This window comes from Meriones unguiculatus, chromosome 15 (assembly GCF_030254825.1).
Source record: "Meriones unguiculatus strain TT.TT164.6M chromosome 15, Bangor_MerUng_6.1, whole genome shotgun sequence".
NCBI lineage: Eukaryota > Metazoa > Chordata > Mammalia > Rodentia > Muridae > Meriones > Meriones unguiculatus.
Genome location: NC_083362.1, coordinates 709,094 through 831,334, shown reverse-complemented (window position 1 = coordinate 831,334; position 122,241 = coordinate 709,094). Strand labels below are relative to the sequence as shown.

At 62.7% G+C, this 122,241-nt stretch overlaps 9 protein-coding genes and 1 long non-coding RNA gene across 17 annotated transcripts; 4 read left to right on the top strand and 6 right to left on the bottom strand.

Moving 5' to 3' along the window:
- Window positions 1-2,964: 2,964 nt before the first annotated feature.
- Window positions 2,965-13,999, top strand: Serpine1 (serpin family E member 1). The gene is made up of 9 exons (XM_060367922.1): window positions 2,965-3,098; window positions 3,889-4,160; window positions 5,676-5,909; window positions 7,465-7,659; window positions 9,675-9,873; window positions 11,237-11,337; window positions 11,424-11,510; window positions 12,448-12,531; window positions 12,782-13,999. Exons 2-9 carry the CDS (start codon window positions 3,890-3,892, stop codon window positions 12,817-12,819), a joined length of 1,209 nt encoding a protein of 402 aa, XP_060223905.1. The 5' UTR covers window positions 2,965-3,098; window position 3,889; the 3' UTR covers window positions 12,820-13,999.
- LOC132648008 (uncharacterized) lies at window positions 3,093-5,677 on the bottom strand. The gene is made up of 3 exons (XR_009586345.1): window positions 5,266-5,677; window positions 3,884-4,120; window positions 3,093-3,486 (listed from the first exon to the last, which is right to left on the bottom strand). It is a non-coding gene; the product is annotated as an uncharacterized LOC132648008 (long non-coding RNA).
- Window positions 14,000-23,925: 9,926 nt separating the features above from the next.
- Window positions 23,926-34,122, top strand: Ap1s1 (adaptor related protein complex 1 subunit sigma 1). 3 transcript variants are annotated; one of them, XM_021664082.2, is made up of 5 exons: window positions 23,926-24,034; window positions 26,222-26,400; window positions 27,272-27,380; window positions 31,869-32,006; window positions 33,346-34,122. In XM_021664082.2, the coding sequence occupies exons 1-5, from the start codon at window positions 24,032-24,034 to the stop codon at window positions 33,391-33,393; spliced, it is 477 nt and encodes a 158-aa protein (XP_021519757.1). In that variant the 5' UTR covers window positions 23,926-24,031; the 3' UTR covers window positions 33,394-34,122. The 3 variants fall into 3 exon arrangements, with proteins under 3 accessions (XP_021519757.1, XP_021519758.1, XP_060223886.1); XM_021664083.2 differs by lacking the exon at window positions 23,926-24,034 and adding an exon at window positions 24,348-24,586; XM_060367903.1 differs by lacking the exon at window positions 23,926-24,034 and adding an exon at window positions 24,612-24,634.
- Window positions 34,123-35,622: 1,500 nt separating this feature from the next.
- Window positions 35,623-40,620, bottom strand: Vgf (VGF nerve growth factor inducible). The gene is made up of 6 exons (XM_021664081.2): window positions 40,401-40,620; window positions 40,097-40,328; window positions 39,367-39,773; window positions 38,405-38,458; window positions 37,716-38,327; window positions 35,623-37,547 (listed from the first exon to the last, which is right to left on the bottom strand). The coding sequence occupies exons 1-6, from the start codon at window positions 40,410-40,412 to the stop codon at window positions 36,069-36,071; spliced, it is 2,796 nt and encodes a 931-aa protein (XP_021519756.2). The 5' UTR covers window positions 40,413-40,620; the 3' UTR covers window positions 35,623-36,068.
- A 15,722-nt stretch (window positions 40,621-56,342) lies between these two features.
- LOC132648082 (2-acylglycerol O-acyltransferase 2-like) lies at window positions 56,343-59,117 on the bottom strand. Its single transcript, XM_060368576.1, is given in 6 exon segments — window positions 56,343-56,692; window positions 57,632-57,757; window positions 57,760-57,809; window positions 58,193-58,364; window positions 58,479-58,724; window positions 58,778-59,117. Coding segments are annotated over 6 exon segments (1,086 nt in total). The 3' UTR covers window positions 56,343-56,540.
- Window positions 59,118-63,402: 4,285 nt separating this feature from the next.
- Window positions 63,403-72,374, bottom strand: Plod3 (procollagen-lysine,2-oxoglutarate 5-dioxygenase 3). Of its 2 annotated transcripts, none has more exons than XM_021664084.2 (19): window positions 72,090-72,372; window positions 71,790-71,881; window positions 71,572-71,708; window positions 71,335-71,498; window positions 71,110-71,222; window positions 70,966-71,029; window positions 69,420-69,517; window positions 69,157-69,258; window positions 68,921-69,046; window positions 68,697-68,818; window positions 68,405-68,509; window positions 68,136-68,261; window positions 67,849-67,990; window positions 67,659-67,772; window positions 67,511-67,579; window positions 66,503-66,607; window positions 65,731-65,877; window positions 64,867-64,992; window positions 63,403-63,794 (listed from the first exon to the last, which is right to left on the bottom strand). In XM_021664084.2, the coding sequence occupies exons 1-19, from the start codon at window positions 72,217-72,219 to the stop codon at window positions 63,639-63,641; spliced, it is 2,238 nt and encodes a 745-aa protein (XP_021519759.1). In that variant the 5' UTR covers window positions 72,220-72,372; the 3' UTR covers window positions 63,403-63,638. The 2 variants fall into 2 exon arrangements, with proteins under 2 accessions (XP_021519759.1, XP_021519760.1); XM_021664085.2 differs by having other exon boundaries at window positions 63,794-64,337; window positions 72,090-72,374.
- A 254-nt stretch (window positions 72,375-72,628) lies between these two features.
- Window positions 72,629-76,686, top strand: Znhit1 (zinc finger HIT-type containing 1). The gene is made up of 5 exons (XM_021664077.2): window positions 72,629-72,787; window positions 74,239-74,409; window positions 75,983-76,062; window positions 76,143-76,312; window positions 76,522-76,686. Exons 1-5 carry the CDS (start codon window positions 72,766-72,768, stop codon window positions 76,541-76,543), a joined length of 465 nt encoding a protein of 154 aa, XP_021519752.1. The 5' UTR covers window positions 72,629-72,765; the 3' UTR covers window positions 76,544-76,686.
- Window positions 76,687-78,499: 1,813 nt separating this feature from the next.
- Cldn15 (claudin 15) lies at window positions 78,500-85,239 on the bottom strand. The gene is made up of 5 exons (XM_021664088.2): window positions 84,773-85,239; window positions 80,891-81,055; window positions 79,655-79,736; window positions 79,343-79,456; window positions 78,500-79,248 (listed from the first exon to the last, which is right to left on the bottom strand). Exons 1-5 carry the CDS (start codon window positions 84,987-84,989, stop codon window positions 79,146-79,148), a joined length of 681 nt encoding a protein of 226 aa, XP_021519763.1. The 5' UTR covers window positions 84,990-85,239; the 3' UTR covers window positions 78,500-79,145.
- Window positions 85,240-86,585: 1,346 nt separating this feature from the next.
- Fis1 (fission, mitochondrial 1) lies at window positions 86,586-89,865 on the bottom strand. The gene is made up of 5 exons (XM_021664089.2): window positions 89,733-89,865; window positions 88,949-89,081; window positions 87,462-87,538; window positions 87,008-87,113; window positions 86,586-86,903 (listed from the first exon to the last, which is right to left on the bottom strand). Exons 1-5 carry the CDS (start codon window positions 89,775-89,777, stop codon window positions 86,806-86,808), a joined length of 459 nt encoding a protein of 152 aa, XP_021519764.1. The 5' UTR covers window positions 89,778-89,865; the 3' UTR covers window positions 86,586-86,805.
- LOC132648007 (uncharacterized) lies at window positions 89,748-96,480 on the top strand. 5 transcript variants are annotated; one of them, XM_060367918.1, is made up of 4 exons: window positions 89,825-89,874; window positions 91,792-91,876; window positions 92,097-92,173; window positions 94,565-96,480. In XM_060367918.1, the coding sequence occupies exons 3-4, from the start codon at window positions 92,116-92,118 to the stop codon at window positions 95,788-95,790; spliced, it is 1,284 nt and encodes a 427-aa protein (XP_060223901.1). In that variant the 5' UTR covers window positions 89,825-89,874; window positions 91,792-91,876; window positions 92,097-92,115; the 3' UTR covers window positions 95,791-96,480. The 5 variants fall into 5 exon arrangements, with proteins under 5 accessions (XP_060223898.1, XP_060223901.1, XP_060223902.1 ...); XM_060367919.1 differs by having other exon boundaries at window positions 89,829-89,874; window positions 92,094-92,173; XM_060367916.1 differs by having other exon boundaries at window positions 89,871-90,001.
- The last annotated feature ends 25,761 nt before the right edge of the window (window positions 96,481-122,241 follow it).

Genomic DNA, 122,241 nt, shown 5'->3' with positions numbered 1-122,241 from the left:
CCTTCCCGGAAACGCACAGTCCACGTAGCCCACGCTCTTATCTCGGTCCTGGGGAAATCAGGGCTGAGTGATTTCGACAGCGGGGACTTTCGGGCTCTGCCCATTTGATCTGGCCCTCCCCGCTGACCAAAGGGTCAAAGGTTAGAAGAGAAAAAACAAGGCCAATGTGGTTTTGGGGTTCTAGAGGGGAAAAGAGAAAGTGACACAAGCTTGTGACTCAGGTCAGCTTCTGAGAAGGGTGTCCCCAAGAAGGCCGGGAGAGCAAGGCCGGCCTCCTCCAGGAAGCCCTCAGGAGCTGCCTCCCGGTGTGGATGTACACACGTCTCCCCTTGTCCAAGGGCAGACCACGGGGGCATGACAGGAGGGGAAGGGGTCCCAGTCAGGTCTGCGTTTTTACCGTCTAGGCAGCCCGAAGTCATCAAACACCAGACGGACGGAAGCCCGTTCTGCTGCTGCGTCTCGGCTCGCACGCGTTGGCTTAGCTATCATAAGCACACACTCCATGTGCTGACAGGCGCGACAGCGCGCAGCTGGAGGACAGCGTGGAGTTTGTTCTCTCCATCACGTGGGCCCTAGGGACTGAACTCAGGTCGACATGCTTGGCGCTTCTGCCCTCTGGAACGCCTCTCGGCCGGCAGCCTGGGTTCAAGAAGCTACCACGGGATTCCAGCATCTGTCTCCAGAGTTCTGGCCACGGGGACACAGCCGTCCTCCCAGCACTCGGGATGCTGAGACAGGAGGACAGGGAGTTCAAAGCCAGCCTGGGCTACACTCCTGTCTCAGAAGGAAAAGGCTGGTCATGCCGACTGTTCTAGCACTAGGGCAGAGGCAGGAGGCCCGCTGTGAGTTTGAGGCCAGCCTGGCACATACATCGAGTTCCAAAGAAGTCAGGCCTACGTCAAAGGAGTCTGTTCACACCAACCCAAAAGGAAGAAGGAAGAGAGACCCAAACTCTCCACTCCCCAGGAATGTCCCCGCCCACCTCCACCCCAAAGCACAGAGCCACCGTCCAGCTCTCCTAGGCCAGAACAGAACTTCAGACCCAAGTCAGGATGAGGCAAAGGCCAGCTGCAGAAATGGTGGTGGTGGTGGTGGGGGAACATGGCGGCCGGAGGCCGAGGGTAACTCAGCTTCCCAGGTAGAATGCCTGGGACCCCCGGGCCCTAGGTCCCCCTGGCCACTGGGGGGGCAGGCAGGGGCCAGGTCCGGGCTGGGCCTCCTTCCCAGAGATGGCCTCTCCCTCCCAGCAAAGGGCTCCCTCGGCTGCCTAGGCCACAGATGAGAAAAGGGGAAACGCCGACCAGAGGCTGAGTTTCCATCGAGTCTCCCCCTTCTCCTCGCCCCTCCCGCTCACCTGGAGCGGGAGCCTGTCGTCGTGAGAAAGCCCCGAGCTGGTTGCCCTGGTACCCGTTGACTGAAAATCCAAACAAACATCCTCCCGCCGCCCACCTAAGCTTCCAGGCCCGCCCGGCCGTCTCCATGGATACTGCCAGAGAGCCGGCACCTACACAAAGACAGGACCCCGAGGCCAAGCTCCCCCCTCGCCCCTCGCGGCCACCTGGGCCTTTCCAGCCGCGTGACTTCCAGGGTGGGCAAGGGCGAGATTTGTCCTCCCTCGCGGGGCCCCAGCCGGGTCCTCTCGTGTGCTGTGCTAGTGTCCACTCTCTAAAGACGTGGCCGGGCTGGGGTGTGGCTCCCTGGGAGTCTGCCTAGTGTCAGAGTCCCCGGTTCAAGCCCCTGCACTGCACAAACTGTGAGGTGGAGACAAGCGGATCAGAATCTCCAGGCTATCCTTAGCTATATAAGTCCAAGGCTAGCCTGGGCTGCATGAGCATGAGGCTGCCCCCAAACTATAAAAGACTCTTCAGTCATTCTTCTTCCCCGGAACCACGATGGAGTAAGAATGGAACCCAGAGGGGGTGTCCCTGTCTCTCTCTGTCCCTGTCCTGCCAGCTCGTGTCTCCACCCGGGAGAAGGACTCCTCCGAGCACGTCCTCGGCCTCAGGAGCACACGCTGTCCCGCAGAGGACACAAGCTCCCACCCCCACAATGGACAGCACACAGCTGCCTGTAGCTCCCGCTCCGGGGACTCTGATTTCCCAGCTTTCCCGGGCACACACCCACAAATGGACACACACATGGCTATGAGGAAGAATAGGGCCAGGCACGGCGGCCTCAGGAGGCAGGAGCTGAGCTCTGTGAACTGGAGCCAGCTGGATCCCAGGCCAGCCAGGGATACAAGAGCAGACCCTGGCCAGTAAACAAACAAACGACAGGAACACAGCTGCAGAAAACAGCAGCTTTCTCTCTGCGTTCCCGGCTGCTCCAGGCTGCAGACCTCCCTCTGTGCTCCCCGCCAGGGCTCAGTGACAAGCTCTGCTCCCACCCATGGAAAAGCCTGGTCCCACCCGGGAACCAGGGCACCCCCACGCGGCATGAGAGCTGGGGCACCCCGAGACCCGGACTCAGCCGGGCAGGCACGTGGAGGAGAGGAGACTGGACTTCTCCGCCGGGCTGGAGGCCAGGCGGAGCTAGATCGCAGACGGCCACAGGGCACATTCCATGCCCTGCGGCCCCCGGGCAGAGGCCCAGAAGGCCAGGCCGGCTTCCCTGGAGGCAGCCCAGGGCGTCCGAGCAGGCGCCTGAGGGAAAGGGTTAAACGGGGGTCAAGGAGGCTGAGCGAGCATCGGGGTCCCAGGCACTCACAGGGGTCACACAGACCAGCCCTCTCAGGGACATTCCAACCCAGGCAACCGGGTTTGCTCAATTACCCCTGGGCCCTGTCTCACATGTATGTGCACACCCGTCCCAGCAAGTCTGGGGGGGAGCGGAGGGGGGCCGGGCCCACGGTCCAGAGTTAAGAGTGGGTGGAGCGGGGCATGAGTTCATCTGTTTCCTGCCGGCGTCCGGTATAAAGCCGGGCTGCGGCCGAGCGGAGCACAGCTGGAGCAGCTGCAGCCAGGCGGAGCACGGAGCAGAGCCCACAGCTGGAGCAGCTGCCCGACGCCCACAGGACGCAGCCGAGCGCAGCCGACACAGGCGAGGAGCTCACCACAGCTGAGGAGCCCACCACAGCTGAGGCACCCAGAAAGCTCCAGGTGAGGGCCGGGGAGCACATTCCTCCCCGGAAGTCCCGGCCACCGCCCTCCTCCCCTCCCCTCCTCTCTCTTCCACCGGCCATCCAGGACCGGGCGGTGGGAAGGATGGTCACACCTCACTTGGGGCCCTGTGTCAGGAGCAAACGCACCGTCTCCCAGGCCCTCTCCAGACAACCGCCCCTTCACCAATTTAGCAAAGGAGCTTTGCTTTAAAAAAGAAAAAGCAAACTTGAGAACTGCATTCCTACCTGTGCGCGGGCGCCTTCGCGCCTCAGAGGTCAGGGTGAAACGAGAGGTCAACTTTCAGGGGCCGGCGCCCTCCACCGCGGGTCCCAGAATAGAACTGTCAAAGCCTTCAGCCTCTGCCCTCCCAGGGCCCCGCCGTCTGCTGAGTGGAGGAGTAGATGGCTCGGTGAGCCGGCGCTGCCACGCCCACAGGCGGCTCAGCGGGAAGCGGGTTCAGGGTGGGTTTGTAGGATTTGCACAGACGAGGGCGGCCTAGACCAGGCCGGGTCTGTGGGCAGTGAGGCCTGCTGGCAACCCTGGCGCTTGGGAGGACAGAACCAGCACCTGAGGTCAAGGCCAGCCTGGGTTCCACAGCGAGGCCCTCTGGGAAAAAGCAAAAGGAACATCTGGAGGGCGAGGGGGTGAGCTCGGCACCCAAGAGCATCATGGGAGCTCGTTGACCGTGAGCTTGCGGATGAGCTCTCGCAGGCCAGAGGCACACACAGAGGGACAGGCTGGCCCCTCCGGCAGGGTCCAGCCCCTCAGACTCTTCCGCTCACCGTAGGATGCAGCCGGCTCCAGCCCTCGCTTGCCTCGCCCTGGGCCTGGCCCTGGCCTGCGGGGAAGGCTCGGCTCTCCGCCGCCGAGAGCTCCGCACGGCGCGCCAGGCCACCGACTTCGGAGTGAAGGTGTTCCGGCGCGTGCTCCAGGCCTCCGGGGACCGCAACGTGGTCTTCTCGCCGTATGGCGTGTCCTCGGTGATGGCCATGCTGCAGCTGACCACGGCCGGGAGAACCCTGCAGCAGATCCAGGATGCCATGGGCTTCAGCATCAGCGGTGAGAGACAGGCAGCGGGCGGTGGGCAGCGGGCGGTGGGCAGCGGGAGGTGGGCAGAGGGCAGAGGGAGGTGGGCAGAGGGAAGTGGGCAGAGGGCAGAGGGAAGTGGGCAGAGGGCAGAGGGAGGTGGGCAGAGGGCAGAGGGAGGTGGGCAAAGGGGAGGTGGGCAGAGGGAGGTGGGCAGAGGGGAGGTGGGCAGCGGGGAGGAGACCCCAGAGAGGCGGCGAAGGCAGGGCCCCCGCAGCGCTGTCCAGCTGCAGCCAGGGACCACTGTTCTCCCCACTTCCCCACCTGACTGGTCTAAACCAGCCAGCGGATGGTGATGGTGGCGCACGGGGACTGTGTGATCCTGGCCCCAGGACTCGGCTTGCCTGGGCTGGTGAAGCCCTGGACCATCCCTGGCACCAACCGCGATGGTGGCGCACACACGTAGCCATGTCACCAGGGGAGTGGAGACAGGAGGACCGGGGAGGGACAGCCAGGGGAACGAGAGAGCTCTAAAGTGAGCTGGACTCTCTTTTTACTATCTGGGAGGCGGCTGCCGTCCACACAGGCCAAGAGCCTGTAACTGGGTCATGGGCGCGAGTTCCCAGACGACACCCTCATGGCGCTGCACGAGGGGGGCCTGAGGGGGGCTGAGGGGAGCCTGGGCCGAGACCAAGCTCCACTCTAGGCCAGGATAGAGCCAGGCTCTGTCCCAAAACTAAATAAAAGAGCAGGCAGGCCGGGGCTTGCGCAGGAATCCCAGCACGGGCGAGGCTGAGGGGGGCTGTTGTGAGGGTTAGGGGGATGGAGCAAGCCGAGGCTTGTAATTCAAGAAGCCCGCACGCCTGTGAACATCGGAGGGCAGAGACAGGCGGAGCTCTGAGCTCGAGGCCAGCCTGGTCTACAGAGTGAGTCCAGGACAGCCAGGGCCATACAGAGAAACCCTGTCTGGGGAAAAACTAAGAAAGGACTGAGAAGACTATCATTGCGCGTCCAGCGTCCTCTGCCTGCGTCCCCCCTCCGCCAGGAGAGGGCAGCAGGTCTCTTCTAGCCGGCGTGAGCCACCCTGTGGTGGCTGTGCCCTGACCTCAGGACCTCTGCCTGCGAGCCGGTACCTGACCTTGGAGAAGGCTCTCCAGATGAGGAGCTCCGGCACTGGGAAAACGATGCACAAGGGTTACGATTTAGAGCTGAGGATGGTCCAGGAGGCGAAGGCAGGAGAGCGAGTGGGAAACCAGCCTGGGCTACAGTGTGAGACCCTGGGGGGGGGGGGGTAGAGACAAGAATGAGAAAGGGAGCCGGCCATGGTGTCCGCACTCAGGAGGCAGATCTCTGTGAGTTCAAGGCCAGCCTGGACTACAGAGAGTCAGGCCACCCATGGGTGCGTGGTGAGCTCATGGTGGGGAGAAGGAAGAGGGGAAAGAGCAGAGAGAGAGGACACATTAGACAGAGGCCTCGGCGCACTGAGCCCTGGGGGAATGGAAGCGCCTCAGCCGGGAGCCTGACGCTGTGCCTCCGCATTCTCCCCAGAGAAAGGCACAGCCCCCGCCCTCCGCCGGCTGTCCCGGGAGCTCGTGGGGCCGTGGAACAAGGACGAGATCAGCACCGCAGACGCCATCTTCGTCCAGCGGGATCTGGAGCTGGTCCAGGGCTTCATGCCCAACTTCTTCAAGCTCTTCCGGACCACGGTGAAGCAGGTGGACTTCTCAGAGGCGGAGCGGGCCACCTTTATCATCAATGACTGGGTGGAGAGGCACACCAAAGGTGAGCGAGCGGCGGGAAGCAGACAGTCCCCGCGGTGAGGGATCGGGGATCCTCGGCTCCCCTTTAGCCTCATGGGTAAAAGGCAAATGCTTCAGGAACCAAAGTAGAAGAGCTCATATTTGTCCCTTCCCCTGTGGTGCTGAGGATGAGAGCCAGGGCCCCATGTCTGCCGGGCAGTCACTATGCCACTGAGCCACACCCCAGCCCCTCACTGGGGGACTCTAGGCAGGTGACCACTGAGCTACACCCCAGCCCCTCACTGGGGGATTCTAGGCAGGGGCTCTACCACTAAGCTGTAAGTGAAAACTGTGTTTGTCTTAGGCATTTTTTTTTTTTAATAAAACCACACAGAGCTGGGTGTGGTGGTGGCTCAGGCCTATAGAAAGATGATGAGTTTCCTGAGTTTGGGATTAGTGTGAAGCACATAGCAAGACCCTGTGTCGTCATACCCACCCCTCCCCCTGCAAACAAAAACAGTTCAAGCCAGATGCACTGTAGCCTACCTCTAGTCCTGCTACCTCACAAAACAAACACCAACCGGATCTCACTGGGACCAGCAAGACGGCCCCACGGGTAGGGGCTCTGGAATGGAGCCTGGTGACCTGAATTGATTCCTGGAAGCCACGAAACTGTGGAAGGAGAGAACCAGCTTCACGTCGGTCACCCTCTGACCTCCGCTTGCACATGTGTCCACACACACACACACACGCACGCACGCACGCACACACACACACACACACACACACGCATTCACACACACACGCATGCACACACACACACACACGCACGCACACACACATGCACACACACACGCACACACACACATGCACACACACACGCATGCACACACGCACACACACACACGCACGCACGCACACACGCATGCACACACGCACACACACACGCATTCACACACACACACGCACACACACGCATGCACGCACGCACACACACACACACACACACACGCACACACACACACACGCATGCACACACACACACGCACACACGCACACACGCACACACACACACACGCACACACACGCATGCACGCACACACACACACACACCAATGCTTTTTTGAAAAGCAAGGCCAACCTGACAGCCACCACCGACCGTGGGAGCAGCAGGGCTAGCGCAGCGTGTGCGGCCTCCGAGGTCGCTCGCAGTTCCGGGTGCAAAGGAGGAGAGGGATGAGGGAGAACAGGGGGAGAGGGATGAGGGAGAACAGGGGGAGAGGGACGAGGGAGAACAGGGGTTTCTGGTTCCCAAGCCAAACTGGAGCCCAGAAAAGTCGAGGCACCAGGGGTGTGGCTGGTGCCCATCATCCCGGCTCTTGGGAAGCGAGGCAGGAGGATTACCGTGAAGTCAAGGCCATGCTAGGCTGCAGAGTGAGCTCCGAACCACACTGGACTATGGGAGGGGAGGAAGACGGGGATGGGGGGAGGGGGCAGGGCGGAACAGTGAGCTGGCACAGCCCCCCGAGGACCGGCTGCCGCCCGCTCCTGGGCGGGCCCTGACACTCGTCCCCGGCCCCTGACTGCCCCTCCCGCAGGCATGATCGGGGACCTCCTTCCCGGGGGCGCGGTGGACGGGCTCACTCGCCTGCTGCTGGTGAACGCACTCCACTTCCACGGCCGGTGGCGGACGCCCTTCCCCGAGGCCGGCACGCACCGCCGCCTCTTCCACAAGTCCGACGGCAGCACCGTCCCGGTGCCCATGATGGCCCAGACCAGCAAGTTCAACTACAGTGAGTCCAGGCTCCGGTCCCCACGGCCCAGGCCCGGCGTGGCCCGCAGCCCCCGGGGGGGGGAGGGGAGGTGGGCACGTGGACCCACGCAAGCTGTCATGAAGACACACGCAAGCTGTCAGGAACACACGCAAGCTGTCACGAAGACACACGCAAGCTGTCACGAAGACACACGCAAGCTGTCACGAAGACACACGCAAGCTGTCACGAAGACACACGCAAGCTGTCAGGAACACACACAAGCTGTCAGGAACACACGAAAGCTGTCAGGAACACACGCAAGCTGTCAGGAACACACACAAGCTGTCAGGAACACACGAAAGCTGTCACGAAGACACACGCAAGCTGTCAGGAACACACGCAAGCTGTCACGAAGACACACGCAAGCTGTCACGAAGACACACGCAAGCTGTCAGGAACACACGCAAGCTGTCAGGAACACACGAAAGCTGTCAGGAACACACGAAAGCTGTCAGGAACACACGAAAGCTGTCAGGAACACACGCAAGCTGTCAGGAACACACACAAGCTGTCAGGAACACACGAAAGCTGTCACGAAGACACACGCAAGCTGTCAGGAACACACGCAAGCTGTCACGAAGACACACGCAAGCTGTCACGGAGACCCACGCAAGCTGTCAGGAACACACGCAAGCTGTCAGGAACACACGCAAGCTGTCAGGAACACACGCAAGCTGTCAGGAACACACACAAGCTGTCAGGAACACACGAAAGCTGTCAGGAACACACGCAAGCTGTCAGGAACACACACAAGCTGTCAGGAACACACGAAAGCTGTCACGAAGACACACGCAAGCTGTCAGGAACACACGCAAGCTGTCACGAAGACACACGCAAGCTGTCACGAAGACACACGCAAGCTGTCAGGAACACACGCAAGCTGTCAGGAACACACGAAAGCTGTCAGGAACACACGAAAGCTGTCACGGAGACCCACGCAAGCTGTCAGGAACACACGAAAGCTGTCACGAAGACACACGCAAGCTGTCAGGAACACACGAAAGCTGTCACGAAGACCCACGCAAGCTGTCAGGAACACACGCAAGCTGTCAGGAACACACGCAAGCTGTCACGGAGACCCACGCAAGCTGTCAGGAACACACGCAAGCTGTCAGGAACACACGCAAGCTGTCACGGAGACCCACGCAAGCTGTCAGGAACACACGCAAGCTGTCAGGAACACGCAAGCTGTCAGGAACACACGCAAGCTGTCACAGAGACCCACGCAAGCTGTCACGGAGACCCACGCAAGCTGTCAGGAACACACGCAAGCTGTCAGGAACACACGCAAGCTGTCAGGAATTCTCCCCAGCAGAGCAGACAGCGCTCCGGGCGGAGGGCGCTGGCTCCTGGGGGCGGCGGAGCTGACTTCAGGCCGCATCTGGCCCAGGCTCCGCTAGACGCTCTGGCGCGGTGACCCGAGGCCCGAGGGGGAAGCTGAGTGGAGGGAGAGCACGCGATGGCCGCTGGCGGCAAACAGGACAGACAGGACGGCCGAGGGTCGGCGAAGCCCGCTGTGCCGAGCCAAGGGCAAGGCCATCCTCGGCTACGAGCTAGAGCAAGGGAGGAAAGGGAAGAAAGGAGCAAGGATCTGAGTGAGAGCCGGCCTCCAGAGGGAGGACCAGAGAGGCAGGAGGGAGGACCAGAGAGAGAGGCAGGAGGGAGGATCAGAGAGAGAGGCAGGAGGGAGGATCAGAGAGAGAGGCAGGAGGGAGGATCAGAGAGAGAGGCAGGAGGGAGGATCAGAGAGAGAGGCAGGAGGGAGGATCAGAGAGAGAGGCAGGAGGGAGGACCAGAGAGAGAGGCAGGAGGGAGGACCAGAGAGACAGAAGGGAGGACCAGAGAGGCAGGAGGGAGGACCAGAGAGACAGAAGGGAGGACCAGAGGCAGGAGGGAGGACCAGAGGCAGGAGGGAGGATCAGAGAGGCAGGAAGGCGCTGGGAAGGGCCCACTGAGCTGGGGCCATCTCGAGGCGCCATCTTGGCATCTCGCAGCCGAGTTCACGACTCCGGACGGCCACTTCTACGACGTGCTTGAACTGCCCTACCACGGCGAGACCCTCAGCATGTTCATCGCCGCGCCGTGCGACAAAGCCGTGCCCCTCGCCGCCCTCACTGACACCCTGGACGCCGAGCTCGTCAGACACTGGAGAGGCAACATGACCAGGCTGCCCCGCCTCGTCATCCTGCCGAGGTGGGCGTCCGCCACCGCCCGGCACCCCCACGAGGCCACGGTCCCCATGCGGGCTTTCCCGGACGCTCTCGGGACCAGCCTGTGCGGGAGGCTGACATTTCTACCCGGGTTGGTCATGGCCTCTGGTTTCATCATCTTTCTGTCTTTTCCACTGCTGGAGAGGAGAGAGGGAAACTCGTACCCCACGCACAGAACACCAGTGAGGGCAGTGGCTGGATCGTAATGGCACAGCCTGTGCCTGGGAGGCTGAGGCAGGAGAGTGAGATCAAGACCGGCCTTGGCTGCGAAGGCTGAGGGCGCAGTGTGCTCACACATGCCTGAGGGGTGGGAACCCAGGACCACAGGGACCAGTCAGGGTGGTTCAGACTTGCGATCCTAACACTTGAAAGGCTGGTACAAGAGGGTAAGGAGTTCAAGGCCAACCTGGGCCGTCTACAAGACCACCTGATGGGGGAAGAGGCGGGGGGGGGGGGGCGGTTGGCAGGGCTCTCTCCTCTCATCCACCCAAACACACAAGCCAGGAAGGCCGGCTGAGAGGAGCTCGCGAGACAGTGCTCGGGGCACTGGAATGTCCCCGCACCCCTCTGCACCCCTCACCCAGAAATGAGCCAGGCCGAGGCGCAGCCACAGCGTCTGGGCCAGACTCCCAAAGGAAACCCATGTCTTTCCCTCATCCTTCCGCAGAACTGGAGGGGATCGTGGCTGGGGGAGCCCAGAATTACAGGGCGGCCCCCAGCCGGCTCCCCAGAACCCCGGATGGGGAAAGAGCAGACCCGAGCTGCTTCTCCTCTGTCTCTCTCATCACGGTGGAGCTAATGAGTCATGCCCCCGTGGGAAGGGGGGCCGAGCACCCCAAAGCAGCCTGCACCACAGCGAGCTCCCGCAGGGCGAGGGCGCACCTGCCCCCTCCTGCAGGCGAACGGAACGCAGTTCTGTCAAAGCTGCGTGGGGGGCCATGAGTCACAGGTCTGAGGGGCAGAAAGAGTGAACAATCATCATTAATATTAGAAGCTCTGGCAGGAGGGAAAGGCCCGCCCTCCTGGCCAGAGAGGGGGTTTGAGGCAGGAGGACCAGGAGCCAGGTCAGGCTTGGGGTAGCCGAGTTGGTGGAATGCCTGTCCAACTGGCTACATGTCCAACCGGGCACGGGGTTCACGCCTGTAAATCCTGGCACTGAGGAGGACCGAGTTCAAGATCATCTTGAACAAACGAGTTAGGGGCCAGCCTGGGCTACATGAGGCCTGCACCCAGAACAAACAAAGAGCCAGCCTTCTGTTCGTGCTCCTGTTGGTCTGCCCTAAGGGGACCTGGTGGGTCCGGGGAGCGCCTGGAGGCCACACTGACCTGCCCCCTCCTGCCCGCAGGTTCTCTCTGGAGACGGAAGTGGACCTCAGGGGCCCCCTGGAGGACCTGGGTGTGACTGACATGTTCCACCCAAGCAAGGCCGACTTCACTCGCCTTTCCGGTGCGCAGCGTCCCGTGACTTCCTTGGTCCCATGGCTCAGGGTTTCCACTCAGAGGGTGGCTGACGGCCCGCGCTCTCTGTTTCAGGCCGAGAGCCACTCTCCGCAGCCCAGGCACGGCAGAAGGTCAAGATGGAGGTGAACGAGAGCGGCACGGTGGCGTCCTCCTCCACCGGTGAGTGCGCCAGCCTCCGCACCGCAGGGGACCTGGGGCCACTGATAGAAGCTGGGCTCAAAGGAGCCCTGCAGCCTTAGGGGCAACAGTGAGAGAAGAAACTGCCTGAAGCCAGGCATAGTGGCTGAGGCAGGAGGGTGCAAGTTCACATTCATGAGACGCTGTGCTGAGAAACCAAGGACGAGGGAACTTAGCTTGATGGTAGAGCACCTGCCTAGAGTCCCCCAGTGAGGGGCTGGGGTGTGGCTCAGTGGTCACCTGCCTAGAGTCCCCCAGTGAGGGGCTGGGGTGTGGCTCAGTGGTAGAATACCTGCCTAGAGTCCCCCAGTGAGGGGCTGGGGTGTGGCTCAGTGGTAGAGCACCTGCCTAGAATCCCCTAGTGAGGGGCTGGGGTGTGGCTCAGTGGTCACCTGCCTAGAATCCCCCAGTGAGGGGCTGGGGTGTGGCTCAGTGGTCACCTGCCTAGAGTCCCCCAGTGAGGGGCTGGGGTTGTAGCTTAGTGGAGAGCCCCTGCCTAGAATCCCCCAGTGAAGGGCTGGGATGTGGCTCAGTGGTCACCTGCCTAGAGTCCCCCAGTGAGGGGCTGGGGTGTGGCTCAGTGGTAGAGCCCCTGCCTAGAATCCCCCAGTGAGGGGCTGGGGTGTGGCTCAGTGGTCACCTGCCTAGAATCCCCCAGTGAGGGGCTGGGGTTGTAGCTTAGTGGAGAGCCCCTGCCTAGAATCCCCCAGTGAGGGGCTGGGTGTGGCTCAGTGGTAGAGCCCCTGCCTAGAGTCCCCCAGTGAGGGGCTGGGTGTGGCTCAGTGGTAGAGCCCCTGCCTAGAGTCCCCAGTGAGGGGCTGGGTGTGGCTCAGCCATGGCACACAGAACACTCTGGTTCCAGACTCGCCATCAGATGGACTGGCCCAGTGACGACCTATTTCACTACCCCCCCTTTCAGCCATTCTAGTCTCTGCGCGCATGGCCCCTCTGGAGGTGGTCATGGACCGATCCTTCCTGTTTGTGGTTCGGCACAATCCGACAGGTGAGCAGGGCCCTGTCACCCTCCTGTCCTTCTTCCCCCCTTGTCGATGTCCCCTTGAGCCCGCAGGGGCTCAGCAGACTCTCTTCAGGTCCGGCCTTCCTCAGCGCTCCAGCCTGACGGTGCTCCTGTGGCAGCCGTGACCCCCAGGGCAGCCGTGACCCCTTCCCCCCTCCCCCGTGGCAGTTGTGACCCCCGAGGCCCTCTTACCTCCTCTGCTCATGCTCAGCTCCCATGATTCTCCTGCCCCCAGAGACCATCCTCCTCCTGGGCCAGCTGATGGAGCCCTGACCGCCGGAGGAGAAGCCTCCATCTGGGACAGAACTGGACACATTGTGAGCAAAGGCTCAGGAGAAGGAACTGCTTCCCGGACTCTCCCGCAGAAAGAGGAGGCGTTTCCTTTCCACTCACACTGGTAAACCTGCCCGCGGCCTCCCAGCCTCGGACTCTGCGGGGAGAAGCTCTGAGGCCCCGGCAGGGCACCCGTCCCCGGCTCTGTGAATCCCGACCCTGGGCGTGCCCAGCTCCCGCCCCGGGCCTCGGAGCCGGGCACTCGCGCGTGCCACCGTCCTGGCGCCGCCGAGAGGCCTTGCCAGCCCGGGGCGGCGCGCGGCAGCTGCCTGGCCCCGCGTGCACTATTTCAGAGTGTAGGTGACTTGTTTACACAGCTTTTTTTCTTTGGGAAGAGGGAGAAAAGGTGGGTGTGTGCCCGGCTCTGCACCCCGACCCGGCGGGGCCCAGGGGGGCTCGGCCACTCCTGCCCCTGCGCCGGCCAGGGCGAAGGCACCTAAGGAAACGCGCCTTAGTTAAGCCATGGCGGCGGCCCGGGTGGGTCTCAGGCCTGTGTCTGCCGCGCCATGGCCTGAGGCTCACACCGTCACCAGTGCCGCCCCCCCCCCCCGTGCCAAGGTGCCGCCTGGCTGCCCACGCTAAAGGAAGGGGAAGAAAGGATTAGGAGGGAGAGACATCCGCGGAGGGCAGAGCGGCTCCAATCTTCCCAGCACACCAGAAGGGGCTGCGTGACCCAACAGGACAGAACCTTCTTCAGTCACCCAGTGACTCACCGCTGACTCACCTCAATGTGTCATTTCCGGCTGCTGAGTGTGAGCGGGGGACACGTGGGGGGGCAGCCGGCTCCCGGCCACCTCGTTAGATAATCTTTACTGAGAGCCTCCGGGTGGGGGTCGATCAGAAACCAATTGACTGAAAAACTGCACAACGGGGCGACCAAAGTGCGCCTCATGGCGGCCCCTCCTCCACCAGCGTCTCCGCCGGAACAGCACGGCTCCTGCTCTGCCTCTCTCTCCTCTCGTTCATGCACTGGACAGCCACACCCCGTGTCCCCACAGGCCCCAAGTGGAGGGCCAATTGCTCTTGAATTTCGTGGGTTACATACGCCTTTTTTTCACTTTTGATATATAATCAGGTAAATGTGTTTTTAAAATAATAAAAACAAAGATTAGCAAACAAAGGTGCTCGCTTTTTGCCTTCTGTGTTTTACACGAAGAATTAAAGCAGCGCTGAGGGCTGGCGAAATGGCTCTGAGGGGACCCAAGTTCAAGCCCTGGATCCCCCTCAATGGAAGGAGAGAACTGACCAAAGCTGTCCTCTGAGCTCTGTGCACCCACACCCCCACACAGGATCACTCACACACACACACACACACACCCACATGCTCACACACACCCACACACTCACACACACTCACACCCTCACACACACTCATACCCACCCACACACACTCACTCACACACACACACACTCACACCCACCCACCCACACACACTCACACACACACACACTCACACGCACACACACACACACTCACACACACACACACACTCACACACACACACTCACACGGAGCCGGGCCCCCAGCACTGGGAGGCAGAGGCAGGAGAGTGTCCAGCTCTGGGTCCGGAGCCTGTGACCACCATGCCGGTCACCGCAAAAGCCCAGTCTGCCCCTCGGACAAGTTCTGCGCAGCCATCGTGTGGGGGGGGGGGGGCAGCTGAGGGCGTGGCCCGGCGCGAAGGGCGCTCTAGCTTTGGTCTGTGGCACTTCGGCAACCCTGAGTGGTGACACACGCGTGTGACACAGGCTGCTGTGTAGGTAGGTCCAGGAGGGGAGGCAAAGGCGTAAGAAGCTGGAGGCCCCTGGAGAGCCCGTGTGGCCAGCCAGAAGGGACAGGCTGGCGCGAGGTGGGCGGCTGGGTGTGGTGCCTCCATCCCAGCATGTGAGAAGCAGAGGCAGGGGCATGCCCGCAAGTTCAAAGCCAGCCTGGTCTATACGGCAAGTTCCCGGTTGGCCAGGGCTGCCCAGGGACAGACCCTGGCAGGAGAGGAAGAGACAGAGCCGCGGCTGAAGGAAGGCCCCGCCGTGCTGAAGGCCGGCGCTTCACAGTGAGACTTCAAATGCTGGGCAGCCGGCTTGGGCATCTACCCACGAGCAAGGGGGAGGTGGAGGCAGGAAGAGCAAGACCCAGATGTAATCCCCTTCATGTAGTGAGTTCAGGGTGAGCCCGGGACATGTGGAAACATGAGGAGGAGAAGAGGAGGAGGAAGAGAAGGAGGAAGAAGAGGAGGAAGAGGAGGAGAAGAGGAGGAAGAAGAGGAGGAAGAGGAGGAGAAGAGGAGGAGGAGGAGAGGAGGAGGAGGAGGAGAAGGAAGAAAAGGAAGAGGAGGAGGAGACAGAGGTACAGATGCAGCCATCACCCACACTCAAGGGCCCAATCAAATCGGCCTCTGGATTTGTAATCTGTTCCTCCATCCTTTGCTTCCATCAGGCCCCCTCACCCGGCCTTGCACCCCTGTTCTCCTTCCTCAGCTCAGGTTGCACCTCCTTCCCCCCACTCCGCCGCCGGGAAGCCAGCCAGCGTGACTCCAGTAAGCTTGTGCTCCCCAGGCCTGTGGAGCAGGCGCTCATGCCCAGCCCCCTCCATCAGGCTCCCGGCTCTTCCGCTCCGCATTGGCTCTCTGCAGCCGCCTTTAAGGACCTTCCTGGAAAGTGTTTCTTTAGCCCTCCGGTTTGGGGCCTGGGAGCCCGGTTTGGGGCTGGAATGGGGGGGGGTGCCGCTGCCACATTTGAGGACGGATCTGAGATGTCCTGGGAGAGAAGTCTAACTCCTGCAAATGACCCTCTGACCTCCATATGTGAGGCCTGGCATGTGCTATGTGCACTCGTAAACACGCGTGCACACGCGCACACACACAGAGTAAATAAATGTAAGAAAGAAAACAGCTCTGGTCTGACACGTCTCCAGCCTCCTGCCTCACCCTCTTGCACAAGGACCTCCCCGACACCCCCCTCCCGCTGACTGGGGGGGGAAGAGAAGAATTCAAGGATCCTCGAACCCAGACACAATCAGACCTCAGACCCCGAACACGCGAGCAGTTCTGGGTCTCGGGCTGAATCGTGACCCATTTTATAATAAGAAATTTTTCTTTAAAAACTTAGAAGGAACTCTCCAGACAAAGCGCACAAAGGCAGGCTCGTGAGGCCGGCTCCGGGCTCAGAGCGGCGCCCCCGCTGCGAGGGCGCAGGGCGGGAGGCGGGGGAGCTGGCCCACTTCGGGCGACCTCCCCTCGCCCTCCACCCTTTTCTTCTTCTGTGTCTTTAGAGATGAAACCCGCCAGATCTGTGCCAGCCCCTCCCGCAGCTTTGACATTTTTCCGTGACTCTCCCGCAGGGGGCCGCTGATGTTTCAGGCAAGGGCCGGGATGCGGGGCCTCTGCTGGGGGGGCCGGGATGCGGGGCCTCTGCTGGGGGGGCCTCTGCTGGGGGGGCTGGGATGCGGGGCCTCTGCTGGGGGGGCCTCTGCTGGGGGGCCTCTGCTGGGGGGGCCGGGATGCGGGGCCTCTGCTGGGGGGGCCGGGATGCGGGGCCTCTGCTGGGGGGGCCTCCTCTGCTGGGGGGCTTCCTTGGCAAGTGTCCCAGAAAGAGCACGTCCCCAGGAGCCCCTGGCCGCCTCCAAGCTTCCATCTCCTGAGCAAGACGTCCCTGGAGAGCCCGGCCGCCCTGCGCCTCACGCTGCCGGCTGGGGCTGGGTCGCCAGGCCTGACTGACGGCTGGGCTTGTGTTTCTTAGGCAGGGGCCCGCTGTGTAGACCGGGCTGCCTTTGGACTCAGCCAGCCAGCTGCCTCTGCCGTGAAAGTGCTCACTCAGCTCAGGAGGTTTTGTTCGGTTTGCTTGGAGAGGCAGGGCCTTGCTTTGTAGCCCAGGCTAGCCCTGAACTCACCCTGGTGCCGGGGTGGCCGGTCTGCCATGTCTCGGCGGGGTCAGACAAATCTCTCAGTTGCTGCTTTAGACCTGTCCATGGCACCTTTGCCAGCACAGGTGCCCGCAGGCTCGGCCTGAAGGCTGGGAGGGGTTGTGCGCCCTGGCCCTGGGGTTAGTAGCTCCAGAGCCCTGGGGTTAGCAGCTCCAGGGCTGGTCGCACAGGGCTGGCGTGACCTGAGCCGGGGGAGCAGCAAGGGCTCTGCTGAGCTGCCTGCCGCCTCTGAACATCCTTGAAAGCTTCATCGTGGTGACAGACGTGACCGCGTTGGCAGCGATGGGAAAGCAGGTCCTTGAGGCTCAACTGAGGGCTTGTCCAGAGGCACCGAGCCCTGAGGGCCCTGCCTCTGCCGCTGCCCTCTGTCCTCCACACGCAGCACACCCACACACGGGACACTCATACCCACACATGGGACACCCATACCCACACACGGGACTCCCACACACGCAGGACACCCACACACAGGACACCCACACACTCGAGACACCCACACGGTGCTCAAATAAATGGCAAAATTAAAAATTTAAAGGACTTTGTATTAACTTAAAAATTTAAAAAACACAGAGGCTGAGAAACTGGAAGACTGTCTGAATAGTGTTTGGGACAGTACTTTGTGGGCGATGGTGGTGAAGCCTTTAATCCCAGCACTGGGGTCCAGGACAGGAGGAGCCCTGAGACCTACAGAGCGAGTCCAGGACAGCCATGGCTACACAGAGACCCTGCCTCAAAAAACCAGGGAGGAGAGAGAGGAGGGCGGGAGGGAGGAGGGAGGAGGGAGGAGGAGGGAGAAGGAGGGAGGATGGGGGGGGAGTCTTGTCCCATTGCACAGCTGGTCTCAAGCTCTGGGCGGAGGTGAGCCCGGCTCAGCAGCTGGGACAGGCAGCGAGCGATCCCCGACCCTCACGGCACCGCAGAGCTGCCCCGTCGAGTGGGCGTGACGCTGTGGCACGCGTGGCAGGCGAGAGCCCGAGCCGCTCAGGTGGAGAAGGCGGTGGGCTCCTGGCATCCCGGGCTTACACCGCTGTCCAGCTTACACTCATGGGTTGGCAGAGCCTGCTGTGCACGCCCTGAGCTCCCCCCAGGGGACAGCCCAGGCTCAGTCCCGGGAACACTGCGAAGAACCAACTCTGGCCAGTGTCCTCTGACCTCTACCTGGGTCCCAATGGCATGTTTGCGTGCGCGCGCACACACACACACACACACACACACACACACACACACACACACCCCTTCTTTTACTGTTCTGTTTTTTGGGGGGTCGTTTTGTTTCTGGAGACTACGTCTCCACCACGTGGCCCTGCCCTTGCGATTCCCCAGCCTGGGCCAGCAAACGAGGAGCTGACAAGTGTGTGGCCGGCTAGAGGGAGGAACTCACAGAGCATGACGCCGGCGGCCGAGGCTGGCGACCCCCAGCACAGCCAAGGGCCTGTGCTGCTTCCGCCGGCGTGAGGGGGAGGGCAGAAGGGGGCAGGGGAGGGCAAGTGTGGGGTGGGGAGGGCAGAGGGACGTGTGCGAAGAGAAAGCAGGAGGGGGGTTTGGCCTGTACCGCCCCTGGCGGTCATGATGAGGGAGGAGTCATTGTCGCTCTCCTGGCGGCTGCTGGGATGAGGGGCCGACAAGCGCGGGGTCTCCTTGGCTCACGGTCTGAGGGGACAGTCCATCATGGTGGGAGGGGAGGACACGGAGCGTGAGGCGGCCACTCGCTCAAGTCAGGCAGAGAGAGGCGGTCTCGGCTCTGGCTATCCTGTTCCTGAGCCTGGAGTCCCGGTGCTGGGTGTGCTGGCCACACGCAGGCCACATGCAGGCCACACACCAGGCCACACGCAGGCGGCCGGCCACACACAGGCCACTCACAGGCCCACACCAGGCCACATGCAGGCCACACCAGGCCACACCAGGCCACACACAGGCCACACACAGGCCACACCAGGCCACACACAAGCCACACACAGGCCACACACAGGCCACACGCAGGCCACACCAGGCCACACGCAGGCCACACCAGGCCACACCAGGCCACACCAGGCCACACCAGGCCATACCAGGCTACACACAGGCCACACCAGGCGTGTCTTTCCGCCCCGACTGATCTCAGGAACCTGATCTCAGGAACCGCTGCACAGACTGCTTAGAGAAGAACAGGTGTGTTTCCGCCCACAGTTCAAGGCCAGGCGGCAGGAGCAGCTGGCCGCCGCCACGCCAGGGGCGGGTGAGTGGGGGGGGTGGAGGTGGGGTGGGAGGGGGCTGGGTCCCGCCCACCCGTCATGAAGGTCGGGCCTCTCCTGGGGCTCTAGCTGTGTCAGGCAGTGAGGGAACACTCCCCCGCCACGTCCTCCGTCCTCCGGTCAGCGCCACAGCGTGTAAACCTCAGCCCTGTGGAGGCAGGTCAGCTGCGCAGGGTGGACGCGGGAGCCCCGACACCTGGCTCTGCAAGGGGCGCTGCTGCCGAGGCGCTGCGAAACGGAGGTGGCCCGAGTCCGGGCCACGGGCCACAGCTGGAGTCCACGCGCCGTCCTGGGCAGGCGTGACCACCCAACAAGCCTGTGTAAGGCTGGGGGTGGCGGGTGGAGAGGCGGCGCCTGTGCAGATGCTGAGCTGGAGACTCAGCGTCACAGCTAGAGCAGGTTCTGCACACAAGCCTCAGGACCCGAGTTCAAGCCGCACATGGTGGAAGGAGAGGCGTCCGGAGAGCTGGCCTCTGAGCTCCACATGGAAAGCATGCGCACGCGCACACACACACATGCACACGCACAAATAAAATAAACCCTAATCAACAAGGACACAGCGGATCCATCTTTGGCCTCACAGTCATGTGCACACGTGTACGAACAGACCCATGAACACCTATGCCAACTGCACACGTGTGCGTGATCACACACATAGAAATACACACACGGCAGGGCGCACACACCCCCGTCCCGGCGGTGGGAGGATGGGAACGCGTGCGCCCCTCCTATGGGAGCCGGAGCGCGGCTGAGGAGGTGACTCACGTGTAGCAGGCGAGGACGCGGCTTCCCGGGCAGCAGAGGGACAGAGCAGGCGGAGGACGACGGCCCCTGGCGGACGCACCCTCCGCTGGCCCTCGCTCGTCACCGGAGACCCCCTCCCCTCCCTCCCGCGCCCTCGCCCACCTGGGGCGGCCCCCGTGACCCGCCTGGCAGGCCCAGCATGCTGAGAGACGCAGAAGGCCAGGCGGGGCCACCGCCTGGACACACTCAGCCACTTTTGGTGAAGCCAACCTGAGCTCGTGAGCCCCGCCTCATCCGGGACCCTGCCCGGTGCCCGGACAGCGGCGCCACAGCCCCTCTGCTGCCGCCTCTCCTGCGGTCACCCGGCGGGTGGTCACTGTCACCTCCGGCTCTCCACGTCACCCCTGTGCCCACACTCGCGTGTGACCGACACTCCCAGCCAGCGTCCCCCAGCTTCTCGGCACGGGCGGCTCACTGGCTGCGGGCATCAACCTCACACACCCCAGGCTCGGCGCCTGGGAAGAGGCTCTGCAGCCTCTGCCTTGTGACCCACAAGCAGCGAGGAAATGGATCGGGCGAGGGGCCAGCAGCTCTGGGCTCACCAGGGCCGGGCGGGCTCACTGTGGAGCTGCCAAGCTTAGCAGGCCGTGGGCTAGCCTTCTGCCATCCTCCCCTGCCCCTCCCCAGTGTGTACTTGTGTCTGTGAGAGAGACAGTGTGTGTGGGAGTTCACACTTGCCAGGATCTGAGCAGAGTCGGAGGGAATTGTGTCCATGCAGGGAGAAAGAATGAGTGCACACACCAGGCGACGCCTGCGACCCCAGCGACCCCAGCACAGAGGCTGCAGGATCTGTGAGTTCCAGGCCAGCCTGGGCTACAGAGGGAATCCAGGCCAGCCAGGACTACACCGTGAGATCTGTAAGCCCAGCTCCCAGCATCCCATGGTCTTCTTGCCTCCGAGGGTTAAACTCAGGTGGGGCTTGGTGCCGGGTCTGACCCTGAGCCATCTCTCCGCTCTTTTGTTTTTAGTAGACAGGGTCTCGTGTGCCCCAGGCCGGCCTCGCCCTAGCTTTGTGGAGCTGCCTGATTTTCACCCCCTGATCCTCCTGCCTCTGCTGCCTTCGTGCTGGGACAGCAGGTCCCCCCCCCAGCTGGGATGGCACATCCCCCCCCAGTGGGATGACGGGGTGTCCCCAGCCCCAGCCGGGACAGCACATCCCCCCCCAGCTGGGATGACAGCGTGTCCCCCCAGCTGGGAATGACAGGGTGTCCCCAGCCCCAGCTGGGACAGCACATCCCCCCCCAGCTGGGATGATACATCCCCCCCGGCTGGGACGGCAGGGCCCCCCTCCCGCCAGGAGCAGAGCCAGGGTCTCACGGGGCAGGCAGGCCCTCCGCCAACCCAGCCACTCCCAGCCCCCGCTCAGGAGCTGTAGGCCAAATCGGTTCTCGGGAAGGAATGCCTGTCACAGCGTCCTCGTCCGGTACTCTTGGAACTGCTCAGGAGCCGCCCGTCTCCAGGCTCAGTTCCACCTGTCCTGCCCAACAGCTCCACTACCTACATTGTTAAAAACTGTTGTTTCCAATCATTTGGGTTTTACATTTTTATTCTTTTTATCTCCATTCACAGGCATGTGGTGACGCGGTGCCCCTGAAGGCCAGGATGGGGCGCTGGCTCCCTGGAGCTGAAATTACCGGCACTTGTGCGGCACCCAGTGGGTGCTGGGACTGAACTGGGGTCCCTCCCAAGTGCTGACCGAGCTCTGGAGCTGAGCCATCTCCCCAGCTCCCTTTATTATCTGCCGCGTAGCTTCATTTCGTGCAGGACTCATAAATTAAACCCCATTACAACAAACCTCAGTCTCCCCCATCTGAGGCTTCCGAGGCCTAAGAGCCTCATGACTTGGAGGGTCTTAGGACTCGGTTTCCCAGCAGAAGGGGGTGACAAAGTGTCAGTGTTCACTACAGAGACAAGGAGGGAAGGAAAGCGGAGGGAGGACGCGCTCAAAGCTCCCGCTACAACTGACAGCCTTCACAGTCACTCTGTGCTGCTGTGTGTACTTACTTACTGAGCCAGCGTCTCCTTTACATGCCCAGGCTGGCTTTGAACTCTCCTGGCACCCTCCTGTCCCTGCCTCCCCACAGATCGGGTTACAGGCGTGCACAATCACGCAGGCCAGCCTGGTTTCTCTGTTTGTTTACCTGTCGTTTTATTTGACTTTTCCCACATAGCGTCTCAGCCCGGACCGTAAGCTTGCCGTAGCCACGGATGGCTTTGAACTCTTGATCCTGATGTTTCTTCCTTCCAGATCCCAGCATTACAGCGGTACACACGTCCTTTACGTGTGTGCGCGCCCACGCATTCCTGCTCTGTGGCCCCAAAGCTGTTCTTAACCTCTTGACCCTCTGCCTCGGCCTCCCCAAGGCTGGGGCTACAGCAGCCATCACCACAGCCGCTCTCTATCTCCACCATCTGCTTTGGTTTTGGCTTCTTGTTTGCTTGACAGAATCTCACTATTTGTAGAGGAACGTTCGTTCAGAACATGGCTGCTCTGGCAGGAGATCACATCCGAAGACCTTCTAGGTCTGTGTGATCAGCTGGAATACAAACATGTCTTTAATCCAGGAGACTGAGGCAAGAGATCTGAGTTCAAGGCCAGCCTGGTACAGAGCAAGTTTCTGGTAGAGAAGAGCTTAGGTCCAGGCAAAGTGGCGTACACCTTTAACCCCAGGCAGTGAAGGCAAAGACAGTTTGTAGAAGGAAGCAGCCATGTTTGAAAGTGATGTCTGATGAGTGACAGAAACAGTGATGAATCAGAGAAAGATCTGACAGAATAAGATACACCAACTTTCATGAGAAGACAGAGGAAAGGGAAGCTACTAAAGGGGCAATGAGAGAGGAGGAGGCAGGTTTACCAGGATAGTAACAGAGAGAGAGGCTGAGTGAGAGAGAACTCAGGTGAAATCCTAATGAACTGGAGAATGAGAGGGAGCCAGGAGCTTAGAGCCCATTGCTGGCGTTGGTTTGAGGCCGAGCAGAGCAACTCAGAGGCCGAGAGAGAAGCCAGACTGAATCAGTCAGCCGGGAGAGGTGTGCGAGCCAGAACTGCTGAGTTGAGCCAGCCAGCCCCGAGCTCAGAAAGAACAAGAAAGGGTGAGCTCAGTCGGCAGTGAGTCTCAGAGGCTGAACACGGTCTAGGCCTGGGTTAGACGGTCCGGAGGCCGGAAGCTTAGGCCTAGGTCAGCAGACAGAGGCAGAGAGCCTCCGAGACAACGACGGAAACCGGTGAATGAACCCTCTCCCAACTGTGTGGTCTAGCTGGCTGTGGCCTTCTGGGTTAGGGTGACAGGCAGCACAGCCTTCAGCACGCTAAGATTCTCCTCATTTCTCCCTTCCCCCTAGTCTACAATGTCCCCTTCTTCATGTTCCAGCTAAAGTGTCCCCAGGTTCTACAGATTTTGCTTTTGCTTTAAAACAGAGTTGTGTCTACCAAGTTCTCAGTGCTTAAGCACTGTACTGTTTTAGGCCTTTTTTAAAGGTTACGTTTCATATAATGCATTTTGTGTTGGGTGGGACTGTGTGTGCAGTCCAGCCTGTGTGGGGTGACAGGAGGGTGCTGCCTGTGTGGGGTGACAGGAGGGTGCTGGCCCGGGTGGGGTCAGGGGTGACGGCAGAAGGCGGTTCTGTCCTTCACCTGGCGGGTCTGGGGAACCCGGCGCCCACACCGCTCTGTCTCGCTTTCCTGCTGGAGACTGGCTTTCCTGTCGCCTCTCTCGCCCGAGCCACGTGGCTGAGGCCGAGCCTGACCTTCGGCCTCTGAACCACAGGCGCGCCGCCCGCTGCCCTGCCCGGTCTGGCCTCGCCCCGCGCGGCCCGGGCGAGCCCACGTCTCCCTCCGCGCGCGGCCCCCGCACCTCCCCCAGGCCGCGGTCCGCCCCGCGCTCCAGGCCCGCATTGTCCTCTGCCCTCCCGCCCCATCCTCCGTCAACCCACCGGGGCGGCCTCGTCACCATGGCGACCGGATTCTAAGGCGCTGGGAGCGAGGACCTGGTTGCCATGGTTTCTGCTCCTCCGCGGGCGGGATGCGGGGGTCGCGGCGGCGGCGGCGCCTGCGCGGGGCGGCCGCGCGGGGCGGGGGGCGGGGCTCCGGACGGAGGGGGCGGGGCGCCGGGCGGAGGGGGCGGGGCGCCGGCGCCGACGGGCGCGGGCTGGCGTCTACGGCGGCCGCAGAGGGACGCGCCGGGCCGGAGGCTGCAGGATGGTAGGCTGCGCACGGAGGGGGGGACGGGGCCCGCGGGGCGTGGGCGGGCTGGGCCCGCGGGGGTCCGCAGGGGGCCGCGCGCGGAGGGAGGCCCCTGCCTTCCCCGCGGTCCGCCGGGGACCCGCCCGCCGGGGCGCAGACCTCGGAAGCTGGACCCGGCTTTGGGGACCGGGCGGGGAGGAGCTCCGTGGCCGGGAGCGGGCCCGAGGGTGGCGGCCCCGTCCCGAGCCCCGCGCCGCGGCCCCTCCCCGGGCGCCCGCGCGGGAGGGGCGGCTTCCGGGTCTTCGGCGCGGTCCTCCGGCCTCGGGGCCGGCGCCCGCTGCCCGCCCTCCCGGGCCGGCTCTTCCTGCCGCCGCCGCCCGTCCTCCTCGGCGCCCTCGGTTCTCCCCGCCCCCGCCGGGAGGCCCCGGGGCCCGCGTCCCTGCACGTCCCCCGCGAACTGGAGGCGCGGCCCACGCCCGGCTCCCAACCCGGCCGAGCTCGCGGAGCTGACCGCCGGGAGCCGGGTTCGGGTGCGGGGACCTGCGGCTGGAGACGCCGGAGCACAGAGCAGTGCGGACCCTGCCTTTCCACAGGCCCTGCTCGGGGGAGGAGCCGGGGGTGGGGACCCGGGGAGAGACTCAGGAGAGCACCCCGGGGTGGGGGGTGGGGACCCGGGAAGAGACTCAGGAGAGCACCCCGGGGTGGGGGGTGGGGACCCCGGGGAGAGACTCAGGGGAGCACCCCGGGGGTGGGGGGTGGGGACCCCGGGAGCGACTGGCTGTCAGCCACCTGGGAAGGAGGGTCAGGCCGACCCGAGTACACCTGCGGCTGAATAAGGGCAGTCTTGGCCACATGGGCAGCTGAGGTCAGCCTAAGCCCCGTGGAACCGTCTCAGGAGGCCGGAGGGATGGCTCAGCCTGCTCCGGCACCTGCCAACCTGAGCTCAGTGCCCGGGATCCAGGGGCGGAAGGAGAGCACAGACTCCTCGGACATGTGGGCAGTGGCACTCCAGTGCCCAACACCCCCCGAAATAGTGTAAAATGACCCCTGCAGAGCCAGAAAGACCAACCATGGACGGATGGTGGGGGAAATGGGGGGGGGCAGGGCTAACCGTCCGGCCCCGCGGCTGTGTAGCCGGTGTTCAGGGAAGGCCTGGGGCTGGCGGCGGGAGGCCACGTCCAGTCGGGCAGCATGGGGCGGGACGTCTGTGGGACGTGGGGCCTGAGGCCGGGCATTTGTTAGGAAACAGGAGGTCGGGGAACCGCAGCTGTGTGCCACGACCAGCTCCTGTAAGAGGCCCTACGGGTAGGGGGCGCCTGCTGCTCGGCCAGAGGCCCGGCTAGGCTTTCTGTAACCCGGGTGCAGCAGCTCCAAAGCCCCTGGCTCCATGGACATCTGCATTAGTGTGTGTGTGCACACACACACGCACACGCACACACACACACAATTAAGAATAAGCCCAGGGGCCAGAGAGCTGGCTCAGAGGTCAGGAGCGGGTCTCTGGCAGAGGGCCTGGGGCTGGTTCCCACCACCCTCACGGCGGCTCACAGCCGTCTGTAACTCTCGCTCTGGGAGATCAATAGTCATGTGCATGGTGCGCGCACACGTGTGTGCATGTGAGCATCACACATGTAAAGTGAAATAAAGCTTAAATAATAAAGCAAACGTTAGAGAAAAGATGCCTGTCAGGAAGGTGCCATCATTTCTGTCTGTGGCTAAAGAAGCGGAGCTCCAAAGACGGCGCAGTATTTCACAGAGCCGGCGGGGCTCAGCGGCGTTTGCTGGCATCCCTGGAGCTCCGTTGTCCTCTGACCTAGACACACGCACACACACAGACACGTAGGGAAGTGTAATGACACGCTTTTACATTTGTTTCAGCCTGTGTGTGTGTGTCACATCCAAGCAGGGTTAGGACCCCGTGGCGTGGGTCTCGGAACTGAGTTTGGTCCTCCGGCCTGTGCTGCTGGCTGGTGTAAGTTAGTTCGCCTGAGACTGTCCTCAGCTGGTAGAGCCAGGATTTGAACTCAGATCACAAGTGTAAAAGCTTTGACGTTCCCCCAGGGAAAATGCTCGTTCTTGTGGGGTGCCCAGTGTCGACGGCCAGAACCGTTCTGAAGACGGGGTCCTCGGTGCAGTGCTGCGTGGCCATGTGCGGGAGGCCCTGGCCCCGCCCTGCTCGGCCCTCACCCCGCCCCCCTCCCGCAGATGCGCTTCATGCTGCTGTTCAGCCGGCAGGGGAAGCTGCGGCTGCAGAAATGGTACCTGGCCACCTCGGACAAGGAGAGGAAGAAGATGGTCCGGGAGCTCATGCAGGTCGTGCTGGCCCGAAAGCCCAAGATGTGCAGCTTCCTGGAGTGGAGGGACCTGAAAGTCGTCTACAAGAGGTGACGCCTCCTGTGTTCTCAGACGTGTCCACACCGCACAGACATAAAACAGCTCGGGGCGGGGGTGAGGGGCTGCGGGGGCCGACGCCTTCACCCCCTCCTTCACCCTGAAAGTGCTCCTCGGCCTCGCAGTGCTTGCACGCAGGCCCTGGGTCCCATCCCCGGCTGGGCATGAGGCAGGCGTGCGGGCATGCGCCCGTGAGGCCAGCACTGGGGGGAAGAGGCAGGAGGCTCAGAAAGTCCAGCTCGGCCTCCGCTGCACAGTGAGTGTGGGGCCAGCCTGGGCTGAGTGTGGGGCCAGCCTGGGCTGAGTGTGAGGCTATGGGCTGAGTGTGGGGCCTCTGCTGCACAGTGAGTGTGGGGCCAGCCTGGGCTGAGTGTGGGGCCAGCCTGGGCTGAGTGTGAGGCTATGGGCTGAGTGTGGGGCCTCTGCTGCACAGTGAGTGTGGGGCCAGCCTGGGCTGAGCGTGGGGGCCAGCCTGGGCTGAGTGGCTCCGAAAAGACGGGTAGACAGGAAGGAAGGAGGGAGGAAGGGAGGACTCCGGGGAGGAAGGAGAAAGAAGTGAAAAGCGGCCTCCAGGGGGCCAGCTCCAGGCCGCGCAGGGAGAAGAAATGACTTTGCTCCTTGGTGTGTGGCTCGGCCCTTGCACAGACCTGCACACTCGCCCGCACCCCCCCTCCAGTCCCCCGGCTTGGTCTGTACTAGCCCTGCCCCCCCACCCCCGTTTCCCAGCACACACGCGCACACCCGTGTGCGAACGGCCCACGGAGGGCGGGCGGAGGGGCGCACCCGCGCGCGTCTGGACGTGCCCACAGAGAGGCCGGGTCGGGCTCGGGAGGGCCCGCAGCCCCCTCACACCGGGCCCCACAGGTACGCCAGCCTGTACTTCTGCTGCGCCATCGAGGGCCAGGACAACGAGCTGATCACGCTGGAGCTCATCCACCGCTACGTGGAGCTGCTGGACAAGTACTTCGGCAGCGTGAGTCCGGGCGGGGCGGGGGGCGTCTCGGCTGGGCCCGTGATCAGTGTGCGCAGAAGGACACACGTGTGGATGCGGGCGGGGCGGGAGGGGGCCTGGGCGGAGGGCGTCTCCGCTGGGCCCGTGATCAGTGTGCGGTGTGTGTGGGTGGGTGTACAGGACACACGTGTGTAGGTGTAGGTCCGAGCATGGGAGCGCAGGTGTCTGCGAGGCCAGAGGGGAAGCAGGCGGCGGGCCGCCGGGCCACGGCCTCCTCCTCCTCCCCGCACGGCATGGCGTCAGTCCCTCCGGCTCCGGCTCCGGCTCCGGCTCTGGCTCCGGCTCCTGCCTCCTCTGGTGTCCGATGTCTGGCTGTGAGGTGTTTGTCCTAGTGTGTGCTGTTCACTGGCTGGGGCTGGCTGGGGCTGGCCTGAGCGCCTTGATTCGGCCAGGTGTGTCTCCGCCTCCCTGCGCTGGGCCCACGTCATCATAAGTAGCTTTTCGGGGTCCCAGGGTCCCAGCTCGTCAGGCGTGAGCGAGCCTGTGCTACACACACAAGCAGAACGCCCACACGTAGTAACAGGGAGTGTAGAAGCTCGTTATCAGGTGTGCGTGCCCTCCGGGGAACACAGCTGACTCGCCTGGTGGGGGCCTGCGCTCACAGGGCCCAGGCATAGCCTAGGAGCCTCCTTGGGAGGCCGCTGGGGACACAGCCCGGGCGGCTGCTCACTACTGACCCCAGGGCTGTCCTCGCTCTCCTGGACTCCCCGTCATCCTCTTCTGTTGTTTTTCTGGTTTTGGTTTGTTTTTCAACACAAGGTTTCTTGGGACTGGAGAGATGGCTCGGCAGTTAAGAGCTCTGCCTGCTCCTCCAGAGGACCCGGGTTCAATTCCCAGCACCCACATGGCAGCTCACAACTGTCTGTAATGCCAGTTCCAAGGGATCTGACACCCTCACACTGATGCACATAAAATAAAAATTAAAAAAGACAGGGCTTCTCTGTGTGGCCCTGGCTGTCCTGGACTCACTCAGGCCAGGCTGGCCTCGAACTCGAGACCCTCCTGCCCCTGCCTCCCGAGTGCTGGGATTACAGGCATGTGCCTCCGTGCCCAGCGTTTGCTTTCTTCTCAGATCTTTCCCGTGAGGGTGGTCAGGCACACTCGGGAATGCGGAAGCCGGAGGACAGCTTTGAGCGTCTGTCCCCTCTGACTAGCGTTGGGGTCTGGCTGCGGCCTCCAGCCAGGCGGCAGGCGCCCTTACCAAGCGTCACCTCGCTTCGCTTGTGTTAATTTGTTTTCAGTCATTATTGCCAGGGGCCCTGCTGGCGTGGCATGTGTGGGAAGCGAGGGGATCGCTTGGCCGAGTGCATTCTTGCTCCGTCCAGTTTTGCATCGTCTGTCAGTCCTGGGCCTGGAACCCAAGTTGTCAGACTTACAGGCCCAGTGCCTTTGCCTGCTGGGTCAGCCGGCCAACACTTCTCTCTCGCTCGCATTTTTCCTTTCTTCCTTTTTGTTTGTTTTTCAAGACAGAGTTTCTCTGTGCAGCCTTGGCTGTCCTCAAACTCAGAGATCCCCCCGCCTCAGCCTCCCGCGTGCGGGGATTACAGGCAGCAGCACCACAGGCCTCCTTTTGTTTCTGGCATGGCCGTGTGTCCTAAGCTGGTCTCCAGCTCACTGCGGCGGAGGGTGGCCTTGGGCCCGCCCACCAAGCTTTGGGGCCACAGATGCGGACAGCAGCCCGGTTTATATGAGCTGGGGACGGACTGCGTGAAGCAGTGTGTCAGTCACTGGCCTGTTGCTGTGAAAAGACACCACGGCCCAGGTGACTCTCCTAAGAGGAAGAGTTTAGTGGGGCCGGCTGACGGCTTCAGAGAGTGACAGACTGAGACAGGAGAGAGCGACAGATGGAGAGACAGACAGATGGAGAGAGGCAGAGACAGAGAGAGAGACAGACAGGCAGATTGTGGGTTTGGCATGGGCTCTTGTTACCTCAAAGCCCACCTCCAGTGGTGAACCTCTTCCCAAAAGGCCACACCTCTTAATCCTTCTGATCCGTTCACACCGTGCCCTGGTGACTGAGCATTCGAGTGCACAGCCTGTGGGGCCCATTCTCACTCACATCACCCAGGCAAGCATTCCGCCAATGAGAGGTGCATTCCCTGGTTGGTTGGTTGGTTGGTTGGTTCATTGTTTCATTGATTGATTGACTGGTTGATTGGTTGGTTGGTTCATTGATTGATTGGCTGGTTGGTTGGTTGGTTCATTGTTTCATTGATTGGTTGGTTGATAGATTGATTGATTGGTTCATTGTTTCATTGATTGGTTGGTTAGTTGATTGGTTCATTGATTTGATTGGTTGGTTGGTTGATTGATGGATTGATTTGGTTGGTTAGTTGGTTGGTTGATGATTGGCTGGTTGATTGGTTCATTGATTGATTGATTGGTTGGTTGGTTGATTTGTTCATTGGTTGGTTGATGGATTGATTTGGTTGGTTGATGACTGGTTGGTTGGTTGGTTGGTTGGTTGATTGATTGGTTCATTGATTGGTTGGTTGGTTGATGGATTGATTTGGTTGGTTGGTTGATGGATTGATTTGGTTGGTTGATGGATTGATTTGGTTGGTTGGTGATTAATTGATTGGTTGGTTGGTTGATTGGTTCATTGATTGGTTGGTTGATGGATTGATTTGGTTGGTTGGTCGGTGATTGGTTCATTGATTGGTTGGTTGATTGGCTCATTGGTTGGTTAGTTGGTTGATGGATTGATTTGGTTAGTTGGTTGGTCGATCGATAACTGGTTGGTTGATGGATTGATTTGGTTGGTTGGTTGGTTGGTTGATGGATTGATTTGGTTGGTTGTTGACTGGTTGGTTGGTTGATTGGTTCATTGATTGATTAGTTGGTTGATTGGTGCATTGGTTGGTTGGTTGGTTGATGGATTGATTTGGTTGGTTGGTTGGTTGGTTGGTTGGTTGGTTGATGGATTGATTTGGTTGGTTGGTTGGTTGGTCAATGACTGGTTGGTTGGTTGGTTGGTCGATGACTGGTTGGTTGGTTGGTTGATGGATTGATTTGGTTGGTTGGTTGATGGATTGATTTGGTTAGTTGGTTGGTTGATGGATTGATTTGGTTAGTTCGTTGGTTGATGGATTGATTTGGTTAGTTGGTTGGTTGATGGATTGATTTGGTTAGTTGGTTGGTTGATGGGATTGATTTGGTTAGTTGGTTGGTTGATGGATTGATTTGGTTGGTTGGTTGGCTGGTTGGTTGATGGATTGATTTGGTTAGTTGGTTGGTTGGCTGGTTTGTTGATGGATTGATTTGGTTGGTTGGTTGATGGATTGATTTGGTTGGTTGGCTGGTTGGTTGATGGATTGATTTGGTTGGTTGGTTGGCTGGTTGGTTGGTTGATGGATTGATTTGGTTGGTTGGCTGGTTGGTTGATGGATTGATTTGGTTGGTTGGTTGGCTGGTTGGTTGGTTGGTTGATGGATTGGTCGGGTTTGTGATATTAGGGATTCCACCTTGGCACCAGGCTGCTCTGTGCTCAACCGTTGAGCTGTGTCCCTAGCCCCTTGTTCACTTTTGTTTAGTTAGAGACAGGGTCTCACAAAGTTGCCAAGTGACCTTGAACTCAGGCCGTGGCGTAGGAGGCAGTCTTGTCTCAGCTTCTGAAAAGCTAAGTTAAGAGATCTGTGCCATCCCCAGAAGGATGAAGGATGAGGACTGAGGGATGAGGACTGAGGATGGAGGATGAGGACTGAGGATGAAGGATGAGGACTGGGGGATGAGGACTGAGGATGAAGGATGAGGACTGGGGGATGAGGACTGAGGATGAGGGATGAGGACTGAGAATGAGGGATGAGGACTGAGGATGAAGGATGAGGACTGAGGGATGAGGATTGAGGATGAAGGATGAGGACTGAGGATGAAGGATGAGGACTGAGGGATGAGGATTGAGGATGAAGGATGAAGGATGAGGACTGAGGGATGAGGACTGAGGATGAAGGTCGAGGACTGAGGATGAAGGATGAGGATGAGGGATGAGGACTGAGGATAAAGGAAGAGGACTGAGGATGAAGGATGAGGATTGGGGGATGAGGACTGAGGATGAAGGTTGAGGACTGAGGATGAAGGATGAGGACTGAGGGATGAGGACTGAGGATGAAGGATGAGGACTGAGGATGAAGGATGAGGACTGAGGGATGAGGACTGAGGATGAAGGATGAGGACTGGGGGATGAGGACTGAGGATGAAGGATGAGGACTGAGGGATGAGGACTGAGGATGAAGGACGAGGACTGGGGGATGAGGGCCAGAAGGACCTACAGGTCACTGCGGGAACTCGCTGTGGGGCTGAGGGTGTAGCTCAGCTGGTGGAGCACCCGCCTTGCACACCAGAGCACCATGTACAGCCAGTATGGAGGTGCTCGGGGCCCCAGCATCCATCGGGAGATGGAGGCAGGAGGGAGGCTGGGTACGCCGCGGCCCTGAGCTCTGCCCCCCTCAGGTGTGCGAGCTGGACATCATCTTCAACTTTGAAAAAGCCTACTTCATCCTGGATGAGTTTCTGATGGGCGGCGACGTCCAGGACACCTCCAAGAAGAGCGTGCTCAAGGCCATCGAGCAGGCCGACCTGCTGCAGGAGGTACGAGCCGGGACGGGGGGAGGAGGGCCCCGCCCGCCGGCCCCCGCCCCGCGGCCTCTGGCCCCCAGCACGCCCTCTCTGTAACTAGTCCTAAAGCCCTGGGCAGGAGTGGGCAGGCCGTGGCATACCCCGTCCCCTCGATCAAGCTCTATCCTCCTCCCGAGAGCGACTCGCTCTGGCCCGCTCTCCTTTGGGTTAGTGACCCTGTTGCTAAGGAGGTGTTTAGAGAATTGAAGAGCAGTTCGTGGCTGATAAGCCTCTTCCTCCCTGTTTATATGTTTGTAGACACCTGGTTCTCTCCGTCTCTCCCTGTCTCTAGCTCTCTCTGTCTCCCTGTCTGTCTGTCTGTCTCTCTCTCTCTCTCTCTGTCCCTCTGTCTCTCTGTCTCTGTCTCCCTGTCTCTGTTTCCCTGTCTCTCTCTCTCTCTCTGATGGAGGCTAGGGCCCTGATTCCTCTACTTTGCTTGTAAGTGTCTGTAACGTGTGTGTGTGTGTGTGCACATGTGGACTCAGAGGCCAGAGGTTGGAGCTGGGTTTTCTCCTCAGGCGCTCTCTGCCTGGCTGTGGAGCTCACCCGCGGCCAGGCTGGTCGGCCTCCGCACTCCACGTCTCCACGCCGGGCTTTCATGGGTTCTCAGGATCTGAACTCAGGTCCTGATGCTCAGGCGACAAACACATCACTAACTAATAACGGAGCAGCCTCCTCCCCCGTCCTCACTTTAACAGCACACACTCACACTCTCACCCACACACACTCACATGCTCTCTCACACACACTCAGTTGCTCAGGAGCTGCTGTGGTGGGGCCCCGGCTGGCGTGTTAGCGTCCCTCCCCCGCTCCCGGCCCATCGCCCCCTCTCTGCTGAGCCTTGGTGCAGGGCGATGAGTCACCAGGACTCTGCAGTGACACAGCCCGAGCCGGCTGAGGAGGGTGAGAGGGGGGTGATGGGGGGAAGGTGGGCGTGGAGGGCGGAAGTGGCAGAGTGGAATTCGGGGTCCCCCACCTGTCAGCCTCCCCGCCCCCACACACATGCAGACACGCACATGCCCTGGTCACACCTGAGTGACTCCTCACTCTGAGGACCTGGCGACGGCATCTCGCTACCGTCCTCTCTCTGAAAGGCTCGGGCCAGGCAGGCACACATGTGCCAACCCTGGGAAATCGGGGTTCCTCCTCCTGGCCCAGCTTCCGGCCTCCTGGCCCAGGGTTCTGAGGTTGCATACCCCCCCACCTCCGCCCTCCGGTCCCAGGGCGCTGGGGGGGGGTGGGCTGCGCCTGTGCTCACAGCTTCTCCGCCCGTGTTCCCTGTGCCCTGGCTCCTGCGTCACCGTTGTCTCAGGAGGACGAGTCGCCGCGCAGTGTCCTGGAGGAGATGGGGCTGGCATAGCCGGCGTGGACAAGGGAACACAGCAGCAGCTGGCGCTGTCCTCGCCCTCCACCGCCCCTGCTGGGCCCAGCTGCTTTCCCTCACGAGGGGCCACCATCCAGCCCTCCACCCGGACAGACAGACAGCCCTCCACCCAGACAGCCCTCCACCCGGACAGACAGCCCTCCAACCAGACAGACAGACAGCCTTCCCTCCACCCGGACAGACAGACAGCCCTCCACCCAGACAGCCCTCTACCCGGACAGACAGCCCTCCACCCGGACAGCCCTCTACCTGGACAGACAGCCCTCTACCCGGACAGACAGCCCTCCGCCCGGACAGCCCTCTACCCAGACAGACAGCCCTCTGCCTCCGGTTGGAAGACAGGAAGCGCGGCCCGGCCGTGGCTCAGGCCCTCTGTCCTTGGAAGAAGCAGCGCTGCCGGCCTCCGCCTCCCCGCCCCTCGCCGCTGTAAATACATGAATTCGTCAGGTTAAAGGGAAAGGTTCCCAGGGCTCTGCTCTCCCTCCGCCCAAAGCCTACCTCCACCCCGCAGCGGGCGGCCCCCTTCCCACGGCCAGAGCCGGGGCAGCGCCGCAGCTAGGTCCCCTGACCTTGCCGCTTGGAGGGCTTCAGGGGAAGGGCCTGTCTCGGGGACCCGGGCCTGTCCCCTTCCTCCTCCACGACGTGGGTGGGGCCACGTGGCTGCCTTCACTTCCTTCTGAAATAAAAGGAAAAGGTGTTTCTGGACTTTGCTGCCTGTGGCTTTGTTGGAGGGAGCTGGCTCCCGGGGAGCTGAAAGCAGAGGGCGCCAGTGGCCAGGGACAGCCACGCCGAGGCCTGATGTCTGTGTGTGTTGGGTTGGGGTTTTGTCGCTATTTGTGTTGGTTGGTTGGTTTTGAGACAGGGTTTTGGGGCCTAGCTCCGAGTGACCTGGACGTCGGGGTGACCCTCCCACCCTCCTCCAGGGTGCTGGGATCTCATGCATGCGCCAGCCGCCCCCCAGCTCTTGAGATTGCTCTTGCAGCCGAGGCCTCACACTTAGGGTGACAAGGTAGAGTTGAATCTTCTGACCCTCCTGCCCCCCCCAGCACCCTAGCCACCTGCCTCTCAGCTGGTTCCGATTTTGTGGTGCTGGCGATCACCGAGAGCCTCGTGGAAAGGGCGCTCTGTCAGGCCAGGTACCCGCTGCCCCCTGGAGCTGGAAGTTGGAGTTTGCTCTATCTGGCGGCCCTGCCCCACCCAGAACCTAGGAGGGCGGCTCCGAGCCAGTGCCGGGCTCCATTTGCTTCCTTTGGTTGGTTTGTGGAGGTGACTGAAGGCTGAAGGCAGGGTGTGGGGCCTAGCTCCTCCCCATTTCGGGAGTCGAGGGACCGTGAAAGGGAAGGATGGATAGCAAAATGGGAAGTCTCCAGTGGGTCCTTTTCTCCTTGGCTTCTAGATGCTGGCTTGTCCCCGGCAATTGGCTCCCTTCCTGCTGCTTTTTCTTTTTTTCCTGGTCCTGAATCCACTTTACAGGATCCGACCCAGGAGCCAGTGCGTGCTGGGCAGGAGCCTGCCGAACTGCAGCCCAGCCCCAGGCTCGGAGCCTGGACAGCGACCCAGCCCCAGGCTCAGATCCTAGTGACCCCAGCGCCTGGCTCAGACTGGGGGGTGGGGGAGACAGCGACCCAGCCCCAGGCTCAGACATGGGGGGGGACAGCGACCCAGCCCCAGGCTCAGATTCCAGTGACCCCAGCGCCTGGCTCAGACTGGGGGGTGGGGGAGACAGCGACCCAGTCCCAGGCTCAGACATGGGGGGGGACAGCGACCCAGCCCCAGGCTCAGACATGGGGGAGGGGACAGCGACCCAGCCCCAGGCTCAGACATGGGACATGGGGGGGGTACAGCGACCCAACCCCAGGCTCAGACATGGGGGGGAGGATAGCGACCCAACCCCAGGCTCAGACATGGGGGGGGACAGCGACCCAGCGCCTGGCTCAGACATGGGGGGGGACAGCGGCCCAGCCCCAGGCTCAGAGGCGGGGACATGACTGTACTTCTGGCACAAAGCAGACGTGGAAACAGTCTTGTTTATCACATTTATTTGCTTTGTGGGCGTCGGAGCTGCGGGAGGGACCCTGGCATCACACTCGTGTGTCACACACGCGTTACCTCCCGGCCCGGCAGGGACCGCGGCCGCACTCCCCTCACCGCCCCTTGGGGAGGACGAGCAGGCCCAAGGGGACGGGTGAATGACGGAGAACAAAGTCCTAATAAAATAGTCACTTTTATTTCTTAGCAAAACTATTTCCTCCGTGAGGGGTATTTACAAAGAGAGGGGCGGGAGTGGGGCTCGCGGCGGCCGAGGCCGGGGCGGACATCACACGAGTGGCCGGAACCGGTTCCCGCGGGAGAGCGTGGGTGGGGCGGAGGCCCGGGGGGGGAAGCGGGGCTGGGGGGAGGCCGGGGGGGGGAGCCGCGACGGGGCGCGCGCCCGGGGAAGCGTGACAGGTCCCGAGCCCGGAGAGCCGGGGCGGGGCCTCGCGGGGCGGGGCCGGACGGCGGCCGAGGGCGGAGCCGGGGCCTCGGGGGCGGGGCCGGGCGGCAGCTGGGGGCGGGGCCGGGGCGCATGCAGGCGCTGGGAGGAGGGCGAGGCGGCACGGAGGGGGGCGTGGCGGCGCGCGGGGCGGGCGCGCGGGGCGGGGCCGGGGCGGTCACGGGCGGCGCAGCAGCACGTGCTCGATGTAATTCTCCATCTCCTCCTGCTCCTGCAGCCGGCGCTCCTCCGCGTCCGCCGCCTCCTGCGCGCGCCGGGCCTGCGCCTCGGGGTCGGGCCGGGGGCGCGCGGGGCCCAGCGCGTGGTGGAAGTGGCGGCGGCGCGGGGACGCTGCGGGCGGCAGCGTCCGCGGCCGGATGGAGTTGGGGAAGGGGCGCGGGGGACCCGCGGGCGCTGCCTCCTCCCGGTCCCACGGCGGCAGCACCTCGTTCCAGTCGGGCGTCTCGTCCCGCGCGGCGGCCGCGGGGGGTGCGGGGGGCGCGGGCGGCGGCGCGGGGGCGCGCGGGGGCGGCACCGGCTCGGGCGGCGCGTTCTTCTTCCGCTTCCGCTTCTCCTCCACCTCCTCGATGATGCTGACCACGTCGTCGGCGGGCAGGTGCAGCCGCGTGGACAGCTCGATGAGGCTGTCGATGGTCTGCGGGTCCATCTCGTCGTCGTCGTCGCCGCCCGCGTCACCCGCCGCCCGGCCGGGCGCCTCCTCCTGCGAGCGCTTGTCCTCCGCGCCGGCCTCGCCGTCCTCCTCCTCGGCGAACAGCAGCGCGTTCTGCCGCGCCCTCTCCGCCTCCTCGGCCTCCGCCTCCGCCTCGGCCGCCTCCGCGTCCTCCTCCTCCTCGGCCGCCGCCGCCGCGCCCCCGCCGCGCCGCTCCTCCCCGCCCTCCCGCGGCCCCGGGGCGCCGGGCTCGCGCGGCCGGCCGCCGCCCTGCAGCAGGTACTGGAGCAGCAGGTCGGAGGCCAGGTCGGCCAGCCGCTCCTCGCGCGCCGCCGCCTGCCGCGTGGCCTCGGCCCGCCGCCGGCCCGCCTGCACCTGCGCCAGCCCCTGCCGCAGCAGGCGCGCGCCGGGCTCGGGCAGCGGGGCCCCCGGCTCGGGCAGCGGGGCCGCCGCGCGGGGCTCGGGCTCGGCGAGCGGCGCGGCCTCGGGCACGCGCGCCTGGAACTCGCCCCACGACGCGCGCCACACGCGGCCCGGCCCCGGGCTGTCCAGGTCCACGCGGGTGAGCGTGTGCGTGCGCGCCTCGGCCTCCGCCGTCTCCCGCTGGCGCTCGGCGCCCGGGCTGAAGTCGCGAAGTTCCTGCAGCAGCGCCGCCAGCGCCTCCAGCTCCTCCGAGCGCGCCCCGGGGCCGCCGTCCGCCGCGGGCGCGGGGAGGCTGAGCGTCTGGCTGCGCACGGCCTCGGCGCGCGGGGCGGCGGCGGCTGGGGCGGACGGCGGCTCCGGCGCCCGCAGCAGCGCGGCGGCCAGCGCGCGCGGGTCCACGCCCGGGAAGAGCTCGCCGCGGGCCCGGGGCTCGGGGGCGTCCTCGGCCGCCCGCGCCGCGCGCTCAGCGCCGGGGGGCGCCGCTGCCGACCCCCGCAGGAGGAGGAGGCCCAGCAGGACGGGCGCCGGCCACGCGAGCGTCCTCATGACCGCCGGGCTGCGGGGCTGGAGGAGAGCGCCGTGAGGACCCGCCGCCGCGGGCCCGGGCTCCCGCAACCTCCCTCCCCGGCGGGCGCCCTCGTCCCTCCCGCCCACCCTCCCGGTCGCGGCGTGGGCGACCCCGTCAGGACGGAGCGCGGAGGCGCCCGGGGCCCGGGGACGCGGGGCATTTACCGGCGGGGCGGGGCGGGGACGGCGGGGTCCGCGGAGGCGCGGGGTCGGGCTCGGGCCGCCGGGCTGCGGGCTGCGCGGTGGCCGCGGCGCTCTGCTCCGGCTCCAGCACGCTGGACAGCGCCCGCGCCGCCGCCGCCTTATAAGGGGAGCGCGCGGGGTCACGTGGGCTGGCCCCGCCCCGCTGACGTCATGTTCATTCATGGGGAAGCGGGCGGGCGCGCGGAGGGCCCGGGCCGCGCGCCGATTGGACGAGCCGCGGGGCGCCCGGCCCGCGCCTGCGCGCTGGGGTCCTGAGCCGGAGGGGCGGGCGCCGGCCGGCTCCGGGACTTGAATGAATGAAGGAATGAATGAAGCGTCGGGGCGGGCGGGGCGGGGGCTATGAATGAATGCAGCGGGGACGAGGAGGAAGGACGAAGGAGTGAATGGAAGTGAATGGGAGGGCGTGCGGAGGCGGCGGGAGGGCGCTCCGGAGCCCCGGGGCGCGGCGCCCAGCGCGGGAGGGGCCGGCGCGGCCTGCGGGAGCGGAGGGCGGCCGGGGGCGACCACCCTGCAGAGGGTCCCCTCGGAGGGGCGGGGGAGCGCCCGGGGCCGCGTCCGCTCGCGACCCGCTGTCTGAGGGGTGGAGAAGGTGTGTCAGTCCTCGTGCCGCGGCCCCCGCCGTGCCCGTCAGGACGCCCTGCTGCGCCCACCTCTCCACAGCCCCGCCAAGGACGCTTGGAGGGCGAGGCCGGGGGCGGGGGAGGCTGTGGGGAGAGCAGGTGGGGAGGGAGAGGCCGTGGGGGTCAGCAGGCGGGGAGGGGGATGAGCAGGTGGGGAGGAGGGATGAGCAGGCGGGGAGGGGGCAGCAGGTGGAGAGGGATGGGGAAAGGGAGGCCGTGGGGGGCAGTAGGTAGGGAGGGGGAAGCAGGTGGGGAGGTTGAGGCCGGGTGGGGAGGGGAGGCCGTGAGGGAGCAGGTGGGGAGGGGGTGAACAGGTGGGGGTTGGGCAGGTGGGGGTGACCCTCTCTTCGCCGCTTACGGGGTGCGCCGCGGCGGGCGGGGACCCCCGGGCCCTCAGGCGCTCCCTCCCCGGGTTGGGGCTGGGGGCTCGGCAGCCCGAGGTTCCGGGAGTGGGGGCGATGACGCAGAGATTGCGCAGAAGCCGTCAGCCAGCCGGTCCGTTGCAGGGAGCCCGGGCGTGGGCGGGGGGGGGGGTGGGCGGAAATGGGGAGGGGGAGGGCGGGAGGCTGGGGGGCTGCGGTGCGGGCGGAGAGCCGGGCGGGGGCGGGGGGGCACGATGACACAGACTCAGGAACTGCGGACTCGCGCTGGGCGCAGTGACGCCCCCCACGCTGGAAGCCAGGTGCGGCCCGCAGCCTGCCCGCCCCGAGCCCGACCCTCCCCGTGCGCCCCTGCTCGAGCACGCGCACGGGGGCGCGCACACTCACACTCACACTTCCTCCCAACCGAGTGGCTTCTGCCTCCCGGCAGTGGCCTGACTTTCCCAGAAGAAACCCCAGCGGCTCTGCGGAGAGGACGGCGGGGGAGGGTAAGGGAGGGGGAGCGAGAGGCTCAGCGGGAAACAAAGAGGAGCCGTGAGGGCCGAGGTGACAGTGGGCGGCAGAGGGCCAGGACGCCCGCCCCCACGGAACCCCCTTCCCGCGCCCCCCCACCGTCCCCAGCCTGGTCCCCAGGAGCAGCCGGGAGGGGTCCCCCTCCCCCCTTGGGAGGAGGAATCGGAGGCCGATGGTTCCTGACAGCTGGGAGGGGGAGGGGCCCGGGGGTCCCCAAAGAGGGGCTGAGGGACGGGTTCCAGATCCATGAAGCCCGTGCCCGTGGGCGTGTCCGCACCAGCCGGCCGTCCTGTGCGCACGCCGTGCGGTTCTCTGCACAGAGGTGAGAGAGCCAGGGAGGAGGACAGGGCGGAAGAGGGAGGGAGGCCGGGGCAGGAGCCAGGGCGCCTGTTGCCTGCGGCCCGGCTGGGGTGAACTCGGCCGGGGCTGGCTGGGGTGAATTCGGCTGGCGTGAACTCGGCCGGGGCTGGCTGGGGTTCTGCCCTTCTTGTCTCTCGCCCCTTCACCTGTGAACCCCAGAGCAGTAAAGTCTCCTGGCTGGACCTCTGCAGCTTGCGGCTTCCTGGGTCCTCGGCTGAGCGGCTCCCAGCCTCCGTCCTCAGGGACCCGGGAAGCTGCTGACAGCTCCGTACGGGGTGGCCCGCCCCCTCGAGGCAAGGCCAGGCTCCCGGCGGCCTCTCTCGGGCCTCGAGTGGCCCAGGCTGGCCTCCCTCCCGGGGTCACTATCTGGAGATGTCCTTGAGCCCCCGATCCGGCCTCCCCTGCCACGTGCCAGGATCAGTTAGGCCACGCGGGCCTTGAACCCAGGGCTCCTGTGCCAGGCCTCTACCTGCTCCACGCCCAGCACCAACCACCTCTGCAGACTGGGCTGCTTTTGCACAGGAAAAGCTCAGGCCTGGGAGGAGGAGGCGAGAGACAGGCCAGGGCAGCCAGAGCCCTGCTGAGACCCGGGACCCCCATTTGCTGACGGCCGTGGTGGGACTTTCTCCCTGGCGCTGGGGTCTGAATCTCCTCACTCCCGGGTGGAGGCGGGAGGCTGAGCGGTGAAGGTCCGGCGGGGGCTGGGGAAGGGCACGGGGAGGTGAGGGAGCGGAGGAACAGCTCCCCGCTCCCCTCCCCCGCCGGTGACTCACCTCTGCAGCCATTCGCTTCGTCAGCCGTGGGGAGGGGGGCACCGGGGGGTCATCAGGAGCCGGTCCCCAGCTTTGAGCTAAGGGGGCGCTAACCCCCTGGAGACACGGGCCTGGAGCCCCTGGTGTCCAGCCCCACGCCAGCCCAGAGACGAGGGCTGGACGGGGTCAGGGCCGGGGACGCGTGTGGGTGAGGGGCTCGCTGTGACCTTCCCTCCCTCAGCCCCGCCCCCTCACAGGCCGCCCACCCCCTCCTGAGCGGGGAGGGGAGACCCAGCAAGCGGGGGAGGCCTCTGCCGCAGAGATGAGTCACCAAGACGAGAGACTGAGAGACAGCTACCTGAGAGACACGGAGGGGGCCGGGCCACGCGCACACACACAAGCACACCCCTCACACACAAACACCCCGCACACCCACACCGCACACAAAAACACACACACCCCTCATACACAAACACCCCCTGCACACAAACACACACACACACCCCTCACACACAAACACCCCCTGCACACATACACAAACACACGCACACACACTCCTCACACACACGAACACACCGCACACACAAACACACGCACAAGCCCACACACGCGCGCACACACACACACACACACACAGCCCGCTCCCAGCTTCTTGCTCTGCCCCTCCAGAACCCGCCGTCACGCCCCGCTGAGCCACACCCCCTTGACGCGGTCACACTCCCCTTGGCACAGCCCCGGTGTGGCCGCGAGGGCCCGAGGGCAGCGCTGCGCGCGGACAGCCCGACCCCTTTCAGGCGGTGGAGAGGGCCAGCACACGGCTCCAGAACCAGCCCAGCTCGGGGCGCGGGCAGCCCTGTCCTCGCGCAGGCACAGGCGCCGCCCTCGCTCACGCCCAGCGGGACGGACACTCGGGGCCCCGTTCCGGGGACGTGCAGGTTGGCGGCCCTAAACACGCCGACACCCCTGAGCACGCGCACACACGGTCATCGTGGGCACACTCCCACGAACACGGCCGCATCCCCGGCGCCCCCGCGTGGCAGGACCGAGGCCTGGGGGCCGGGGCCGTGCACCTCCTCCGCCCGCCTGTCACGAGCTGCACACCGGGCGGCCGGGGGGGTGGGGTGGGGGGTGCGGCCCGAGGCCAGGAGTCCAGCTGGGACTCGAACTCTCGGCTCTGGGCAGTGAGGCTGTTGGGAAGGTGCGCCAGTCCACCCCGCCCAGGCCCGCAGGGGCCCGGCCTTCCCGCATCCCTCCCGGCCTCTCCCTGGGCCTCCACTCGGGCTTAGCGGATGGAGGCGACGTGAGTGAGTCAGGGTATCTGGGTAAGAGGACCCCGCCATCTGGGTCCCCATGGAAACCGGCAGCCGGGCTGCTCGGGCCCAGGGGGGACGCTGAGGACGGGGCAGAGGTTGGAGCGGGGAGGGTCACAGCAGGACGGGTTGGGGTCCTGAAGGCCCTCTGGTCCTTCGTCCTCAGCAGCCTGGTGAGTAGGGAGGGTTTCCCAGCTGGGCAGGCGGCTGCCTTGACGAAACCTCTGGGTCCTGAGCATGGGCAGAAGGGCAGGAGGCTGGGGCGGGGCTGCGCCCTCTGGGTCCCACCCACACCCTCTCCTCAGGCTTCTTCAGGTTCTCCAGGCTGGGCGTGGCTCGCCCCTGGACGCCATCGCCAGCCCGGGCCGCTAGGGGCCTCCCCCGGCTGCCACCCCTCACTGTGCCGCACTGGACACTGTTAGGTTCCTAACAGGATCAACATCAGTTCTGAACTGGGTTAAAGGGTCCCAGCTGAGAGCTTCTGACGCCCAGAGCTAACCCTGGGGCACATCCCCAGCCCACAGTCCTTCCAGAGCAGACAAACCTCAGGGTGTGCCTGAACCAGGAGCCTCTAAGAAGGCCACAGGACTAACCGCCCCAGCCTAACCCGCACGTGACGAGGCAGGACCAGGGGTCTGGTGTCCCCCAGGTAGCCAGGCATGACCGTTTGCGGCCTTGGCGCCTAAAAACAGAACAGTCATCTTAAGGGTCCGCTCCCTAGAGACCCTCTCGCCCAATCCTGTAGCCACGGCTTGCGCTTCCCACTTGCGTGTTCTCCCTTTAAAAACCTCGCTCACCTGGAACGGGCCGATGGCCCCTTTGTCTCTGTAAAGGCAGCCACCAAGCTTGTAATAAAAGACCGTGTGTCTTGCAATGGACTCAATTCCTGTTGGTCATTTGGGGGCTTGTGAACTGGGTATTACATTTTGGAGGTCCCACCGAGATTCCGGGCCCTCAAAAGGCCCCAGGACTCTGACCCGGAGGGTCTTACACTGGCCGGTAAGTGCCCGTCCGCACCTTGGTCTTGGTCTCTGTCTTTGTGTGGTGTGCTGTGTTCTGTTCTGCCTCGGGGCATCTGTGTGAGCGTCTAGATGTGATTCAGACAGACTATTGAAATCACAGTCGCGAAGTGGGGGACGCATCCCCAACTTCCTCAGCCACCTAGCGCTCTGCGGCTTCTGGCAGAGGCCAGAGCGGGGATCTGAAGGTCTGTTCTGAGAAATCTTTTCAGGGTGAATACGGCTCTTCCCCAGGAAGGGACTCCTGACTCGTTCTGGGGGAGATTTTGGTAGAGGAAGCAAGACCCCAACGGCTCCTCGACTCCCCATGCCTGGTTTACCATAATGATGGGTGCCTGGTCACATCTTTGTTCTCAGACTCGGAGAAGATATTTTATCCATTTTTGTTTTCTTGCTGTGTTTCTTGTAGTTGTGAGTCTTTGTGTTTGCTGGACTGTGACGGACATTATAGCACAGACCACTTCCCACCCTCATGACTTGGTTATCACCCACTTCAAAGAGGTTAAAGCAAGCGCTAGCAATCTCTCCGTATGTGTAAAAAGGGGGAAATGGTTACTTATAGCAGCTCGGAATGGCTGACCTTCAGTGCCAAATGGCCACCAGAGGGCACTGTCCATCTGGCACCATTCTGCCATAGAGGATAAAGCATTTCAGACCAGGTTCCTTACGCAGCGGTCTGGGAGGATTTGTGGTGAACCCCCACCCTGGATCAAAGCTTCTCTCCCCCCTGCTAGCAATCCTCCTTTTACAGAGACTCCTTCGACAGACACGGATGCGGGCCCCACAACCACACTGGTCGGGGAGACCAGGACGCCTCCTCAGCCTCCTCGCCCCTCTACCCTGTCCTGCAGGGAAGCACACCAGAGGATGGGATTCTCCACCCCCACCCACGGCTTCCTCCTCCACCCCAGGGCCCGCCAGCACCGGCCCCAGAGCTGCCGCAGGCACTCAGCTCACGGCGACTTGATCTCCCCCAGCTCCTCAGCTAGAGTCATCCTCAGAAATTCCAGTCACTCACATGGGATCCAAGAGAAGGGCAGGTGCTGTGGCAATCCAAAGTAACTTTTAAAGACGTGTGTGAGGCCGGTGACGGCACTGTGGCTAATTTGAAGCCTGCCAGCCGACCAACGCCAGGAACACACCACCCCACCCGGGATCACGCCTCAGAGGTAAGAGACCTGGAGCCCACTGGGAGGTTGATCTTACAGAGGTCAGGCCTGGAAGATATGGATACAAGTATCTGTCAGTGCCCGTGGACAGCTTTGCGGGATGGACTGAGGCCTCCCACCAAGGACGAGACTGCTCAGGTGGTGGCCAAACGGAAGACATTCTACCCAGGTCTGGCTTCCCCGCCTGACAGGTCAGACAATGGGCCGGCTTTTGTGTCTAGGGTAGGTCAGAGCGCAGCCAAATGGATTGGGGCAGATTGGAAGCTACATTGTGCTTACAGACCCCAAAGTTCAGGCCAGGTAGAGAGGCTGAATAGGACATTAAAAGAGGCTGTAACTGAGTTGACCTTGGAGACTGGCGGTGACTGGGTGATCTCCTCCCCTTTGCCCTGTGGAGAGTTAGGATTCTCCCTGCCAATCCGGACTGACATCTTAAGCCTGATGCCGTCGCTGAGATAGATGAGGAGGACTTGATCCGCGTCAGAGCTACCCAGTGGGCTCATAAGCATGTTTGGCCTAACCCGCGTGCTCTCTGTGAGGCAGGCCTGGTCCCCGAACCCCACAAGTTCCGGCCTGGAGACTGGGTCTCCGAGAAGCAGTTCCGACAAAGCGCACTGGAGCCCCGGTGGAAGGGACCACACATGGTCCTGCTGACGACCCCGGCTGCCATCAAAGTGGACGGAACTGCAGCTTGGATTCCCTGCTCGGACGCTGGGTGGGCCAAGCCGTCAACCCCAGAAGACTCCCGCTGCCCAGGAATGCAAAGCTCACCAAACCCAGACCACCCCCACGTGTCAGGCTAGCCAAAGCCTCGCCATGGTCTTAGGCCTGCCAACAGCATGTCCTATGGCCTGGAACCCACAGGCCCCTGCAAACAGTAGCTGGGTCCCGAGGGAGTATGGTACAGTCTTAGCCGCAGCCTCCCGGGCAGCTCTCCCAAGCCATGGTTTCCCGAACTGAGTTTCAGTCTGGCTCGTCATGCCCTCAGGATCCCGCGCAAGGCGCTTTGCTGAGGAAGGAAAGGTCACGCCTATATGCGTGCTCCCCGCCGATCCCCCACGGCCGGGGAATCGGGGACCTCGCCGACTGACAGTGTGCAAAATGGGGTTGCGGGGATTTGCCACGAGCTGGGAACCGCGTGCATCTGGACTTGCAGGTTCACTAGGGACCCCAGCTGTGATGACTGCCCACATGCCAGGACGGGGATTTGCCCGACACCCTCTGACCCAACCCTGTAAGCAGCTACCGCTCTCCTCCCCAGCCGGCTGCAGGGCACACTTTGGGCTGCGGCCATGGAGGACGGGAAGGCACGGGGGATAGCACGCCTCGGGTTCCTCCTTCCTGGCATCACACCAAGAGCTGCTGGCCCTAACCCCGTCTTGCAGATCTCCCCTTGAGCCCGATTACTTCCAACGCTCCGAAGAGAACCTCCAAACCTCCACTCGCTCCTGCCCCCCAAATTAACCAAATTCCGAGGCCTTCCCAGGCGCTCGAGCCTGGCCCTCCCTGGGAATCAGTGCTTGGCACGTCCGTATTCCTGAACGGGACTCGCCCAGAATCCTGCTGGTCTTTAGGAGGCTGTGGCAGTCACTGGCAGGTGACAACCACCCCCTCGGGCCAGGACTTGCGTGGGGACGGCCCCTCACAGCCTTCAAAGCCTCTGCAAGGAGACCTTGCCGTAGGCGTGGGAGCGGTTCTTGTGGCGGTTCCCCCCCGGCCCGCCTACGGCCGGCTGCCCTCAGCCTCTTACTGGAACTAGTGCAGCTGGGACCCCGATAATTTACCGGGACAATGAAGAGCTCCTCAGCGCCCGGCTGACTGCACCAGAATCTCATACGAAATAGGAGGGACCCGTGACAGCTACAGCCACCAGCCACGCTAGCGGGGCCGTGGGACTCGGAGCAGCAGGAGCAGGAGCAGGCCTTCCTCCCTCGGCCCTCCAGGGCAGGCCTCCGACGCCGAGCAATCTACAGGCCGAGACACCCAAAGACAGGAGGGCGCTGTCGGGCCTCGAGCAGCGTGACGCCTTGGCAGAGGCCGTCCTCAGAGTCGGAGAGGACTGGACTCGTGTTTCAAGGGGGGCGGGGTGCAGCGCTCAAGGAAGAGGTCGCTTCTACGCCAATGGGTCAGGTGTGATGCGAGAGTCGCTGGCGAAAGTCGGGAAGGTTAGGACGGGGCGTAGGAGAGAGGCCCAGCCCGGCTGGTTTGAATCTTGGTTCAGCGCGTCTCCCTGGCTGACATCCTTGATATCCACTCTCTTAGGCCCTGTTCCTACTTACTGCTGGGCTTTGTCTGCGTGTCTGTGTGAGGCTGTCGGATCCCCTGGAACTGGAGTTACGGACAGTTGTGAGCTGCTGTGTGGGCGCTGGGAATTGTACCCAGGTCCTCTGGAAGAGCAGCCAGTGCTCTAACCACTGAGCCATCAATCCACCCCCTCAGTTCTTCCTTTTTGCAATAGGAGATCTGGTTTGAGACGGTTACAAAGCTGGCTCAAGGCGAGGGCTCAGGCAGGCCCAGGCCAAAGCTGAGCCATGTGCGTCCGGGTAGCGGCCTGGCTGGCTCCCCCCCCCCCCCCCCAGCTCCTCACACCCGGCCTGGGAGGGTGGCTCCAGGTCCTGCCAGGAGTCAAGGGATCCGGGCGGACGCTGAGCTAGAGCCAGAGAGGGCGTCTGCAGGGAGCCCACCCGCCTGGCCTGCACGCCTGCCCGTCCTCCCCTGCACGCCCGCCTGGCCTGCACGCCTGCCCGTCCTCCCCTGCACGCCTGCCCGTCCTCCCCTGCACACCCGCCTGGCCTGCACGCCTGCCCGTCCTCCCCTGCACGCCGCCGGCTGTGCTAACACCGTCCTCCCCTGCACGCCGCCGGCTGTGCTAACACCGTCCTCCCCTGCACGCCGCCGGCTGTGCTAACACCGTCCTCCCCTGCACGCCGCCGGCTGTGCTAACACCCGCCCTCCTCACTAACACTAACACACCCGACGGGGCGTCGCCCCCACGAGGGCAGAGCCGCGCCACGGGGCGTCTGGAGGAGGCGAGCACCTGACTTCCAGCCTCGGCCGGGGATGCCAGCAAGGGTGGAGGGCAGAGAGGACGCTCGGCGCGTCCAAGTGTGACAGAGAGCGCCGGAAGGGACGGGGCGGCACGGGGCGGGGCACACGCGCGGCACCGGTGGACCTGGGCCCTGCCGCGCTGGGCTCGGCGCTGGCTCCGGGAAGCCCGAGTCTGGCTCTGGCCCCGAGGAGCTGAGGGCGCCCGGGCCCGGGCAGCTGTGAGGTCGGGAGGTCCTGGAGCCCAGCTGAGTGCTGGCCGGGCAGCGTGGCGGGCGGCTCCTCCCGTGGACGTGTGAGTGTGTGTGTGTGTCTGTGTGTGTGTCTGTGTGTGTGTGTCTGTATGTGTGTGTGTCTGTGTGTGTCTGTCATGTGTGTGTCTGTGTGTGTGTCTGTCTGTGTGTGTGTCTGTCTGTGTGTGTGTCTGTCTGTGTGTGTGTGTCTGTGTGTGTGTGTCTCTGTGTGTGTGTCTCTGTGTGTGTGTGTGTCTGTATGTGTGTGTGTCTGTGTGTGTCTGTCATGTGTGTGTCTGTCTGTGTGTGTGTCTGTGTGTGTGTGTCTGTGTGTGTGTGTCTGTGTGTGTGTATGTCTGTGTGTGTCTGTGTGTGTGTATGTCTGTGTGTGTCTGTGTGTGTGTGTCTGTCTGTGTGTGTGTGTCTGTGTGTGTGTGTGTGTCTGTGTGTGTGTGTCTGTGTCTGTATGTGTGTGTGTCTGTGTGTGTCTGTCATGTGTGTGTCTGTCTGTGTGTGTGTGTGTTTGTGTGTGTGTCTGTGTGTGTGTCTGTGTGTGTGTGTCTGTGTGTGTGTGTGTCTGTGTGTGTGTGTCTGTCTGTGTGTGTGTGTCTGTGTGTGTGTGTCTGTGTGTGTGTGTCTGTGTGTGTGTCTGTGTCTGTGTGTGTGTGTGGCATTCTCCCGAGGGCCCAGTGTGGGAACTGGGTCTGGGCAGGTGTTGCTGTTGGGGTGCTTTTGAGGTCCTGCCGTGACGGGTGGCGGCTGTGCTGCTGCCGTGAGCTTAGTTGTGACAGGATCTTTGAGCAGTGTCCGCTGGGGGAGGGAAGGTCTCTCCACGCTGGTGTGAAGGTCCCGGCCATCGCGGTGGCGTCACCACGTCCGGGCTCAGCGGCGGTGGCTCGTGGTGAGGAGGCGAAGGGCAGCCGCTGCCCGGGGGGGGGTCCCTCCTGCTCACACCCGGGGCGCCTGTGAACACACCCTCGGGCCCGCGCCTCGCCATCTCTGCATCTCTGCGTCTCTGCATGTCCGGGAAACCTCCCTTCCTCTCCCCGCTTCTGGCTGTCGGCATTGTCGTGGCCGAGAAAGCCGTCAGCACGGCTGGTGGAGGTCTCGGCCGGAGGCAGCCTGAGGCGCCCCGCTTGCCTAGCTGGGCCCTGCAGGACGCGCTCCTGAGGCCGCTCCGTGCAGGGGAGGCCGGGTCGCCAGCCTGCGCCAGCCCCGGCGGTGGCAAAGGCTTCAGGCCTCCTGGAAGTCCGTGAGGGAATGGCTGGACAGGAATATTAGCTCCTTTTTTATTGTGACCGAAGGCCTGACTGGCAGGAGCGGGAAGGCCTGACTGGCAGGAGCGGGAAGGCCTGGCAGGAGCGGGAAGGCCTGGCTGGCAGGAGCGGGAAGGCCTGGCAGGAGCGGGAAGGCCTGACTGGCAGGAGCGGGAAGGCCTGGCTGGCAGGAGCGGGAAGGCCTGGCTGGCAGGAGCGGGAAGGCCTGGCTGGCAGGAGCGGGAAGGCCTGGCTGGCAGGAGCGGGAAGGCCTGGCTGGCAGGAGCGGGAAGGCCTGGCTGGCAGGAGCGGGAAGGCCTGGCTGGCAGGAGCGGGAAGGCCTGGCTGGCAGGAGCGGGAAGGCCTGGCAGGAGCGGGAAGGCCTGGCTGGCAGGAGCGGGAAGGCCTGGCTGGCAGGAGCGGGAAGGCCTGGCTGGCAGGAGCGGGAAGGCCTGGCTGGCAGGAGCGGGAAGGCCTGGCTGGCAGGAGCGGGAAGGCCTGGCAGGAGCGGGAAGGCCTGGCTGGCAGGAGCGGGAAGGCCTGGCAGGAGCAGCTGAGGAGGGAAGACTCCTGGCAGTTTGGAGTGACACAGGCTGTCTGGTGGAACCCGGGGGCTGCTGGTTGCGGCGTCTCTCCCTCAGGAAGCAGAGCGGGAAGGGATCTGCCCCTCCAGCGTCTTCAGTGACCCGCGCCTCCACCCCGCAGCTGTGACCAGGTCCCGGCAGCTGAGCTCAAGAGGAGCCGTCGCACAGCACGCTGCCCTCTCCAGGGGGACCCTCGCGACGCTCGCTCGCTCGCTCGCAATCCCAGCGTGGGAGGCAGAGGCAGGGGGTCTCCGCGCGGTCCGGGCCAGCGGGGGCCACGCGGAAAGACCCTGTCTAGGAAAAGCAGAGACAGGAGGCGAGCGGAGACCAAAGGGTTCAGCAGCCGGCACGCAGCCCGGAGCCTGGCGCAGGGCGGCACTTAGGGGCTGGCGTGGCCGCCGATGCCAGCTCGCTGGCGGCGTCTTTCTGTGAAGGACACCGGCTTCCAGCAAGCGTGGGGTGCGGCGAGGAAGAGAGGGGGGCGTCTGGGCTCAGGTAACGGAGGGATTGTTACCCAGCCAATCAGAGCAGCACCTCCTCCAGCTCACCACCCTCCTCCAGCTCACCACCCTCCTCCAGCTCTTCATCACCCTCCTCCAGCTCACCACCCTCCTCCAGCTCACCACCCTCCTCCAGCTCACCACCCTCCTCCAGCTCTTCACCACCCTCCTCCAGCTCACCACCCTCCTCCAGCTCTTCACCACCCTCCTCCAGCTCACCACCCTCCTCCAGCTCACCACCCTCCTCCAGCTCTTCACCACCCTCCTCCAGCTCACCACCCTCCTCCAGCTCTTCACCACCCTCCTCCAGCTCTTCACCACCCTCCTCCAGCTCTTCACCACCCTCCTCCAGCTCTTCACCACCCTCCTCCAGCTCTTCACCACCCTCCTCCAGCTCACCACCCTCCTCCAGCTCTTCACCACCCTCCTCCAGCTCTTCACCACCCTCCTCCAGCTCTTCACCACCCTCCTCCAGCTCTTCACCACCCTCCTCCAGCTCACCACCCTCCTCCAGCTCTTCACCACCCTCCTCCAGCTCACCACCCTCCTCCAGCTCTTCACCACCCTCCTCCAGCTCACCACCCTCCTCCAGCTCTTCACCACCCTCCTCCAGCTCTTCACCACCCTCCTCCAGCTCTTCACCCTCCCCTCCAGCTCACCACCCTCCTCCAGCTCTTCACCCTCCTCCAGCTCACCACCCTCCTCCAGCTCACCACCCTCCTCCAGCCCCCTCCCCCCAGCTCGGCCCAGGCGGGATCCTCAGATTCCGGGAGGCCTGGGGGAGGGCCGCAGCCTTGGGGAGCATTTCAGGACAGGGCCGAGCTGGAGTCACCTCGCGCTCCTTAGCTGCCGCTCTCATCGCTGCAGAAGATGGCTGGCACAGATCTGGGTGTTTGTCTGTTGTGCCAGGGTGTCTCTGTGTGGCCCTGGCTGTCCTGGACTCACTCTGTGGACCAGGCTGGCCTCGAACTCACAGATCTGCCTGCCTCTGCCTCCCGAGCGCTGGGACTAAAAGTGTCAGCCACCGCCCAGCGTACATACTAACCTTCATGCTTACCACATGCTAACCTTCATGCTTACCACATGCTAACCTTCATGCTTACCACATGCTAACCTTCATGCTTACCTCTTCAGACGTGCTTAAATATCCCCCCGTCTCCTTGTGTGTGCACGTGTGTGGGTATGTGTGTACCTGTGTGTGCTCCTGTGTGTGGGTATGTGTGTACAGGCACAGTGTGTATGTGGGAGTCAGAGGAGAACTTCCAACACTCAGTTCTCTTCTTCCATGGTTTGGGCTCTGGGGACTGATGTCAGGTGACCTGGTCTACAAAGAGAGTCCAGGACAGCCAGGGCAGTTAGAGAGAAACCCCGCCTCAAACAGACAAACAACACCCACAACCACAGCAGCAGCAACCACAGCAGCAGCAACCACAGCAGCAACAACCACAGCAGCAGCAACCACAGCAGCAGCAACCACAGCAGCAGCAACAACCACAGCAGCAACAACCACAGCAGCAGCAACCACAGCAGCAGCAACAACCACAGCAGCAACAACCACAGCAGCAGCAACCACAGCAGCAGCAACAACCACAGCAGCAACAACAGCAGCAGCAACAACCACAGCAGCAGCAACCACAGCAGCAGCAACCACAGCAGCAGCAACAACCACAGCAACAACAACAACCACAGCAGCAACAACAACCACAGCAGCAGCAACAACAGCAGCAGCAACAACCGCAGCAGCAACAACCACAGCAGCAACAACAGCAGCAGCAACAACCACAGCAGCAGCAACCACAGCAGCAGCAACAACAGCAGCAGCAACAACCACAGCAGCAGCAACCACAGCAACAGCAACAACCGCAGCAGCAACAACAGCAGCAGCAACCACAGCAGCAGCAACAACCACAGCAGCAACAACCACAGCAGCAACAACCACAGCAGCAACAACCACAGCAGCAACAACCACAGCAGCAGCAACAACCACAACAGCAACAACAACCACAGCAGCAGCAACAACCACAGCAGCAGCAACAACCACAGCAGCAGCAACAACCACAGCAGCAACAACAACCACAGCAGCAGCAACAACCACAGCAGCAACAACCACAACAGCAGCAGCAACAACCACAGAAACAACCACAACAGCAGCAACAACCACAGCAGCAACAACCACAGCAGCAGCTGTTTGGTTGTCAGTGGGGGGATGGAGCCGCCCAGCAGCTCTGGAACCCCGACGCGCCCCTCCGGGCCTCTGACCCGCACACAATCAGCGCGCTAACCCCCACAGTGGCCTTCTCAGGCTGAGGAGATGGCCCGTGTTCAGGGAGCCAATCAGACTTCTGGTTCGGCGGTTTATTTCCCGCACAGGCGGTTCACAAGCTGAGGTCTCCGAGGGAGCCCGGCCGCCTCGCTCTTCCCCCAGGGCCTCCCCGTGCTGGCCGCGTGTCCGTTTCCCCAGCCGCCCGGCAACTTTGGATTCAGGCTGTGTGCAAACAGCACGGGGCCCTGGGGCTCTGGTTGGCCCACCCATTGCCCCAGGCCAGTGTGCAGTCTCTGAGTGTGCGGTCTCTGAGTGTGTGATCTGAGTGTGCCATCTGCGTGTGGGGTCTCTGAGTGTGTGATCTGAGTGTGCCATCTGCGTGTGGGGTCTCTGAGTGTGCGATCTGAGTGTGCGATCTGAGTGTGCCATCTGAGTGTGCGATCTGAGTGTGCCATCTGAGTGTGCCATCTGAGTGTGCCATCTGAGTGTGCCATCTGCGTGTGGGGTCTCTGAGTGTGTGATCTGAGTGTGCCATCTGCGTGTGGGGTCTCTGAGTGTGTGATCTGAGTGTGCCATCTGCGTGTGGGGTCTCTGAGTGTGCGATCTGAGTGTGCGATCTGAGTGTGCCATCTGAGTGTGCCATCTGAGTGTGCGATCTGAGTGTGCGATCTGAGTGTGCCATCTGAGTGTGCCATCTGAGTGTGCCATCTGAGTGTGCCATCTGCGTGTGGGGGCTCTGGGGAGGGTCCGGGCGGAGGCCGGTGTGTGGGAACGAGGCGGCGCTGAGCTGCCCCTGCGGCTGGGGGCTGGTCTCAGACCCGGCCTCCTGCTCTGCGGGTCTCCAGGATGTGCAAGCTCAGCTCTCAGGAACCCGAGGCAGGAGGATTACACACTCAAGCGGCGTGAGATCCTGGCTGAAAAGCCGACTCCAAACGGTCCAAGCAGACAGAGCCGCTGGGCGGCGTCAGCCCCAGCTCTGCGGGCGGAGGCCGGGGGGTCTCTGCGAGTTAGAGCCGCGCTTGTGGCTGCCCCTCGCGCCCTCTGAGTCGCTCTGGCCGTCGGGAGCGTTTAAAGCAGACAGGGACCGTTTGCCTTGAAGGGACAGCACCGTCTGGCGGCCACGGGGAGCACCGCAGGGAGAGGAAGGGCTCCAGGGAGGGGAGGAGCTCAAGAGCGCATCTATGTGAGTGCTCCGGGGGCCACCAGGAAAGCTCACAGCGGGGAGGGGAGGGGGGAGGGGAGGGAAGGAGAGGGGAGGGGAGGGAGGAAGGGAGGGGAGAGGAGGGGAGAAGGGGAGGAAGGGAGAGGAGGAGGGGAGGGGAGGAATGGAGGGGAGGGGCGAGGGGAGGGGAGGGCCTTGGGCAGATTTCAGGTGTACCAAGGGAATGGGGCCCTGGGGAACTGCAGCCAGTGGGGTCAGCCTCCTGCTCCAAAGGCGGGGAGGGGGACCAGGTTCCCAGGATCCTGACAACACACACACACCCGGCCCTAGGGGGCGGCTGAGACACAGGACGGTTGGGCTAAGCTGGGAGCTCCAGGCGCTGTGACGCCGTCTGAAGGGAACAGGGCCCAGAGCAACAGAGGACGTTGGGTGTTCCCTAGCCTGGCCACCTGCACACACGCCCTCTCTCTCTCTCTCTCTCTCTCTCTCTCTCTCTCTCTCTCTCTCTCGCGCACACACACACACACACACACACACACACGCCAGGGAGGGTGCCAAGCTCCCACCTCGCCATCTTCCGTCCAGGGCCCCTCCAGCTCTGCTCTGCGCCTGCCGGCTCTGCGGGTTTGCTCTCTCCGTGTAGCCCTGGCTGTCCTGCACTCGCTCTGTAGCCCAGGCTGGCCTCGAACTCACAGGGATCTGCCTGCCTCTGCCCTTCCTACGGCCTCTAACACACACACACACACACACACACACACACACACACACACACACAGGAGAGAGGGAGAGAGAAAGAGGAGGAGAAAAGGAGCTGTGTGCGGCTCGCGCTGAGAACACTCAGGCGCGGAGGGCAGAAGCTGTGGAGGAGGACGCGGGTCTGGAAAGAGCAGAGAAACGCACAGCTGGACGCCAGGGGTGTGGGTGGGCTCCAGCCCGCTGAGACACACCTAGATGGGCACGTTTGCACTGCTGTGTTATGTCCGTCTGTGTGACCTATACACACGAGCGCACACGTATGCACCCGAGATGGACCGTCTAGACCTTCGGGGCCAGCACTCGGCTCGTCCCCAGCCCGGCATCCGCCGCGGTCACCCCACGCCATCAGAGCGGCAGGACGGAGGGGTAGGGGCGGCCCAGCCACAGGAGGCCCCCGGCCTGCTCTCGAGAGCCGGGCACTTAGGCGGGAGGCTCTGAGTGCGGGTCTGCACACGGAGTCCAGGACAGCCAGGGCCACACAGGGAGACCCCGCCTCAAAAAGCCAAAATAAACAGATAGATAAAGAGTTCTGGCTGGCGACCTGGAGAGGGAAGCCATCTCTGTGGCGTTTCCAGGTTCCCCACGTCCTCATCCACCCGGACCCAGAGAGGTGGGCCGGGGTGACAGGGGGATGGATGTGCTCCCTGGGGCTGAGATGATGGGGTGATGTGCTCCCTGGGGCCGGGATGATGGGAGGATGTGCTCCCTGGGGCCGGGGTGATGGGGTGATGTGCTCCCTGGGGCCGGGAGGATGGGAGGATGTGCTCCCTGGGGCTGGGGTGACGGGAGGACGGACGGACGCGCTCCCTGGGAAAACCTTGTGGACCAGGGCAAGGTTAGGCCCTTGAAGGCTCGTGAGGACGGGCGGGCGTGGAAGCCCCGTGTAGCCCGGCACACGAGTGGGGAGGACTCCCTGGAGCAAGCTGGCGAGCCAGGACAGCGCAGGGGCGTGTGGGTGTGCTCTGCCTGTGACCCTCGGTGGCGGCCGAGGAGCAGTGAGGGGGTCGACCTCAGGCAGGTGTCCACGTGCAGTGCCACAGGGGCGCACGTGAGACGCCCAGCTCCACCCAGCACGCTCACACACCAAAGCACACGCGTGCACAAACAGACAGCGGAGGGATTCTTTAGCGACCTGGTCCCTGTCCAGGGCTTGGGTAGGTGCCAGTCCAGGCCCGGACACACCAAGGTGAGAGAAGGAGCAGCGCAGGGAGACCAGCAGGGGGAGGCCTGTGGGAAGGAAGGAAGGAGGCCTGTGGGAAGGAAGGAGGCCTGTGGGAAGGAAGGAAGGAAGGAGGCCTGTGGGAAGGAAGGAGGCCTGTGGGAAGGAAGGAAGGAGGCCTGTGGGAAGGAAGGAGGCCTGTGGGAAGGAAGGAAGGAAGGAGGCCTGTGGGAAGGAAGGAAGGAGGCCTGTGGGAAGGAAGGAAGGAAGGAGGCCTGTGGGAAGGAAGGAAGGAGGCCTGTGGGAAGGAAGGAGGCCTGCGGGAAGGAAGGAGGCCTGTGGGAAGGAAGGAGGCCTGTGGGAAGGAAGGAGGCCTGTGGGAAGGAAGGAAGGAGGCCTGTGGGAAGGAAGGAAGGAAGGAGGCCTGTGGGAAGGAAGGAGGCCTGTGGGAAGGAAGGAAGGAGGCCTGTGGGAAGGAAGGAGGCCTGCGGGAAGGAAGGAGGCCTGTGGGAAGGAAGGAGGCCTGTGGGAAGGAAGGAGGCCTGTGGGAAGGAAGGAGGCCTGTGGGAAGGAAGGAAGGAAGGAGGCCTGTGGGAAGGAAGGAGGCCTGCGGGAAGGAAGGAGGCCTGTGGGAAGGAAGGAGGCCTGTGGGAAGGAAGGAGGCCTGTGGGAAGGAAGGAGGCCTGTGGGAAGGAAGGAAGGAAGGAGGCCTGTGGGAAGGAAGGAGGCCTGCGGGAAGGAAGGAGGCCTGTGGGAAGGAAGGAGGCCTGCGGGAAGGAAGGAGGCCTGTGGGAAGGAAGGAGGCCTGTGGGAAGGAAGGAGGCCTGTGGGAAGGAAGGAAGGAGGCCTGTGGGAAGGAAGGAAGGAAGGAGGCCTGTGGGAAGGAAGGAGGCCTGTGGGAAGGAAGGAAGGAGGCCTGTGGGAAGGAAGGAGGCCTGTGGGAAGGAAGGTGGCCTGCCCTCCCCCCCGCCGGCCCCCCTGGCCCTTCCTGTGCGGACCCACACAGTAGGTCCCCTCCTGGGCTCCCTCGTCTATGCCCGCGAGAGCAGTGACCCCACGTTGGAGGGCGCCCGTCCCTTCCAGCTTCTGAGGTGGCCGCCGCCCGCTCTCCCCGCCAGGCCTCCAGGTCGGGGAGTGGGGGAGGTCGGGGTCACCCCACCAGGCGCGACCGCCTCAGAGCCCTGTGGCTCCTCCTGGCTGATCTCTGACCCTCCTCGGCCAGGGAGTCCGGGCGGGTTGCTGGGCGAGCATGGCGTGGCGAGAGCGGTCGGGAAAGGACGGCACCGTCCTCGCCGGTGACCGCGGCATCACGGTCTCGGGTGTGGGGGGACCTTGACACAGGCGCCCGCAGAGCAGCGAGGCCACACGTCCCCAGGAGGGTCAGGGCTACCGCAGGGGACAACGAGGCCTGCCCGAGACTCTCCCTGCCCCGAGCGTGTACCAACACACCACACACCACACACCAACACACCACAGACTACACACCACACACCACAGACCACACACCAACACATCAACACTCAATACACATCACATCAACATACCACACACCAACACACCATACACACCAACACACATCAACACATCACACACCACAGAGCACAGAGCACAGACCACAGAGCACACACCACACACCACAGAGCACAGAGCACAGAGCACACGCCACCTGCTGTCCGGCCTTTACTCCCCCGCCCAGCGGCCACTCCTAGGTGAGGACAAGGTGCTGGACGGCAGGGACGCCATAGCGGGTCTTGTGCGCCTCGAACAGCTGCGTGAGCCGCTGCACGTACAGCCGGTGCAGCTGGTCCACCTGCTCCTGGCTGGGCCGCGGGCTGCGCTGCACGGGGATGGGGGCCACTGCGGACGGGGGAGAGGACGCCGGTGAGCGGGGTCGGCCTCAACCCGGGGGGGGGGGGGGGAGGGAGGAGCCCGGGAGAGGAGAGGAGCCCCGGGAGGGGGGGGAAGAGCCCGGGGAGGGGTGAGGAGCCCCGGGAGGGGGGAGGAGCCTGGGGGAAGGGGGAGGAGCCCGGGGAGGGGGGAAGAGCCCGGGGAGGGGTGAGGAGCCCCGGGAGGGGGGAGGAGCCCCGGGAGGGGGGAGGAGCCCGGGGAGGGGTGAGGAGCCCCGGGAGGGGGGAGGAGCCCCGGGAGGGGGGAGGAGCCCCGGGAGGGGGGAGGAGCCTGGGGGAAGGGGGAGGAGCCCGGGGAGGGGGGGGAAGAGCCCGGGGAGGGGTGAGGAGCCCCGGGAGGGGGGAGGAGCCCGAGGAAGGGGGAGGAGCCCCAGGAGGGGGAGGAGCCCCAGGAGGGGGAGGAGCCTGGGGGAAGGGGGAGGAGCCCGGGGGAGGGAGGAGTCCCGGGGAGAGGACGCCGGTGAGAGGGGTCGGCCTCAACCCGGGGTGGGGGGTGGGGGGGGAGGAGTCCCGGGGAGGGGGGAGGAACCCGGGGAGGGGAGGAGCCCCAGGAGGGGGGAGGAGCCCGGGGGAAGGGGGAGGAGCCCCGGGGAGGGAAGAGAAGCCTGGGGTGGAGGAGGAGCCCGGGTTTGGGAGGATCCCGGGGGAGAGGAGAGGAGCCTCAGGAGGGGGGAGGAGCCCCAGGAGGGGGAAGAGGAGCCTGGGGTGGGGGAGGAGCCCGAGTGGGGGAGGAGACCGGGGGCGAGGAGCCCCAGGAGGGGGGAGGAGCCTGGGGGGAGGGGGGAGAAGCCCGGGGGAAGGGGGAGGAGCCCCGGGGAGAGGAGCCTCAGGAGGGGGGAGGAGTTCAGGAGGGGGGGAGCCCGGGTGGGGGAGGAGCGGTGCTGCTCACCCACGGTGTGGATGGGCGCGCGGAAGGGCATGGGCAGGCCCAGGCGGCCGTGGAAGACCGGCAGGGACAGGGTCAGCCTCCTCTGCAGCCCCTCCTGCGCCCTCCGCAGCCAGGAGCCCGGCGGCACTGCCGGAAGAGGTCATTCTCCCCGAAGGAGAAGACGGGCACGAGAGAGGCCCTGAGGAGCAGGGACGCGGTGAGGCTGCCGGGCCGCGGGCAGCCCGAGGGCACACCCCGCTGTGGGCACACCCCGCCGTGGGCACACCCCCCCCGCCGCGGGCACACCCCCCGCTGTGGGCACACACCCCCCGCCGCGGGCACACACCCCCGCCGCGGGCACACCCCCCCGCCGTGGGCACACCCCCCCGCCGTGGGCACACCCCCCCGCCGTGGGCACACCCCGCCGTGGGCACCCCCGCTGTGGGCACACCCCGCCGTGGGCACACCCCCCCCCGCCGTGGGCACACCCCGCCGTGGGCACCCCCGCTGTGGGCACACCCCGCTGTGGGCACACCCCCCCGCCACTGTGGGCACACCCCCTTCGCCACGCCCGCTCCTCACCCGTGTTGCAGTGACAACTTAATGAACCCTTTCTGGTTCTGGAGCCGCAAAGTTGAGGCCCCAGGCTTTGCCTCCAAAACCTCCAGGGCCCCCACAGTCACCACGGCCCCCCGGCCCCCCTCGGGCCGGGACAGCAGGTAGGCGGCACTGGCCTTGTCCGAGGAGACCAAACCTGGGTGGAGAGCGGGGGGGGGGGGACGGGGGGGCGGTGAGCCGGGGCCGCAGTGGCCTCCTCCCTCCCTACCGAGGGGCCGAGCCGGGCCGCAGTGGCCTCCTCCCTCCCTACCGCTGGTCATGATGTAGTCCCGGAAGAGAGGGATCTCGAACCAGCACGGCAGCATCAGCAGGTGCGGCCTGAGGCCGGGAAGAGGCGGGAGAAGCCCGTGGCAGAAGTTGCTGAAGGCCCCGACGGCCAGCAGCCCGTGGGGGCGGAAACCGAAAAGGTAGTTCTGGGTGGGGTCCAGCTCGGCCGTCTTCACCAGCTGGGGAGAGGCGGAGAGTGCCCCCTTCCCGGCCAGGCCCGCGCCGGCTCACCGTGACGGGAAAGTAGTCTCGGAAGTTCGTCCAGACGGCCCAGCCGCGCACCCAGGCCGACCGGCGGCCGCTCCGGGGCGTGTGCCTGTCTCCCCAGAGCCAGAGCAGGTAGAGGACCACCGGGGCCCAGGCCCGGCCCAGGGAGGCCGCGACCACCGCCGCCAGGCACAGCTGGGCCGCAGGAGGGGGCGGCCGGGAGCCTCGGCGGCCGCAGGAGGGGGCGGCCGGGAGCCTCGGCGGCCGCAGGACGAGACGGACGGGAGCCTCGGCGGCCGCAGGAGGGGGCGGCCGGGAGCCTCGGCCTCCGGGCCCAGCTCCTCCCCGGCCCACAGCGAGGGCGGCTCCCGGTCTGCACAGAGCCGCCGCCCCGGTAAGTACAGCAATTAAACATCCTTCTGGGGACCCCAGATGTTGACGGCCTCCCGCCCCGCAGGTCCCCCAGCCCGGGAGGAAGCCCTGGCTGCTTTCGGGACCCAGGACGCCCTCCCCGGCCCTGCGATCGCGGGGAGGGACGCCAGCGGCCAGCCCGCCCGGGCCTCACCGAGCGCCAGGAAGGAACAGACCCACTGCAGCACGGCCAGCGCCTGCAGACTCCGCCGCAGGGGGCTGGCCGAGGCCTCCATGCTCCCGAGGCTCCTCTTCCTCAGCGCTCCGACTTTGACCCCTGGCCGGCCCTACTCGGACCAGCACAGCGGGCCACGTGGGCAGCGGACTGCGGACGGGGCAGAGGGAGCTCCCTTTTCCGGAGCTTGCAGAAGAGGACCAACAGAGCAGAGGGGACGGGTGGGCGTGGCCGGGAGCCGAGGGCCCGTGTTGAACCCAGCAGCCGTGGGGCCTCAAGTTCCTGCGGGTAAACTGAGGCGGAGAGCTGAGATGAACGTTACAAGAACAAGCTAGAAAACCCCATAGCCGGCCGGGCGCGCGCACGCCTGTGATCCCAGCACCCGGGGAGGCAGAGGCAGGCGGATCTCCGTGAGTTCGAGGCCAGTCTGGTCTACAGAGGGCCTCAGGACTGCCAGGGCTGTCCTGTCTTGAAAAACAAAACAAAACAAGCAAGAAGAAGAAGAAAAAGAGGCTCAGGTAATTGCTGAGTTCCAGGCCAATGAGAGACCTTGTCTCCAAAACCAAGAGAGCAACTCAGGATGCCATCTGGAGTTGACCTGCGCGCATACACGCATACACACTCACTCACACACTCACGGGGAAAGGCCACCACCAGACTCCCACCTGCCCCAGCTCTCAGCCGTGACATGTGCCACGTAGACACAGGAGGTCGGGGACGCCTCCTGACGTGCCGTTTATGTGTGGTCAGGCGCTCGGAGCGGGGCTGTCTGTAGATGCGGATGTGAAATTCACCCAGTGCCCTGCGAGTGAACCCCGACCCAGGCTGCCGTGAAAATCCCCGTAAGCCCACTGGCCCAGCAACCAGCCTTCGATGGATGTTTCTTTAGTCTTCGCTGCCCATTTCCTCAAGGCCCGCTTTTGAGACAGCATTTCACAGCGCCCCGGCCGGCATGAGCCTCGCTGCGTTGATCTGCAGTGACGGGTTATTCTGGCTTCTCTTGGTGCTAGGATAGAACTCGGGACTCCCAGCATGCTGGGCACATGGCCGGCGCCTGAGCCACGCTCCCAGCCCCGAGTTGCCCTTTCTAGCTGGAATGATGAGAGTCTCCAGGAATGGCTACCAGTGCCAGCATGCAGGCGGCAATGGGTAGAGTTCCAGGCCCCCGACACAGGCGAACGCAGCCCCCTTCCCTCTGCCTGACCCCATGCTCTCTCCAGGGACCTTGCCAAAGGGCTGTCCTCTCCGGTCCCTGGGTGAGAGGCCAGGTGAGGACAGCCCGGGGAGAGGGTTCTGAAAGCGTGGCCAAGGCCAGAAGCAGAGGTTGCTGTCCAGCTCCTGCTGAGCCCTAGGAAGAGGCGGGGTGTGTCTCCAGCCTGCACAGACACCTCTACACACCCAGCACAATTGTCCGGTCTCTGGCAGGAGTTCAAATCATGTGGAAGAGTTATCAGAGCCCATTACTGTAAAAAGAACTTGTTTTTGTTTTTAGACAAGGTTTGTCTGTGCAGCCCTGGCTGTCCTGGACTCACACTGTAAACCAGGCTGGGCTTGAACTCAGAGAGACCCACCTGCCTCTGTCCCCCAAGTGGTGGGATTGCAGGCGTTTAGCACCATGCCTGGCTGTAAAAAGAACTTTATTCTCCTGCTTTGTCTCGGAGGCTCTCTGCCTCTGTCTGCTGACCTAGGCCTAAGCTTCCGGCCTCCGGACGGTCTAACCCAGGCCTAGACTGTGTTCAGCCTCTGAGACTCACTGCCGACTGAGCTCACCCTTTCTTGTTCTTTCTGAGCTCAGGGCTGGCTGGCTCAACTCAGCAGTTCTGGCTCGCACACCTCTCCCGGCTGACTGATTCAGTCTGGCTTCTCTCTCGGCCTCTGAGTTGCTCTGCTCAGCCTCAAACCAACGCCAGCAATGGGCTCTAAGCTCCTGGCTCCTTCTGTCTTCACCTGTGTCTAGCTTGTTCTCTCACTCAACCTCTCTGTAAGGCTCTCCTGGTAAAACTCTCCCTTTCCTCTCTCTTCTTGAGAGAGTTGGCGTGTCTGTCGACTCTTTCTCTGATTCATCACTATCACTCAGACATCACTTTCAAATATGGCTGCTTCCTTTTACAAACTAACTTTACCTTCATGGTTTGGGATTAAAGCCGAGAACCACCACGCCTAATCTTTTCTCTGCCTGAAAATTGCTCTGTACCAGGCTGGCCTTGAGCTCAGATCTCTTGCCTCTGTCTCCGGGATCACACAGGCCTAGGTCGTCTTTGGATGTGATCTTGCCAGAGCAGCCATGTTCTGAATTGACATTTCTCTACACACTACCGTGCCAGGTATGTTTTCCTGAAGCCTGGACGTCAGCTCTACAGGAAAATCCATTTCCCCAAATTCTGGCAGTTAGGCGAAAGCCAGAATTTCTCCAAAATTTGCCAAGCTGCTTCCCCACTACCGAGAGGGCCACTGATGGCAGAAAGGCTGAATGGGGGGCTGGAGAGATGGCTCAGAGGATAAGAGCACTGATTGCTCTTCCCAAAGGTCCTGAGTTCAATTCCCAGCAACCACATGGTGGCTCACAACCATCTAAACATGAAATCTGGTGCCCTCTTCTGGCGTGCAGGTGTACATGCTAACACACATTGCATAAGTAATAAATCTTTAAAAAAAAAAAAAAGGCTGAATGGCTGCCTGTGGCGCCTGCTGGCCTCTGGGCTCCCTTGTAGCAGAGTGCTGGTGTCCCCCCCACCCCCCCGAGCTGCCCGTTTTCCTGATGACCCTGCGATTTCAGCTGTGCCACACTTCCGCTCACACCCTCCCTCCCTCCCTCGGCTTCTCTCATGGCCGGGCCGTCAGCGCTTTCCCTCCATGCTCCGGACTTGCTCACAGGATAAACCGCCCCTTATGCAGGCAGTGGTCAGTCGTGAGCTTGTCCACCGGGCAGAAGGAGGGCCTCGCTAGCCGTGAGCAGACTTGAGGTTTCTTCTGTGCGTGTCGGCTGCGGGAAGTCGCACGGCCCTGGCACGCTGTCACAGCCTGCTCCACGCGTGTGGCTCTGAGCCCTGACCTCAGGGCTGACAGCAGCATGCCAGCCCCAGGCACACAAGACCGCCCTCTCTCACCCTAGTCTTTCAGTGCTCAAAGGCGGGATGCAGGACCGCTGAGCAGGCCCTCAGCCCGGGGCATTTGTGCTGTGAGACCCTGCGAGGCCCAGGCTGCTCTTGAACTCCACGTCCTCTTCCCTGGCTCCTGGATGTTGGGGTTACATGCTACCTTTCCTGGCTTCCATTTTTAAAGTCCGAGCCAAGTGTGGTCGGCACGTCAAGCTGGTAATTCCAGTGCACGGTTCATCACTGACAGAACCCTGGCAGGGTGGGAACCTGGAGCAGGAGCGGAGGCCCCGGAGGGTGCTGCTGGCTGGCTTGCTTCCCTCGGCCTGTTCAGCTGTTTTTAATTATTTATTGTGTATACAATGTTGTCTGTGTGTGCGCCTGCTCACCAGAAGAGGGAGCCAGATCTCACTACAGATGGTTGTGAACTGCCATGTGGGTGCTGGGAATTGAACTCTGGTCCTTTGGAAGAGCAGTCAGTGCTCTTAACCTCTGAGCCGCCTCTCCAGCCCTCAGCTGCTTCCTTATAGAACCCAGGAGCACCCGCCCAGGGATGGCACCCCCAACAATGGGCTGGGCCTCCCCGCCAATCACTAATTAAGGAAATGTCCTACAGCTGGATCTCATGGGGCAGTCTCTCACCTGAGGCGTCTTCCCTTCAGGCTACTCTAGCTTCTGTCAAATTGGCATAAACTAGCCAGCACACACGGCAGAAGAGACCCTAGTCCCAGACTCACACACATACAAACAAGTGTGTAAAGTTAAATAAGTGTAAGAAGGGGGCGGGCACTGGGGGGGGCTCAGAGGTTAAGAGTCTCGGCCCTTGCTAAGGCCCAAACCAGGCGGCTCTCAACTCAGCCAGCCGGGACTCAGGTTCCGCGGACCTCCGGCTCTGCATATGGAGAATACAGGAGTGTGTGTGGCTCAGCTGGCACAGGACGTGCCACCATGCAGGACTCGGCTGCCCGGTAACGGGGCAGTGCGGCCCCCACGCACCCGTCTTCGTGTGCTCCGTGGACCCGGCGGCACAAACACCCTTTTATTGACAGTGAGGCAGAGGAGGCTCAATAACTTATCAGGCCGGGAACAAGGGCACTCCCGAGTCCGTGGGCTCCGTGGGCTCCCAAGACGGCTGCTGGGGCCAGCGCGTGCAGTCCCGGCGCGCGGGCACACCGGCGCACGGGCGGAGCCCTTCTCCGAGAACGGCGAGCGGCTGCCCGCAAGGCACAGCGGCGGACCGGCAGCCCGGCCGGCGTCAGGGGTCCACGAAGGACACCATGATGTACCGGGTGCCGCGGGTGGTCGGCAGCCCCTCGTGGTAGTGCGTGAGGCGGCCGGGGTGCAGCAGGGCCCAGCCCTTCCTCGGGGAGGAGACTCTGCAGTCGTAGCGCAGGAAGCGGCAGCCGCCTCCCTGGGGAGACACCGAGAAAAGGTCAGCAGACAAGGTCAGCAGACGAGGGAGGGCAGGGAGGCTGCAGGAGCCTCTCAGCCTGGGCGGAGCCGCAAACCTGACGGACGTCGGGAGGGAGTTTCTGGGATGGCCTGGGGAGCACAGCCACATGAGGGAGCACCGTCCAGGCCTGACACCAAGAGCCAGGCAAGGTGGCACTCACTTCTGCTTCCTGGCTGCGGGCACAGCTTAACCTGCAACAGCTCAAGCTCCCTCCACCACGCCCGCCATGACTGTGCACCCTCAGACTGCGAGCCCAACAGCCCGTCCTTCTCTACACTGTCAGGGAGTTTGTGGCCCCAAGAAAAGAGAGCCTCGCAGACAGGGGGCAGGAGGGAGGGGTGCAGCTGGCTGGCGTTCGTCAACTTGACAAAGCTGGTCTCCCGAGGGAAGAGGCCTGGACCGCGGGAATGCACCTGTCCATCACACTGGCCTGCGGACACGCTCTGGGCTGACACAGGGCCCGGCCCACCGTGGGTGGCCTCCTCCCCTGGGCACATGGTCCTGGGGTGTGTAAGAAAGCAGTCACAGGGGCTGAGAGGGGGCTGAGAGGTGGCTGCTCTTCCAGAGGCCCAGGGTTCAGTTCCCAGCACCCACGAGGCAGCTCACAGCTGTCTGTAACAGTCCCAGGGGATCCGACTCCCTCACACAGACACGTGGGCAGGTGAACACCAATGTACACAAAATAAACATAAAGAAATTAAAAGGGGAGAAGCAGCAGCTGAGCAAGCCATGCGGTCAAGCAGTAAGCATGTCCGAGGCCTCTGCATTGGCTCTGCTCCCGCCTGCCCCAGCTCCCCCAGCTCCTGCCCCAGCTCCAGCCCCTGCCCCTCCCCCAGCTCCTGTCTGGCTTCCTCCAGGGTGAACTGTGGGGCTGTTAGGCCGGGCAGCCCCGCTGCCTCCCTAAGCTGCTTCTTGTCACAGCACCAGGGGCCAGGACACCACAGAACCACCGAGCCCCGAGGCACAGCCGGGGCCGGGTGGGGGCAAGGCTGCAGGAGCCCAGCGCAGCCCCCAGAGCCCGCACACACACCTCGTAGTCCACGCCCTTGCGGTTGAGGGCGACGTTGAGGGTGAAGGTGGAGGAGTCGTGGTGCGGCCGCAGAGAGGGCTGTTCCTCTGGCCGGTAGCGGACCACGAAGTTCATCACCGCCCGCGTCTGTGGGGACACGGGGTAGGGGGGACGCGATGGGGGCAGGGACGCCAGGGTGGCGCCTCCTTAACTCCTTCCACGGTATTTTGAGGCAGGGTCTATGCAGGCAACCCGGCCTGGCCTGTAGCCTGCTGTGTAGAGCACGCTGGCCTCGAACTCAGATCTGCCGCCTCTGCCTCTCTGGATCACAGGTGTGCCACCACCCTGGGTCTGTGTACTTGTCCTCCCCGACCCTCGCTTCCTCAGCACGGGGGTTACGGATGTGGAAGGCCAGGTCCAGCTTTCACACGGGTGCTGACATGACCTCAGGTCATCCCGGGACACGAGCGTCCCTGCACGGCCATCTCCCCGGCCCCGTTCTCCCCAGGTCTGGAGCCAAGGTGCCACGTGCCACGTGCCCCGGCTGGCCTCAGCTCGCTATGGAGCTCCTGATGGCCCTGAACGTCTGATCGCCTGCCTCTGCCTCCTGAGCCCGGGCTCCGGCCTGGGCTAGCCGAGGCTCCGTGGTGCTGGGCTTTGTGCAGCCGAAGCTGGCGCGCTAGCGGCCCCGCCTCCGGCCTCGTTCTGCGGTCACAGGCCTGAGCGTGCCCAGTTTCTAAAGCCCTCACGTAAAGCAGGGGACTTACTTCCGCCCAGACCCACCCCCCACCCCCGTCCACAGGGCTGCTGCGGGGGCGGGGCTCGCAGAGCCTTCCGGGTAGGGAGCCTTCCGGGACGGGGTAGGGAGCTGGCGCGGCGGCCCACCTTGGTGTGGTAGCCGGGGAACAGGTGCTCGGTCATGGGCCCCACGTAGGTCCGCAGCAGCTGCAGCCACTGGTCCTCGAAGCCCACCTGCTTCAGGTGGATGTCCACCGTGGGGACGTTCTCGTAGCCCCCAGCCAGCCGCGAGTCCTGCGGGCAGCACAGCCGCTCACCGCGCGGGCCCCTGGGGGCGCCAGCGTCTCCTTCCTGGCTGCCCGCCTTCCCTTTCCTTCTCTAGACAGGGCTTCTCTGTGTGGCCCGAGGCTGGCCTCGAGCTCAGAGCTCCGCCTGCCTCTGCCTCCGGAGTGCCGCCCGGGCCCCTTGCTGCCTCTGAAAGCACCCAGTCCACCGCCAGCCGGCCCGGCCGGCTCTGCGCCCGCAGCTCTCTAGGAACCCCCGAGGGCTCCCCGGTATCTGGCCGTGCTGCCTAAGCCGGCAGCCCACGAGGTCAGCACCGTGTCACAGCTGACCCTGCCTGTCCCTGAAGACAGCATGGGCTGAGCAGCAGCTGCTCCCTGCTTCCCGGCCGGCCCGAGGCCGTCCTCCACCGTCCTCCCCACGACGGGCTGGGCACAGACCATGAGCCACACTGACCCTTCCTTCAGTCGCTCCTGACACAGGCTTTGCCACAGCAGCTACCCACCCGAACGCCCACCTCACTCCCTCCGAGCCAGACCCGTCCTCCCCTGTCCTCTCTGTCCCCCGCTTTTCTCTTTGTCCTCCCGTCTTAACTCCCCTCCTTCCTCCCTGTCCTCCTCATCCTCCCTCCCCTCACCTCATGCCGTCCTCCCGACCACTGGCCATAGTGCTCCATCTCCTCCACCAGCTCGTCACACATCTGCTCCGTCAGCAGCGGGAACCAGTACACGTCTGGGCATGGCTAGGGACAGGACAGGACAGTGAGGCTGGGGAAGGTGACCAGGTCAAGGGCGAGGAGGCGTGGATGGGACCTGCCACGGCGCTCTCGGGCAGCTGCGGGGAGGGTAGCTGGGGAGGCCTGAGCGGAGGGGGAGGCGGCACCCAGGTGCCAAGCCCCGCTATCCAGACAAGGGTCCTGCTCTGCCCTCTTCTTGTGAGACAGGGCCTCCTGTGGCCCAGGCTGTCCTCAGACTCACTGAGTAGCCGAGGCTGGCCTTGAACTCGTGATCCTCCTGCTTCTACTGCAATGCCATGCTGAGTTTATGCCGTGCTGGACTGGAACCCAGGGCTCTGCGAATGCTGGGTGACCCTGCCTGGGCCCCGCCCAGTCACTCATCTCCGTTTAGATCAGGCTAGTACATGACCCAGGGCAGCCTTGAGCTTGCCGTGTCTGAGGCTGGCCTCCAACTCCTGAGCCTCACACCTTCCTGCCTCCACCTGTCAACCCTGGGATCCAGGCCTGCGGCACGCCTGCTTCCACATGGGCTGCGCTGTGCACGCGCAGCGCTGAGGCTGGCTGTTCTCGCCTCCTCCGTGAGGCAGGCCCTAGCGACGGAACCCAGAGCTTCCTGACACGGCGCCCGCCTGGGGTCGCGCCCGCCCTCTCAGGTCTGGGACCACAGGCCCCTCGCCACCCAGCATCGCCCTGGGTCCCCGCCTGACACCTGGTCCTCCATCTGACAGTGGCTGGTCTGGCACTCGCTACGTAGGGCAGGCTAGCCTGAACCTCTCCGGCCTTCTGCATCAGCGTCCAGAGCTTAGGGTCAACAGGTCGGGGTGGCTCCTGGCCTCCCCTTGCCTGCAGAGCGCAGCCCCAGGCCCGGAGCTCGGGGCTTCCGGCGGTGGGCACCTCGCCCCGGCTCACCTGCTCCACCAGCCCGGGCCCGGCCAGCGCGCGGCTGTAGTTCTCGTGAATGTACTGCTCTTGCCAGTCCTGCGGGGGGAGGGCGCTGAGCGGAGCCTGCCTCAGCCCTGGCGGGCACCTGCGCGGCGGGGAGCAGGGGCGCTCGTACCACAGGGTTGTCAAAGATCTGCCAGAGGTCGGGGTGCAGGCGCTCCGTGTCGTAGCGGGCCGTGGCGAGCAGCCGGCCGAACTCGTGCTGGTTGCTGAGGTGCAGGAAGACGCCCTGGAGTGGGGCGGAGGGCGGCGTGAGCGGAGGGCGGCAAGGCTGGCACGGCGCCCAGGCCCGCGCCCGCACTCACCCTGTCGCGGAGGCTCTTGCAGAAAGCCATGTCGGGGTCAGTGTCGCCGCCGGAGAAGACGTCCTTGTGCGCCAGCTCCGTCCTCAGGGTGTCCCCGCGGATCAGGTAGGCCTGGGCTATGTAGGGCACGTTCCACAGGCCCCTGCGGGCGCCCCGCTTCAGCGCAGAGGCCCATCCCTGGGTCCCCTGACCTGAGCCGCCCAACCTCCCCCCCACCCCCCTCTGGCCCACCCAGGAGGCGGAGCCCGGCGCCCTCGGTGCACAATGCCGGACATGGCTGGACTCACACTCGCTTCCGCTGCACCAGCTCCACGTAGTCCTCGGAGCGGGCGTAGTACTCGTCGGGGCTCAGGGCACCCCAGAAGTTGGACCACAGCTTGCCGTGGCGGGAAAGCATGGGTGCGATGACCTTCCTGTGGGAGGTCAGGGGAGGATGGGCGGGGGAGCGGCCACGGGGAGCCGGGAGCCGGGAGCCAGGGTGGCGTGGGCTCCGAGAGGGGGAGAGGCCACGGGGAGCCGGGACCCGGGTGGCAGGGCTCCGAGGAGGGGGCGCCACCTGTTTTGTTCAATGAGAATGCGCAGGGTGCCCGGGTTGGTCAGGACGGCGTCAGCATCCAGGCTGAAGTAGAACTCGCACTCGGGGCTCTGCCGACAGCTATCCCTGCAGGGAGAGGAGCCGCATGGGGCAGGGCACCGGGACAGCAGGGTGAGCGAGGCTTCCGCAGCTCCGAGGCGAGGGCGAAGGGCAGTGTCTCCTCTCCAGGGCCCCACCGTGCGCGGCGGGGCAGGGAGGAGGGGCAGGAGGCAGGCAGGGCGGTGGGCGAGCGGGGGCGGCCAGGCAGACTCACATGGCCATGTCCCGGGCCTCGGCGGGGCTCAGCGCCTCCTCTGGTCCGATCAGTTTCACGGCTGAGAAGTGGTCCCGGAGCTGTGGCCAGGCGTCCGCGATGTGAGGCTCGTGGTACACCTCCTGGAGACGAGGGCACAGAGATGCACACTGAGGGCAGCGCGGGCGCCAGGGGTGCAGTCAGGGCGGGCAGCCGGGAAGAGGTGCGGGGTGCGGCCAGCTCACGTTATTGTGAAGGACGAGGGAGATCCGGTCGGGGGGGTAGTCCAGGAGCAGCAGGCGCCGCAGGAAGCGGGGCAGGAAGGGGGTGGGCTGCTCCACAAACACGGCCAGCAGCACCCGGGGGGGAGGCTGTGGGGACCACAGGACCAGGCTCGGGGGCGCCCAGGCCTCTGCCCGCAGTGCCCGGCACGGAGACCAGGAGCCCCTGAGCCCTGTCCCGCCCACCCGCCGCTCCTCACCTGCCCCCCCGGGAGCGCCCTCCGGGTCTGGTCACAGAAGCCGCAGCCTCCCCCGGGAGTCCAGCCGTTGGGGACATAGTTCCCCAGGTAGCTGAGCTGCAGCTGTCGGGACAGGGAGGGCTGGTGAGGGGGCGGCGGGCCGGGCCCAGCACAGGGAAAAGCTGGAAAGGTGAGGAGGCAGCCACACCACGCTCCCGCTGGGCCTGGGGAGGTCCAGGAGGGCCGGGGCTGGAGACAGGCAGGAGCGGGGGGAACGGGGGCACCTTAGTGGGGCCGTTCCCATGGACCACAACAGGAAGCGTGTCGTAGGCCACATTTCGGATGCGCACTCGATTCTGGTCGAACTTTAAGACCACTTCATCTGGGGAGAAAGGGGGAAGGTTTGGGGATCCCTCTATTTGGGAAGCACAAAGCAACAGGCTCTTTAAAGCTTGAGTTGGGCTTCCCAGCTCCCCTCAGAGATGCAGCAGAGGTCGGTCCGAGGGTCCCCGGACTGTAGCTGTCAAGGCTTCTGCGCTGCTGCAAACTCAAGCTGTATTACAGATGCTGATCTGTTCTCGGGGTCAGCCGGCAGCTGGCGCCACGGCTCCGTGCACAGCAGCCCGGGACGAGGGCCCCAGCAGGAACTCACAGAAGGGAAGAACAGCCTCTCGGCGCTGACCGCCCACGCCCACGGCACCAAGGCGAGGACGCTACCCTCCCCTCCTAAACAGGCACACAAGGACACGAGGGGAGTCTCCAGGGGCTTTTCTGGGGTTCTCACGGTGTGGCCTGCGATTCAAGGTCCTCCTGCCTCAGCCTCCTGAGATGAGGGACATGGCGCCACACCTGACCAGGCTGCTGCCACCCAGGGGGCTCTGCCACTGCCCCAGGGCGGCCTGGGGTGGTACCTCACTAGGGCCTGAGGGAGCTAGGGACCTTCCACGGTGGGAAGTCAAGGAACACCAACACTCCCTTGTCGCTCTGAGTGAAGGAAGTCACGGTGGCAGGGCCCCTGACTGCATGCCTTAGCGGATCACAGGTATGTGAGCTCCAACCGCCACTCTTTCCTGTTTTTGGGTGGTGCTAAGGATTGAACCTAGGGTTTCCGTATGCCAAACAAACCATAATCCTCTACCGCTGAGCCACACCCCAGCCCCTCACTGGGGGACTCTAGGCAGGGGCTTCACCACTGAGCCACATCCCAGCCCCTCACTGGGGAATTCTAGGCAGGTGACCACTGAGCCACACCCCAGCCCCTCACTGGGGAATTCTAGGCAGGGGCTCTACCACTGAACCACACCCAGCCCCTCACTGGGGAATTCTAGGCAGGTGACCACTGAGCCACATTCCAGCCCCTCACTGGGGAACTCTAGGCAGGGGCTCTACCACTGAGCCACACCCCAGCCCCTCACTGGGGGTTTCTAGGCAGGTATCTACCACTGAGCCACACCCCAGCCCCTCACTGGGGGACTCTAGGCAGGGGCTCTACCACTGAGCCACACCCCAGCCCCTCACTGGGGGACTCTAGGCAGGGGCTCTACCACTGAGCCACACCCCAGCCCCTCACTGGGGGATTCTAGGCAGGGGCTCTACCACTGAGCCACACCCAGCCCCTCACTGGGGGATTCTAGGCAGGGGCTCTACCACTGAGCCACACCCCAGCCCCTCACTAGCAAATCCTCAGTACTTGCTGCTGAGCCACTCTCCCAGCCTCCCACTGCTAACAAATGCGTAGGTGCTGGTAAGCTGCATACTGGTCCTGTACACCTGCCAGTTCTGGCAGGAGGCTGGCCCTCATCACCCACCTCTAACCACCTTCTTTCTCACCTAAGGCTCCATTGAGGTTCTGGAAGATCCGGGATTTATGGTCCAGATTGAGCTTGAGTTTCTCCTAGATGACGTAAGGCGGAGCAGTGAGCAGACATCTCTCTCACTCCTTCGTGCCTTCTCTCCCACCCAGCGTCTCCCTACCCTCAGCCCGGGGTCCAGGTACAGGCGGGTGTAGAACAGCTGGTCATCGTCATCGTCTTTGTACTTCCACTGGCGCACGACGTGATAGATGGTGGGAGCGAAGCCAATGAACCCTGGGGCGCGGGCACACAGAGGGTGAGACCCCCGAGACGCAGCACCCCTCTCTCCGCCCTCAGGCAGGAGCGCATGCAAAGGGGCCGCCCCGTCCTGGATGCCGAGGCTCACCTCCCGAGTTGAGGAAGCGCTTCCCCGTGCCCACCTCGGGGTACTGCTCCGCCAGCGCCCACTCGGGCCAGCAGAAGCTCTCAGCGGAGAAGAGCAGCCGGCTGCCGCTCTGCACGAACTTCCTCAGCAGCTCCGTGGGGCTGCCCGCCAGAATCACGTCGTAGCTGGGCCAGGAAGAGGAGGATGAGCCGCGCTGGTGGGGGTCCTCCTCACGCCGCTCCCCTCCGTCCCCCTTACCTGTCCACGAACATGACGACCATGTCTTCCCGGTCTGCGTGTTTCTCCATTTCCTGCTTAAGCCACCTGACCTTCTGGCCGCCGCCGACCGTGCGGGCCACGTCCCCGCCTCGCCACTGCTGGCCCAAGCCTAGGGTCTGCAGGAAAGGCCCCGCGGCCGGGGTTCAGCGTGGAGCCCACGCAGCGCCCGCCCAGCTCCTCCCGGGCCACGCACGCACCCGCACGGTGTAGTTGAAGAACTCGGCCGACTGCAGAAAACGCCGGTAGCCCTCGGTCTCCGCCGTGGCCACGGTGATCACCAGCAGCTTGTCTGTCACGGCCACGGAACCCGCCTTGAGCCCACGCGTCCCCCGTGAGTCCCTCGCCTCCCCGTCACTCCACAGAGTTCCTCCGGGCCCTCTGCTCCCAGGAGAGCCGGGCGGGCGCACCGCGCGGCGGCGGGGCCGGGGACACGCGGGGCCCGGTCGGCCCTCCCGGCCGCAGACGCGCGACCCCACCCCCTGCCCCCCGGGGGTCACCTGGGTTGACCGCGGGGGCGCCGCGGGCTCGATCGGAGGGCGCCGTCGCGGGGGCCGAGGGCGGCGGCAGCAGCGGCAGCAGCAGCAGCAGCAGCAGCAGGCGCCGTCGGGGCTCCGGGCCCGCAGCCATGGCTGGCGGCTCGCGAGGGCGGCTCCGGGCCGGCGGCGGGGCGCGGCTCGGCGCGCGGGGGGATGCCGGGGCGAGGCGGGGGTCAGGCGGAGGCGAGGCGGCCGCGCGGCGCGGGAGGACCAGGCGAGGGCTGTCCCGGCGGCGCGCCCGCGGAAGCGGTCCCCGCCGGGGAAGTGACCTCGCGAGGAGGGGCCGGCGCGCGGGGCGGGGCTAGCGCGCAGCGCCGGGCGGGCGGGGCGCGGCGGCCGGGGGCGCGGGAGGCCGGGCGCGCGGACCCCGCTCCGGGGCTGCGGGAAGGCGCCCGCGCCCCGGGAAGGACCCTGCGCCGGCGGCTGCCACCCTTAAATAGAGCCATAGTTTGCCACCACACCGCGACCGGAAGCAGGCTTGCCCCGCGCAAAGATGGCGGAAAGCTTTCTGGTCGCCGGGGGGAACGTCACGTCACGCCGCCCCGCGGCGGGGAGGACCGCGCACGCGCGCGGCCGACGTCACCGGAAGGGGCGGTGCGCGGGCGCGGAAGGCTTTTCCGGCCGCGGTGTCGCGCAAATGGTGGAGAAGAAACCCTCGGGTACGTGGGCCCTCAGCGGTTCGCCCCTTTGTGCGTCCAGTCCGAGCGCGGCTCTCCGCGCCCGAGGCCTCCGCGGGCCCTGTCGCCCGGCGTCGGCAGCCCCGGGGCCATGCCTTCCCGCTGCCGGCCGGGCGCTGGGGGTGGCAGCCGCGCTCGCCGGAGCTGCTGTCTTGGTTGGTTGGTTGGTTGGTTTTCTGAGACAGGGTTGCTCTGTGCGTCCTGGCTGTCCTGGAACTCGCTCTGTTCAAGCAGGCTGGTCTCAGACTCACCGGGACCCGCCTGCCTCTGCCTCCCGAGCGCCGGGACCGCAGGCGCGCTTCTAGCTGGCTGCTGCTTCTCCTCCTCCCCCTTCTTTAAAATGAGACGGTTGCTCTTTATAGCCGAGGCCGCCCATGTAGTTAGGCTGGTCCAGCCTCGGCCTCGCGCTGCTGTACTCCAGGCTGGGGTTTGGGGGAGTTCTGGTTTGACACTGGCATGTTATGGGAAACACGGCTCTGTCTGGATCAGAAGCACCAAGAAAGGGCTGGTGAGAAGGCGCAGTAGGTGAAGGTGCTTGCTACTTGAGTCCAGGACCCACATGACGGGAGAAAATCACTTCCACAGATTGTCCTCTGACCTCCACGCGTGCACTGTAGCACCTGCGTGCACAGAAACCACAGAGTAAATGAGGTGTTTTGTTTTTGTTTCGGAGAAATAAAGAAATGCAAGAAAGAGAGTAGGGGTGTGGCTCGGTTTCCTCGAGTGCTGGTCTGGCACGGGAGCTCACTCATCACCATTCTCAGCTGCGGAGTGAGTCCTGGGCCAGCCTGGGACACGTGAGACCCTGTGGAAGGTTGTGGGGTAGGAAAGGGACAAGCCAAGAAGAGTTACCAGTGAGAGAAGGAGCAGCCAAGGTGGCCTAAGAGAGCAGAGGGAGCCACCATGGTGGCCGGGAAGTGTCCCCAGCCTGAGAGGACAACAGCAGGAGTCATGCCACGGATGCTTTTCTTCCAAGGAATGCATCTCGCTGGAGGAGCGCTCTGGAAATGCAGGCTGGGGTTGGCCCCCAGAGCCGCAGGTGCCATGACGGAAACCAGAGTCAGTTCAGTCAATCCTTTCTCTGTGCACTCCTCTCTTTAAAAGTGGGGGGGAGGGCTGCTGTGTGTGCCAGTGCAGGTGTCCACAGGGCAGAAGAGGGAGCTGGATCCCTGGAGCTGCAGCTGTGGAGGTTGTGAGCCAGCATGGTGTGTGGGGGTCCTGGGCGCTGGGACCTGAGCTCTCACCACCCAGCCTTCCCTGTGCCCGCAGTCACTGCGGCACTGGAGGGCCAGAGGCAGCATGAAGCTGAGACCGCTTCCCCGCCGGAGGAAGCCGGGTCGGGAGCCGGGACTTCCCACATTACAGAGGCCGGAGTGGTGGCTCTGGCCCTGACAGCCCCTTCTTCCTTGACCACCTTAACTCTGTCCCCCCAGTTCGCTCCCAGGACCCTGGACAGCGGCGGGTGCTGGACAGGGCCGCCAGGCAGCGGCGGATCAACAGACAGCTCGAAGCGTTGGAGAATGACAATTTCCAGGATGACCCCCACGCCGGGCTCGCGCAGCTGGGCAAGAGGCTGCCTCAGTTTGATGACGATGCAGACACAGGTGAGGTGGGGAAGGAGTGGGCAGTGCCAGGAAGCTCCCGGAGCCATTCCTGCAGAAATGGGAATTGAATCCTTATTGTGGTTTTTGTTTCTTTACACGTCTTTATTTTGTGTGTCTGCATTTCTGCACAGAAGAAGGCTTACAGGAATTGGTTCTTTCCTTCCACCTTATAGCTTCCCGCGTTTGCCCTCCGGTCCCTCAGACTGCTGGGCTCAGCGACAGGTGCCGCCCTTACCCGCTGAGCCATCTTGCTGGCCCCTGGTTCTGTAACACTGCAGTTTCTTCAGAGAGCGAGCAGTCTGAACTGACAGCGCATTACTGTTCTAAAGCCCTCTTCTAGCCAGGTGGTAGCAAATGCATTTCATCCCAGCACTCAGGAGGCAGAGGCAGGCCCGATCTACAGAGGGAGTCCAGGACAGGCAGGGCCACACAGGGAAACCCTTTCTTGAAGAACAAAGAAGCAAGCAAAACAAAGCAACAACAAAAAGAACCATCTTTAGTCAGCAGGTTATAGATAGAGTCAAAGGCTGTCAGTCCTTCTGGTTGATTGACATTCACCCTCCCCCATGTCAGCCAGGAGCTGCATTTCTGAGACTTGTGACTGACAGCCTCCTGATGCCATCCCTTGCCCTTGCCCCTCATTCTGCGCACGTCTGGGCCTGGGCTCCTTGTCTGCTGGTGTCTCCTTTGCACGCGAAGGACATCTGGACTGGGAGGGAGGGGTGGACAAGCCATGCTCGTGTGCACTAAGCCAGAAACAACGTGTGTGCCTGTTCCTTCTTGGTCTTCTTGGTAGGGAGGGCTTGTTTGTGTGCTGAGAGAGGGTCTCCCTGTGTAGACTCACAGAGACCCGCCTGCCTCTGCCTGCAGGTGCTGGGACTCAGGCGTCGCCACCGCTCAGCAAGGCAGACCAAACGCTAAACGCTCTTGTTGTGCATGTGCATACGTGTGCTGCGCTTGCGTGCGCACGTGCACGCCACGGCATGGCACGTGGCTGGAGTCAGGACAGCTGAGGTGCTGGTGAGTCCCAGGGTCTGGACTCAGGCTGTCAGGCTTGGCAGCAAGCGCCTCTGCCCGCCACGGAGGACTCGGGGAGGCCCCAGCAGGGAGGCGGCTCAGGAACCAGTTCTGGCTGCCAGGGCCCGGCTGCTGTGCGGGCAGCAGCTGACCGCCTGCCCTGTGCCTCGGTTTCCTCATGTGGAGCAAAGAAGGGCCACCAGGTGTAAGGGCGTGTAGAGCCCCGCATGCCGAAAGCTGAGGCAGGGGACTTGCCAGGGATTTCAGGGCAGCCTGGTGCGCACAGTGAGTCTGAAGTCAGCCGTGGTTAGTGAGGCCTCGTGTGGGAGCAGCGAAAGCCGAGGTGTTGGGAAGGTCAGACCACGGTCACCCCTGTGACATGTGTGTTCCCAGCCCGCTGGGCTGCGGGGCTCCCGTCCCCACATAGACTGCTGGGGACCCTGGGCTTTGGTAGCCGGTTGACCAGGATGGAGATGAGGACAGGCGGTGAGGGCGGTCCCCGAGTGTGCGGGCTGACGCCTCCTTCTCGGCCAGCCCCGCATCCCTTGATCCCCAGGAAAGAAGAAGAAGAAGACCCGAGGTGATCACTTCAAACTTCGCTTCCGGAAAAACTTCCAGGCTCTGCTGGAGGAGCAGGTGAGGGGCCGGGCCGGTGGGGCAGGGCGGTGGACAGGGCCTGGACAGCGCCTCCAGCGGCCTGGCACCCCTCCCCACAGAACCTCAGCGCCTCCGAGGGCCCCAACTACCTGACGGCCTGCGCAGGGCCCCCGGCGAGGCCCCAGCGCCCCTTCTGCGCCGTGTGCGGCTTCCCGTCCCCGTACACCTGCGTCAGCTGCGGGGCCCGCTACTGCACCGTGCGCTGCCTGGGTACCCACCAGGAGACCAGGTGAGCGGGCCCGCCGCCTTGTGCCCAGCCCTGTGCTCTCCCCCATGCCCACCCCAGTGCCCCACCACGGGCCTGTGCCCAGCCCCTTGCCTGACCCCAGTGCCTGCTCTGTGCCCATGTCTGTGCCCCCCCCCGTGCCCGCCGCACGCAGGGCCGCTCGCCCGCCCTCCCTCCCTCCCTCCCGCTGAGCTCTTGCCCTCTCTGCACAGGTGTCTGAAGTGGACCGTGTAAGTCTGGCTTAGGGCCAGGACGAACCAGCTCCGAGGACAGAGAGGAGCTGCCCATCCACCCAGCCGAGCCATGGAAGGCCACGATCCCAGCGGCGGGGGCTGGTCCAACCGCAGAGTGTGTAATAAACGGCCTGGCCACCAGAACGTGCGTGTGTGTGTGTGTGGGGGGGGGGGGCGTGTTTACAGGTGACGGCCAGGGCTGGCTGCACACGCCTCCTCCTGGTCCTGAAGTCCCCGTGTCCTCTGTTCCAGCACCGCTCAGCCAGCTCCGCCTTCTTCGCTGTTGCTTTAGCGTGGTTTTGGAAACCAGGTATTACATAGCCCAGGCTAGCCTTGAGATACATGTCCACACACACGCGCACACACACGGGTGGCTGAGCTCCCTCTCCCTCGCCTCCTGAGTGCTGATTTTGAATAGTGCGTCTTTACTCGTCTGAAGTGTCTTTTCCTCTGTATTTGTGTGCTCACATGCATGTGCCAGGGTGAGTGTGCAGACGCCAGAGGGCGACTTGAGGGAATCCGCTCTCTCCTGCTGTGCTGAGACAGGCTTTTGGCTGGGCCTGCCCCTCAGGCCTCCGAGCGGAGCCGCTACATCCCATGTCGCTGTGGGGTCCAGGTCACAGAGACGAGCCATGGTGGCTGGCTTTGTTCATTTTCATTTTTTATTTTTTGGTTTTTCAAGTCAGGGTTTCTCTGTGTAGCCCTGGCTGTTCTGACTCACTCTGTAGCCCAGGCTGGCCTTGAACTCAAGGAGATCCGCCTGTCTCTGCCTCCTGAGTGCTGGGATTAAAGGTGTGTATCACTGCCCCCCGCAGCATCTGGCTTTGGTGCGGGTTCTAAAAATCAAATGTGGGCCAGAGGGTTTCAGGGTTAGTGCCTTTGCACACTTGCCCGTCTCCCCAGCTCGTGTCCGGTGTAAGTCCAAGAAGCGTCTATCCTACAAATGGACCACGAGGGTTGACCTGGAGGGCAGAGGACCAGCCGAGGGTGTGACAAAACCCGCCATCCTCAGGCTGGAGCGCTGGCTCAGCGGTTGAGAGCACTGACTGCCTCGGGACCCGGGTCTGTTCCCAGCGCCCACGGGATCTCACAGCACCCAGGATCCCGAGGACCTGACGCCCTGGGCTGGCCTGTGCGGGGACCTCAGGTGGGGTGCGCGGACACACATGCAGACAAGCACACACAGAAAAGGGGGAGCTAAAGGATTCTCTCTCCTCCCTTTCGCAGGGGGAGGCAGGGCCGGGCCGATCTCTGCGTTTGAGGCCAGCCTGGTCTACAGAGTGAGTCCAGGACAGCCAGGACTGTCTGGAAAGCAAACAAAAAACAAAGGTTGTCCTTGGTCTGTTGCAGTTACTTGTCTCCCGGGGGCTGAAGGCAGACACTTCCCCTGGGGGTGCTCGGTTAGTTAGGGGTGCTCAGCGTGGGCTGCACATCTCTCTTGTGGTTTTCTGCGAGCGGCGTGGCTCGGCTGTGGACCACAGGAGGAGGAAGGGAGGCTGAGGCGCAGCAGGCACCGGCCGGGGTGAGGGGCGCCGGCTCAGTGTGCCCTTCTCTGCCGTCCGGCGTCGCCGCCTGCTCTCTCACCTTGGGGGGAGGGGGAGGTAGTGCTCTCAGCCTGTGTGGTGGGCACTGGCCGCCCTGGGCAGCGGGGCTGGGCTCTACAGGGAGCCCTGGCGGAGAGCGCAGCCCTGTGCCCGGAGCCGCCTCCCTGGCTGTTCTCTCTGTTGTCACGCCCCGCCTCCTGCCCCGCCTCCTCCCGATGGCCCCGCCTCCTCGTCCCGCTGCAAGCCGCTCGCCCCACTGTCTGCCAATGGCCCCGCCCCCTGCCGCTCCTAGCCAGTCCCCACCCCCGCGGCGCTGGGATCACAGCAACGCCAGCACCTTCGCCTTTTCCTTCATTTCTCGACAGGGTGTCGGCGCGCATGCGGCGCACAGAGCACAGGGAACACCAGCAACGTTGCGCCTTTCACGAGATCTTTACTAAACCCCAAATCTCCTCCGCACGCGCCCGCTCTAGATAGCTGCCCCTCACAGCCGTGAGGACAGGAAGGGCGCTCGTCCCCCGAGGGCTCCTGGCGGGACGGGGCCACTCTAATTTCCTGAGTGCCGAGCCCGAGCGTCCCAGCAGCTCCTCCTCAAATCACTTGCCATTGAGAATGTGCGTGTGCGCGTGCGCACAGTCTGCGCGCCTGCAGGGCTGGGAGGGCTTCCGCTCCATCGCTCTCCACTGTCTTCCCGGGAGACAGGGTCGCACCTTGAGCGAGCGTGCGGGCGGCGGGCGTGTGCGTGTGTGTGTGTCCCGCTCTGACACGGGGCTGGGGATGCGAACTCACGCCCCACGCTCGGGTAGCAGACACCCCCGGGCACACGACTTCAGGAGAGGAGACGGCCCCTCGGGGGCAGATCTGAGCGTGAGGTTTGAGGCGACCCTCTAGTGGGCAATCACAGTGTACACTCATTGGCGCGCGGGTTCGGGAGCCTCCGCCCCGGCCCGCGCCTCTGTCGGAGCGGCTGGAGTGCTGCTGGGCTTGTCGGGGCGACCCCGGCCTGTGCCCGCTCCGTAGCCGGGCCGGGCCTGGGCACCAGGAGGGGCGGCCTGGGCTCTACACGTAGGCGTTCTTGCCGTATTTACCGAAGCTCACGCCGCTTTCGTCCGAGGCGGCTCGGGGCATCACCGCCGCAGAGGCCTTGTAGGGAGGCGCAGCCCTGCGGGGGGGAGCACGGCGGGTCGGGTGAGGGCCGGGTCAGGGCCAGGGTAAGGGTCGGGTCAGGCCGCATGGCTCCTCCTCCCGGCCCTCACCTGGTGGCCGGGTCCTTCTTGGCACAGCAGCAGGTGGAGAAGAGGCAGACGCTGCCCAGGAGGGACAGCAGGGAGGCGCTCCAGCCCAGGTACAGCGCTGGCCCCAGCTCGTACCTTCCGGGGCACGGGGGAGCGAGGGGGTGTGAGTGCTACCGGAGGGCACGAGCCCGGCCCACCTGTCCCCAAGGTGCCCACCTGCCCCAAGGTGCCCACCTGACACAAGGTGCCCACCTCTCCCCAAGGTGCCCACCTCTCCCCAAGGTGCCCACCTGCCCTAAGGCTCCCCTCCCGGCCCCAGGGCACCCCACTTACTTGGTCCCCACATACAGGGGGTTGAAGAAGTCGGTGGTGATGTTGACGGCATACCAGGAGATGGCCACCATCCCGCAGGTCCCTGGGGAAGAGGCCCTCCTCAGCCAGCTGCGCCCACCCTCGCGGGGCCCGCGGCCAGGCCACGAGCAACACACACTTCCTCCTCAGGGTTCACACTGCAGCCTTCGCCACAGGAGTCCCGGGCGTCTTTTTATAAACAACATCTCTTTCCTTCTTTTCTTTTTTCTTTTTTTTTTTTTTTTCTTTCAAGACAGGGTCTCTCTGTGTGACCCTGGCTGTCCTGGAACTCACAGAGATCCTCCTGCCTCTGCCTCCCCAGTGCTGAGATCACAGGCGGGCGCCACCGCTGCCGGCTTAAAAACACGATCTTGGGAAGCCCAGGGCTGGGGGTGGCCACAGCCCTCAGCCGCTGAGGGACCAGGATTGAGGCGGGAGGGGCCTGGGTGATAAAGACGGCGAGCTTCTAAGAAGGCTGCTTCCTCCCGTGGACTGTCTCTCCTGCCCGCTCCACAGTTCGCGGGGGACGGGTTACACAACCGTGAGGCCCAGCGGCCGGCCCGCCTCCTTCCCCTGGCCAGCGCCGAGGAGGAAGGCCCCGGCCCTAACGGACACGCCGGCTCGGCTCCCCCGTCTGCAGTCTCTGTGCCCACTGCACCACCAAAGCCTCTGCTGTGCTAGCTCCGTGCAGCTGCCCCAGGGAGGTCCTGTTACCCTAACCACACCCCAGGGAGGCCCTAGCCACGCCCCACGGAGGCCCTCCGTTACCCTAACCACGCCCCAGGGAGGCCCTACGTTACCCTAACCACACCCCCCAGGGAGGCCCTAACCACGCCCCAGGGAGGTCCTGTTACCCTAACCATGCCCCAGGAAGGCTCTAACCACGCCCCAGGGAGGCCCCGCCTGGCAACCCTCTCTCTAACCACGCCCCAGGGAGGCCCCGCCCGGCAACTCCCTACCCTGACCAAGGCCCTGGGCCGCCGCGGTGCTGTCCCCGCCCTGGCATCCCCGGGGCAGCTCCAGCCCTGGCTCCGGGAAGCAGGAGGTGCCCAGCGGAGGAGCAGCGTCTTCCCGGACCCTGCTTCCTCCTGGGAACCACCCCATGCGGGGCTGCGTGCGTGCGTGTGTTTGTGCCCTACTGACCCCCGCCGGCCGTCAGCGCGGGGACAGCCTGCGGCCTGCGGGCGCGCGCGGGTGAGGCCCCCCAAGCCCCGTTACCGGCAAGTGCGTGGAAGGCGCCCGCGGCCGCCAGCAGCCTGGCCTTCCTGGGCGCCGCGATGTTGCCCACGGTGGTGCAGCGCAGCCCCGGCATGGCCAGGAGGAGGCCCAGGAAGCCCAGCAGGATGGCGGTGATCATGAGGGCGCGGCAGCCCTGGACGTACCCTGCGGAGGCAGCGGGTCAGCGCGCGCCGGGCCCTCCCCACAGCCTCCCTCCTCACGCCGGCCACTGCCCGGCGGGAGACGCGGCGGTCCTGCGCATCAGCCGGGCCGAGCCCAGGTTCCCTCCCGGCCCCACTGGTTTGCAATCTTACTCATTTTTATGTGCTTGCAGCGCTCTGCCCGCACGTGCGCCTGCCGCCAGCAGAGGGCACCAGGTCACCTTATGGACGGTTGTCAGCGGCCATGTGGGTGCTGGGGATTGAACCGCGTCCTGGGGAGCGCAGCCAGCACTCTCAGCCACTGAGCCATCTCCAGCCCCGACCCTACTTCTTGGGGTCCCAAGAATAAACCCAAGCAAGGCGCCACCAAACATGACCATGGGGAGTCCAGCGGCAGACAGCGTGGATGAGCAGACCCCGGCAGGATGGCCGCCCAAGTAGTCACGCCACCCAGCACGGCGACCCTTCCACGCCACACAGACCCTGAGACACAGGAGTCAGGGCTGCGGACAAGTGGCTCTCCCCACCCGTCTCCTCTCCCCCTCCGTCCTCCTCTCCCCCTCTTCTCCCCCTCCGTCCTCCTCTCCCCCTCTTCTCCCCCTCCGTCCTCCTCTCTCCCTCCTTTCTCCATCCCCCTCCTCTCTCCCTATCCCTCTCCTCTAACCCTCCTCTCTCCCCATCCCTCTCCTCTCCCCCTCCTCTCTCCCTCCTCTCCCCCTCCGTCCTCCTCTTTCCCGGCACCCCTGGAATTCTACCGACGGGCTGCCTCTGCTCCCAAGTGCTGGGGTTAAAGGTGTGCACCACCACTGCCTGGCTTTATCTTAATTTCAACTTTTGAGACAAGATCTCACACAGACCAGATGGGCCTCAGACTTGCTATTTAGCCAAGGGTCACCTTGAGCTAACTCTCGATCCCCCTGCCTCAGCTTCTGCTCCTGTGCCAACACCTGGAGCCTCAGGGTAGGAGCTGAGTTTCTGTGGAGTAACAGTGCCTGCAGGGGGCAGAGGGCCCAGGCACTGGGAGGTGGAGAGGCTGGGACTAGGAACCCATCAGTCAGTCCAGCTCCCCATCAGCTGGTGCCTCAATTTCTCTTTTCTCAAAGCTGAGGGGAGCTGCTGGCTCCGCCTCCTGTTTTTGGGACCCAGAATGTGGTGTTGAGGGAAAAGGCAGGAGATGAAGTAGCTGGAGTCGGGAGGAGGGACAAAGTTCTCTGAGGGAGACTGTGACTCAGCCACACCTTCTGGACTTCCCCACCAGCTCTGCATGTGCAGGGAATGCTGAAGGCCTGCAGGTCCATGGGGCCAGCTGCTCAACAGTGGAGAGGTCGCCAACTGACGGTTAGGCGTGGCTTGCTGAGCTATGCCTCAAGGCTCCACAGGACTCAAGAGGTTGAGGCAAGAGGGCTGCAAGTTCAAGGACAGCCTGGGCATCTCAGCATGACTGTCTCAAGATGAAAATAACAAGAAGGCTGAGGCTGCAGCACAGAGGTGAGGGGCTGGGGCGTGGCTCAGTGGTAGAGCCCCTGCCTAGAACTCCCAGTGAGGGGCTGGGGTGTGGCTCAGTGGTGGAGCCCCTGCCTAGAATCCCCCAGTGAGGGGCTGGGTGTGGCTCAGTGGTCACCTGCCTAGAATCCCCCAGTGAGGGGCTGGGTATGGCTCAGTGGTGGAGCCCCTGCCTAGAATCCCCCAGTGAGGGGCTGGGTGTGGCTCAGTGGTCACCTGCCTAGAATCCCCCAGTGAGGGGCTGAGTGTGGCTCAGTGGTAGAGCCCCTGCCTAGAATCCCCCAGTGAGGGGCTGGGGTGTGGCTCAGTGGTCACCTGCCTAGAATCCCCCAGTGAGGGGCTGGGGTGTGGCTCAATGTAGAGCCCCTGCCTAGAGTCCCCCAGTGAGGGGCTGGGGTGTGGCTCAGTGGTCACCTGCCTAGAATCCCCCAGTGAGGGGCTGGGGTGTGGCTCAGTGGTAGAACACCTGCCTAGAGTCCCCCAGTGAGGGGCTGGGGTGTGGCTCAATGTAGAGCCCCTGCCTAGAGTCCCCCAGTGAGGGGCTGGGGTGTGGCTCAGTGGTAGAGCCCTGCCTAGAGTCCCCCAGTGCGGGGCTGGGTGTGGCTCAGTGGGAGCGCGCATCTGTAGCACGCCTATGCAAACAGTTACTCTCTAGGACTGAGGGAGAAAGACAGGGCTCCTCTTGGGACTTAGCAGACACAGAGGATAAAGTGGCCCCTGCCCACCGTGGTGAGCTGAATCAGTCTCCTCCGGGCAGGCTGCTTATGTCTGCTGAGCGGGCCAGCTTTGGTGAACCGAGATAAAGATGGAAAGACCTGAGAAGCTGTCTACAGCAGAAGGGCACCGACCACAGAAAGGGGAACCTAGCTATGGCAGCGTGATCCTGGCACGGGGGAGGCCGAGGCAGGAGGAGCTTTTTGAGTTCAGGACCCAGCCTCGGCTACACCATGAGGTCAGAGATGCAGCTGCATAGCAACACCACACACACAGACACACAGACACACACAGAGACACAGACACACAGAGACACACATACAGAGACACAGACAGAGAACAGACACACAAATACATAGACACACACAGAAACACAGACACAGACGTGCACACACACTCACACAAACCAATCCATACAAAGGAGCACGGAAGGGAAGGGACAGGAACCCCACAGGCCTGGGGACCCCGAGGCCCTCTATGCTCCATCACCCCAGCTCACGCCTGGTGACTTCCCAAGTTTACATTCGCTCGCAGAGGGTGCAGCCACAGGTGAGGCCGGGTGGCCACGCTCGGAGGCTCGAAGGCGACAGGCTCTTGCCTGGTTTCCCAGGCTCGGACCTGGCCCTTGGTCCCCTCGGCACTCCACAGGCTCGGACCCGGCCCGCAGGCCCCTCCACCACGATTCTCCCAAAGTCTGCGGGGAAGGGCAGGGTCCTGGGGAGATGGCCGGGAGGGCGCAGGCCTGTCACCCAGAGTATCCCCAGCCTCCCCAGCCTTGGGCCGCCTCACACCTACACACTGCCCACACCTCACCTCACACACCTCACACACTGCTCACACCTCACCTCACACACCTCACACACTGCTCACACCTCACCTCACACACCTCACACACTGCTCACACCTCACCTCACACACCTCACACACTGCTCACACCTCACCTCAAAAACTTCACACACTGCCCACACCTCACCTCACACACCTCACACCTCACCTCACACACTGCTCACACCTCACCTCACACACCTCACACACTGCTCACACCTCACCTCACACACTGCTCACACCTCACCTCACACACTGCTCACACCTCACCTCAAAAACTTCACACACTGCCCACACCTCACCTCACCTCACACACCTCACCACACCTCACCTCACACACCTCACCTCACACACCTATACAGTGCTCACGCCTCACCTCACACACTTCACCTCACACAGCAGCTGCGGAGCCGCCGAGCCAGCAAGCCTCACCAGAACAAGCACCAGCGGCCCGCAGGCCCCGGCCTGTGCCACTGTGCCCTGGCGTGGCGGCTCCGAGCGCAGCTGGCCGAGCGCAGGCTCCCCAGGCCCGGGCGGCCCAGGCAGCCTCCGGAGGCGTCGGCGAGCCGGCGGGGGGCCGCGTGGCAGCCTGTGGCAGCACCACTGCGGGGCACACGTGCCCCACTCCCGTGCCTCGCCCCGGGCCACCCTTCTCTCCCAGCTCCCCGCCATGGCCTACCGGACAGGGCCAGCATGGACGGGAACTCCCAGCAGTTGGAGACGCCCAGGGAGTCGGTGGCACAGCTGTACCACAGGTTCTCGAAGATGGTGTTGGTGGTGATGACGTTGCCGTGGATGGTGGACACCCTCCAGTAGCTGTTTGGGAGGGTCACGCCGAGCAGCAGCAGGCCCAGGGCCGCCGCGAAGAAGCCGAGGGTCTCCACGGCCATAGACATGCTGGGCGCGCCCTGGGGGCCTGGGGCAGGAGGCCGAGGCTGGAGTCCGAGGAGGTGAGGCGGCCGGAGGCCGAGGCTGGAGGCCGAGGAGGTGAGGCGGCGGGAGGCCGAGGCAGCCCGTCCTCCTCAGGCTCGGGCCTCCTCAGGCTCGTCGTCAGGCAGCCCTCACAGCTCCGCTTCCTGGCAGGTAGAGGACCAGCCAAGCCCGCGCTCCGCTCCGCAGCTGTTGACTGTGATGAAGGGAATAAACGGCCAAGAGTCCAGCCCCGGCCCCTCCCCTCCCCGGGAGGAGGCTGGGCTTTCAGGGAGACTGAGCCCCCGGGGGAGGCATCAGGAACCCAGGGGAAGTGGCCTGCCTGACTCAGCTGTCACCAGGGCCAGAGTTCTAGGTAACGGGAGAAAGCGTCAAGAGAGAAGACAACTCCAACAGGCCCAGCAGCCGCCTCGGAAGAGGGCAGAGAGCGCCCAAGACTGAGGGCCCCGGGACGGGACCCTGAGACCTGCTAGGACGTGGCGGTGGGTTAGGGGTGACGGAGCTCTGGAGCCCAGCCAACCTGGCCCCACTAGCCTCCCGCACTGTGAAAGCCTGGCTTGAAGTCCTGGCTCTCAGCCTTGTTGACACAACATTATTGGCTTTTTAGGTTGTAATGGGAGTTGGGCGGCAGATCACAGCTCTGGGCACACTCCTACAGCCCAACGGTTGCCTCGGGGCTGAGGTGAGGCCGCCAACCGCCCCTCCCAGAGCTGACCTTTGACCCTTCGGCATTGAGTTTGATCCTGATGCCAAGGGGCCAGGGACCCAGGGTCAGGGCTGGATCACAGGCCGAGGGCATGACTCCGGTTAATCTACCTATCCGAGTAGTGGGCACTAGCCCCAGCCCCATTAATTAATTCCAGTAAGTGGAAGCCTGTGGGTCCTCGCCCATCCCCGGCTAAGCACCTGTCCACTTCCTCCTGGCGGTTTCCTGCTCTCGCCTGGCAAGCTGGCACTGGCTCCAGTGAGTATGAGACCGCTCTGCCCTCTGTGGTCCTCACACCCCCTCTTCCTCAGGCTCCACCATGGCCCCCTCAGGTGCCTCCTCCAGCCCCCAGCAAGCCTGCCAGGGCCGTGGAATGACAAGTATGCAGGGAAGCCAAACAGGCCCACGAAGAGCCTGGCACAGGGGGCTTGGGGTGAGCAGGGAAGGCTCGGCCTCCCACCCCTCAGGCTGTGCCCAAGAACCCCACAACCCTGCTATAACCCCACAGCTTCCTCCCACCCCACGTCGTCCCTGTCCCCCAGGAGAAAGCCTGGCTGGAGGAAGGGGAGGGGGCAGGAGGACAAAGGGAGGGAAGGGCGGAGGTTTGGGAGGAAGCACGGGGCCTGCAGTGGAAAACTCCGGCAGCTGGGTGGGTCAGAGACCAAGGCCATAAATCCCCTCCCGCACCGTCCACCCCTCTCCCGTCCACCCCTCTCCCGTGGCTGTCCTCCGAGCAGTTCCCAGTTCCTGCACAGTAGCTTCAGGGGAAGGAAGGGTGTGGCCTCGATGCTGCCTGGAGGGGGAGTGGGGGCCAGTGCACCCAGTGACCCTGCTTCTCCACAGACTCACACACAGCTTCCCAGGCCACAGCCTGATTTTATTGACCCTCAATGCGAAGCATGACCTAGACAACAGGTGTCAGGAGACGGGGCACGGGAGGCGGAGGGCAATGGACACTGCGGAGGTGGACAGAGGGCGCGGAAGAGGGAAGGCAATGGGAGGACAGCCAGGACCGTCTGTCTTCCAGTGTCCCCAGGCTCCAGGTGCCGGGGTAGACGCAGGCGAGGCTGCCACCCTCAGGGTTTGGACTTGGAGACCGCCAGTCCAATGAGTCCAGCCAGGCCCGCCACACCCAGGGCCATGCCGCCAACAATGGCCATGCCCACTAGTCCATCTGGAAGGAAAGAGCGCACACTCAGGCCTGCCCCCGGCCTGACCACACCACCCTGCACGGGAGGGGCACCGGTCCCCGAGTCTGGAGGGCGGGAGGCCTGTCACCTTTCTTCATGGCCTTGTCAATGAGGCGCTCCAGCTCCTTGGCCTGGTTGTTCTGGGGTTCCGTCTGCAGCAGTCCGCGAACGTACTTCAGAGCCTTCTCATATTCCTGCAGCCGGGGAACCTCAGACAGCGCACGCCCCAGCCCCCACCCGGGGGCCGCCTCTGGCCCGGGCTCATCCTCCTCCACCACAGCCCCACCCCACAGAGTAGAGTTCACAAACAGTCCAGCTGTGGGGGGTGATAAGCTAGCAGAGATAACAGCCACAGGCTCAGGCAGCACCCTAATCCTGACGTCACCGTGGTCCCCACACCCTTACCTTCCCCCAGTCTGTGCTGGGATTACAGGGTACCAGGCACCCGGCCCACTGCCCTTTGCTGGCTAACTGCCTGGGCCGGGGTTCTGCCCAGGGCACTCAGGGGAGCCCAGGTTGGGAGGGAGGGTTCTGCACCTCACCTTGAGCCGATAGTTGCCCACGGCCAGGTAGAAGACATAATCCCGCTGCTCCTCTTTGCTCCCTTTGGGCAACAGCTCTGGAGGAGGTTGGGAGAGGAGAGAGATCGATTCTCTCTCTTTTTCACTTTTTCAAGACAAGGTTTCTCTGTGTAGCCCTGGCTGTCTTGTAGACCAGGCTGGCCTCGAACTCAGAGATCCTCCTGCCTCTGCCTCCCGAATGCTGGAATCACAGGCGTGTGCTACTCTTGGCTCACAACAAACCCTTCTCTTTAACTCACTTTCCCCGAGTGACCCTCATCTGACTTCATTTTGTGTGTTTGTTTGTGTGTCTAATGGGGGGTAGGACAGGGACTCGCTACGTAGCCCAGGCTGCCCTAGTCTCTCGAGTGCTGGAGACACAGCTGTGTGCAAACAAGCTTTGCCTCTGTGTAGCTGAGAGCCTTCCGTGTCTGCACTGAGCCCCTAACAGGATGCGAATGATCAAGACCACTTTCACTGCTGTGCCTGCTGTAAAAGAAACCTGGAAAATCTGAATTGATCAAAGTAAGGGGCCAGCATTTGCTTTTACAAGGAGCGAGCGCTGGTGGCACCCCTGAATTCCCAGCACTCAGGTGGTGAAGCAAGATTCAGAGGCTGAAGCATCCTGAGCGATAAAGAAGCCCTGAGTCAAGATAAAAAGGACTAAACGACGCAGGCACCTCTTAGCACAGCCCTGTCCCTGGAGAGCCTCCAGTACCACCCCAAGACGGCCTCGGATGCCACATCTACAGGTCAAAAGGCCTGTGTATAAAATTAGACAGCACTGCACAGAACCTGCCTGTGCCCCCAAAGGTGCTTCTGCTAGACAGCGAGCCCAGGCTGACCTTGGTCAGGGTGCAGGGACCCTCCATCTCTGCAGTCGGCGCTCTGTGGCTGAACCGCATCCCTAGGCTTCCACCGCTGCCGCACTGGGATCACGTTAACTCCCTAGAACCTTCCGAATGACTGCCCCCAACACACTGTACATGCTCTATTAGCAGCCACTAGGAACGGAGCAAGGAATGTTGTGTGCTGTGCGTGGTCGCACCACAGAGGTCAGAGGACACTGCGTGCGTGCGCCCGCGTGTATCACCACTAGGACATCTGGAGTCCTACTGTGACTCTACCCGCTCCCTGGAGAAGGGCCTCCCTCTGGACCGGGGGCTAAGCCGCACCAGGCCAGCCCCGCGGTCCCTGCCTCTCCTCTCTGCAGACTCCTGCGGCCACGCTCGGCTCTTGGCGCCTGCGCAAGCACCGACTATGTCCTCAGCCCGAGAACAGGGTTTTCTCTGTTTTGTTTTTCCCTCTGCATGCACGTGCCGAGGTTGACACGGGCAGAGAAGCCGAGTCCAGCCTCGGCTGCGACCTGCTGGGGGCGGCACGGGGGGTGGGGGGTGGCGGCGCGGGGGGTGGGGGGGACGGGCGTGGGGAGCAGCGGGCGCGGGGAGGGCGGCTCGGGACGCGCTTACCCTCCAGCAGCGCGCAGCCTCTGCGGATGTCCTCGTTGTACCTGCTCCGCACCAGGCACCAGGCGTACTCAAACTGCGTGCTCTTGGACACAGCGCCAGCCGCCTGCTCAGACTGAAACTTCCTTTCAAAATTCTGTCGTAGGAGAGAAGAGGGGGCACTCAGGACCGCGGGCGCCGCCGCCTAGCTCTGCGCCCTCCTCCGGCCCGCACCGGCCCTCGCGGGACCAACCCGAGCCGCCGCCTGGTGGCAGCCGCGGGCACTGCTGCGGACAGCAGAGCCCGAGGAACCGAACAGTAAACACCGTCCAGCAGCCAGCCTCCTCCCCCCGCGGCCTCCGCGTGAGGCCGCCGGCCCCGTCCTACCCACGCTTCTGGCTGGATCTGCCTTACCTTAACTCTAGAAGAGAAAAGAAAGCGCAGCTACGCGGACAAGCGCTAGCATGCACTGAACCCAGCACCACGCGGGACTCAACACCAGCGAGAGCTCACTCCAGTGACTGTGCTACCTCGTCCCTGCGTGAGTTCCCCAAATTCCCGACCCTGCACCACACTAAGACGCCGGGCCTCAGGGCTGCGGTGCCGAAACAAGGGAAACTACAACTCCCATCAGGCGCAAGAACACAGCGCAAGCTCCCGCAAGAAGCAAGGCGCCGCAGAGGCTGCTGGGAGCCGTAGTTCGGCTTCCTCAGCAGGCAGAAACCGGCGGTATTCGGCGTCGGTCGGCTGTCCTCAGGAACTGCTCTTTCCAGTCCTACTCTCCTCCCTCCTCTGGGCCAGGCCTCACCTTCAGATCCTCCACAGACACCAGCTCGTTCAGCACGGCCTCCATGGCCACCGCCCCTGCAAGCCTCGCACCAAGGTCTCTACTGGGCCACGGTCTCCATGGTCCAGTGGCAGGAGCGGAGGCACTTCCGGCATCGACCTGGGTAGGCCCCGCCCCTTCCTCCTGTGCCAGGGGCCAGAGGTGGCGCTAGACCTCCTGCAGGATCACGTGTCAAGCAGCCCTTACTCTAGGACCCTGAGGCCTCAGCTTCCACAGGGCAAGGGGGTTTGGTAAGCGCAGCCTCCCCATCCCGCACCCGCAAACCTGGGTCACAAGGTCGAAGCAAAGCTGAAAGGGCAGGGAAGACTGCCCAGGGCCCATACTGCCCTTGCCAAGGAGCCATGTTCAAGTCCCAGCACCGGGTGGCTCACAGCCCCCGAGTCCAGCTCCAGGGACCCAGTGCCCTCCTCTGACCGCCCCGGCAACTGCACTTCATGCCGACACAGACAGATACACACGATTAAAAATAAAACTTGGAAAAGGTTATCTCTTGCAGGGTCAGCTCCTTCAGATATAATTTAGCGAAACCATCTTGGTGTACCTGAGGATTACGGGGTCTTGAGGCCTTTGGCCTGAGGAGGAGCCCGGAGCAAACGCTAACTTCCGGGATTTTAGAATTAGGGGCAGTAGGTGGTTAGCGACTTTGTTCCTTTTCACCCGACCTTCAGTCACACAACAGAATTTAAGAGTCGTAGCAGAGACTCAACACACTTTTTTGAGACAGGGCCTTACTGTGTTACCCTGGCTGGCCTTGAACTCAGGTCTGCCTCGCCTCCCAAGTGCTGGGACTAAAGGCGTGTGCCACCATGCCCGGCTTGCTCTTTTTAGTTTTTTCAAGACAGGGTATCTTTGTGTAGCCTTGGCTATCCTAGAACTAGCTGTATAGACCAGGGTGGCCTTGAAGACACAGATCCTCCTGCCTCTGCCTCCCGAGTCTGGGATTGGAGTATGCGCCCCGACTGCCCAGCTCAGCCTTTCTTACAGAACCCAGAACCAGCAGCCCAGGGATGGCACCACCCACAGTGGGCTGTGCCCTCCCCCATCAATCACCCTATCTTAACAAAGAAGAAAGTTCTTCTCGTAAAAGAAAATGCTTTACGGCCAGATCTAATGGAGGCATTTTCTCAACTGAGGCTCCTCTTTTGTGGTAACTCTACTTTGTGTGTCACAGCAGCCAGCACACGCAGTCCCAAGCCTCGGCATGGGCAGCCCCTGCTACTCAGAACACCTGTCTCCTACCCCGCCCTGGCTTCCTGCTCATTCACTCACTGTTGACCTGGCATTTCCTATGTGGTCACTGTTTAGACTCAGGCACTGATAAAAAACTCCATCCTGCCTCTCATCTAGGGGAGACCGAAAACAAAAGCGAGCTGGAAAGAGTGGTGCATGCCTGCAACCCTAGCCCTGGGGAGGTGGTAGGAGGAGGTTTAAGGCCATCCTTGGCTACATAGCAAGTGCAGGTCCAGCCTGGGCTACGTGAGACCTTCTTAGGAGCCAGATGATCCAAGGCTTTCTCAGAGGCCCAGATGAAAAAGCAAAGTAAATGTTGGTTCTGCGTCACAGTGAGCAGACTCGGCAGAGTCAGAGGCTGGGGCCCAGCCTTGAAGGAGCGAGGGTCGCAGTTTACTGGATCCTGCTGTCTGCTCTGGGCTGTGGCTATCAGCCGTTGGATGAATGGTGCGCGTGGGAGGAGTCACCCTGTGTTCTGTTTGCCGACACCGTCCTGCGTGGCCGGTCCCACTACACTAGCAGTAAGATGCTGTGTTTGTCATAAGCTCTGGCATAAGCCATCAACTTACACAGACCTCCCGGTCCCAGCTAGGAGTCTCGCCCCTTAACACCTGGCCACTCAGGACCTTTACTTCTGTGGGAGGGTCAAACTGAGCCACTGGCTTGGTCAGCACCTTCCTTACATGCTGAGTGTCTCTCCAGCCCTGGACCTGGGACTTTTAACCCAATCCTGCCTTAAAGGTTTTTTTCTCTTCCTGTTGTTTCCCTCCCTCCTTCCCATCCTTCCCAGTCTCTAGCTCAAGCTGGCCTCAAACTCACTGAGGACGACCTTGAACTCATCTCCCTGCCTGCGGCTGGCGGGACCTGGATTACAGGTATGGCAGTGTCTGTCCTGGTTTGTGTGGGAGTGAACTCAGGATTTCACACGTGCTCAGTGCCCGCCAACAAGGCTACATCCCAGCGGCCTCCTCCTCCTTGCTCTGAACCAGAGCTACCTTCATTTCTTTTTATTTCATAGTTTTTCTTACTCATTTAAAAAATTTATTTATATTTATTACAATTTATTCACGTTGGCTACCTTCATTTCTGAAGCAGGATCTTACTGCCACCTCAGATGCGAAGACACAGAAGGGCCTGGGGCCCAGGAGGAGGCATCGTCGTAACCCCTTCTGGTTAGTCACTCCTCCATGACAAAACGTGTGCCTCAGTCTGTCACTTCTTTTCCTGATATGGTCTCACTATGTAGCCCAGGCTGGCCTCAAATTTACAGAGCTCCACCTGCCCGTGTGGCCTGGGATTAAAGGCGTGATGTGCCATGGCTGGCATGTGTCGTGTGCATGTGTATGCCATGACGCACGGGTGGTCAGAGGGAACCCTGCAGGGCATCCTCTCCTTCCAGGTGGTCCCAGGATTCAAGCTAAGGCTGTCAGGCTTGGTGGCCTTTACCCCTCCTGTCTCATTAGGTTTTATTTCTGTAACAGACCATGCGGGGAGGAAAGGGTTCATTTGGCTTAAGCATCCGAATGGCATTCATCACTTAGGGAAAGTAGGGTGGGAACCTGGAGCAGGAGCTGAGGCAGAGGCCACAGATGGCGCTGCTCCCTGACTCCCTCAGCTGATTCCTTAGAGAACCCAGTACCCCCAGCCCGGGGATGACACACCCACACGGGCTGGGCCTCCAAGTCAAAAATCAGGAAAGTGCCCTGAAGACTTGCCCACAGGTCACTCTGCTGGGGCCACATTCTCAAGTTCCCTCTCCCCAGATGACCCTGGCCCATGCCAAACAACAAAGAAATAACCAGCACGCCCAGGAGGCCACCCTGCCTGTCCCTAAATTGTAATTCCTTGTTCGAGCAATCAGCAGGGGAACGGGAAGGGACAGGCAGGTAAATTCAACACCCCAAAATGGAAAAGCAATCCCAAAGAACTATATTTATTTATTTATTTGTTTATTTGTTTTCAAGGCAGGGTTTCTCTGTAGCCTTGGCTGCCCTGGACTCGGCTTTGTAGACTAGGCTGGTCTTGAACTCACAGGAACCTGCCTGCCTCTGTCTCCTTGAGTGCTGGGATCACAGGCCTTCGCCACCAGGCCTGGCTCAAAGAACTGTTTTGTAATGTGGTTGGGTAGTGAAATTACTCCCTTGAAACTGTGAATGAAACTTGCTCTGCGCTGTTTCCGGCGTGTAATGAGCCGCTTGAGTTGATAATGGGATCGATCCTGGCCTCCGGTCTTACACGGGGGGCGGGGGGTGCACGGGGCAGGCTCCGCGTCTGTCTGCCCTCTCTCAGCCCTGCTCACTTGGGGCGGCGATGGGTGTTTCGCCCGCACCACGCCTGGCGTCTGTGTGCGTGCGGGAGCTCCGCTCAGGTCAGCGGCCTCACGGCAGGCGCCGTCTCTGCGGCCTCCACTTCCCAAGCCCGGATCTACAGACGTGCACCAACAGAGTCGGAACGTGCTTTGGCTGAGGGACACGCTGAAAGGCTCGGGGCCGGGCAGCCACGAAGACGCTCCTTCTTGCACCGTCTGACAGGGAAACCCCGGGAGCGGTTCTGGAAGTGACGCTACGCGGGCCTCAGCATCACACTTACTGGTTTGGACACGCAGACGGGAACACTCAGAGCGAAACAAAACGCTGTCCACCTCTGGCGAGGGTGTGCGCACAAGGCAGAGGGGCGGTGCTCGGGGCTCGGCGCTGCTCCGGCCGCGGCGGGCGGTGCTCTCCCCACCGGCCCTGTCCTGCGCGGCTCCGCGCCGCCTGAGCCGCCCGCCCGTCGGGACGCGCGAGGCCTCTCAGCCCGCGGCGTCCGCACTCGCCCTCGCGGCTCCGCCTGTGGCCTCGCGAACCTGCGCGCCGACCCCTCTAGGACGGCGGCTCTGTGCTCTGGAGGACCCGGGGGCCGCGCCGAGAGCCAGGCACTGAGTCTGCGCAGCAGCAACCCTCTGCGGGAGGCGGGGCCGGGGGCGGAGCACGCGCAGGCCTGAGGGGGCGGAGCGACGCGAGGCGGGCGGGGCGCGGGCGCGGCCGGGAAGAGGGCCTCTCCGCCCCTCAGGAGGCTTTGACTTTGTTTTATAAGGGTTTCTCTGCGTAGCCCTGGCTGTCCTGGACGCCCTCTGTAGACCAGGCTGGCCTCGAACTCACAGAGATCCGCCTCCCCGATGCCGGGACCACAGGCGTGCGCCACCGCGCCTGGCTTCCAGCAGATTTCTTAAAGGTCCTTTTCCCCACACATGGCTTAGCGCGTCCAAGTGATGCCAAGTCTGAGAAAATGAGTTCGATTCCCCGGTTGCGACGCGGTGAAGCGATCCATGCAAGCGCCTTGTGGTGCACGCACACTCACAAAATAGAAAGCAATAAACAGGACTCGTTGCGGGTGTCTAGTGCCCGTGGGGGCGGGGCTCAGCCTTGGGTGTCTTCCTGAGGTCCTGTGGCCGGCCTGAGCCGCTTTGTGGGTCCTTCTTCCCCTCCCACCTCGGTTCACCCCTTCACACCGGTGGGGGAGGAACAAGGATGGAGGGGCCGGGGAACCCCCTGAACCTAGTGTCCTGTCTTCCTTGGCTACAGCAAACCGAAGCAGCCTCCCCCAACCGAGCGGCCCGCCGGCCTCTCCGCGCGAGCGAGCACAAGCTCCATTACCTGCGGGGCCGGCTCCACCTGCCTCCACACCTGTGGGCCGGCTCCACCTGCTGCTCCATTACCTGCGGCTCCATCACCTGTGGCTCCATCACCTGCAGGCTGCCTCCATCACCTGCAGACTGCCTCCATCACCTGCTGCTCCATCATCTGCGGCTCCACCAGCTGCAGGCCACCTCCATCACCTGCAGGCCACCTCCATCACCTGCAGGCCGCCTCCATCACCTGCAGGCCACCTCCACCACCTGCGGCTCCATCACCTGCAGGCCGCCTCCACCACCTGCGGCTCCATCACCTGCAGGCCGCCTCCACCACCTGCAGGCTGCCTCCACCACCTGCAGGCCGCCTCCATCACCTGCAGGCCACCTCCATCACCTGCAGGCCGCCTCCACCACCTGCAGGCCACCTCCATCACCTGCAGGCCGCCTCCATCACCTGCGGCTCCATCACCTGCAGGCCACCTCCACCACCTGCGGCTCCATCACCTGCAGGCCGCCTCCACCACCTGCAGGCTGCCTCCACCACCTGCAGGCCGCCTCCATCACCTGCAGGCCACCTCCATCACCTGCAGGCCGCCTCCACCACCTGCAGGCCACCTCCATCACCTGCAGGCCGCCTCCATCACCTGCGGCTCCATCACCTGCAGGCCACCTCCACCACCTGCGGCTCCATCACCTGCAGGCCGCCTCCATCACCTGCAGGCCGCCTCCACCACCTGCAGGCCGCCTCCATCACCTGCAGGCTGCCTCCACCACCTGCAGGCCACCTCCATCACCTGCAGGCCACCTCCATCACCTGCAGGCCGCCTCCATCACCTGCAGGCCACCTCCACCACCTGCGGCTCCATCACCTGCAGGCCGCCTCCATCACCTGCAGGCTGCCTCCACCACCTGCAGGCCGCCTCCATCACCTGCAGGCCGCCTCCACCACCTGCAGGCCGCCTCCATCACCTGCAGGCCGCCTCCACCACCTGCAGGCCGCCTCCATCACCTGCAGGCCGCCTCCATCACCTGCAGGCTGCCTCCATCACCTGCGGCTCCATCACCTGCAGGCCGCCTCCATCACCTGCAGGCCGCCTCCACCACCTGCAGGCTGCCTCCATCACCTGCTGCTCCATCACCTGCGGGGCGGGTCCAGGTCTGTCTGCTCCAGCGTAGTAGATGCCCTTGGGCCTGCCGCGAGCCGTGGCTCTGCCTGCTGGTCAGCCGTTCTGTGTGGGGCTTTCAGAGCACCTTAGGCTTCTGGGTAATTAAGTCTCCGACCTGGAACTCTCCAATAGACTAGTTTGCTGGACAGTGAGCGGCAGGCATCCCCCAGCCTCCGCCTCTCCGGCTCCTGTGGCTTCACCACGAGCATCCACAGCCCACAGCGGGCCGATTTTTCATGGAGTTCTGCGCGCATTTCTGCCTGCAGAGAAGGCTGAGCGAGGACTGTTTTCTGCGCTGTAACTTGTTAAAGCCACATCATCTGCTCCGTGGCTGGGATCCCTCTGTCTGGGGACTGGGAGAAGTCCGTTCAGCCTCGGTAGACCCAGGACTCTGGGCCCTGAAACTGGGGCCCCTTGCTCCATGCTTTAGACGTGTGGCTTCAGCTGCTGTGCACAGCCCGGGTTCACTGCTCCTGCTCTTATCCCACGGGGCCCTGGAGTGCAGCAACTACTACAGTCTCCAGGGGGAGCGGTGGGTAGCAGCAGTGGGGGGCAGTGGCGGGGAGCAGTGAGGAGCAGCAGTGAGCAGCAGTGAGGAGCAGTGAGGAGCAGTGAGGAGCAGCAGTGAGCAGCAGTGGGGAGCAGTGGGGAGCAGCAGTGAGCAGCAGTGAGGAGCAGTGGGGAGCAGTGAGGAGCAGTGAGGAGCAGTGGGGAGCAGTGAGGAGCAGTGAGGAGCAGTGGGGAGCAGTGAGGAGCAGTGGGGAGCAGTGAGGAGCAGTGGGGAGCAGTGAGGAGCAGCAGTGAGCAGCAGTGGGGAGCAGTGAGGAGCAGTGAGGAGCAGTGGGGAGCAGTGGGGAGCAGTGAGGAGCAGTGGGGAGCAGTGAGGAGCAGTGGGGAGCAGTGGGGAGCAGTGAGGAGCAGCAGTGAGGAGCAGTGGGGAGCAGTGGGGAGCAGCAGTGAGGAGCAGTGGGGAGCAGTGAGGAGCAGTGAGGAGCAGTGGGGAGCAGTGGGGAGCAGTGGGGAGCAGTGGGGAGCAGTGGGGAGCAGTGGGGAGCAGTGGGGAGCAGTGAGGAGCAGTGAGGAGCAGTGAGGAGCAGCAGTGAGGAGCAGTGAGGAGCAGTGAGGAGCAGTGGGGAGCAGTGAGGAGCAGTGAGGAGCAGTGGGGAGCAGTGAGGAGCAGCAGTGAGGAGCAGTGAGGAGCAGTGGGGAGCAGTGAGGAGCAGCAGTGAGGAGCAGTGAGGAGCAGTGGGGAGCAGCAGTGAGGAGCAGTGGGGAGCAGTGGGGAGCAGTGGGGAGCAGTGAGGAGCAGTGGGGAGCAGTGAGGAGCAGTGGGGAGCAGTGAGCAGCAGTGGGGAGCAGTGAGGAGCAGTGAGGAGCAGTGGGGAGCAGTGGGGAGCAGTGAGGAGCAGTGAGGAGCAGTGGGGAGCAGTGAGGAGCAGCAGTGAGGAGCAGTGAGGAGCAGTGGGGAGCAGTGAGGAGCAGCAGTGAGGAGCAGTGAGGAGCAGTGGGGAGCAGCAGTGGGGAGCAGTGAGGAGCAGTGGGGAGCAGTGGGGAGCAGTGGGGAGCAGTGAGGAGCAGTGGGGAGCAGTGGGGAGCAGTGAGGAGCAGTGGGGAGCAGTGGGGAGCAGTGAGGAGCAGTGGGGAGCAGTGGGGAGCAGTGAGGAGCAGTGGGGAGCAGTGAGCAGCAGTGAGGAGCAGTGAGGAGCAGTGGGCAGCAGTGAGGAGCAGTGGGGAGCAGTGGGGAGCAGTGAGGAGCAGTGGGGAGCAGTGAGCAGCAGTGAGGAGCAGTGAGGAGCAGTGGGGAGCAGTGGGGAGCAGTGAGGAGCAGTGGGGAGCAGTGGGGAGCAGTGAGGAGCAGCAGTGAGGAGCAGTGGGGAGCAGTGAGGAGCAGTGAGGAGCAGTGGGGAGCAGTGAGGAGCAGTGGGGAGCAGTGAGGAGCAGTGGGGAGCAGTGGGGAGCAGTGAGGAGCAGTGGGGAGCAGTGAGGAGCAGTGGGGAGCAGTGAGGAGCAGTGGGGAGCAGTGAGGAGCAGTGGGGAGCAGTGGGGAGCAGTGGGGAGCAGTGAGGAGCAGTGGGGAGCAGTGGGGAGCAGTGGGGAGCAGTGAGGAGCAGCAGTGAGGAGCAGTGGGGAGCAGTGAGGAGCAGTGGGGAGCAGTGGGGAGCAGTGGGGAGCAGTGGGGAGCAGTGAGGAGCAGTGAGGAGCAGTGAGGAGCAGTGAGGAGCAGTGGGGAGCAGTGGGGAGCAGTGAGCAGCAGTGGGGAGCAGTGAGCAGCAGTGGGGAGCAGTGAGGAGCAGTGGGGAGCAGTGAGGAGCAGTGGGGAGCAGTGAGGAGCAGTGAGCAGCAGTGGGGAGCAGTGAGGAGCAGCAGTGGGGAGCAGTGGGGAGCAGCAGTGAGGAGCAGTGGGGAGCAGTGAGCAGCAGTGAGGAGCAGTGGGGAGCAGTGAGGAGCAGTGGGGAGCAGTGAGCAGCAGTGGGGAGCAGTGAGGAGCAGTGGGGAGCAGTGAGGAGCAGTGGGGAGCAGTGAGGAGCAGTGGGGAGCAGCAGTGAGGAGCAGTGGGGAGCAGTGAGGAGCAGTGGGGAGCAGTGAGCAGCAGTGAGGAGCAGTGGGGAGCAGTGAGGAGCAGTGGGGAGCAGTGAGGAGCAGTGGGGAGCAGTGAGGAGCAGTGAGGAGCAGCAGTGAGGGCAGTGGGGAGCAGTGGGGAGCAGTGAGGAGCAGTGAGGAGCAGTGGGGAGCAGTGGGGAGCAGTGGGGAGCAGTGAGGAGCAGTGGGGAGCAGTGAGGAGCAGTGGGGAGCAGTGGGGAGCAGTGGGGAGCAGTGAGGAGCAGTGAGGAGCAGCAGTGAGCAGCAGTGAGGAGCAGTGGGGAGCAGTGAGGAGCAGCAGTGGGGAGCAGTGGGGAGCAGCAGTGAGGAGCAGTGGGGAGCAGTGAGGAGCAGTGAGGAGCAGTGAGGAGCAGTGAGGAGCAGTGGGGAGCAGTGAGGAGCAGTGGGGAGCAGTGGGGAGCAGTGAGGAGCAGTGGGGAGCAGCAGTGAGGAGCAGTGGGGAGCAGTGGGGAGCAGTGAGGAGCAGTGGGGAGCAGCAGTGAGGGCAGTGGGGAGCAGTGAGGAGCAGTGGGGAGCAGCAGTGAGGGCAGTGAGCAGCAGTGAGGAGCAGTGGGGAGCAGCAGTGAGGGCAGTGAGCAGCAGTGAGGAGCAGTGGGGAGCAGCAGTGAGGGCAGTGGGGAGCAGTGGGGAGCAGTGGGGAGCAGTGGGGAGCAGTGGGGAGCAGCAGTGGGGAGCAGTGGGGAGCAGTGGGGAGCAGTGGGGAGCAGTGGGGAGCAGTGGGGAGCAGTGAGGAGCAGTGAGGAGCAGTGAGGAGCAGTGAGGAGCAGTGAGGAGCAGTGGGGAGCAGTGGGGAGCAGTGAGGAGCAGTGAGGAGCAGTGAGGAGCAGTGGGGAGCAGTGAGGAGCAGTGGGGAGCAGTGGGGAGCAGTGGGGAGCAGTGAGGAGCAGTGGGGAGCAGTGGGGAGCAGTGAGGAGCAGTGGGGAGCAGTGGGGAGCAGTGAGGAGCAGTGGGGAGCAGTGGGGAGCAGTGAGGAGCAGTGGGGAGCAGTGAGGAGCAGTGAGGAGCAGTGGGGAGCAGTGGGGAGCAGTGAGGAGCAGTGGGGAGCAGTGAGGAGCAGCAGTGGGGAGCAGTGGGGAGCAGCAGTGGGGAGCAGTGGGGAGCAGTGAGGAGCAGTGGGGAGCAGTGGGGAGCAGTGAGGAGCAGTGGGGAGCAGTGAGGAGCAGTGAGGAGCAGTGGGGAGCAGTGGGGAGCAGTGAGGAGCAGTGGGAGCAGCAGTGAGGAGCAGTGGGGAGCAGTGAGGAGCAGTGAGGAGCAGTGGGGAGCAGCAGTGGGGAGCAGTGAGGAGCAGTGAGGAGCAGTGAGGAGCAGCAGTGAGGAGCAGTGAGGAGCAGTGAGGAGCAGTGGGGAGCAGCAGTGAGGAGCAGTGAGGAGCAGTGGGGAGCAGTGGGGAGCAGTGAGGAGCAGTGGGGAGCAGCAGTGGGGAGCAGTGGGAAGCAGTGGGGAGCAGTGGGGAGCAGTGGGGAGCGCCCATTGTGGGTACACCCGCATGGCTGCAGGGCTCACAACTGCCTGTACCTCCGTCCCGTCCTGTCCCGGCAGCCACCTCAGGCGCGCGTGCGCACACTTGCAGATACATGTAATGTAAAGGAAACATTAAAGTGAGCCGGGCCTCCGCGTGGCCCCCTCCTCAGGCCGCTGTGCCGTGAACACGCATCTCCCGGTGTCAGAGCCATCTTCCGGGTCCCGCCCTGAGACAGTCCGCCTTGTTGCTCTCGGTGCTCACGCCCCTGACCCAAGCCCTGTACCCTCGGTGGGCGACATCCTCACGTTTGTGCTTAGAGTCACACTTTGGTGCAATAATCTTTTTTCTTTTTTCAGTTTTGTGTGTGCACGTGTGTGCATGTGAAGGTGGAGAGCAGCCTGTGAGTCAGTCCTCTCCTTTCTGCTGCTTGTGATCTGGGGGTTGGTCTTAAGCTGCTGGGCATGCTGCATGCTCCCTGACACACGGCCTCGAACTCACAGACCCTCCACTCTGCCCCCTCCAGTGCTGGGGTTATGGCCGTGCGCCACCATGCCGGCCTCTTCCTTCTTAAGTTAATGTTTTATGTGTTTGGGCGTTTTGCTCGCACATATGTGTGTGTCCTGTTGGATGGTTCACAACCACCTGTAACCGCAGCTTTAAGGGATTTGCCTCTCTCTCCTGACCTCTTCAGGTACACACACACACACACACACACACACACACACACCACAAAGAAATCTTAGAAAAAGAAAAGTCGCTGTAGCCAGGCAGTGGTGGCTCATTCCTTTAATCCCGGCGCTCGGGAGGCAGAGGCAGGAGGAGTTCGAGGCCAGCCTGGTCTGCAGAGTTCGCCTAGGACAGCCAGGGCGACACGGAGAGACCCTGCCTGGGGTGGGGTAACTGTAACGTGGGTCAGCTGTTCTGGGTTTGTCTTCTGTTTTAAGAAAAGCCAGGGAGCACATCACCCAGGAAGAGGCAAGCTAAGACCGTCAGATCCCCAAAACGCGCCCCAGCTGGGTGCCAGGACAGACAGACGGACGCTCCAGAGGCTGCAAAGGAGGACAGGCGCTCTGGAGGACTCAGCGGAGCCGCACCCTCTGGAAGTGAGATCCCGCCCGGCGTGCGCTGTCCCCGCAGAGGTGCTCCCCCCCCCCCCAGGTCGTAGGAGTATTTTTAACCCAGAGCCCTTTGTTGATGTATCCAGCTGAGGACGGGGAGGCAGGAACAGCAGAGAGCTCTCGTGAGGTGAGGCCTTTCCTCTGTATATTTAGAAGGTTTTGTTCGGTGTCGAACAAAACCCGAGCTGTGTGTCACGGGCAGATGGTGTCCCCAAAGTCACAGAACGAAGCCCCAATTGTGGAATCTGATAATAGGCTCTATTTAGGGCTTCTTTCTGCCTTCGCCCTTCCCCCCTCCCCTTGTCCGTCCCTACCCCCTTCCCCTCAACCTCCCTTTGTCCTTTGTGTTAGTGTGTGGGTGTGGGGGCTCCTGTGCACACACCACACTGAAGGAGGGAGATCAGAGAGCAACTGTGCAAGTCTCTCCTCTCCTCCAGCCTAGTGCGTCCAGAGCAGACTCGGTGTGGGCTGGGGCCGACCCGCTCACAGCCATCTCTCAGGGCGTGGGCTGGGGCTGACCCGCTCACAGACATCTCTCAGGGCGTGGGCTGGGGCTGACCCGCTCACAGACATCTCTCAGGGCATGGGCTGGGGGCTGACCCGCTCACCATCTCTCAGGCCCTGCTCTCTGTGGCTCTCGCTGCCTAGGCCAGCCTGGAGCTCACAGTCCCTTGGCTTCACGTTCTAGGGTGCTGACCGTCCGTCCTGAGGCAGCAAGCAGCACATGGCAGGTGTCCCGCACCCATTACGCGGCGTCGGCAGAGCTGCAGGGCTCTGAAGAAAACTCCGTGTATGGGCACACAGGCAGCCAGAGGCCAGGTGCTGCTCCACCCTGGCGCTGGAGCCGCAGGCGGGCGTGAGCTGCTCACTGTGGGTGGTGTGAGCTGAACTCAGGTCCCCTCTAAAAGGTGTGTGTGCTCCTCATGCCGAGCCCTCTCTCCAGGCCCAAAGTTCAGGTTCTGACAACGGAAACAAAATTTAGCCATGTGACAGTGGCGCACGCCTGTGATCCCAGCACTCGGGAGGCAGAGGCAGGATCTCTGTGAGTTCAAGGCCAGCCTGGTCTACAGAGCGAGGCAAGGACAGCCAGGGCCACACAGAGAGACCCTGTCTTAGAAAAAAAAAATGAAAGATTTGTGTGTGTGTATGTGTGTGTGTCCGTACATACGCGTGCGCACCCCGCAAGTGCGAGCACACTGGTGTCCTCCTTAGGGACACCATCCTTTGAACCAGGGTCCCTCGGCCCAGGACTCACCGTCGAGGCTGGACTGGGCAGGAGCTCCACGGTGGAACCACACCCAGTCACTTGGGGGACTCTGGGCAGGTCTGCCCTCGGCCTCACACCGGCACCCCACCACTCTGTCCCCGCCGAAGCATGTGAGCTGCAGCTTCCCCGCACGCACGCTGGCCAGAGAGTGACGAGGGTGCTGTCTTCTTAGGCTTGTTTTGAGACAGGGTCCCTGTGCAGCCCTGGCTGTGCCGGAGCCTGCGTCCCCAGGCCGCCTCTAGATAGGCGTGAGCCACCAGCACCCCGAGCTCAGTCACTCAAACGGGGCCTGCGGGTGCCCTGTGATGACTGTGGCAGTGAGTGTCCCCTTTGTGTGGATGCCTCATGTCTGCTGTCCATGCCCCTCCCCTCCCCTCCCCTCCCCTTCCCTCCTCTCCCCTCCCATCTCCTCCCCTCCCCTCCCCTCCCCTCCCCACTGTTTCCCCTCTTTCCTTTTCCTCCCAGGATCTCACCCAGGGCTTCTGCACACACCAACGTGTGGTGCCATCGTGGGGCTGCTGACTGCTGTTCTGTCATCATTTCTGTGGCTAGGGTAAACCCTGAGAAGCCTGTCCTGGCGATGCTGCCATCCCAGCCCCAGAGAAGCAGAGGCAGGGGTCTCTGAGTGGAGGCCAGCCTGGCCTACAGAGGAATTCCAGGCCTCCAAACCCCAGCAGAAGGCCTCGCAGGAGGCAGCGGGCCGCACGGTGGCAGGTTGATGTGTGTGATCTAGGCTGACCTTGTCTTGCTGAGCAGCGAAGAAGGCCTCCAGCTGTCCGGCCTCAGGTCTCTGTGTCTGGGATTTCAGGCCTAGGCCTGTGAGTTTATTATGTCCTGGGGACCCATGCTCGGCCAGGGCCCTCCCAACTGCGCTGTGCCCAGACATTTTTTGCTGTTATGCTGGCCCCAAATTCTATAGTTCGCTCTTGTTATTTCAGTATCGTGACTGGAACCCAGGACTTTGCACATGTTCGGGGCACACCTACCCCGGATCTCCTAGACATTCCTTTTGAGAACTCGTGCCTGGGAGTCTGAGGTAAGTCTGGTCTGAATGGAGAGTTCCAGAGCTACACAGTGAGACCCTGTCTCAAACAAACAAACAAACAAACAAGAGGAAAGAGAAAGCTCCTCACTGTTTGGTTGGTCTAAGTCTGGGTCCTCTGCCCTCCAGAGCCTGGAATCAGGGCTTTGCACACTGTCAGTGTCCCTCCGCGGTGGCTCCCTGAGACCTCCCTGTGGACTGCACTTGGGCACAGCAGGCCTGGTTTTGCTGCACGGTTTCCCGCAGCTTCGTAACCATGGCGACGACCCTTGGTCACATTCTGAGAGCTAGCCCAGAATGCTCACAGAGCCGGGCAAGAAGCTCTTTTCTGCGCTCAAAATAGAACCAGGAGGAGGCAGGCTGGAGGAGCGTGCCTGGGGGGAGGCAGGGGCAGGGGCGTGAGGAATCCATCTAGGCTGCGAGCTGGAGGCCGTCCTGGATCACATGCAACCCTGTGTCAGGAGAGGATGCAGGAAGGGCCAGGAGATGGTCCAGTGAGCTAGAGTGCTCACTGTGTAAACATGGGGACCTGAGTTCAAATCCCCAGCATGTGTGAAAAGATGGGCGTGCCAAACAGGGTGGAGACGTGGAGACAGGGTCCACAGGTCGGTGGTGCAGCTCCTAGAGTGACATGGTGAGAGGCGGAAGCGGGACAGCTGATGTCCCCTCCCCACAGGCACACGCAACTGCACACAGACGACACATACAGCAAACATATCACAGAAGATTTACAGACACCGTGACCTGGGCTGTCCCCGGAGCTGGTTTGGGTCTGGGACATCCTTAGCTCGAGGTTGAGTGCGTGGTTCGATGGAGGCCTCGGGAGGAGGTCCCGCCTGGAGGAGCTGGTGAGGCCCCTCCGCTCTGCTTCCCGCCGCCGTGGGGGGCAGCAGCCGTGTCCTCCCACTGCTGGGGGGGAGCAGCCGTGTCCTCCCACTGCTGGGGGGGAGCAGCCGTGTCCTCCCACTGCTGGGGGGGCAGCCGTGTCCTCCCGCCGCCGTGGGGGGAGCAGCCGTGTCCTCCCACTGCTGGGGGGGAGCAGCCGTGTCCTCCCACTGCTGGGGGGGAAGCCGTGTCCTCCCGCCGCCGTGGGGGGAGCAGCCGTGTCCTCCCACCTGCTCCCTGGCAGCCTGAGACCCGAGCGTGACTGTCTCAGGCCTTTCGTCAGAGTGACAAAGCGCCAACACACGAGTTTAGTTTCTAAGATCTGTGCTGAGTGTCGCGTGTGTGTGTGCGCGTGCGCATAGAGTGCTGCCCACACTGGCAGGCGCAGAGGCCCTGCGTTCTCCTTCGCAGCCCTGGCTGGCACAGGCTGTCCCGAGGCAGCGGCCCTCGCTGTGGGGTCCGAACGCAGATCACCCGCTTGTGCACGAGCACCGCTAGGCCTGACCCATCGCCTCCAGCCCCGCTGCGGGCCCCTGAGGCGAGCAGGTGTGCGCTGACCGCTCGCCCAGCCGTCACGCCCCTCCTCGCCGCGCGTGCGTGCTGGGGTAAGTGAACTGGGAAATACTTTCCCGACGGTGATGTGGGGCCGCTGAGGCAGAGGAGAGACAGGAAGGACGATGGGGAGGAGAGGGAGGGCAGAGGACCACGCGCACATATGCAGACCTGCACAGGTGTGCACGCACGCACGCACGCACGCATGTGCACGCACACAGCCACGCACACACCCACTCGCACACTTGTTTGATGTACTCAGAACTGTGCTGCGGCAGGAGGGATGGCTCGGCCAGGACAGCCTCAGACCCCAGCAGCTGACGGCAGCTCTCGGCAGTCCTGACCCCAGCCCGGGTCCCGAGCCCCGTTAAAAGGCCTTCACGGGCACGGGCACGGGGAAGCACACCGCGAGCAGGCAAAAGTCTGCTCCACACAACATAAAAACAATCTCTAAGAAAACACAGAGGCCGGGTGCAGTGCATGCCCGTGATCCCAGCACTCGGCAGGCAGAGGCAGGAGGATCGCTGTGAGTTCAAGGCCAGTCTGGTCTACAGAGTGAGTCTAGGACAACCAGGGCTGCACAGAGAGATGTCTCAGAAACAAAACCCACAAAACCTAGCAAAGACACGAACCACCCTCACATGGTGCAGGGCCGTGGCTGGTGTGCGGGCCCTGACACACTCGTCCCGGGCCGTGGCTGGTGTGCGGGCACTGACACACTCGTCCCAGGCCGTGGCTCGGCCACTCTGACGCACTCGTCCCAGGCTGTGGCTCATCTGCGGGCACTGACACACTCGTCCCAGGCCGTGGCTCGTCCGCGGAGAGCTTGAGGCCAGGGCAGCGTGCACGACTCCCTCACAGCCCCGCCTGAGAGGGGAGGCCTGAGAGGAGGCGGACTCGGCGCGGCCTGTCACCAGCTGTTTCCAGGACACAGAAGGGCAGGGCAGCAGGCCGCGCCAAGGCCTGTGCGGCCGCCAGCCGGGGACGCCGCCAAGGCTGTGTGACGGCAGCTGGGAACTAGGACTCTCATCAACAGTCACCGAAAACAGTTTTTAACAAAAACGCTCCCAGGAATCCAGTGTGGAGAAAAGAATCTGTTAAAAGAAAGCGCGCTCACCCTGTAGGGAGCACCTCGCACAGCTCCAGACACGGCGGACATGGCGGAGTGCTCCTGTGTGGCCCGGGCTGTCCTCAAACCCCGAGAGTCCCTGCCTCTGCCTCTGGAGTGCTGGGATCAAAGGCCTGCGACTCTCTGCCTGGCGCTGCTTTTTTCCAGTTACGCTTCACCTTTCTCATTTTACCGAGGACCTTGTCCCTGTGCACAGATGGTCACAGGTTAACCGCTTGCTAAGAATTCTCTTCAACCTCAGGGTGACTCCTCAGCTCCATCTTGGCTGCTGTTGCACTGTGTGAACTTTAAAACAGCAAAGAGGGGGGCAATCATATCAGATACAAAAGCAAATTACACAGTAAAATAATTAGGTATTGGAGAAGGTTCAAGCAGATTTGAGGAAAGAGCGAACTTAAACAGGAAATTAACAACACAGGCAGAATTTCAAAGTGGTTGGGAAAGGTATTCATTAGATGGTGTTGAAACATTAGATAATCACAGGAGCGGGGAAAAGTCGGCACTTTCTCTACTTGGATCCAACCCAGGGCCATGCATACACTAGGCAGGTGCTCTATCACTGAGCCACACCCAGCCCCTCACTGGGGGATTCTAGGCAGGGGCTCCACCACTGAGCCACACCCCAGCCCCTCACTGGGGGACTCTAGGCAGGTTCTTTAATAAAGTTGAAGTTTTAACTTAGAAAAAGCATGAGGGCTATGAGCAAGCACAGGGAGGCTGGGCGACACACCTGCCGCCTCAGCACAAAGGAGCCTGAGGCAGGAGCAGCAGCGTCATGGGCAGCCATCGGCGCGCAGGTGCTCGCGACCTTAGAACCCAGGTAGAGGCCTGGCGTGCGGCGAGCTTGTAATCTTGGGTAGCCCTGGCCCCCGACTGGCCTATTTGGTGGGCCATAGACTGGAGAGAAGCCACGGCTTGGGAAGAGTGTAGACTGTGTTGTAGGAATACCAAGGTGGAGCTGTGACCTGTACACACGTGAACACACATACCCACCAAACCCTCCACAAAGGCCAAATCTCTTTTAGAAATAAGTGTGGTCAAGCCTCAAGTCTGGATCAGGTTTATTCACCGTTACAACGCTTGTACTGGTAGGAACAGCCCAAACACGCTTTTCTGCAACTAAGTGTGGTTTAAGAGTTGGTGGCGCCAGCCGCGGCGCACGCCTTTGATCCCTGCACTTGCACTCCGGCGGCAGAGGCAGATCTCTGAGTTCGAGGCCAGCCTGGTCTGCAGTGAGTCCGGGACAGCCAGGGCTACACGGAGAGACCCCAACTCCAAAGCCAACAAGAGTCGGGGTGGCCAAACCTCCAGCCGGGCGGCCTCAGTGTGGCCCAGCGGCCCGAGCAGCGCCAACTGCTGTGGACACAACGCAGTTTCCCTGGGGCCTCCCGACTCACTGAGCACTGTTCCAACATGCGCCCTGCCGGCGGCCCGAGGGTCCCGGCGCCCCTGCGCCCGGCTAGATACCATCAACAGCGCCGCACGGGGCCTGAACTCATTCAACGTCAGAGAATTCACACTGGAGAGAAGCCCTAGGCTGCGAAGCCGCTGAGCGAGCGCTGGGGTCCGTGGCAGACGGGACCCCGGGAGCCAGAGCCGGAACCTGAGCTCGCCTGTCCCCGGAACCAGCCAAGTCAGGCAGACCCGAAACCACAAGTAATGGACACAGCCATGCCCAGACAGAAGTGTGCGACAAGAGAAACCGGCAGGGGAGACCTGCGGAGGGCCAGTGCTTCTCGTCAGAGAACCCACAGGAAAGCGACAGCCTTGAGGGCTGTGGGAGGGGCCAGAACCCCCGTGGCTGCTGCATATCAAACCTTCATGTGGATAGACAGGAGAGAGCTGCCGTTTCTTCACGGGTTTTAAGAGAATACTAAGATAGCCCTTTAGGGCTGGAGGAGACTGGGTTAAAAGTGTTAGCAACAGCTTGGTATGAGGTAAGTCTATAATTCCAGTGACTTAGTAGAGCTAATTGGAGGAAGAATGAGAGTTCAAGGCCAGCCTGGGCTACAGAGTGAGGTTCAGGCCAGCCTAAGCAACTCAGTAAGACCTTGTCTCAAAATCAAGAGAGAGCTGGAGGCACAGCTCAGTGGAGAGCCCCCGCCTAGAATTCCCCAGTGAGGGGCTGGGGTGTGGCTCAGTGGTAGAGCCCCCGCCTAGAATTCCCCCAGTGAGGGGCTGGGTGTGGCTCAGTGGTAGAGCCCCTGCCTAGAATCCCCCAGTGAGGGGCTGGGGTGTGGCTCAGTGGTAGAGCCCCTGCCTAGAATCCCCCAGTGAGGGGCTGGGTGTGGCTCAGTGGTGGAGCCCCTGCCTAGAATCCTCCAGTGAGGGGCTGGGTGTGGCTCAGTGGTGGAGCCCCTGCCTAGAATCCCCCAGTGAGGGGCTGGGGTGTGGCTCAGTGGTGGAGCACTTTCCAGAGTGTGTGAAGTCCAAGGTTCAGTCTCCAGTACTGTACATATAAAATCTGGAGTGGGGAGCAAAGGCCTTAATTCTGTCATATTTAAACCTTTCCTTTTTGCCTCTTCACCCCCACCCAAAGCTTTCATTCCTTTTCCTACCTCACATGAGTTATCTTTTCATCTGGTGACTCATCTCTGAGATTCTTTGTTGGTTTTATTTAGTTTATTCCCATTGAGCAACTGAGGTCTAAAGTAGACGTGTGAGCTACTGGCCTTGGCACTTGGGGCCCAGTGGGCCGCACAAGGCCACACTACAGGCTGTGCCCGAACCTGCATCCCAGTTTCTCACTGACTTAACATGCCGGCCGGGCCCTCTGGGAGCTTTTCCTGGAGTCTGCTCATAACGGGCTAACGAATCTGCCGGCCTCTGAGGCCGGGGAAGCCTGGCTTTTTTATTTCGAGCACAGAGGCTCCAGGAGGAAGGGCCAGGCCTTGAGTTCAGCTTCTCCAATGATCTTGGCCTCACCCTCCTGCCTCCACCTCCAAGGGATAGGATTACAAGCGTGTGCCACCAGTCCAGCATCCTGAGCCCCACAGCCAGCCTTGTCTCCCAGCGCTGAGCCGTGGGAGAGGAACACGGGCTGGCTGGGGCACCTGGCTCCTGCTTTCACTTGAACCAAAGGCAGCAGGAAAAAGGGAGAGAGTGGAGATAATGGAGACACAGGCCCGAGCACAGAGGAGGGTGAGGCAGCGCACACTGCTGGCTCCCGCACGGCCGCGTCCCCTAACCCACACTCTGCCCGGCCCAGGTCTGGATCTCAGGCATGAGCCCCCAAATCAGTCCTCAGCCCTTCGTGAGGAGACTTGGGCATATGGAAACTTCCAGAATTATCCCTCCCAGCCTGTGTCCAGTGGGTCACCAGGGTTGTCCTTGAGGCCGTGACAGCTCCTGCCTCCTCTGTCGGCCTCCTATCACCAGAGTAGGGCTTCTCTGCCTGACGCTCAGGCCGCTTTCTCCACAGCGTGGCAGTGGGAAAAGGGGGGAGAAGGAACGGCTTAGGGGTGTCTCAGGCCTCCAGCAGGAGGTGACCGGAGACAGGAGGCTTGCGTGGCACGCAGGCATGGAGGGGGGCTTCCAGGAAGGGGTCGCGGCTCAGCAGCTTCACCAGTGACCCTCCTGCTCGTCTGTCCTGTCATCCCTGTCTGGCTGTCTCATTGCCTTATGGACTTGAGACGGTCCCAAACATTTTCCCACAAGTGTATGAGCAGAACTGAATCACATGAGCACTTGTAAGTCAATCAACAGCAAAAGCAAAAAATAGCTTGCTACAGTGCCCTGCACAGGAGAGGGCGGCTCCGAGCGTGGCCCCACTCTAAGCTTTCTCGCCTTTTCCTTTGTTCCAAAGAAAGGTTTGTTCTCTCTTCCACAGTGAGTGGATTTCCTCCACATCATAAACTTGTTTCCTAGCTCCTCACTAACTCTCCTTCCTTGTGATTTTGGCCAAATCATTAGACCACTGAAGCCCTTCTTACCCCGTGACATCTTGCTACATCACGTCAGTCTGTTCCAAGAACGGGCGGTGGGGCGGGGAATCTAACGGGTCTGACTGGGTTTCCTTCCAGGTTTGAGTCAAAGGACGTGAGAAGCGCTGGCCAGCCTGTGCTAGATTCCGGTCCAAAGGCTGGTGTGCAGAGGCGGAGTCTCGGGTGCGCGGTCCTGCCCACCGGGTGCCCCGGCTGAAGAGTGACAGGCTGACGCTGCGGCCCAGACAGCTTAGCCGGGCGACGTCAAGGGCCAGGAGCCAGGCAGAGGCAGAGGCCTGCTGGACCCCACGGCCCTTCCAGCCGGCCCAGCAGAGTCGCAGCCTCCAGATCGTCAGCCTAAGCAGAGCTCGCTCCTGCCCCACTTGGGACCCCCCCCCCCCACGGACACATGTGCAGAAAGGCGCCGCTGCGTGCCACACACGAGCACTCCTTAAAGCAGGTCTGGCAGGATGATGGAGAGACTGTGGAAGCGTGGCCTTTTCGAAGGCCGCAGAATCCAGAAAGCAGGCTGCTTCCCGCCAACTCGGGGCTCTCGGGAGCACTGCTGGAGGACGGCTGGGCCCTGGTGCTCCCTCGGGAGCTGGGTGAGTCTGAGTATGCTCTCTACACTGGTTTCCCTCAGGTGTAACACGAGGCCCCGAAGACTTAGCCCAAAGCTTGTTGAGAAGATTAAATGAGGCTCTGCCTGCCGACCACTGGGAGCACTGACAAGTTAGGAACTAAGAGAGATGGGGACTGGCACAGAGGCCCTCAGGGACCTCAGGGACCACCCAGCCACTGCAGAGGACAGCTGGGAGCCAGGGCCTTGCAGGGGAAGCTGGCAGCCGGCCTTCTTTTCTACTGTTTTTGAGAAAGGATTTCAAGGATGCTGCCCAGGCTGGCCTCAAGCTCACTTTGTAGCCGAGGATGACTTTGAACTCTTGGCTGCCCTGCCTCTGCGTCCTAAGTGCTGGGATTACGGGTGTGTGCTGCTAAGGTCAGCTTCCTGGGCTGCCTGTGGAGCCAGCAGCTCCCGGGGTCTGGGTCACCTCATCCTGGGCCTCGAGGGCCGGCGTCTCCTCAACTTCTGTGTCCTGGGCCCATTCAGGCTATTTCTTGTTGAATGTGGCTTGGAACAGTCATCCCGGGAGCAGCAGAAAGACTGTCTAGAGACTTTCACCAATACTTCCCAGCAACAGGTCTCCAGGCCGGGAGCAAGGATCCTGGAGACCGCGGGCAGGACCGCAGGCAGGACGGCCGCCGCCAGGCACCCGCTGCCCTGCCCACGTGTCCCCGAGGGCTGGATGCTCCCCCATGCCTGGTCTGCGGAAGGAGCTGGGGCCCCGCATGCTAGGCGAGCACCTTACCAATTGAGCTACAGCCCGACCCCTTCACGAACCCTTTACACACTAGACGAGAAATTTAAACCCAACAAGGTGGGCTCGGGGAGAGATGAGCCCACTGCGGAGCTCAGAGCACCCCTCTCTCCACTGTTCCCTCATAAACTGCCTGCTCAGGCACTTCCTCTCAGCAAGTCCACATGGGTGGGCCCCAGCCAGCCCCTCCCAGCTTGGGTGTGGTGGGTTCACACTCCCTGCCCCTTCCTCCCAAGGTCATTCCTAGGTTCTAGCACAACTCCAACTGACAGCAGGCAGTAGAGGGCCGCTGGGCTGCAGAGGGCAGGGACTGGGCTGCAGAGGGCAGGGACCGGGCAGCAGAGGCCACCGGGCGGCAGAGGGCAGGGACTGGGCGGCAGAGGGCCACCGGGCGGCAGAGGGCAGGGACCGGGCCTCCTGCCACTGCATGAGCCAAGGCAGCTGCCCAGGGCTTAGGAAAGACAGGAAGCAATGTGAAATTCCTTCCTTCCTTTGCCCTGGAAGGGAAAGGCGGGACACCGGCTGAGAAAGGCGGGCTTCCTCTCCAGAGGCAAATGGCCAGCGCCATCCCCTCGGAGCGCAGCTCCCTCGGTGGCGCAGTTACCAAGCCCGAGGCGCTCCGTAGTGTTGTGAAGGTCCATGGAGAAGGCAAAGGACAGATGCGCTGTCCGACAGTGTCAACCCTGCAGCCAAGGAAGAAAAGGAGGCAGAACTGAATTGTAGAGAACATTGCAGACATCAGATTTTTACAGGAAGGTGTCAAGGCCAGGGCTCCTGGGAGGAGGTGGGCTTTGGACAGGTTGGAAAGATGGGCAGAGAGCCAGACACCTGCCAGCAAGCAGCAGGCTGAGGCAGGGGAATGACCAGTTTGAGAGTTGTCCTGGGACATGTAAGGGAGCTGAACAACGCAGGAAGCCAGCCACACTGCCCATGGCCTCTGCGTCAGCTCCTGCCCTGGTTTCCCCAGACGGTGGGCTGAGCCCGTGGACAAAGGAAGAACTCCTCTCCCAGGCTGCCTTGTTTGTGGTGTTCTGACAGCAACTGCAGCACGGCCTGGTCCTCACACTCACGGCCTGGTCCTCACACTCACGGCCTGGTCCTCACATTCACGGCCCTGGTCCTCACTCTGACAGCCTGGTCCTCACACTCATGGCCTGGTCCTCACTCTTGACAGCCTGGTCCTCACTCTGACAGCCTGGTCCTCACACTCATGGCCTGGTCCTCACTCTATGGCCTGGTCCTCACACTCATGGCCTGGTCCTTACTCTATGGCCTGGTCCTCACACTCACGGCCTGGTCCTCACTCTGGGCCACACTCTGCCCAGACATTCGGATGGGAGGCAGAAGCAAACGAGCAAGTTTTGCGGCAGAGGGAGTCTTTGAACACCATGGATAAGGGAAAATTTCCATTCATTCCACAATCCACACGGGAGAGACTCCGGTGCACACAGGAGGGAGGGGGGCAGGCACAGCCCCGGAATAGGCTGGAGGCCACGTCAGCACTCAGCTCTGCAGAGGGCATCCGCCATGTGAAGAAGCGGAGCTCCAGGGCTCGTCTGGAGTGAAAGCCTTTGAATGGAGGCATGGGGGTGGCGTGGGGGACAAATCAAGCCTTATTCATCAGCTGCGGTTCCGGCTGGAAGAGGCAGGCAGCGTCATTGTGACGAAGCAGAGGCGCTCCCGTCTCACACGACAGAGAAGCCAAAGAAGGCCCAGGAGAACGGCACTCAGGCCCAAAAGTGTTCACACAGTGAAAGCCACGGCCAGGAGACGGATTTAGACAGCGCTGCTGGCCCGCTCAGCTAATGACAGCCAGGTGTGCTGACGCAGGCCCGGGCTGCCGAGGCAAGGAGCAGGCGCTGGAGCATCTGCCAGCCAAGCCAACGCCTGGCCCGATCCTCAGTCCCACCCGCAGGAAGGAGAAAACCGACTTCCCCACCCACACAGCAAGACTCGCCCAGCCCCCAATAAACAGCTGTAACGAGAAAGCACTATCATAAATAAATCAATTTTAGGAAAGGGTCTGGGCCAAGCCTGGGTGATGGAGACGATGCCTCTGATGGCCAACAGTGGCTGGGGTGCAGTCTAGGGCACAGGGTCCGGTTCTATCCATATCAGCTTGGCACATGCATTCCCGTGAGCCCAGCACTGGGAGGCAGAGAGAGGAAGGTTGGAAGTCCAAGGTCACATGTGACTTTATAGACACGAGGATAGCCCAGCACGCCAGGGAGGCAGGCAGGGGTGGGGTGGGAACACATGGCCGGCTTTCAGAGGGCCTGCCGCCCTGCCGCAGCTGTGGGGTAGACTGAGTCTCTGCCCCTGTGCAGAAGAGAAGATCCAGGCTGGTCCCTGGAGCCCCCTTTTCCCTCAGGTCCCTCCCCTTCATTCCTCAGGAAAATATGTCCTTTTTTGTTTTTTGAGTCAGGGTTTCTCTGTGTAGCCCTGGCTGTCCTGGATGCGCTCTGTAGACCAGGCTGGCCTCGAACTCACAGAGATCCACCTGCCTCTGTCTCCCGGGCGCTGGGATCACGGGCGCGCAGGGCCACCCGGTGCTGGGGCTTTAGCTCCGTGCCTCGGTCTTGTGTGGGCTCCAGTGCCTCATCTCCAGAGCCTCCACCGCCTGCAAGCGGCAGGAAGGCCTGGCAGCGGGTGCCAGGGGCTGCCTCAGCCACTGCTCCAGGCAGGGCACCCGCCCTGTCTCGGCCTGTGCTCGGACACAAGGCAGGGAAGACGGAGGTTTCCCTTACAGGAGGCATCCCAGGGGGACATGCCAAAGGCTGCAGAGGAGGGGTTAGAGGAGACACGCCAGGGAGGAGGAGACGGAACTCTGACCTGCTGGCTGCCACCTGTGTGCCAGGCGTCCTCACAGCAGCACTCAGCCACGGCTGATCCGAGTGTCAGAAATAAAAGGCATGTGGCCACGTAGGCCTGGAATCCCACGTATGCACGTATGCAGGCCGGGAAGCCCAGTACTCAGGGGAGGCTGAGGCAGGGGGATCTTAGTTCCCGGCCAGCCTGAGCTGGACAGTCAATCGTGATGGCTCAGGTGTGTGATCCTAGCACTTAGGGGGTGGCGGCCGGAGGAGGATCAGGGGTTCGAGGCCAGCACGGTTATGTAAGACCCTGTTTCAAAAGCACAACAAAGAGCTGGGTGAGGTGGTGACGCCTGTGACCCCAGCACTCCCGAGGCAGAGGCCGGCGGATCTCTGTAATTCAAGGCCAGCCTGGTCTACAGAGCGAGTCCAGGACAGCCAGGGCTACACAGAGAGACCCCGTCCCCCCCAAACAACAACAAAAACTAGAAAAAAAAACCCATAACAAAGAACAGACAAAACCAAAACAAAGACACAAAGCCAAACAGAAGGAAGGAAGACACAGTAGGAGCTGCACGTGGCCACGTCTGCTCAGGCCAAACCTGAGCTCTCCCCGCCCCCACGGGACAGGCAGCAGAGCGGGCGGCCTGAAGGCGGCAGAGCGGGTGACAGAGGGTTCAGGAGCAGCTGAGCGATGGCTCTGGAGGAGGGACCGCCTGACACCTTGGCCGCATGGACTTCTGGGAAGGCCACCTCTAGGGAAGCCCATTCCAGACTGTACATGCTCAGACCTGGCAGCTAAGTGAACCCCAAGATTGCCAGGACAGAGAGAAGCTGGTGGCCGTGGTGCAGGCCGGGAAGCCCAGACTCCAGGGCCGGGAGGTGGGGGCTGACCACAGGCTGAGGCCATCCTGGCTACAGAGCAAGTCCCAGGCTAGCCAGAGCTTTGTAGGGAGACCTCCCCTGCTTGCGCTCGCACAAACACACACACACACACACACACGCGCACACACACTCACACGGCCTTCCCACCCTTCCCACCCAAGGATGGGGCAGAAGCCCCGGCCAGGGCTATTGCCGTGTAGGCCTGATGCCCCTCTCCTTCCCCTCCTGGTTTCTTTCCTCCCCCCGCCCCGTGTGTGTGTGTGTGTGTGTGTGTGTGTGTGTGTGTGTGTGACCTTATCTATCGGCGCCGTCCACACCCTCTGGTTCTTGTTTTATGTATGTTGGTGTTTCACCTGGACGTATGTCTGTGTGCGGCTGTCAGGTCCCTGAGGCTGGAGTCCCAGCTGTGTGGGCCCTCGGGAACAGCAGCCAGCGCTCTAACCACGAAGCCACCTCTCCGGCCGGCCTGACCTTGTCTCTCTTATGGCAGGGTGTCTCAGTGGTCAGCCATCAGGCTAGGCTGGGTGGCCTGCCGCCCCAGGGACCCTCCTGCCCTTCCTCTCCTTTCCTCTCCTCTCTCCTTTTCCCTTCCTCCCTCTTGCCCCTCCCTCTTCTCTCTTCCCCTCTCCTCTCTCCCTCTCCTTTCTTCTCTTTTTTCCCTCCCCTCTCTCTCCTTTCATTTCCTCTCTCCCTGTCCTCTCTCTTTCCCTCCCTCCTTCTTCTCTCCTCTCCTTTCTCCCTCCCTCCCTGTTCTCTCTCTCTCCCTCCCTCCCTCTCCAAGGTTTCACCGTGTACCCTGTCTGGCTGTCCTGGAACTCTGCAGACCGGGACCTCCCACTCACGAGAGCCCACCTGCCGGACTGCCAAGGGAAACTGGGAGCGTGAGCTGGGAGGGCTTGGTGACCTGGATGAACAGTCACCAGGTGCCTGGGCAGACGGCAGGCTGGTGAGGCGCATGCATGGACACATATCACCCTCTTGTGGCCAAGGGCAGTATTGCCCAGAGAGCAAGGCCAGCCTGCTGACCTGCCCGGGTTTTCCTGGTGACCACGGGCTTTCCCGGTGACCACGGGCTTTCCCGGTGACCCCGGCTTTCCTGCTGACCAGCCTGTGTTTTCCCAGTGACCATGGGCCCCCTCGGCAGGCGTGCGAGGCGAAGGCATCCAGGGCGGCAGCCACTGGCGTGGAGCCTCACCTATGCAGGCCCTGGAGGGGTACGGGTGTGAGCGCTGTGTGGGCGCTGGCGGGGGTGGGGGCACCAGAGCACCACACGGAAAAGGCTTTTCCTAAGTCACGGGAAGATGAGGTTGACCGTAAGGACCGCGCTGCGGCTGGGGAGCGACACTGGGAAGCAGAGGCGGGCGCTGGGGTCTGTGTGAGCTCAGAGAAACCCTCTCTCAAAGAGAAAAAAGTGCTACTGCAAAAGTGAGCGAGCGTGCGCGTGTGTGCGTGTGCGCCACGTGGAGAGCGGGGGCTGGTGCGAAGCCTAGCGGCCCAGGGCGTGCTGCACCAGCCGGACGGGGACGCCGAGCCGACACTGAGCCCTGCAGGAGGCGCCTGCGAACCCAGAGGAGAGGACGTGGGCACCTCAGAAGTGCAAGGATCACCTGGCCGGCTCCAGAGCTGGAGCACACGTGGAGCACACGTGAGACCCCGCCTCCAGCTGCCTCCTCCAGCCTTCACCCGCACAGATGCACCACACAGACAAGTGACACATGAAGGACCAGACGTAAGCGGGGCTAGATGGCGGCAGGCTTGTCCACAGCAGCCCTGGGCCCACACTCCTCACTCCCCGACCCAGCGCCAAGGCCAGGCTTCCTGACCCACCCCCCCTGTCAGCCCCCGGTCGGTCACAGGGCGAGGGGTCACAGGGCGAGGGGTCACAGTGTGGGATCACAGTGTGTGGTCACAGGGTGAGGGGTCACAGGGCGTGGTTCCAGGTCCACAGTGGCACAGCGCCAGGCACAGGACAAGGGGCCCTGGCCTCTGAAGCAGGTGACAGGTCTGCTTGGCGAGGTCCCCGGAGCCGTAAGGAAACCCTAACTGCCACTGCCGTCTCCTCGTCTAGGTAGCCCAGGCCCCCAACTGTAGTCATCCGCTTCGCACGACTGAGTTCCTGACCATACGTGAGCCATCATGCCTGGTCCCACAACCAGCCCGCCTGCCTTCCTTCTTCCTTCTTCCTTCCTCCTTCCTTCCTTCCTTCTCTCCTTCCTTTCTCTTGCTCTTTCTCTTTCTTCCTTTCTTCCTTTCTCTCTCTCTCTCTTTCTTCCTTTCTTTCTCTTTCTTCCTTTCTTTTACTCCTCCTTTTCTCCTTTTTCCTCTCCCTTTACTTTTTTCACTTTTTTTTTTTTTACTTTTTTACTTTTTTTTCCCTTTGCTGTAGCACTCTAGCTGGCCTAGAGCTCACTATGAACACCAGGCTGGCCTTGAACTCACAGAGCTGCCTTCCTGTCTCCCGGGGGCCGGGCCTGCAGGGTGTGCACCCAGCCTTGGCATGAGGCACTAGACGTGTCGTTCTGCAGCCCCTCTGCATGCTCCCATGGAATGGACATGGCTTCAGTCAAGTGTGTGATGAGCCTGCACTGCCTGCAGACTCCAGCCGGGCGCTCCGGGGCCTGAGCACAGGCATGGCGTTCCACAGCACCGGTCGTCACCCAAGTGTGGTTTTCTGCCGGGTCACACGGCGGAGGGGAGAGGGACTCCTCGTACTCCGAGGAAGTGCTGTTTGAATCCGAATTCTCCATGCTCAGTCCCTGGTCTGTGCTGCTGTTTTAGGTGCATGCGTGCATGTGCGTGTGTGTGTGTGGGTGTGTGTGTGTGTGTGCACGCGCACGTGCGTGGCCCAGGCACCAGCTCTCAGGCCTTCCCTGCCGTGATGGCCCTGTGATCCAGTGGTTCTCAAATGTTCTCACGTGAGACCCTTTAGCACATCCTGTGGCGACCCCCACCCCCCATAAAGCATTTTGAGGCCACCTCAGAACCCTGAGGACTTTTATGGTAAATATCCGATATGTGACCCCTGGGAAGAGGTCATCTGAGCCCACTTCCCCAAGGGGCCTCGACCCACAGGTTGAGAACCACGACTCGACTGCATGCTTAGATCAACTCTTCCTTCTTTCAGCTGCTTTAAAACTCTGTGTGTGTGTGTGTGTGTGTGTGTGTGTGTGTGTGTGTGTGTGTGAGCTCCTTTGGAGCTGGGGTTACAGTACTTGTGAACAGCCCAATGTGAGAGCTTGCCGAGCCCGTACCCTTAGCAAGAGCAGGAGCACTCCTGAGCATCCCCTCAGCCCTCAGGGAGGACGGAAGGTAGAATGACTGACCTGATGCTCTGGCTCACTGCTCTCTCTCCCGGCCCGCAGCACTGTGTCCGCCCAGACCCCAGGCCTACCCAGCTGCCCCAGGCCCGCCATGCTCCCATCACCAGGGACTTACCCTGTGCCTGCTGAGCTCCCCCTCCTCCTGCGGGGAGCGTCTTTCCAGACAGACGGCATCTTTCCAGGATGGCATCTTCCCAGATGGATGGCATCTTTCTGGACGGCATCTTTCTGGGACAGACAGCATCTTTCTGGGACAGCATCTTTCTGGGACAGACAGCATCTTTCTGGGACAGCATCTTTCTGGTACAGCAACTTTCTGGGACAGCATCTTTCTGGTACAGCAACTTTCTGGGACAGCATCTTTCTGGATGGCATCTTTCTGGAACAGCATCCTTCCAGATGGACAGCATCTTTCTGGGCAGCATCTTTCTGGGCAGCATCTTTCTGGACAGCATCTTTCTGGACAGCATCTTTCCAGATGGACAGCATCTTTCTGGGATGGCATCTTTCTGGGACAGCATCTTTCCAGATGGACAGCATCTTTCTGGACAGCATTTTCTGGGACAGCATCTTTCTGGACAGCATCTTTCTGGACAGCATCTTTCTGGGACAGCATCTTTATGGACGGCATCTTTTTGACAGCATCTTTCTGGACAGCATCCATAAAGGATGGCATCTTTCTGGATGTCATCTTTCTGGGACAGCATCTTTCTGGACGGCATCTTTTTGACAGCATCTTTCTGGGACAGCATCTTTCTGGACAGCATCTTTCTGACAACATCTTTCTGACAGCATCTTTCTGGACAGCATCTTTCTGGGACAGCATCTTTCCAGATGGACAGCATCTTTCTGATGGCGTCTTTCTGATGGCATCTTTCTGAACGGCATCTTTCTGGACGGCTGGGTTTGGCTTTCCCTCCGGGAAGTCAGCTCAGGGGGAGGCCCCTGGCGGTAGGCTTCCCCAGAGCATCTGCCAAGGCCCTCGCGGGCCGACTGTTAGAAAGTCGCCAAGGTCCACTCTTCTGTGTTAAAAACAACATCCCAACGTGATCTGCCTCTCCACAGAAAGGTCCGTGAGGAAGCCCGCGCACCGGTACCTGCGAAGCACAGCGACAGGCTGAGCCAGTCACTCAGGATCAGGGCTTTTGTGGGTTCGTTGATTCATTTGAGACAAGGTCTCCTGAAGCCCAGGCTGGCCCCAAACTCTCCACAGCTAAGAATACTTTATTATTATTATTATTATTATGTAAATATTATTAATATTATTTAAGACAGGGTCTCTCTGTAGCCCTGGCTGTCCTGGACTCACCGGGTAGACCAGGCTGGCCTCGAACTCAGAGACCCGCCCACATCTGCCTCCGGAGCACACCCCACAACCAGCACCACGGTCGCTCTTGAGACTTCAATCCTCCTGCTTCTATCTCCCAAACAGTGGGCTGCAGGTGTGGACGTCTGTGCTGTGTGGACGGAGCCCAGGGAGTCCCACACGCTGGGTTAGCTCCTGCCCCAGCCCTGGTGCCTTACTGAGCCATGGTCCACAGCCACAGCAGACCATGCACACACTCACTCACTCACCCCAACAGAATATCACCATGCAGCCCTGAAGCCAGGACCACTCTAGGTAGACCAGGCTGGCCTTGAACTCCTAGAGATCTGCCTGCCTCTGCCTCTGGATTCTGGGGAAAAAGGCAAAATCTGCCATGCCTTTTTGAAAAAAGATTTTTTAAAAGTTATTTATGGGCCAGAGAAAACTCAGAGGTTGAGAACACCAGCTGTTTTTCCAGAGGTCCTGAGTTCAATTCCTAGCACCCACATGGCGGCTCACAACCATCTATAGTGGGATCTGGCGCCCTCTGCTGGTGAGCAGGTGTACATGCAGTCGGAACACTGTATACATAATAAATAAATCTTTAAAAACACGTGGGTACATTGTGTCTGAGTGTAACGCCCTGAGCCTGGAGGCAGCAGTTCCCAGCAATCCTCCCCTCTCTGACCCTTCCTTGGGGCTGGGGTTCAGGCTCCAGAGTGAACTCAGCTTGGAGCATCGGTGCTGGGATGTGAACTCTGGTCCTGGGGACAAGCATGGACGTAGCCACTGTGCTGTCTTTCGCCACCCCCATCCCTCTGTGTCAGTCTCCAGCTTAAGGCTGACGCTCAGGCCACACAGGCCTAGAGAGGGTTAAAGCAGGCTGTAAGCTGGGGCAGGCTCAGCGAGGTCACACTTTATTTCTCTTTTCTTCTCTCGGCTCACGTGGCTTCGAATTGTGGGAACGCTCACCGGCTCTGTCTCACACACCTGGCAGGGCGTGGGGGTGAGGTGGGATGCGCTGAGGGAGGGCGAGAGGGCCGGGGCTTTGGGAGGAACTGAGCCCTGCTGGCACCCAGTGGAGGGTGCGGCCCGCAGGTGCGGGGAGGGTGCGACCGGCACGTGCTGGGCAGGTGGCCCAGTGGCGGCTGCTCCGTGAGCCCGGGGCAGAGTCCTGGGGGTCAGGGAGCAGCTGCCTCTGCCAGCCAGGGAGGCGCACTGCCCTGACCACAGGGGACTTTGGTGTCTTGCTGGGGAGGGGCCTGGGCAACGGCAGGTCGAGGGCAGGAGAGGGAGGGCAGCGGGGGAGACGGCTGCTGGGCAAAGAGCAAACAGACCCCATCGAGAGTGAGCCTGGGAGTCACGCCTGTGACCCCAACACTCAGGAGCGGAGGCAGGAGGACCACACTGTGGGCAGCCTGTTCTACACAGCGAAGCCCTGTTTCAAAACCCGCAAGTCAACAGTGACAGAGAGAATGTCCATGTGATAGCGCCCTAATTCGTGAGGCCTTTCCCACTTACTACTTATTTAAACCTACACATAAGTTAAGTTTTGATCTGGGCATCAAGATCACACCCAAGTCTTTGTGTGTGTGAGGTGGGAGCTCTCCCACTGAGGCACAGCCCAGCCCCTCACTGAGCCACACCCAGCCCCTCACTGGGTCTCTAGGCACGTGTTCTAACCACTGCACCACACCCCCAATCCTCATCTGCTATTTTGTCTGATGCTCATAGACAGAGAGACAGAGGCTCAAAGAGGGTAAAGAATTGGCCCAGGCTGTGCAGCGGCCTGTGCAGCCACACACGGGAGCCGGACTCTAGCCAGCAGCTGTGTGTCACCAGGCCCGGGAGGTGGAGAGAGGCTGGAGTCAAGGACACTGAAATCACGGAGACGCTGGAGTCCCACGCAGGCTGCTGTGCAGCAGAGCGCAGCCTGGCTGCCATCAGGTTCCTTCCGAGCTCACCTCACACACCCGCCTCTGCCTCCTGAGCAGGGATCAGGCGTGAACGCCACACCCAGCTCCATCCACTGCCCTCACCCCAGCCTCTGCCTGGGACAGGCTCTCCTGTGTGCTCCCGGGAAGGACCTGGCTGACCCGCTGGGCACCGAGCCCAGGCTCTGCCAGGCAGAGGGGCTGCCCACAGCTCACTCCTGAGCCACACGGCGGCTCTCGGGACTTAGGAAGCCACCGGGCCACAACCAGGAGCCCAGCAAGGGGTTCTACGGCAGCTCTTCAGGGGACAGAGGACACAAGCCACACGGGGACAGACAGGCCTCACGCTCCCCTGGTCACCTCCAGGTCCTTAGAGCAGAGCGGGGCCAGCAGACCGTGCGAGGCACGGGTCTGGGTCGCCCGGATCTCAGGGATGGGGGTGGGGGGACTCCACAGGTCTGGGTTGCCCGGATCTCAGGGCTGGCGAGGGGTGACAGCAGGACCCCGTGGCTCTGGCTCTTACCGGCTCCCGGACCATATCTGAAGCTGGTGGCGAGGGCTTGCTCCCACTGCAGGGGTCGTGTTCCAGGCGCATCCTGAAGGGCACCACGTGAACAGCAGCAGGACACGGGGCGCTAGGAGAAAGGAGGGTCACTGGGAGGCGTGGTGACCCCTCCCCACCCTGTCCTCTTTACACCTCCTCTCTTTCACGATTTAGCTCTAAGTCCTCCGCTTCAGGAGTCTGACACTCAACGGTTTCTGTGTAGGTAGCCCAGGCTGGCCTCAAACTCACTATGTATCTGAAGAAAAACGTTAAAGTCCTGATCCTCCTGCCTCCACTTTCCAAG

Coding starts and splice junctions, on each gene's coding strand:
- Serpine1 (XM_060367922.1), top strand. CDS start 3,890: ATGCAGCCGGCTCCAGCCCTCGCTTGCCTCGCCCTGGGCCTGGCCCTG. Junction 9,874..11,236: donor CGCCTCGTCATCCTGCCGAG/GTGGGCGTCCGC, acceptor TCCTGCCCGCAG/GTTCTCTCTGGAGACGGAAG. Junction 11,511..12,447: donor GGTGGCGTCCTCCTCCACCG/GTGAGTGCGCCA, acceptor CCCCCCTTTCAG/CCATTCTAGTCTCTGCGCGC.
- Ap1s1 (XM_021664082.2), top strand. Junction 26,401..27,271: donor CTGAAAGTCGTCTACAAGAG/GTGACGCCTCCT, acceptor CGGGCCCCACAG/GTACGCCAGCCTGTACTTCT. Junction 32,007..33,345: donor AGGCCGACCTGCTGCAGGAG/GTACGAGCCGGG, acceptor CCGTTGTCTCAG/GAGGACGAGTCGCCGCGCAG.
- Vgf (XM_021664081.2), bottom strand. Junction 39,774..40,096: donor TGGTGCTGGGCGTGGAGCAG/GTAGAGGCCTGG, acceptor TGGGGTTCACAG/GTGAAGGGGCGAGAGACAAG. Junction 37,548..37,715: donor GTCCCCGCCCCGCCCCGCCG/GTAAATGCCCCG, acceptor GCTCTCCTCCAG/CCCCGCAGCCCGGCGGTCAT.
- Plod3 (XM_021664084.2), bottom strand. CDS start 72,219: ATGGCTGCGGGCCCGGAGCCCCGACGGCGCCTGCTGCTGCTGCTGCTG. Junction 67,580..67,658: donor AGATCTTTGACAACCCTGTG/GTACGAGCGCCC, acceptor CTCCCCCCGCAG/GACTGGCAAGAGCAGTACAT. Junction 64,993..65,730: donor TCCCCGGCTACCACACCAAG/GTGGGCCGCCGC, acceptor GTGTCCCCACAG/ACGCGGGCGGTGATGAACTT.
- Znhit1 (XM_021664077.2), top strand. CDS start 72,766: ATGGTGGAGAAGAAACCCTCGG. Junction 72,788..74,238: donor GGTGGAGAAGAAACCCTCGG/GTACGTGGGCCC, acceptor CTGTCCCCCCAG/TTCGCTCCCAGGACCCTGGA. Junction 76,063..76,142: donor AGGCTCTGCTGGAGGAGCAG/GTGAGGGGCCGG, acceptor CCCTCCCCACAG/AACCTCAGCGCCTCCGAGGG.
- Cldn15 (XM_021664088.2), bottom strand. CDS start 84,989: ATGTCTATGGCCGTGGAGACCCTCGGCTTCTTCGCGGCGGCCCTGGGC. Junction 81,056..84,772: donor GTCCATGCTGGCCCTGTCCG/GTAGGCCATGGC, acceptor CTGCCTCCGCAG/GGTACGTCCAGGGCTGCCGC. Junction 79,457..79,654: donor CCCCTGTATGTGGGGACCAA/GTAAGTGGGGTG, acceptor GTGCCCCGGAAG/GTACGAGCTGGGGCCAGCGC.
- LOC132648007 (XM_060367915.1), top strand. CDS start 89,776: ATGGCCACCGCCCCTGCAAGCCTCGCACCAAGGTCTCTACTGGGCCAC. Junction 89,875..91,791: donor CACTTCCGGCATCGACCTGG/GTAGGCCCCGCC, acceptor CATCCTTCCCAG/TCTCTAGCTCAAGCTGGCCT. Junction 91,877..94,564: donor TGGCGGGACCTGGATTACAG/GTATGGCAGTGT, acceptor CCTTGGCTACAG/CAAACCGAAGCAGCCTCCCC.
- Fis1 (XM_021664089.2), bottom strand. CDS start 89,777: ATGGAGGCCGTGCTGAACGAGCTGGTGTCTGTGGAGGATCTGAAG. Junction 87,114..87,461: donor TGGGCAACTATCGGCTCAAG/GTGAGGTGCAGA, acceptor CCCCGGCTGCAG/GAATATGAGAAGGCTCTGAA. Junction 86,904..87,007: donor TGACAAGGCCATGAAGAAAG/GTGACAGGCCTC, acceptor CTTTCCTTCCAG/ATGGACTAGTGGGCATGGCC.